This window comes from Saccostrea echinata, unplaced genomic scaffold (assembly GCF_033153115.1).
Source record: "Saccostrea echinata isolate AGI-Se365-2 ecotype Australia unplaced genomic scaffold, CSIRO_AGI_Sech_v1 ptg000054l, whole genome shotgun sequence".
Lineage (NCBI taxonomy): Eukaryota > Metazoa > Mollusca > Bivalvia > Ostreida > Ostreidae > Saccostrea > Saccostrea echinata.
Window position 1 is genome coordinate 33,676,707 of NW_026889803.1, and position 144,179 is coordinate 33,820,885.

Below are 144,179 nucleotides of genomic sequence, written 5' to 3' on the forward strand. Positions count from 1 at the left end.
AGTCATTTCAGAAGTATACTTCTTATCAAAATTTACTTAATGAATTCTGTTTATTTCAGACTGGTAATGAATTTGTTATATAAAATACTTACATAAGAGCCCATGGGTCACAGACTAACCTGAGAATTTTATATATAGCATACATACGTATATATATTTTGAAAATTATAGACTTATTGTAGTTTCTTTCTTGGTTACCCTAATATGAAGGAGTATTTAGAGGCAAACACTGTTTATGACGGCATCTAGTTGATTTTTGTTGTTAAATGCAATGTCTATTCTGTAGTTTGACCGGAGGAGTACTCTTACGATCTCTTTTTTATAATAATGTACATTAGATTTCATCTAGTCAGAAAATAAAGACTTCATTAGCAACAAAACCATAAGCTGAAATGATCCTGATCATGATCACTTGATGAAATGATCACTTGTATACTTAAATGTTAAAGAAAAGGGTAAATGTGTATCTTTTTTATGCCTGTCGGTTGTAATCCTTGTCGATATGTTATGGAAATGCTTAATATCATACAAAATGTGTTTTAAATACTTGTTACAATGATAAGAACACTGAAGAGTCATTAAAAAAAACTTATATTAATCGAATAAAAGAATGTCTACTTTCAAACATTTGTCACATTTTTGTGAAGAAAAATAAATTCAAAATCGCATTAGGAGAAAAAATAAACCGTTTAATTTCTCTTTGAATGCATGAATTGGGATTTGTAGTGGATACATGTCAAAAGCACTTGTCATAAGTCACCACTTAAAGGTTCGAGTTCTAATATGTTGTTTTAAATTTAAAGTACATTGTATATTTAAGGCTTTATACCTTTAAGTCCTTATCAGTCATACTTAATTGAATGTATCCAGAATGAAATAACGAACAGAAATCAACCTCAAAAGTCCATTAAAACGATACAAATCGGGAGCAGAGCAAACACTGACCTCTAAAAAACATCATAGGTGGGATCAGGTGCCATGGAGGAGTAAGCATCCCCTATCGACCGGTCATACCCGCCGTGTGCTCATTGTCATAATCGGGCAAACGGAAAAATCCGTACACAATTCAGTGTTTAAATACTGGCCTAACAATTAGTATGAAAAACGTCAGTTAGCATTCGACTTAATGATAGACTGACTTGATAACTGTACCAACCATAGAAGTTGCGAAATGATGACTTTAAAAGACCGTTGATATCTTGTTTCATTAACTTGTTTGTCAATAACTTGTCTCGTTTTAGAAATTGTTCGTACTTGGAGCATGCTCTTGCGTATCGAATCAAATGGGAGATATAAACCCCATATGCTGGTGATAGGGTGTATTGCTACATAGGTAAGAGAAGTTGACGATAGAAAAGTTTAAGTCAACAATTTATCATAAAGTTTTGTAGTTAGGTTACCATTAACGTATTTTTCTAGCAAAATACCCAAATATGAAACATATGTGTCATACTCTGTGGTATCTTTTATTTCAATATCACTGGGATATATCGATTCGACATATGAATGGAAGTAACTATTGTTAATTGATAATACTTCGTCGATATATCTAAATGTCGAGTTTAAGGCAACAGCTTATGTATGCATAAGTTTTTGAATAAATTCTGCAGCTTCATATGAATACAAAAATAGGTCTGATAATAACGGAGCGCCATTGGTATCCATGGGTATTTCAACAGATTCTTGGAAGACCTGATCTCCAAAAAGTACATAGATATTGTCAATCAGAAACTCAAGCATCTTTTTAATATCTACTTCAGAGTGCTTGTGTGTACAGTCAGATTGTTTTTTAACAAAATAATTTTGCAAATGACCGATGACAAGGTAAGTAAATTTACAAGTTCCATTTTTAAAAAAAAGTAGATGTCTATGAAGTGAGAAAGTCTGGACTTTAATTCATCCTGGTGAATGGTTGTATAAAGTGTTGAAAATTCGTACGTTATTGATTTTGGTAATTTTTTTATTTCAAATTTTCTAAAAGTTTCTTGGAGTTTTTAAGTATCCACATCTGATTTACACCACTTCTCGAATATATTGTTGTACAATACTCCTGAAGTTTCTCCTTCACTGCTGTTAATATTTTAGTGAGGAGTAAATTTACTGGAACCCTCTATGTATCTTTGTTTGTAAGGATTTTTATGAAGTTTAGGAATCTATTATAGGTATGGCAATTCAAAATCATTTTGATTTTTGGGAATATCAAAAATATTTAAAACTGACCTATGATTTTGAAAAAAAAAAATTCCTCCTTAAAAAGGGAATTATGGGAACAAGTTGGATTACCATTTGCAGAATTAAACCCCAGTTCTTCTAAATTACAATTAAAATAATGAGCTTTACAAACAAAGACAATATTGTTACCTGCTTTGTCACCTGGGACCAGTACATACTGATCGTGTAATCTATCTAAACCTGTTTTCACTTCTGAATTATTGAATACAGAAGGATAGATGATTTTCATATTGCCCCTCAGTCTCTTAATGCGAGATTTCAACATCCATCTGATACCTTTGATCTATTCTGACAAAGTGTCAATGTCTTCTTTTTCATGTTTGGCCCATCGTCTGGCGTTATGTTCCACAGAATTCATAATATTTATGAAATTATAACGCCAGTTGAAAGATCGTGGTTCCCTAAATTTTGACCCCTTTAAAATAATAAGGTCCTCATTATTAACTATATTTACGTCATCAGTAATGACGTGTCCAGCAGGACTATAGTCTGATAATTTTAGCTTTAAACCATAAAGGAAGTTATTGCCCTTTGCCTGAAAAAAAATGACACTACCTCAACCTCAAAGAAAACCAATGACGATGGCGGACGTCAGATACATGTATCAAACATCTTAACTGTGATTGGTCGTAATTTTTAATTGTTCAGTTTGATATTTTTCTTCTTCACAAAATGTAAATTTTATTGAACAAGAAGTCGATTACATAGTGAGCCCAATTGTGATTTTTTTGTTTGACAAATGGCCCTTGAAACTTTAATTTATATAACTTTTATCTAAAACCTTTATATCTGTATAGAGGTTTATCCCAAAAATATTTTCTAGTCTCTGAGTATTGCAAAATCATCGTGATTTTTTTTTAAATGAAGTTTTGTGACAGTTTTGAATTTCTGTGCAATTATGCTTTTCAAAAATTCCAATGGCCCAATAATTAATTTTCTGCATGCAAAAAATATCCAAACTTGAACAATCGGGGATGATAGCTACATGAAGCAGAAGGGTGTGCAGTAGTCAGTTAACTAGAAGCTACTGTCAGGAGTGACAGTTGTAATACCTGCGATCTACTTTTATGTATACAGGGTAAGGTCTTTTTTAAAATTCATTTTCAGACTTCTGCGCAAGGTAGGACTTTTAGGTATTTGGGACTGAAACTGTCGCAGAAATATCGATTGATCACTCATCTAGAAAATATGGGCATAATGGCAGTAAACAGCAATAGTAGTGGGCAGATGGCTGTGGCAGTAGTCAGTGAACAGTGACAGCACGCAGCTTGTGGGTGAGCAGATGACTGTGGCAGTAGTCAGGGAACAGTAACAGCAAGCAGCTTGTGGTAGTGATCATATGGCTGTGACAGTAGTCAGTGAATAGTGACAGCAAGCAGCTTGTAGTAATGAGCAGAGGACTGTGACAGTAGTCAGTGAACAGTGACAGCACACAGCCTGTGGTATTGAGCAGAGGACTGTGACAGTAGTCAGTGAACAGTGACATTTGATAGGCTCTAGGTTGTTTTGAAATCGAAATCTCGAGTTCTCGACAGAATCTGCTTCTTTTTCAAACTGGTAAGGTCTACATATCCAAACTAGTGTTGTAGTTGTTGTGTAAGCAAATCTGATGGCCATCTTTACTGACTCGCTTATTTTGTCCATGTAGGGGAGTCATGCCTTTAGAGCCTCGATATCGATTCAACTTTCGCTTGATTTAATTTTCAAAACAGGTAAAATAAAACAGGCACATTTAAAGCGCGAAAAATCTGTTCATCGTGTGTAGATTTCAGTTCGGTTTTTTCCCCTTCAATTTTATTTCACCCTTCAACATAGGAAAAAAATAACAACCATTGCACGTTCCTTTCAAATATTTAACGTTTTGCTCTGCATTCCATTCCTCACATTGATTACTAGTAGTTTCTTCCCAATCCACAGTTCGTCTGTGGATTGGAAGAGCCAAGTCCTATTCCAAGGGGAGATAAGCAAGGAAAGGCAAAAAAGGATGGGGTCATTAAAAAATCTTCTTCTCAAGAACCACTAGACTAGTCGAGATGAAACTTGTGTGAAAGCTTCATGAGGTACTGTAGATTCTAAATTGTGCAAATCATGCCCCCCTCGGGGTAGAGAGTGGCCACAATAGGGGATATATATGATTTTTTTTATCAAAATTTACATTGAAAGATATAGGAAATATACTTCTTAGAACCACTGCGCCAGAAGAGATGAAACTTACGTGAAAGCTTCCTGAGATGATGTAGATTCTTAATCACAATAGAAGATCAAAGTTTTACATGGGACGTTATAAGGAATAAATTTTGAAAATTTTCTGAAGAACCACGATCGCAGCATTCATATGCAAACATATCAAATTTTACATAATATATGTATACAGGAAAAGAATTTTCTTCTCCATTATTGCAAGGCCATGATAGTCATAATGATATTGAAGCATCCACATGTTATGTGAATTCAGAGACCCTTAGGCTATAATACCGGGTCACAATTTTTCATGGGAATATAGAAATCTTTTTTGGAAATCTTTTAAAGAACAGCAGGGCTAAAGTTTCTCAGGTGAGCGTTGTTGCCCACGGGCCTCTGGTTGGAGCAATTGTCTTTAAATCAATCTGATAATTATATTTTTTTCATTGCTTTCTTTGACTTTCTAGGTCTCAACACTTTATTCTAAGACTGAAATAACTAACATGATGAATAATGTATTTGGAAACATTAATTGCCGGGAATGTAAAAAATGAATCCTTGTTTGCCACATGTATACTTAGGTCTATATGTCTTGTAGACGCCTTTTCCTCTGCAAAATCAAAGAATTCAGCCCTCTCTGATACTTCCCCTTCCAATATTATGATCTCTGTACTATTTTAATCACTAGAAATGGACAAATGGAACTATCAAATATATCCATGTACTATTGAACGAAGTTATTTTAAAAATGTCTATTTTGAATGTTTAAGTTGATTATAACCTTGAAATTCGTGGACACATTTGTATGTGATGGTGAAATTCTTGTGCTGATTAATGTTTTAACAACATCAAAATGTTGCTTTCCAATTTCTTTTTTAAGAGACTAAAGTATGTACGACAGATATATGATTCTCTTTCTTTGACCGAGTTGTCGGTAAAAACCGGTTAATCGATTACTAGATATTGACCGATTATATATATACATGTAATTATGTGTAAATGTGGAAAAGCGTGAACTTTATGAATTCGCTTGAATCAATTCATATGACATGTACAAAGTTTGCACGCAAAACTATTCTTAAAGTATTGTGACAATATGTCTATTCCCCTTTCTAATCTTATTCTACTATTTTTTTTTCAGAGTGATGTATTTTAAAATGTTCTACTGGGAATCTATTTTTTTTTTTATCTTTGAACTAAATAGTTAGAGAGATTTTCATAGTTTTGTTTAAAGTCACTTATATCCTAAAAAAATATTAATGGTAGACCTTTTACCAAACAACTTTCCTTCTTATTCTTCAAATGTGTAAATCAATAAACAGCTTAATTAGCATATAAAGTAATGGCTTGGATTTATGCAGTCTTCATAAGGATAAAATTGCAATGCGTCATTAACTTTCACAAACTAACAGATGATTTAAACGTTCGGCTAACTAATCTTTTATTTTATTTTTTAAAAAAAGCAGATGAACAAACAATCACATACATTTTACGCTGAGTAAAATAATCATTGAGCATAATAATCATTGTTACTATGTTACCGTTGTATACATTTTTGTAATGTAAAGCTTCTGAAGATTTTTAATGAAAGCGCTAAAGCTTTACGGAGGATTCTTGTGTTTTCTTTTTATATTTGTTTAATATTGTAATCCGATTACTGAGACTTTATTTCAATTTTGGATATATATATATATATATATATATATATATATATATATATATATATATATATATATATATATATATATATATATATATATATATATATATATATATAATATTTGTATGACATTTATATGAACATACAGCATTTGAATAAGATTTTAAAAACTGTGCTCTCAGTCTAAAACTAGAACTCTACATGTTTGCTTCAGAAATATACTTCGGCTGATATCAGCTATCCTAGAAGAGAGAGAGAGAGAGAAAGAAAGAAAGAGGAGAAATCTGCACACAGCAAAGACCATTGACCGAAACATTTTAAAATCGTTAAAATATCATTGTGTCACATCTTGTGGATAGATTAACCTAAATTGACTTTTATAATTTCGGCTGATTTCATCTGCCTATGAAATGACAAATTGCTTAATAGTTATAGGGGCTAGGTTTGTCTTTGTGACAATATCGCAAGTTTATCTTGCATCACAAAGGGCTATGTACGTTTTACTCAATGGGACATTCTGCGCTTTGTGTGACCTAAAACAACGCACTTTACCGGACAGTGTATCAGGGTTGACTGTGTCAACGTCCAGATTTTTGCCAGGAAAGATGCTGCCGATAATATGCGGAGTATTCGACACGCTTCACTGTCCACCAATCAGATGATGAATTTTTCCCTCGGCGAGTGGCTATGATGACATGCATTTGATGATATGTCACTGTAGTATAAATGAAACTGAAGTATTGATGGAGAGACGGACAAACATAATAATCTCATACTTGAACGAAAATGGCCAATGGAAAATTGGGTAAGTTTACTTAAGTAATTTTGGAACATTTATATTGATTATGCCAATTAAAGCAAAAATGAAATTACATGTACATGTATCTGTATATGTTTCAAATTTTCATTACTTTAAAGAATAACATTTCTGTAGCATAGCATATAATTAAGTGCCATATATTTTGAAGATATAAATGAAATGTTGATTTAAAACTCTCTCTCTCTGGTGTATATATCTTTTAATACCGTCTTATCTTAACGAGGATGTGAATCATAAAAAGATTTGATGTTGTACAGTCTTGTTTACTCATAACCGTAGGGTAATAGTTCTGTATACCTTGCAATAAACTTGTCACTGTCAAAAAGTGCATTTGCTACACCTGATGAGTTCACGAATTTGAAATACACAACGTTGTGCATTCCAGTTATGAATTTCGTGTAAACATAATCATAAAAGGGTAAACATCACAATATTCGACATGAACATCATACCAACAGGCAGCTAATCGTAATATTTTGAAATGCATTTAAATGTAAGACATCACGGTGATGCTTCGATGTGCTTGCTCATGTTATACAGTACCCGCAACGTTATTCTTTACAATTCTATCGTGTCCTATCGTGCGTTTATCCTATCCTATCGTGCGTGTATCCTATCCTATCGTGCGTGTATCCTATCGTATCGTGTTTTGCGTTTATCAGGTTTTGCGTTTTCTATCGTGTTTTGCGTTTATCGTGTTTTGCGTTTATCGTGAAGATCGTTTATCAGGTTCTATCGTGTATCGTGTTTTGCGTTTAACGTGTACATTCGGAAACCCTCGCTTTTTATCTTTATTATGGGAAGAAACTTCCGAGATACCCCGAGTTTATTTTTCGTTTTGTTAACTTAATTACGATTACTTCAACTGAGAAGAGGAAAAGAAAGTTTTACATGTATACCTTACTAGTTTTTCCATCATTAAAAGAAAGTGTAGAAGTAAAAGAATAAAATAAATAAATAAATAAATAAATAAATAAATAAATATAAATGAATAAATAAATAAAATGTTTTATAATGGTCAAGCAGAGAGCGTTAATCGAAATTTAAACCATATTTTCGGAAATGTAATAATCGATCTCTTGGTCTCTTTTTAATTTATCGAATTGTAGGAATATTTTTTTTCTTTTGTCAAAATTAGAATTATAATTTTCTTAAAATAGTCAGAGTCACTAGAGGAAGCTTTCCGGAAAGGTAGGATGTATGTGTACCAAAAAAATTATAAGCACGGGTCTAATGAATCTTTTTTTTTTAGTAGCGATATTCATTTTTTTCCCGAGGCATTGTCTGATAAAATTGTTATGTGTTTATGCCTCTGATCAGCATGTATGTGCAATTATTTAATGTTTTGATATCAAATGATTCATAAAGCATAAGACAATGATCATGATGACATTTACACTGATTTTGTCCGTATCCTCAATTTTTGTATTTATTTTTTATCACTATTTATTAATCTAAATTCCTTAATTTGTCTTAATAAAGAATACAAATTACAAAATAAAATGCATGAAAATGCTCTACCCAATTCATCATACCATGATATTTACTATTATATAGAAGTTTTTCATTTATATTTCTTACTGGCATCAGAAAATTTAGAAAAAAGAATATTTATAGGAAAAAACCATGATTACTTTCAACAGCTTACCTATTTCCGCGTGGAAATGAACTGGAAATATAGCGTATATCTGAGTGAAAAATCGAAGAGCTTTCCTTACTAGAAAACTGACACCTACATGTACTTCTCTAATCAGTACACTGTCTTCCTGTCTGGTCAAGACACCCCTCCCCCTTTTCCCCCTAAACGACACCTCGGCCCGTGTGTATTCACCGTCAACATACCTGCGCTGCTCTCGCATCTGTAATGTCAAGTATTTACCTATCTTGAATACTGCCCGGTTCTAATGAAATGCATCTACTTAATTTTAGGATTCTGTTCATAACTTGTATGCACAACACTTAATAGAAAATTAAAGATTTTATTCGAAGAAAATAAGATAATTGTACAATTTATGGGTTTTTAATGCTTATGGTACATGTACATGAACTTACGGATCATCGGGTTTTCTGTGTAAATACAATTAGAAATAATTCTCTGATAAATTTTATTGATGGAAGATAAGGCTGAAATAATTCTTACATTCTAAACTACGAAATTTACCTCACATTATTTTTATATTATTTTTTTTTTCGGAATGAAAGGCAGATGAAAATAAAACAAATTTAAAGAGATCGCCTGGTTCCGCCGTGATTACGCAAGACGAATAAATACACCGGACTGTATTATTATTAATCGATTTCATTCCATACTTGACTTTATTTAAGAAGTCAGTATTATTTTTGGCTATTTGGTCGGATCTTGTTTTGTTCATTTTTTAATTGGTTATGTACCTTCAAACCCCCGCCCTGCGAATATCCCTCATATGGGATATGGGATGTCCACAGAATTTTTTAGTTGTAATGTAGGAGTAAGGCAGGGAGAAAATCTTTCACCTTTTTTATTTTCAATGTATATTAATGATCTTGAAGATTTTTTACTGAGCAAGAATATTGCAGGCTTACAAAGTATTTCAAGAACCATTGAGAACGAATTACTAATGTATTTTAAATTGTTGATTCTCTTTTATGCGGATGACACTGTTATTATGGCTGAATCAGCCGATGAATTACAAGATGCAATCAATAAATTTCAGACATATTGTTTACAATGGAAGTTGAAAGTGAATGTTGAAAAAACGAAGATTCTAGTATTTTCAAAGGGTCCTATGTTAAAAAGAAAATTTTATTACGACAACTTAGTTATTGAAAATGTTAGAGAGTTTAAATATCTAGGCGTTGTTTTTTCACGCACAGGTTCCTTTTGTAAAACAAAAAAACACTTGTATGAACAAGCACAAAAAGCGATGTATGGCATTATAAGAAAAATTAGACAATTCCAATTACCAGTAGACTGTCAATTTGACCTTTTTGATAGAGTTGTAGTTCCAGTCTTACTATATGGCTCTGAAATATGGGGCTATGAAAATCTTGATATTATTGAGCGTTTGCACTTGAAGTTTATAAAGTATGTATTTAATTTGAAAAGTTCCACACCATCGTACATGGTCTATGGTGAAACAGGTCGCTTTCCTCTGTATATTACGGTATATTGTAGAATGATTTCATATTGGGCAAAGCTTTTTTCAGGCCCGCCAAATAAAATTGTAAATGTTTTATACAAACATATGTTTATACTGTACAGTGATGGAAACTTAACAAACCCATGGTTAGACTGTATACAGAAAATATGTGATATGTGTGGTTTATCAAATGTATGGTACGAACAGGGTGTCAATATGAATTATAAATGGATAACTGCTTCTGTAAAACAAATATTACAAGATCAATTTATTCAAAAGTGGTCTAGTGACGTAAATAATTCTTCAAAAGGACAGATTTACAGAATCTTTAAACAAAACTTTGGATCTGAACATTATATTGATAAGTTATCTCCTAAATTTAGAAAAATATTTATAAAATTTCGAACTGCAAATCATCATCTGCCAGTAGAGACTGGAAGATGGTATGGTATACCACTGTGTGATAGAATCTGTACACTTTGTAATAATAATCAAACTGCTGATGAATTTCATTATATCTTAGAATGTAAAACTTTAGCTAATGTAAGAAAAAATTACCTGGGCAATTATTTTTCCCACAGACCTAATGTTATTAAATTTATGGAATTAATGTCAACCAAAAATGAAAAAATGCTGAAAAAATTATGTATGTTTATTTTAAAAATTTATGATGCTGTCTGTCCTCCTTGATATATATTTTCCCCTCTCTTATTTATTTATTTTCCTTTTCAATCATATGTCATGTTTTTTGTTTTGTATATGTACCTCTGACCAGATTGTATATAATGTATATATGTTGTTAATGAACCCCATGTACCAATATTTTGGTTTGGGTGAATAAATTGAACTTGAACTTGGATTAAGACTGTCATAATTAATCTATAAGGTATTAATTATTTGCCGACTTAGACCTATATTAAATATTATGTTTTAAGTAACAGTTAACACAAAGTCTAATGGCAATAATTTATGATTATTTAGTCCGAAAAGTCGCATTTCACTTTGTTTATATTTATTTATTTTTTTTTGATCTTATGTATTTTAAACAAAAAAGTATGCAATAATTCAATGTTCGTTAATTAATACGAGGTTTTAAGTATCTGATATATAAATGTCCACATTTATGACAGCTTAGCAGACACATAGTTGTAGCAGATACAAACTGTTGACTTAAAATATTTATACACGTAACACCGTATTTATACACGTAACACCGTTACACAAACAAAATGTAGGAAAATAATTGTTTCATTTTGGTTTATCTACACGGAAATGTTTGCGCGAGCAAACAAAAAGTCATGACATAATTTACATGTATTAATGAAGGGCGCTATTATATTAGCATTTATTTAGATTTCTACTCTGATTTTTTTTTCGGGGGGGGGGGGGGGGTAGTAGTTGATGATAGATCTATAACGACAAATTTATTAATTTTGTTATAACCATTTTTTACCCTTTATTTTTATATTGTGATTTTTGGATACATCACAGACTTTAAGCATCAGACATTGAATACAAATATTTAATTCACTGCATAGATTTTTTTCCGTGAAAATACTAAGTATTTGTAGATAAATTTCTTAGGTATATATTTCTTGTATAAATAATAAATCTATTTCTAGAGTTTCATAAATTTATCGTACCTGTGAGAAACAACACTTATCTACGGAATTTTTGAGCAACCTCTGTAATTAAAAGATTCATAGTTCAACCTTAATAAGAATTTCGACATTTACACAAATAATCGGAAATGTTCACCATTGAGTAAAATGATCTAAAATAATTAAAGTCTACATTTATCTACAATCCACTTAATTATTGTCAAAAATAAATAAAGAAACAGGTTATATAAACTTACCATAGTGACCCCAAGTGTTTTTTTCATAATACTTTAAATATCATTATCATTTAGATTTGCAGCTTTGCAAGTATTAAAATTAACATGTTGCAGTATATCAAACAAAAGAATCTATTCGTCTTGTCAAAAAACGTTCCGCAGTTTGAAACAATCCTATCAGGTTTTGCGTTTATCCTATCGTGAAGATCGTTTATCAGGTCTATCGTGTTTTGCGTTTATCGTATTTTGCGTTTATCGTGTTTTGCGTTTATCGTGTTTTGCGTTTATCCTATCGTGCGTGTATCCTGTCCTATCGTGCGTGTATCCTATCGTATCGTGCGTTTATCCTATCGTATCGTGCGTGTATCCTATCGTATCGTGTATCCTGTAAAGAATAACGTTGCGGGTACTGTATCAAACCAATTAATTATTAGTTTTTCACGGAAGCCTTTTTATGGATATTGATATTAATTAATTTTTCCTCTTTTTGATGTGATAACGTGAAATATAGATATAAATTTTCCCTGTCTATTTCGCCGAGTTGCCATGTCAACTAGCTCTTATCCAGAATATTGATCAAACGCATCTGGGGAAAAAGGCATGCTACCCGAGTCTCGACAAGGCCTCTTCATATGATGAGAGAGAGAGAGAGAGGAAAAGATGAGCCCAGATTAAGAAGAAAGCATCGATCTAGCTAAACAAATAAATAATAAACGTAAGCACGTGTATTCCCAGTACAAGAAAATCATGGCAGCATCTGCCCACCAGATCGATTGATACGTGTGATGGTATTATGTCCGCAAAATCAACCATTACATATATAAATCATTGGTCACAGTTATGTAAACTAAGAAAATAATGGATATCCACAGAGGGGAAAACTATTGGGAGAGGATAAGATTTTGATTAAACTGTATAAGCGCATGGCCGTAGGAACCGTAGGCCGTGCCCCCCCCCCCCCAATAATTTTGCCGATATATAGCTAACTATAGTAAACATAGATACTATATGCATGTGCCCCCTCAATAAAAACGTCTGATGACCTTTTTTTTTTTTTTTTTTTGCTTGTCAGGAAATTTTTGGTAGTGCCCCCTCAACTGTCGACTGAAAATGTATGGCTGTGCCCCCCCCCCCCCCAAACTGAATTTGCTTCCTACGGGCCTGATAAGTATTTCAACTAAGAATGAAAGTCGAGGGAGGGGCTATACGTGAAACTAATGCATTGAGATGGAACCTTGCTTATCTTTCTGATATTATTAGTGCTTTTCAAAATCTTTTGCAATTTTCACTTTAATCGCCTTTCCCCCCTTTTTTTAACAATGTAATTAAAGTTAATTTTATAGGGAAATCACAATAAAACCATAAACGTGTCTCAGTATTTTATTACCGTAAACAGTCCGTGTAATTGAACCATTTCTCCCCCGCACGCACGTGTATTCTAACGGGAAGTTAATGAACCACAGGTAAACAGCACAGGTATGCAATTTACCATGTCAAATTACAACGTAATGTCAATTTTATTGAAAGTTAATTCCCCTAAATGGACTCAAAGTCAACCATGGACTCTTCTTTAAATGGAGGAGGTGCGACCTTTAGTGAAACCACACATTTCCTGTTCAATAACAGTATTTGTTTAAATAGATACATCTTAGGGCAAATATATAGATAAAATAGGATTAGAGCAAGGGTCTTCGTGATTATTAAATCAACCAACGGAAACCATTGAAAACTGCATATAGTGGTTGTCTAACGTACTTCACAGATCTTACAGTTATTTAGTTTTTATTTGAATCCTAAAGGAAAAACAATAATAAAATTCACACTGTAAACGCCTAGAACTGTGAGTTAAATAGTTTCATAGTAAAAAAAAAGCCACAACATCCTTTGTAATATAAAGGGTTAAATTTACTGTGTGCTTCTCAGTTTTCTTATTCCTTTGAAATCCTCTCTTCTTTTTGTCAAACAAAACTTGTCATACTCCTTCAGTCGAAGGTATTTAATTAATTTTTAAAACAAATGGTGTATTTTCTAGTTGAGCGAAATTTGCCATAGGGGAGTCTAATTTAACAAACTTCGCCAATTTCCATGACAGAAGGACGGTTACTCATGCATGATTCAGATCAAGAACAAAAGAAGGCAACTTTTGAACTTCATACACAATTATCATATCAAAAGAAGACTAAGCGGTTAAATAAAATTATACGCCTAAATATTGATTAGGAGCGAAAAAATAATCATTGTCGTTTACACGCTTTTGTTTCGGTGTCAAACATGAAGTGCATCGCAAGGAAATTCAAGCGTTCCCCCGCATCTGTCGAAATCTGCTGTGAACAATTAAGGGCGGTTTTCATTGTTTTCGGTAACAGAGTCTTTTTCTTTAGGACGTGTGCACGTGTTCTGAAGAACACTGACCATTCCCGTATAAAGTCCTAAGTTTGCTATAAATCACAATTTCTGCAAGTCATAATTAACGTGAAAACGAAGGTCTAAAGATGCCAGAGCCATAGACAGCTATGACATAGTGCAAAATATCTTGTTATCAGTTCATTAGGGATTCTACTGCACAATTGAAGTAGATAAACATTATTCATAGATCGATATATAAGACAGACTTTGTAAACATAAACAACAGCTTCTGACACCCCTAAGTATCTTCTGCGCCATTTCCGTCTTATCTTGAATATCCCGCTGTTACTTGTGCAAGGGGAGATAAGCTGGCGTTGAAGGAGGTGGTTTCCTTCTAAAGCTTAGCAGAGTGACAGCCGAGCGGATGCTGATTCTAGACTTCGGTCCAGCGCTTCCTTGCATTAGATACCCGCAAATGATGAATAATGAATTTTTAGGGACTTAAAAACCTCTTGCTTTGTAAGAATATTAGCAGTATCAGATTTACAGATGTCCACCGTACATCGGTTTCAAAGGGGCAACGGAGTATTATGGAAAGTTTTGGTCTCAAAAGTAAGTTTTTTTCTGCATTTGACTGTTAAGTTGAAGGTTTTATGTGTACTTTGTCTGTGTTCTAATTGTTCTTATCTATTTATTATATTTTAAGTATTTATTTATGATGACGGGCTATTCAATATTCAGTTATTTATTGGGGGTAAGGAAGAATGCAGATGTTGACGGTATACTCAGGATAGTTTACTCTCCCTATCCCCTGAAAAGTTTCTCAAGTACAATTAAGTTTTTCTTTATATCCATTTGACATTTTAACGTAAAAAATTACCTAAGTATGGGTACACATCAAAATACTTGTAATCTTAATTATAACTGATAAGACGTTATAACCTTATGATAAAGTTACAACCTTAAGCCACACTTCTAAAAACATTTGTATTTAAATGTCGGGTTTAACAAGTACACGTATAACTTCTTTGAAGACAAGCAGCGTAGTCCGACTTCACCGTTAAAAATACCAAAATATATGTATACATGTATATATGTATGTTTAATTCAGAATAAGAGCAATGCAATCGACATATATATGTCAAACACCCTCCAGAAATGTAGTGTATCTGGGGGGTTTTCCATATTAACATGTAATCCTTTATCTTAAAATCTACAGACCACAAGATACCCCAAGAAATATATGGTGTGTCTGCGCACGATATTTGATGGGCATCCTGGTTTTCCATGTGTCCGATCTAACATAGATATACGGAATAGTTCGCGTGCCTCCGGTGTTTTGACCCGACCAATGAGACGCGATTGTTATCTGAAGGGGGATGTGCGTACAAGATGCTGAAATGCTATTTGTCTCCATAAAATATACATTTTTAAACCAAAAATTAGAATATTTACGTAATGTCATTCACAGCTACAAAAATATAGTTAAGATGTTAAAATGATAAAATTTCTCCTAAGGGTGATTTTAAACGGATTTTAAGTATCACTGTAGTTCTCGTATATAAGGGTCATACCGGTATTGGAATTAAAAGGGAAACAAAATATACGCAGAACTCAAGTTGTTAAGTAAAGATTTAAACGTTTTAAATACATTGTATCAATTAAAGTCTAGAAAATTTGATGATTACTTCCGTGTAATTAAACATCAAACAAACTAAAAAGCACGTAAATTAAATCAAGATTTAAAATAAAAATTTACATAGACCTTAACATCATAAAACTTCCGCTAACAAGAAGGACGGGTCAAAAAACATTCAGAAACATTAAATAGTAAAAAAGACAACTAGTTCACGATCCCCCCAGGGTAGAGAAAGACACCAGATTTTCTTCGTGTTTCACACCGATTTTAACCTCATGTTTTATATAAAATTGCTACGATTTCATTCTACCTTCTTTGTTTAAAAGTTTCGATACTTACTATAGCTGGTGTAGACTACAAGTTCTATAAGGTTATAAACTAAACAAAACTGATAATCGCAAAGCCACAGCCTGTATACAAATAAAAATAGGATTAAATTATTTACAATCACCTCGTAATCGTTTTGACAAATTTGATGGAGTACGAATGCCCACCTGTGATGAGATATGAATATGATAAAGATCGCGCCGCTCTCCCCAGGGTGTGTTGTTGCGCGTGAGTCCGGCTTGATGGATTACAAGACCTCGGGGATTGAAGGTCCGAGCGAGTATTGACCATCGGGGTCCCTCGATCTGCATCAGATACGCCACCAGTTTGGATCAACGCGGAAAGTAGGATAAACTCAAGTTCATCGACTTCTTTTGATATATATAAATTCATGGTCTTTTGAGCTGTTGTGCTTTTATGGTCATTGTGCACATTATAAATTAGAGTAACATCGTTATAACAGCATGCCAGTCACTTGGAATAGGCTCCTGTTTTCGGGTGAGTTTGTTAATTTTTTCGGGGATTGTGATTTTAAACTTGCGTCTTTTTATTTATTTGGATTCAATTTGATTTTTTAATTTTTTTTAATTAATACAAACTTAAAGATGTCTTTGAGGGTTTTTCTCCAGTTACTTCCTGTATCAAATTAACAAATTAACGGAAGATGTTTCTCTCGCAGACTTCAAATTCCTACGTAATACAGTCTAAATCTATATATAAACTATAAGTTCAATTGAATAGTGTAATACAGTGTATACTCATAATTAGCCACTTTATATTTATACAAATATTATACAAACATTAACGTCGGACGTTTACGCAATGACCGCATTATAAGCTTCATCAACGTTCAATGACCAAACTTCATTGATCAGCGTACATATATGCACGGGTGTCAAAAATAAGAAATCTGAAATAAGAACTTAATTTTCATGGTCGCTCGATCTGTTCGTCTTGCTATTTTCTCATGTCTGTAAGAAACGAAAAGTTCAATGGTGTACACTCTCTGGCACAACACATGCATTTTATGACCGTTTATGGAATATTTATGACTGGGCAGTTGTATACTGCAGTTATCAGTTGGTCAATAAAATATACCAATATCAGTCCGCCTCGGAACAGCGGGGGTCGTACCTGTGTAAGGCAGATATGATATTGGGTTTTTATCATAACTCCATGGATTATGGTTGTAGCCGCATAAGGAAAAATTCCATATCCAAGTGATAAGATTTTTAGGAGATCTAAAATATGCAGGGACACTTTTAATTTTGTGGAAAAAAGTTTTGTGCTAAGATTTCTTGAATCCGTATACATATGGAAGTGTTTGTTTCAGATGTTTCAGATAATGCAGCAAAAAATGGTACCGGTATTATTGTTAGAGATGAAGTGAAAATAGAGACGGTCATCATCATTCTTTGGGTAGCGGGAGGGGTCCTGTTAATGACCCTCCTAATTCTGCTGGTCTGCATCCTCAGAAACAACAAGAAAACTGGAGCACAATGTGCAAATGGGTAAAATAAATATTATTGTGCTTCTCTGGTTTAAATCATATTAAATGTGATAATTGATATATCGTTCTCCTTTTGGCTGCAAACAAAATTACTCTATTTAAGACAATTGCAGTAATTCAGTGGCCATTGATAACTTGTAACTTTTCTAAAGAAATTAAAGTAGTATTAATCGTATTTGTATATCCAGGTCACATGTTTTGCGGATTGATCCCAGACGCGCCAATCCTCGAGATGGCCGGTTAAATCAGGGATATTCCAATTACGATGAAATCTGGACATGGATCCCTATCATACGCGGGAACGAGGGCGAATGTCCTCGATCTTCCGTGTACGCCACTCCCACCAGCAATGACCTACAGCCTCCATCCTACAACGAAGTCGTGGGGTCACCTGAAACTCATCCAGCGGCAGCTAATTCGCAGACGACAGTGAGGACACCAGAGATGACGACAATACAGCCAGGAAATCCGGTTAGTAATTTATTTTCTGCAACAAGTAGGTCCTCAGAACAAATGCCTGCTACTGCTTCGACAGAAGTTGTAGCTGGTCGGACTAGTGAACAAAATCCACAGATCCCCAGCGTTCCTGTTAGAACACTGGAAACGCATAATGCAGATTCTGTACCAAGTGGCTCGCCAAGTGTAGCTTCTACGAACATTGTTGAGAATGCAAGTCAATCCAATCAAAGATTACAGTCTGAAAGTAATCGTTCAGACAATAACATTGACAGAAATTGTGTATCACGACAGAATATCAGGACCAGAAATTGTGATTACCCATATTTGGCACGTGCAAGGGATCGGGCTGGAAACACGGCCAATAGTATTTCTTCTGCGACAGAAAATCAAGATCAGTATCAAGATGTAATTTATCATCCTGAGCAAGGACTTTATTCTTTTGTGAGGAACGAAGGGGGTAGACGGGCGTGGTGTGACATCCCACCCAGTCTCTTAAACGAGGACGGACCCCCGCCTTACACACCCGCACCCGATTACCCAGGGAGGCATCATAATACCCGCAGAACTTCGTATAGACAAGCAGTTAACGACATGCCACCAAGGTATTCGAGACGAAGTCAAAGGCTTACTGATGTGACACGAGAAGTCCCACCCGATTATCCAGTGTCTAATAGAGAAACAATAAATAGTCGAATCGAACACGTACATGGAAATGTTTCCGCCCCTATAGTGAGGTATCCTTGCACGTGCTTGCCGTATTCGTTTGCTTGTCGTTTGCCACTTCCCTTGTGTCAACTTTTCTTCTTAAACAATTCTTAATTGTTCATTTTACCTATGGAACTTTGCTCTATATTCTAATAAATACTTTCACTTTTCTGTATACCTGTATTACATTTGCAACCTTATGTTGTTTTGCCACTTTGCTGCATTGAATTGAATTAATTAAAGTTTCTAAATGCTCTTGGAATGTACACGCTGTTTATATGCATGAGACGTTTATAAGTTGTACTGCATGCAGAAACAGAATGAGAAATATATTAATTAAAGGTTCTTATTCATTAAACCATTTTAAATGACAATGCCTAAGTTTCATTAGCTTTTAAACTTGCATGTTTTAGTGGATTTGTAGCTGTTAACGTTTTACAATATTTTTCATTCCAGGTGTGATTATGAATACTTTTAACTGCAAAGACCACCAATACAAGCGATGTGCCAAACTCCATCCACCAGTCATCAAAAGACAGTATCAGTCCGCCAGAGAATATAGTTCGAATGTGAACTGTTTCCGTATTTAGTGCTGAAAAGCGCGCTGTGTTCGATTAGATTTTCCTGGTCTAGTCATTGTGGCCTTATATAGTGGCATAAAAGACAAACACTGCATGACTGTTTGTGATTTACTTCTAGTCAGTATTATGTACATAGACTAAGTACTAACCAGTATTTATTTATACGTGAAGAACTTTTTATATATAGTTTATATACATTGCATTATTTATCCATATGCCCTTGTTTGATTGAAGCATGCCAAAGACAGAAAAACGTCAAAAACACAAAATTGAACAACAGGATTTTTTAAAAACAAAATTGATTGATTCCGTTAAGAATTTTCTTTCAGAGATTAATTTATTATGTACATTTTAGTTGCACTATTCAAGTATATCTACACACGCACTTCGCAAAATACCGGTAATTGTAAGTGTCCATTTTAATTTCGTACAAATTGTCTCTTACGAGATATGTATGTCTGGATTTATGTAGCTGAGTGAAAAAGTAAGAAAATTTTGTATGCTTTGAATCTATACTGTATGGACTTGAGAATTATGTATGTGTTCAAAAAACAAGCTCATTAAATAAAATCAAAGTCGGCATCTGAGAAAAAAATCTCCGGTCTTCCAAATGTGTGAATATAACAATTAAAAATTAATGTGTGTGTGTTTCTTCTTTTGATGTGGACCTTGAAGCTGTGTAAAGTGTATTTTTTCGCAGTGTTTCATAGATGTAAGCACATTCTACATGTAGCCATTAACTGGTTAATGTCTTACCGAACACTGCATAACCAGAGGTAGAAAACGCCATACATATACATGTATAATTCTGCATTTAATCTAGGATTTTTTGTTTGCTGAAAATATAAAGTTTTTAACTAAACATGATGTTATTTTATTTCCTTGCAAACTTAATCCAATTTTCTTTCTCTCTTCTCGGGCGGAGAAATAATATATATGTACTTTTACATGTTTAATTGATAAGAAGCAGGTACCATGAATATATCAATTAAAAGGCTCCATTGCTACACCGCACTTTATATGTATTAAAAACGTACCCATCATGTAGACATGATAGCCCATGTGACCCCTGGGAAACATTCATTTATTTATTATTTCAATAAACCCCGGAAGCTTTAAAAGTGTTGTTTGAAAGGTTAGACATAGGTTATGACAGTGCATTTTTGGAAAAACTTGGGTCAGTACAGAAACCTTAACTAAGTTTTTTTAAAGAAAATAGATCGAAGCATCTTTTTTGTCCACTATTTGGTAGACTTTATTTGGGGTTTGTTTTTTTCTCGAAAGGAAGCCGGGGAGGGTGTGGGGGGTTGGGGGCTTCAACTCTAAAGAAAGGACTCATTTGGATTAATTTTCAAAGTTTCCAGCGTCTTCACACCAAATACATGCACATTGTAAGGGAGTATCGGTGAGATGATCACACATGATAAATTGATTTTTTATGAATGGTAGGGAAGAAGAATCGTCTTCATTACATGAGTGTAAGGCAAATGTTATCGAATTAATGGGAATCGGAATTAATAGAATGAAGTATTGAAATATTCTTGTCCAGTAGGTTCCATGAGATGGGGAACATTATCAAAATTTAAAACAAGTTTCTTCCTATGTCCAGAGGTTAAAGCAAAACTAAGGAGAATTCAATTACCTTATTAGTACTATTTTAAAATAAGTTTGTAAATTTTTAGCATAAGTAAAAACCAATTAAGTGAAGGAATTATCCCGACATGTTATTTAAACGGGTAGATTTCCCCATATAACAGTTCATACCGTAGATACCTAAGGAAATCTTTGTTTAGTAGGTTTTACGGTCCAGTAAAAATGTTTAGCCCTTGTAGAGTAAATAGATAACAACAGTACTATTTAACCAGGCCCATAGGAAGTGCAATTTCATCAGCGCGGGGGGGGGGGGGGGGCACAGCCTAACATGCACTAAAAGGGGGGATCAGATATTTATTCGAGGGGGGCATCCAAAATTCGTCAACACAACTGGAAATTAGCTTCTTTTATATACTAAAGTATATACTGGCAAAATTATTGGGAAGGGGATTCCCCTCCCCCGGTTCCTCCAGGCATGTAAACAAAATGTTTCTGTTAATATGTCGATTTATGGTTGCGACATTGCAGGAAAAAAAAACATTACCCGCGTAAGCGGGATATGATTTTTTTTCTTTTGCAGTGGTTGCAACTTTTGATTCCCGTATTATGAAACAAAGAAAAAATATTAATATCTGTAGAAATTCTTCTTATAAAGCGTGTGAAGGTACATGAAAAAACGCGATATTGTTCCCTACGTTACATCAATGGAAGAGTCCTATATTTCATACAGATGGCTTTAAAAATCTGGATATAACTATAGTTTATAATTAATTGTTTGATGATTAATGGCAATAGGTTTTCATAAGAAATAAAATAGAAATATTCAGTGGATGTAATTACATGTACATAATTATTTATAAAAATGTTATTTGTTATTCTGAAACCATGCAGGATTCACCACACAATCTTCCAGGATTCTCCCTTTGTACTAAATGCCAAAAGGGTAAAAAAGAAGGGCAGAAAATCTGGAGGTCTTATGGTATTTGTTAAAAAAGAAATTTATAAACATTTTACTAAAGAAAAAGAATCTGATAACTCCTTATGGATAAGAGTAGAAAATGTTGTTATTCCAAACTGTAGATCACAAACACTCTACTTGTGTTTTTGCTATGTCAAACCATATAAATCAAAAGATGCATCTGAAAATATATTTTCTCAAATTACTACTGAAGTTTCCCATTTTCAGTCACTTGGAGAAGTATTTATAAGTGGAGACTTCAATGCACGTACTGGACATCTACTTGATTTTATTCCACATGATTCTATAAATGAAACATTTTCTGACTGCCTTGTGCCTCTAGACTATTCACCTGACTCTGTTTTACCACGCAATAATACTGATAGTCAAACCAATCTACATGGTGAACTTTTAACTACTCTGTGTAAAACTTTAAACCTTAGAATTCTTAATGGAAGATTCCTTGGTGATTCCCTTGGTTATTGTACATTTTATAATTTTAATGGTTTTAGTTGTGTTGATTACATGTTGGCTACCAGCCATGTTTTACATAATGTACTGTATTTCAATGTTATGCCACCTTCAGAATTGTCTGATCATAGCATTATTTGTACTAGATTTAAGTGTGGTGCTTTTAATTGCCCAGTTAAATGTGAACCATATATTGAATGCAGATCTACCCCCTTGAAAGGACAGTACATTTGGTCTAATCAATGTAAACTTGCTTACCAAACAGCCCTTGTTGATGTAGAAAGCTCTAACAACCTAGTTGAACTTGATAAAAGTCTAAATGAGAAAGACATTAGTATTGATGATATTAACAGTAAATTACCTAAAATATACTTAACAGCTGCATCTAAAACCCTTCTCTTTAAACCACCAATATATAATTGTAAAATAAGAAAAAGAAAACCAAAACCTTGGATGTCTAATGATATATCTCTACTAAAGAGAGAAGTCCGCAAACTTGGAAGAAGGATTCAAATTAATCCAAAAGATGGCAATTTATTACAGGCTTTCACAAATTTTGCTAAACGAGAATTTAACAGAATGAAAAAGAAATCAAAACATGAATTTTATAAGACAGTAACTGACAACATTGACAACCTAAATCAGAACAATTCAAAAGATTTTTGGAAGGTCCTAAATAAAAATAAGATTAAGCAAAACTCAAATTCTTCCACTCCAGGACTTCAAGCATTTATGAATCACTATCAAAACTTACTGTGCTCTAAGGGCAATAACTCCTGTGAACATGTAGTTGAATCTGAAATACAGAAACTTACTCCCCTGGACTATCCTTTCACACACAGTGAAGTCAAGCTTGGCATTAAAAATCTAAAAACTGGTAAATCACCTGGACAAGACCTAATACTCAATGAATTTATTAAAAGTGGTTCAAGTACACTTCTAAATATATTAACAAAACTCTTTAATAAAATTCTTTTTTCTGGGGAAATACCCGAAGCCTGGAATTTGGTACAAATAACTTCTGTTTATAAATCTGGTGACCCATGTAACCCATGAAACTATAGAGGATTAAGTGTTACAAGCTGTATGGGTAAACTTTTTAATGAACTTTTACAATGCCGTCTAAATTCGTACTTGGAAACAAATTTAATGTTACACAAACTATACCAAAAGGGCATAGGTGGGAAATTTTACAATGTTATAAATAATATGTACTCAAACACTAAATATTGCTGTAAAGATGAATCTTGCTATAGTGAACATTTTATAGCTACACGCGGGGTTAAACAAGGAGATAATCTTTCCCCAACACTTTTTAATATATTTATTGATGACTTCTACTCGCAGTTAGTTAATTATAACACAAACCCTCCTGAATTACAGAATATTGATGTCGGACATTTATTCTTTGCAGATGACTTAATTCTCCTCTCTACTACTAAAGAAGGTCTCCAAAATTCAATAGACTGTCTCTCAGAATATTGCATAAAATCAAAATTGACTGTTAACCTTGATAAAACTAAAGCAATGATTTTCTCAAATAAGAAACCTGACACAGCTCAACATTGTTTTTATTATAAACATTCAATAGTTCATCTTGAACATGAATATAAATCTTTTTATGCAATGAAACACTCTTTACCATTTCATAATAACTTATCTGTAAAAACTCTTTTAAAACTATATTCTTCACTTATTGAACCTATCATTTTGTATGGTTCTGAGATATGGATTTCAGACTTTAATATTAATTGTGATCAACTACCTTTTGAAAAGACACAGCATTTAATATTTAAAGACATCTTGGGTGTACAGAGAAAAGCTTCAAATTTAGCCATTAAATATGAGCTAGGAACACTTCCTATTTGTTGCAAAGCTTTCATCTCTTTGTTTAAATATTACAAGAGACTAAAAAACTATAATAATAAAGATGGAATTAGAAATCAAATTCTTATTGCTGCTTTCTTAGAAGATGACATTCTATATAATAATGATGTAAAGGATAATTGGCCGAGTCAGATTGATACATTAAAAAAGAAACTTAAACTTCCATCATTAGATATCACTGATAACACATTTAGCAGCTACTTGAAGAATTTCTACATAAAAATGTTAATTTGCAACTTCAGAACATTGAATTCACCAAATGTGGTAAATTATTATTTTACAGTCAAATTAGAAAGAACTATGAATTACAAGACTACTTGAAATTTCCAATTAATAAATCTGTACGTTCTAAATTAACAAAACTGAGAATTTCTGCACACCCTTTAGAAATTGAAATAGGCAGATATTCAAAGCCTTGTATCCCAAAAGAATCTCGTTTTTGTCACTATTGTAAAAATGTTTTAGAAAATGAAATACATTTCATATATGACTGTCCTATATATAAAGATTTGCGAAAAAAGTATTACCCTTTGAACATCTATAATTTAAATGATAACATGTTGAAGGAAAATCATTGTAAAGTACTTTGTAATCCTGACAATGCAGTTCATTCTAGAAGACTATGCGAATTTTTACATGAATGTTTTGAATTGCGTTCTAAAAATAGAGCACAATAATATATATTTAATGCATTAATTAGTTCATCTCTGTCCATATTATACTGTTTATACTATTTGCATAATGATTATGTATAACTTCAAGTTGTAAACGTAGTTGACTTCACTGATTTGTACACTTGCATGTATGTATGTACTTTAGTATATGTTTTAGTAATCTGAAAACACCCTGTATTTTTTTCATTTGTTTGTAACATGGTTGTATGCCAACATGTTTGGTGAATCAATAAATAAATTGAAATTGAATACTGTTTTGCTGCGATTTTTCATACCATAGATAAGGAAACTAGACAGGGTAACGATGCTACAAATAATTTAACCAATGCTAGGTCAATAGGTAAGTCAACTCTGAAAGTGGCTCATGATCCTTTTTCACCATTCTCCAGGCCCATAATACGGGGGGGGGGGGTGCTATAAAGGAACACTCCGTTATAAATGGGGCGCCGACCTATAGGATCGGGATTGGTTTTAGTCTTTAAAGCTTGTCGATTTCTGTTCCGGTCAATGACTTTAGGCTACATGTATGTACTAATTCGTTTCTCATAAATTATTTCATTTCAGTATGTGGAGATAGGAAGAACCTATAGCATGCTATTGTCGGCGCATTTTGAGTTTGTTATGTCGAAATGTTACTTGATATTTTTCTTTATTTTTTATTGTACATAATGGTAATGTTTATAGTCTTAATTCTTTTCTTGATGTGTGTTTATTTTACAACACATTTCCGTGGATATAATGAAAACATGCCATTAATGTATACAAATTATTCAAATGAATTGCGAGGGATTGCAGATATCTAGTTCTACTGTTTCAAAACTTTAGATCTGAATTTAGAATATTGACTCAGTACATGTAATTCTAAATATAATATTATTAAGCTCAGATAATACAAGCAATACGTGTATACTTTCCAACGCAATAACCCAGACAAGAACTAGAACTATAAACCAGGTTGTCGAAAAAAGAATTCCTTATAATTTGTAGGATTTTCTTTGTAAATTTCGTCCATAGGGCCTGGTGCCCCTAAAAAAGTATCTTAATAAATTATTCTTTAGATCACAACCTATCAAAATATCATAATTCTATTTAGGGGCAGCCCTGCTCGGAAGAACTTCTAGGCCAAAATTCATGCAAACATCGGTGCTTTATCAGACAAAATGGTGCCTTGGCCAACTTTTGAGTTTAATTTAAAGTTGCAAATAATACATTTTTTGGTTCAAAATACAAATTTGAAAATTTTAGACATATGTATGTAAATTTGGTCTAAACGTAAGAGTTAGATCCTAATCACATTTCTCCTTTTGCAATTCTTCTAAACTTTTGTTCGAAACAATCGTTCTAAACGACACAATCATCAATTTTACATATTGGTGTAACGTACAGGCAAAGATCGACATCGGTATTTTAAAAAACTAGAAATATGTCCATAGGACATGAATGCCCCGCCGAGGGTATATTAGTAATGCAACATTTTAACACAAATTGAGAAAAGTGAGGTCAAGGTCAAAGGAAAGGTCAAGGTGAAAAAATACTGATGCAGTTGAATAGCTTACAGAATGTATCAGCATATAAAGTTTGACACTAATTTATGAAAAGTGAGGACAAAGGTCAAAGGAAAGGTCAAGGTCAAAAATTGTTGATGCAGTTGAAAAGGTTTCATCAGTATGAATTAGCATATGAAGTTTGATTACACTTTCTTGAATGGTATCTTTAAAACTGAGCTAAACACTAATTTAAGAAAAGTGAGGTCAAGGTCAAAAAATGTTGATGCAGTTGAATAGCTCTCATCAATATCTATCAGTATATGAAGTTTGATAAAAATATCTTGGATAGTTTCTTTGAAACTGAGCTTTGAACAGAGCTAAACGCAAAGTGTGACGGAAGGACAGACGGAAGGACAGAAGGACGGAAGGCGGACATGACAAACATTATATGCCCCGGCCATATTCATGGCGGGGCATAAAAAGGAGAAAAAAAACATCTCAAGTCATAATAAACACTGTCTATAGGGATGATTTGTTTTTTTTTAAAACAGGGCATTTTTTGCCTATGCGTGTCAACTTCTTTCTTAAAAGAACTTTTAAAGTGACTTAAATGTAAAATCGAATTTTAATTATTCTAAGACGAACTCCTATGAATGACACATTTATACAAAACTTTGGTGACAAATATGCACATACATGTACAAACACTATAAATTCTTTACATTTTTTCCCCTATGATATCGTGCAAAAAAAAAGAAAGAAACTGGGGGGATAAGCCGAGCCATATGCCTACATAACGATCGATAAAAAATCAGTAAATTCATTTTTAAAAAATTTCACTTTTTGTTGAATTAATGTAATGCTAATTACCATTTGCATACAAATTTGACAAAACCTGAATACTGTAACAGCGAAAATGATTCTGATTAACACAAAAAAATGGCATCACGCTCAATTTCCACAAAAACTGACATAAATTGGATAACTACATTTTTTAAATAGAGTGGGTCATCGTACCATTTTTTTGAGAACGATTAATGAAAATCAATGGAAAGATGTTGCTTTTTACACTTGCAAAAATTTGGTACGAAGACCCACTTTACATAAAAAATTAAGTTAACTTACTTAAATTTTCACCGTGGTCTTAAAAAATTCCAAGTCCAAATATGCTTGCTAAATATAGAGAACTGTATGCTATTTAAATGGGTACGTGGTATAGTGGTTAGCGAGGAGCTCTTTAAAGGAACGTTTATTGAGGAAAGTGTTCGAGTCATGATTTTTTTATTTTGGGGGGAGGGGGTTAATTTTGTTTTACTTTATAAAAAATGTCTATAGGAATAACATATTTTTCACTGGAAATAATATATATATATATATGTAGTAATGAACTCATTTACAGTAAATTATTTAAAATGCCGGATAAAAATTATAATAGATATTTGAATACTTTTATTCCCGTTTTTATTTATTTTTACTACAAGCGCTTCTAGATCACCACTATCATTATATACAATGTTAACATTTTTATAATATCTCCACAATAAGTGTTAACACTCAATATGCAGATTAATTAATAGAAGTCCCTACCCATGTTAGACACTTGTGACAGTAAATGAAAGTCAACTGTTTAGCTTGTTTAGAATATAAATATCATTTTGAGAACTACTGTAAACATTAAAATGCTAAAGTAAATTCGAACAATTGAGAGATTTTTTCCAATAAATGTTCTTGCATAGCCGAAAAATGGGCATGGGCACATGGCTCGTCTTATTCCCCCAGATTCTTTAAAAATTAAATCAATGAAAAAAAAATAACAATGTAGTTTTGGGAAATGCTTGTTAAAAATATCATAATGTTTCTCTATATTTCCCCAATCAAAGTATGAAATGTTTGGCAAAACATTTCAAAATGGCTGTGGACAGACTTACAACTGGATTGATACCAGGGAAGACAAAGGAAGCTTACTGTATTTTTCCCAGTTAGCATCCTTGCTCCCACAAGAGCCCCATTTCGTGACTTCCATTCTGAAAATAATAAGCTGGCGTAGCTGGGCAAAAATTTCAAATAGCTAGGGAAGCCCCCCCCCCCCCTCTCTCCCCCTAGGGAAAAGCCCCTGGAATGTTGGATTGAGTCTCAGAATATGCATTGTTAAAATAGCACAAAACAAACTATATTTGAATAAAAAAATCAATTTTAATTATAAATGCGTTCTTTCACAATAGAGATTTGTATTTATTTGTAAAGGTATTATTTTTTTGTTATTGTTGAAAAAATACTGTGTATGCCTTGGCAAATAAGCATGATGACAAGCGCCACTGCGCCCACTTTCCAAACACCTAGCTGTCGCAAGGCACAAGCTCACTTGCTTCCTAGTTGCAGTGATTGAAATCAAGAGCATACATGTTCAACCAGTGCTTAGCCGTTTACCTAGTTCAGTTTGTTCGTTTTGGTTGAAAATTAACATGTAACTAAAATGTCAAACACGATACTCTTTGATGGCAGAAACTGTTCTTTTTTAAAAACTACATACATGTTGCACTGTACATATCGTGTTACATGACCTTGGGATGATAATCATTTTGTTTAAATGATTGGATTAATCAACTCTCAGATTTTGGCCATTAATTTTCAATGCATCATTGATTCTCATTTCTTATTTGACTTCAGCTGCAACTAAAGCTTGCTTGCAAAACTTTCCAATGCATGATGTTCAGAAGTACCAATAAATAACACATTACATTATTAAACTTATCAATAAGAAAAATATTTTTTTATCAGTCCTTTTTTTCCAATTCAAAGTGCCCTGGGTGCTTACTGGGCGGAGCACGGCATTTCAACTAATATACTACATAAAGTACATCTAAGGCTAAACATCAAAACTGCCATAGAAAACTCTAAATAAATAGATTTTTTCATTTCTTTTAATTAGATCTTCATTAAAAAATATTAAAGATGGTGATAAACATGGTAAAAACTAATTTTTCACAACACTATAATCTGAATACGTAATTAAACTACTAAAGCTGTAAGGCCATTACAACTAAAAAGAAGTGTAACAATAAAATAAAGAGACAAGGAAACTATTGCACAAAAATAACAACAGTGCCCCCAAAAATAAGTAAAAAAAAATCATATGACAACCGTTATTACATTCACTTTTTAATCTCATAGTACCCTGCTCGTCAATGTAAAAAGAAATACAGTTTTGTTTTGTTTAATTTGTTTTTTGTTTGATTAAGAGCCCTCTATACACTTCACAAAGAATTCCGATTTTGTGGTATTTTTATGCAAATAGAGTAATCTGCCCTTTGACCTAGAATAAGATATGTTGAAATATACAGTGTATTATACATGTACTTAATTTGTAATCAACTCAAGCATTCATAACATTTTTTTTAAAAAAACAAGTCAAGGTGAATAGATTTAACACTTCATTTGCAATTATATTATTTTGCCCACCTAAGTAAACAACAGTTTTTCCTGGTGGTAAATGCCAGGTACCCTATGCTGAAAATGTAAGAGATAAGCTCAATATTTACACCTTTACACATTATAATTTTTTCAATGTCAAAAAAACCCTTTTCCTTCAGTGTATAGAGGGACATTTGCAAGTTATTCAAAGATCAAATAACAATGATAACAATAGAGAGGGACAGAAAAAAAACCTGTCATGCAAAAATAAGAAACTAAAACTAAAATGAAAATCAGGGGGAAAAAACATATGTAAACTATTAAAGCAAAATTTCAAAAATATCCAACTCACAACCATTTTTGACTCAACACATACTTATTACACAACTGGCAAAGAAAACTGGCATATAGAAAATTGCACCTACATATATTTAAAGCACCTTGCTGAAGTGAAATACTCTTGCTGAAGTGAAATGCTCAGGCAAATGCAGTTTTACACGCAAATAATACAGAAACATTTTGTTCACATGTAAATATGTACATGAGTGTTACAGTAAGACCTCACATGAAGATAACATCTATTAATCATTATATTTTTTCTTCACACATTGTCATATTAACATGCATACAACACTGACACCACAGAAACATCATTCAAATTGAAAGGATATGGATTCAAAATTTCTAAAATGACACAACTTTTACATGGAAAAATGGCTTCAAATAGACATGTACATGTATAAATACATGCAGATAAAACTAACTTGACATTGACCAAGTTTTAATACTGAACATTCATTTAAAATAGCAATGACAACATTCTTTGCACTAAAAATACAGCAAACACATTTTATATATTTTAGCAATCACTTTAGTACTATCAAGTATTTTAAATGTCCTTACACAGGACAACTGTTATACATGACAATCAAATTCATCTTCACTTGATATGTCATTACATATTAAAAATTACACTCTTGACCAGCAGTGTTTCTTTTTTTTCAAACATTGCTGGGTGGTATTTGGTTATAATGATGCTTTGGTGACAGAAAACTAAAGTTCTTATAAGATTATCATTTATATTGGTAATCAGTCCAAGACAATGCCCTAAATACAGGAAGTTTGTGTTTTGTGTACACATGTTGTATTCAAGACTTAGAATGGACAAGTATGCAAAATGCTCACAGATCCCAAAACTGACTTATCTTTTTAACATAGTCAAGAGTTGTGAATGACTTGACAATGTGCAAACTGACAACAAATACATGTAGCTCTTGACATTGAAACAAAAAATAAATTAACACTACAGTATCTTAAACATTTGGACATATACTGGAATGTTTTCAAATAATTTAACCTGATTTGCCTTAAACCTACATTATTATTTCATCAATGTGCATCTAATCACAAAATTCTAAATATTCACTGATCCCTCAAATAGAAGCAAAGTTTCATATATATGAGAGGTTTTCTTCAAAATCAGCTACTATGATTTTGGCACAGTTGTTTGGTGGGAAAAAAAACAAACAATGATACACTGTATGAGATTAATTATTTGCGTAGTGATGTAAACGTTTTTTGATATTCTAAATATGAGGGAGCAGATCTCACAACCTTCAACAGACTAGTGTGAAAATAGACTATAAAAACTTTAATGCTGATCAACTGTGCTTAATGCAATGAGCAAGACTATAACTTTGACTGCATAACCACCTTCACAGTACCAATTTCAAGACTTCTCAGACAAAAACAATCGACATTTTTTAAAATCATATTGCATATCCATATTGTTAGAGCAAATTTTGCATCTGCAAGTTTTCATCACTACATTATAAACAATGACCAAAAAAAATCTCTCAAACTGTAAAACTGGATATTTGGACAAATGTATATGAAATCAGACAGTCATGTCTCTTGACTAGTGCACACATGGAACATGAATCTTTGGTACACAAGAGAAATTACAAAAATATTCATTAAAATCCCTATTAATTACTCTCATTCAACTTCATCCCCTTTGTACATGACAGCAAGACTAGAGAACTTTGGTCCCCAATCATTCAGGTAATCATAGTCTTGATCGTTATCACTACTGTTTGTGTTGAGTGAGCTCAGAGAGCCTGCAGTGCTGCTTCCTCCTTCATATGAGAACACCATCACATTATCATGGGGAGGTCCAGCAGGGTCTTCATTCACATCCTGGACACGGTCGGAAATAAAAGCAGCAACCTCTGGACTATCTAATGGTACACCTACAAATTAAAGCATAGTTTATAATGTAATGAAATTCAATGTTTTTAAAGTTTTTCACATATTCTTACTTATAGAACATGTAGAAGATACAACGTGATTAAAATTCATTATTTTGCTTAAGATTTCTTTCTGTATTATTGTTACACCCAAGTGTTTTGAAACTTGCCTTTTCTATATTTTGCTGATAATGTTGAATAGTAATATCCTCTATCAAAACTAGAATCAGGTTTCCTTAGCCTTGTGATGTCATAACAGGTTTGATCTTCTTCACCTGTAAATTTAAAACCAGAAGTCTCTGAAGAGAATGCAGCTCTACTGGTGTGTACTTGGTGAATCTTAGTATAGTCTACTTGTGTACCAAGTCTTATTTAAATCGGACTGAAACTGTAGCAGGAGGAGAATTTTGAATGAATTTCACAGAAATTTCAGTTTTTACAAAACATTGGCAGCATCTTTGTCAAAATCAAAAACTGATACACGAAATATGTATCTTAATATACTGGGTAGTATACTTGTGCACCAAGTCTTCTTGAAAATTGAACCAAAACTGTAGGTGGTGTAGCATTTTGAAAGGATTTCACAGAGATTTCTACATCCATAGTATTTTTAGTAACAATGGCAATATCGTTAGTCAATATTAAAAACCAATGAAACTGAATCATGCAGGGATTTTTTTACCCTTTGATTCCAGGGGCCGGGGCTATCAAGATTGGGAAAAATAGCGATATTTGGTTGAAATTGGGAAAAATATTTTCATACAAATAAATAGGAAAAAAAAAGCAAAAGTCAAATATTTAATAATTTTTCTTATTTTTTTATAGTATGAAGCTGGCTTACACCAGCTTTAGTGATATGAAATAATAGCGGCTGTTGAAGTTCAGAAGCTTAAAAATGGCAAAGCTGCAGGGTATGATGACATTGTAAATGAACATATTTATACGATGTCATCTCTTTTATCTTTATGTAAGAAGTTCTTTAAAATAACATTTGATAGTGGGTTTGTTCCAGATGAGTGGTTAATCGGTATTGTTCGACCAATTTATAAGAATAAGAGTGATTCAACCCAGCCTGAAAATTACTGTTCTAGGCAAACTGGAGAGACTGATATGATGCACGTTTATTTTTTAGATAACGATCCCGACATTAATTTTTAAACATTGATCCCACTTTAAAAAGTATGCATGCAAACATCCGTAGTATTCCGAATAACTACTCGGAAGTCCTCGGATGGCTCGTACATCGCACATAGAGAACATAAACACCTCTTTGTCATTATTTTATTTTAATAATTTACAACTTAATACTTTTTTTCATATTGGGAATTTTTAGGTATGATTTTGGGAAAAACATGCACTTTTCAGCATTGGGAATGGGGCCGAATTTCGGCCCCAGAGAGACCCTAAAAAAATCCCTGTCATGTAACTTCGTATAGTTTACTGGTGTACCAAGTCTTATTGAAATTGGAACAAAACTGTAGGAGTAAAAGAATTTCACAAATTTTCTATTTTTAGTAACATGGCAACACCCTTTATCGAAATCAGAAACTGATATAAAGAATTATGTATCTTGGTTATAGTGTACTTGTGTACCAAGTCTTATTGATATTGGACAAAAATTGATTGTACAAGAAACAGCATTTTGAAACATTGTTACAGACAGATGAATGACAGCAGAGCTAAGAAAAATGAATCTAAAAGGTACACTGTAACTTTTGGGGAAAAAAACCTATCTTGCAATTCTTATAAAAACAAACTGTCTCTGGTACATTGCTTTAAATAACTACAACTTTAGTAAAATTTTGCCACCCTTTTTTTTGCCCAAAAAAATCCAATGAATGAGAAAAGGAAGTAGGTAATCTGAAGGAGGATAAAAGAAAAAATATTGCAACCAAATCCAATATCATTGGCTCATAAAAAATAAAGTCACATAAAATCTAAGTATTTTGAAGTATACAGAATAAAGGTTTTCTATGGAAAAGATTACATATTCCACTAACCTGCCCCTTCTTCATCATGGTTGACCACATTCTCCCTGATGTCATCATACTGGTCATCATAAAGGATAGACTTGCGCTTGTCTCGCTTACTGAGTGACCGCCACAGTAGAAACACCAGGAATGCAATTACTGGCAAAATTATTATATGAAAGTTAATTTTGAAAAGGGAGAGATTATTCTGTACTCAGCGACTCAATAGCCACTACTGTGCATGTAATACATAAATATGACTTTCAGGCCTTTTCCATATGTGTTTTTGCTGCAAATACTTTCTCAATTTACCAGTTCTTCAAACAGTAACCAAACATTTTTTTTAAATAAATAATCTTTTTTTCTCATTTAATGAAATGAATAAATTATACATGCACCTCTAAAAAAGATCAAACACTTACAAGTGACAGCTATCAGACTAACGATGATGATGACGAGGACTTCCATCTTGATGCCCCCTGCTGATACCACCTCCTCCACGGCACTAGCTTGCTGGTTACATGTGGGGCCAATCCAACCTTTAGGGCAGAGACAACGGAAAGTCCCAGGGAAAGGCAGGTTAATACAAGTACCTCCTGCTTTACAAGGATTAATTCCTTGACAATGATCCATTGCCAGACATGTGCTACCTACCCCAGGCTCACTGCCAGGAGGGCACCTTAAAAGATATTGCTATCATATTAAAATCAAATCTGATTTCAAAAAAAAAAAAGAAATATATTTGAAATTTGAATTTATTTATGCACCAGTGAGAGGTAGCAAGCAGACAAGTTGTTTTATATGAAACAAAAGACAATCAAATTTCCAAGTGCAATTTCCATTTCAAAAACAGAGGTCTCGCAGCAAGAGTCCTACCTGCAGTCATGAGTTCCCCAAAGAGGAACACAGACTTGTTTGATTGTCTGTCCTAAGGTGTGACAGCGGGCCTGGGCACAATCATCACGTACACAACCCATGTTGACCCCAGATATTAGTTCCACCTCTGCTGCATCACTCTGGCTATTCTCCTCAATCATCATTGGGAACCACTTATTGTTAATCCTGATGTCAGTAACACAAGCTGGAAAAAACCACATAATGTGTATTAGCAACGGTACACTTGTTCTTTTTTAATTAATTATATTGTATATTGGTTAATACCATAGAAATAGTAATACAGAACTGAAATCAAATAATAATATATTCTAAAAATCATTCAATATTTCATAATTAAACAAGCCTAGGTTATTATTATTTCTCTCATTACTGCTATATGTTGCATCACTCACTCCCATGCAGTGATTCTTTTTTTTTTTTTGGATTCTCTAACACGTTACATAACATCTGTTGTGCTATGTAATGTATGTGTTACATGCAGATAATGTTCAGTAGCATTTCTGAAGAATTTCAGTAGAGGGTGAAAAAGATTTCATGTGTGCTCATTAGTTACTATTTTTCTCAAACTGTAATTCCGTAACTTTTTAATTGTCAATAGATACTCATCAATCCTCTTGCCTATTGACTATGAACTCAAGGTGGAGAAAACCTGTTAACTAACTCGCATAAGTTATGGAACCTATACTTCTCCAACTTCATTTGAAATACATATATATTTTTGAAAATTAAACAAAAAATTTAGGGAAATAAATTTTACTTAATTGTATGCAACTTACTCTCTCTAAGATCTTTGCTATGGAAATCTGCAATAGGGTAAAACTTCACCATTGACCCTGAAACTATGTGATCCCTCTTGAGGTCAAAGAATTGACTATCCTGTATTGATCCCCATGTTTCATTGTAGTACCTCCCTTCTCCACTGTCCATCTTCAGCTGAAACCATCTCCCAATCCTTTTCACAGAAAGACTGTGCCATTGGCCATTAGCTGCTGGGGCCTCAGAGAGGGAAATTATATTTTCCGAAAAAGAATTATCATAATCCTTCAAATTGTATATGACAGCAACATGGCCATTGATGATCTAAATTAAATGAAATATACATTTTGTACTTAAGATATGAGAAATATTCGTCATGGGATACCTTCTCAAACTGAGAAGACTAGTACTAAAAAAAACTAATTGTCGATATTTATAAAATAAGAAAATTATAATGCATTAGAAATAAGATTACACACCTGCACTGATATGTATTCATGTGAGTTTGATGGCAAATGAAGAAGTACTCCTCCATCAAGATCCCGGGTCCGGAATTTAATGTGGATGTCTAACTTATCCTTTCTTAGCATATTGAAGAAGTTATCTTTCAGACTCCATGTCATGTATGCTTTCTCTGTATAGTTTCTGATTGTCGTCTCTGAAAGTTCAAGGCAATTTAAGTTTGCACAGATAAAATATCAAGAAATTAAAAAAAATGATTTTTACACAATAAATTTACATTTCAAAAGTGCCAATAACTATCACAATTGATGATTTTCACAAGTACTAGTCCATGTAAAAACTAGGTCCTCCAGAGCTTAAATTTGTATTGAATTCGTTTTCTCTGCAATTTTATTTTCATTTTTCATTTTTGATTTTGCAGAGAACAAGGTACAGTTTTTCATGTTTCACAATTTTCTGTACAAGAATCTAATTTGAATACAAACCTCGAGTACATTTGGGAGAATTGGACTTTGATGGACGATACCCTGGTTTACAGACACACTCCACCTCAGAGTCCCCAAGGGTTATCATCTGACAGGTTCCGTGGTCACCACATCTCTTACCGCTCAGGCTGCTACAGGCTGATTCCTCTGCAGGACAGCCATTCCCATGATTCTCTCCAGGGTGATTTAAACTGGTATACAAGTCATACAGCTGAAAAAAAAATCATTTCATACAGAAGTTTTCATCCAATTCCTTTAATCTCTTGAGACAAGACTATTATAAATGTACTTTCAAGTTAGTTCTTCAATCCTAATGCAAAATTACAATTAAAATTTTTTTGTGTTTGTGACATAACCTGCAATTCACTTCAAATGCAAGCTGGAAAAAATGGAACTTGACTTGCAAGTTATCTGTCATTTTTCCATACCTCTCCATTGTGATACAAATTTCTGATGCAACCCTCAAATCTTTCTTGAGTGATTCCCTGAGGAAAATCAGGTGTGGTATACCGTCCTCCCATCTGAAGCATATGGTTGACATTTAGGTACTTATTTTGACCTGATGTTGACCCCGTGACCTCACAAGGTCGTCGGTCTTCTCTGCTTTCACTATGGGTATCAAACTGAGCATTTCTACAGTGGTCCACTGTCAGGGTAACTTCCTACGAGCACATGTACATTTTACAAATCATTACACGAGGCAGTCTTTAAAAAAAATGTTATTTCCTGGAAGTTTTGAGTAAGGCAATTTTAAGTCAGTCAGTCAGAAGGGGGCCAACAGACATTTTTTTAAAGACTGCCTGACAGGAGGGAATATATGAACTCTTTAACATCATTACAGTATATGTAAAACTATAAGATATATGTCATTTTGACTATCCTCAATTTTATCACGTTACAATACAAATACTATTAAAATAACTGTTAGTATAAGCAAACAACTGACCCTTCCTTTCCGGATGATGTTGAGGTGATGCCATGCACCATCATTCAAGACTGGCATTCTGGTAATTCCCCCTCTGTCTTTACCCATCACTCTCAAACTGACAGCTCCTGTGCCATGATTGACAATCAATTCAAGATAACCCTGAATCAGTGATAATGCAATGAAATCCTGGGGGTCTCCCTTTCTCATCTTGTCTACTGGGCCATTGTAGAAGATGAGTCCACTTTCCTTCAGAGTGGCAAATTCTATACTGGTGATGCTTTCCTCACACTGAGCCAGGGGAGGGTACAGTGTGTATCCTCCAGAGAAACTGTGTGTTGTCTGCTGACAACGGAATCCATCAAACATTGGGAGACATTCACACCTATTTAAAACATACGAGTCATATCAACAGCCACATATTTATTACAAATAGGAAGTCAAAGAAGTCTGTAAAACTTTTTCTTTTTTTACATGTATTTTTAACAAAAAGATACATTATTGCTCTCTTCAACAGTTATGGAACGCCAAATAATGGACACCACACAAAAACATATGGAAGCAGATAGAAACAGCTCATCTGAGTGATTCTGATGACCAAAAATTTAGTACAGACAGACTGCACTTTACATCCAAATGAAATTTAATTTAACATACTTTACATCCCCCCAGTTGTCCTCAACACAGGTCCCTCCATTAAAGCAGAAGTCTGGAGTGCACTTCAGAGGCCTTGAGAAGTCCCTGGCTTTACATTGACACTCTGCTACTACCTTGGTCCCCAGCCCCACAAATGACTGGGTCTTAGTGTTAACCACACTAGGTTTCCTCTCATCCACCACTAGAACATTGGAGCATCCCCCACTTTCACAGATCTCCTTCTGGCATTCATCAATGTTGACCATAACAATTTGGCCTCCAGCTGCAGCAGCAAACTGTGTCACACAATAAATCATTAACTTAAGCATACAAAACATTTTCTTTTCATTTTTATTCCTTTTTTTTTTTTTTGCATATGTTGAAAGCATGTGTTTATGCATTATTGAACAGCAAAAGCTTTTTCAAAGTGTACAAGTATTCAGCATATTCAACTTTCAAGATGGCCAAATGGACCACTCCATTAATTACCCTTCTTCTAAAACTGAATTCAATATATGTAAGCTTATCAAATTCTAGCTGTATGAACTACCTGATCTTTATTTGTGGCTATGATGCCATCCAGTTTGTTGGCTGGATACCATGGAGACCCATGTGCTGCATATCTAACATCAACATATGGACCATTCTTCATCACACTAAAGATCTCAACATAGGAAATGGCCACCCTCAACTTCTCAGCCAGAAGTTTGCGGAATTTATCATAATGACTCTGGCCTGACATGTCATTAGGTATTTCAACAAACTCCTCAGCTGTAATTCCTGAAGAATGAAAAGCAAACTGGATTTGAAATATGAAAAAAATCATGAATTTTAATATTTTCTTATCATAATTTTAGCTAAGGAAGTCTACAGGAAAGGATATTGCACATAAAATATATACATGAACTCTGAGTCAGAATACACGTTTTATTGGTCCTGATCAATAACATACTCCTACATTATACAAACAAGATAAAGAAATATGACATATATCACATTTACTTGCACTTTTTTGAGAAATTACCAGAGAAGTAAACTAGTAAAACTACACCAACTCTTCCTAATAACAAAGTCCATTCATCCTTACCTGCTAGTCTGACAGATCCTGACTTATATACTGCCTCCTCCGATATCTCCTTGATAACGACCTTAATAGTGGCTGTAGCATTTATCTTCGTAAACACTTTAAAATCATGAACTTCCACTTTGAATTCAAATATACCAGCAGGAACTCCTCTCTTCATTGTAATGGTCCCATTTATTTTACTGACACTGAAAAAGATACCACTTTTTATTGAGATTCTGTGAAGCAACTTAGGAATCAATCATGGAACTACATGTATACAGTGATTTCTCAAAGTCAATTTGAAAAAGACAGCAACTGGTAGCCATACAATTATATGGAATAAATCATTGTCTTACTTGAAGAATTTTTCCATCCCATTTCGACTGATCATGGTGTAGTGTTTATCTACATAATCCCAGTCATCAGGGTCGTTCGCATTAGCTCGCCCAATTTCAACATCTCCAAACATACCTGAAGGAAAAAATGTTAAAATTAAAAGTAACTTGGTACATTGTATTAAACTTTCCCTACTGAAAAGTCAAATTATAGAACACATACTATACTTTCTAATTCTATTTCAACTTTCTGATGAGACTACATGTTGTGTAAGGAAATTTTTACTCTATTTTACCTCTGTAGTTGTACACAAAGATTTCCTTGAACCCATCCACATGCTGATTATTATTTTTATCTCCAATCTCAATAGTGAGTGTACTGGTGCCACTCATATGCTTGCCCCTCCCACCCATGTCCTTCATGATGATGGGCAGGTGGTAAAACTTCTTTTGCTCTCGAAGGAATCTTTTGTTTGCAAATACTGTACAAGTTCCATTTCCCTTTGCACCATCTGAAACAAGAACAAATTTTAAAATTTATCCAGCCACAAAACAACAAGTTTCAGTTACTTAGACTATCTGATGAAGTTCCAAGTAACTTAGGCTGTATGATGACTAATGCAACATCCAAAATTCTAAAGAGGTATAACACGTGCAAAATTTTAATGGTACCTTGAAATGAAAAACAATTACATGTAGAAGCTAGTCTGACACTGAATACTAAAAAAAACCTTGAAAAGTGATGATTTTACAAGACTGACAACTCAAGCTTACTTGGATCATAAATGAGAGAAAAGTTCTGATCCCCATTATGACAAGTAGGGTTCTCTTCACATGGTGGAAGCTCAAAAACAAATGGAGGACCATAATTAAGAGTGTCTGGGTCCATAGCACTGAAAGTTCCCACTGTTACAATGGGATCAGTCTCCTCCATCACAATGGGTCGGTAGTTCTCAGCAAAGGTTGGAGGATTATCATTAATATCTGTGACCTTTATCCTTAAAGTGGCAGAACCTGTCTTTGGTGGACTGCCTGAAAAAATATTTTTCAGTAATAATGCTTGTTAATTTAAGCTGAAAATGCCTCTATTCTAGAACTGAACAAACTTCCAGCATCAAAGTTACTTACCTTTGTCAATAGCCAAGACCTGGATGTTGTACTGGTCTTTTGTTTCTCTGTCCAGTGTTTGACCATCCAAACCTGCTTGAATTTTTACATGGGCTAGATTGCCTTCCTGTTCCACATAAAATCTGTCTGAATGCTCTCGAATTTGAAAACTGAAAATGGACATGAAAAATATGAAGAGAATGAACATTTTAAGAGAATAATGCAAGTAATCCTACTTAAATTTTTTTTTTTTTTACATACATGTGCCATGGAAGAGAGCATTTCATGAAAATAAAAAAGGTAAAGGTCTAAATTCAGTGGCTCCCCTCCAGAATTTTATTTTTAGGCTACATAAAATTGAAATTATTGTTCTTGGGCCTGTGCGCATTCATTTTGAGGAAGCCACATTGCAATATTTATCGTACTTTCAACAAAATAAAAAGTTGGTAATGTAGAGACCAATCCAGGAAAAAAAATTCTGCCCTCATTTTCTTGTAGTTTTGCACTCAATTTTCATTCCCGGTAGCCATTTGGTATAAACATTGACACTGACAGCCATTCAACATGGACACTTTCTTTGCGAAAAATGAAAATTATGCATATACACTGTACATGTATGTGGTAATTTTATGAGATATTTTAAAATATATCTACAGGATGACTCCAGTACAACTACATGTATGAAGAGTTTTCAGTGATAGTTATAAAAAATTCTGGAATAAAAAAATGCCTCCTGCATTTCATTTATCGCCAATAAAAAGATTTTTAAAAAGCCTCCCACCTGCATCTATTTTAATAAAAAAAATTGGCCTGAGAACCGTAATATCAATTTTACTCAGCCTTACCAGAAAGACTTTATGTGGGCTTTTAAAAGAAATCTTTTAGATATCTAAAATTGTTAAACATGTATATAAATTCAACCTCTAAGAATTTAAAAATGTACTATTAATGTACTAATGAACAATATAATTTTAACAACAGAGACTTACAAGAACTCATTATTGGGATAGCTATCATTATCAGTGGCTGTGAAGGTGTAGAGCAGGAATTTCTCTGGAATATTCTCAGGAAAATGGTCAGTTTTAACTGGCTCTGTAAACCTAGGTGCTTCATCATTGGCATCTGTGACTGTGATTTCTATGTAAGCCTCGTCATAATGGAGGGGGTTATTATCTCTGGCACGGATGGTAAGATTGAAGAACCGCTGTTTGGGGTCCTCATAATCCACAGGCTGAAATGACAACATGGATTGGTAACCCTTATTCTCACTATGATTTTTTTTATTGTTCATCTTATATTATGTATACATGTATACATATTATTATCAACTGACATCTTACTGCTGACAATAGCTGCGAACAGCTTCATCATAAGTTAAAGTAAATTTACAAAACTATACAGCTGTACATGTATAATAGCAAAAGTATCATTGAATATTATCCTTAGAGTTGTGTAAGACTTGCTTAAGTCTCTACATAAAAGTTTTCCTATTGTATTTTAAATAATCTGTCTGCTCTTTGTTATTCTTTCATATTTAACACTGTAAGAAGCACAAATTTAAGCAAAAACATGACAACAATCTAACTATGCACAGATCTTACTTTTCCAATTCATAAGCATCTTGAAAAACACAATGTATTTACTTTATAGACATTGAGGGCCCCTTTATTGGAAGGCAGGCTACTGATGGAGAAGAAGTTGAGATCACTTTTCAGGGAGTAAGTAATTTTAGAATTGTTCCCAATATCGTCATCAGTGGCAGCCACTGTGATTATCAACCCTGAAGTCTGGCTCTCCGGCAGGGTGGCTCTGTAAATCTTTTTGTTGAACCTTGGCCTTTCATCATTTTTGTCTGTGATTTGAATTGTGAGAGAGGCGGTGCTGCTGAGCGGAACTTTTCCTCGGTCTGTGGCTATGACAGGCAGTATGTACTGGTCCACCTTTTCTCTGTCTAGGGTGTTTGTGTTGGATCTGACCAGTCCTGTGATGCTGTCTATCACAAACAAACTGTCCCCTGTTTTTGGATCTGCTGGCCTATTATTCCCCAGTGTGTAGTATACTGTGCCATTTTCTCCCAAGTCATAATCTATGGCTCTTACTGTCATCACAATTTTACCTGGAAAGAAAAGTCTTAACTGCTAAGCAATTTGTTATTCTCGTAGATTTGAAGTATAATTTATAAAATGATTAAAAGTATTTTTCTGTGCAAATTATTAAATAAAGGTTTAAAACATTCAAATTTCACATTATTATACATATACTGTATATTTACAGAGTCCTTTAAAAATATAAAATTTACATATTTCCTTACCCTTTTCAGAATTTTCTGGAACAAATCCAGTAAGGTCACGAGTAAACTCTGGAACTTTGTCATTGATGTCTTGGGGTTTGACCTTGACATAAGCATACCCCACCAGTGCACCTTCGGTGTTGGGCTCATCAACAACCAGCACATTAAACTGGTACTCTGCATGGCCATAAGGGAGGTCTCGGTCCAGAGATTTGTGTAGCGTTATCACTCCTGTTGTTGGATGAATTTGAAATGTATCCTGATACTCAGTATTCAGACTATATCTAAAGTTGGTTTGCCTAGAGGTATCCTTATCTGTTGCACTAACCTGTAAAATAAATTTTCAACTGTACTTTCATACACGATCACAGTAATGACCCTCTTTTCTGGAATTCAGTTTCTCTCTTACTATGCTAAACATGTAGCTCTGTCATGAATAAGAGTTTTCCCCCTTTTCACTTGCCACTCAAATCAATTGTACATGTATATCTGAGGGCAAATCGATTGTTGAAATTTAATTTAGTTTCTGGACATGATTTCCTTGATGTGTGTTTTGAGAAAGATAATTTGTAATAAAAAGTTTTCAATTTCAGTATTTAAGGAGATTGTTAATATTTGGGGAGAAGGTACCCATAAAATGTAAATTTTAAAAGATATGATAATATCTAGGGGTGAAACGGTTCACAGCGGTATCAATTCACCACAGTATTTTTTCTCGGTTTTATATATGGTGTAAAATCTCCATTTTCGGTTCAGTTCATTTTTCATTCGGGATCGTTATTCAGTCAGGTTTGGCATAGGTAAAACTCAGCACAATTAAAATCTAAAAAACGTAAATGTTTGAGGGCTGATAGTTTGTAAAATAATTTTTAACGGTAAATTCATTGTTATCAATGTCTTCTAGTCAATTTGCATGCAGATTTAGTGACTAGATTTAGTGAAACAAAATGTGAAACATCTAATTTGCTTCCTGCTATCAAAACGTATTGTATCGATAATAAGCGTACCGAGACAAAATTATACGATACATATCGTATCGTGAATGAGGCGTATCATTTCACCCCTAATAATATCCCAGTTCTTCAGACACTAGGCCTGAAATCTACACTCTATCCTCTACAGGGACTATTGCCTTTGTGTCCTATTACCTTTATAAGAAATAATCCCTCAGTAGGTGGTTGCTGTTCCTCCACTACACTGGTGACAATATACTCAGACTGAGAAAATTCTGGTGCATTGTCATTGATGTCTTTCACCCTGACCTTTACTTCTGTGTAGTTGCTATGGTAGCCATCACTGACAGTGACATTCAGCTTGTACAGCTGTAAAATGATATAGTTTAGTTAAAGCTACTGCAGCTTTCATACACAAACTGATAAATTTACTGTTTAAAACCTTTCACAACTTACATTTGGTGGAGTTTCAAAATCTAAATCTTTGGCAACATAGATATCCCCCGTCTTGGACTTGATGCCAAAGACATTGCCTGTGTTTCCACTTGTTATTGTGTAGGTGAGGGTGTCAGCTGAAAAACAAAATCTTTATGTAAAACACAATCTCTCTCACATGGCAGATTTAATTCATAAATACTGGTACATTTTTTCATCACATCAGGTGAATGTATACATACTAGATACATGTATATTCCATTTTAATAACAACCAAATCCAGACTAGGATGGTCGATACTGAACCACAAATTACTTATTCTCTTTAACTATGCTAAAATCATATCAGCCTCCACTCATTTTCCAACTGACCATCATCAATGTCCATTGCCCTGACTGTCAGGATAGATTTACTGCTATCTGCAGGCTGTTCATGGACGTCCTTCTCATATAACAACTTCTCAAAGTAAGGGGTGTTGTCATTCTTATCAGCAATTGTCACCATCACTTGTGTAGTGGCTGAAAGGAAACACAGGATACAACAGATGACATCTGACCTCAAGTCATAGCATATCCTAATCATTTGTTTTTAAGTTCTGAGATGAAATATTACATACATAATTATGCAACATAAATATACATGTATATTATAAACTTTAAGACATAAACAGATCACCTACACATTTTGAGAATGTGCAAGTAAATTTATTTTGTTGACCACTTTTGACCAATGACAGTCATCATCAGAATATGAAATGATAAGAAAAATTGACAGCTCAGTAACATACCAGAGTTAGGTGTCCCTCTGGGCTCATGATAAGGAATGTCTGAGGCCCTTCCATCTTGTGCCATTACAGTAATATAATACACTTTCATGGTTTCTCTATCAAAGGTGTAGTTTGTGGAGATTAAACCACTAAGGGGGTCTATCTGGAATTTCTTGAAGGCATCATATCTATCAGGCACTAGACTGTAGCTCACCTGGGAACAGAATGGTATAAAAAAAATCATTTGCAGTTTCATTTGAAAAATGCATTTTTGCTTGATTTACAAGAAATATTTTGCTTACAAAATTACTTTTATCTTTGAAAAATGATTTAAGGAATGGCAGGGAAATTCAAAAATAAAAATAATTAAAATTAATAAATAATACATCATCATTAAGTGAAAAAAACTTTACTTATGCCAAAGTTCAACAAAAAAAAATTCTTTTACAGAACATAAAATAAGAAAATTTCAACAAAAAATATTTTTATATTTTCCCATCCCCTCCCCCTTTTGAACATCATTCCAACACAGTTCCTTACCACATTATTTGGTGCCTGGAGATCAGGATCAACAGCTTTGACTGTGATGACAGACTGCCCTGGTTCCTCATTTTCTGGAACACTGCCTCTGTAGGAATTACTCAGGGTGGGGTCCAATCCTTCAAACTGTGGCTGTTTGTTGTTCATGTCTAGGACCTTCACAGTGATCCTTATCTCATCAGACAGAGGTGTAAGTCCTTGGTTCTACAAATTGTTTCAATAAAGTGAATTAAATGTATTCTGATTATTTTTCAAGAATGTAAAATAATCTTGAAAATTCTTTTATTTCCAAAGTTTTTATAAGACTGTTCTACTAGAAATGAATCATATTATATAAAGAGGGCTTGTTGGTCATGGCAATTTTTAGACTTTTTAAACCTCCTGGAAAAGAAGAGTTTTATATAAATTATAGGAAATTGATTTAGTATTATAGCTTGAACATGTGGGGGTTTTTTTTCCTTTCCTAAATAATAGTTAATGGCTAGAAAAATCATATTTCATATTTTAGGTGGATCTGTTGGGTAATTTGTTGACCACTCAGCTCCTTAAGTTCCATAAATAAAAACACTACACCTTGCAGACTTTTACAAAAGACAGATTACACAACAGCATTTACAAGGAATACTTTACAAACAATCTCTGCACAAAACTGCATTATCTTATTGTTATGTGTACCACACAAACACAACTTGTCTCTTAAATTCCTTCCGTAAGTACAAGTGACATAATGAGATGCAAAATTTCAAACAAGAACTTCCCATGATTTTCAAAACACTTACTGTCACTCTCAGTCTAAGAGTATACAGACTCTTCACACTGACATCAAGTGGATTAGCCACCTTCAGCTTCATTGTCTTGTCTTGGGAATCTACACGGAAGTTTTCCACTGTCTGCTGAGAGTTCCCATTGGAATCAACTAAAGCAAAACTAACTCCATCCAGTGGGGGATCCACATGGGAGGTGGCACTGAATGTGGCTATCGGAAAACCAATTTGCGAGGTTTCATTCACTGTGTATGTCTGACCCTCATAGTTGTCGTTCCAAGTAGGAGGGTTCTGGTTTCCTGTTGTCAAGGTTATAGTTATGGTAGCATTGGATGATAGAGGGGGGATTCCCTTATCCTTGGCCATTATTCTCAGAATGATTTTTTCTTGGTAAAGCTGAAAATATAAAAGTTACAGGATTTTTTTTAACATAATTGAAACATACATTGACAACATCCGAGCTACTTTCGTGTCCCTCTCACTAATATATTGCATCACAAATCATTCAAATCATTTATATAGATATTCAATGCCAAAATCTGTCTGAATAAGTCAATTCTGAATTGCCAGCATTAAAATCAAAGCAAAATGTACCTCATCATTGATATTTTCTCCAATCAACAAACAATTAACTTTTCAATTATAATACTCACTGGAACAGATGTTAGGGGTTTCTGCAGATAAAGTCCCCCAGTATCAGTGTCCACCCTGAAATAGTCCCCAGGGTTATCCACTAGAGAGTATTGCACTTCTGCATTCACTTCTTTGTCTTTGTCCACAGCCAAAACTCCCATGATTCTCTTGTTGACACTGGTACTCCTGACCACAATCTGCATGTAAGACTCTGTATCAAACATTGGAGGGTTGTCATTAATATCCAGAATTCTCACCCAGAAAGTACAAAGCGTGTTAAGCTGCTGAGATTCCCCATGATCCTCTGCTTTGATAGTGACCGAGTAACCACGGACACCAGCTTCACTTTCACGGTCAAACATGCGTTTGGTAACCACAGTGCCATTTTCTGAGTTGACCTCAAAGTTTTTTTCTTGGTTGTTTGGAGTTACAACAGAGTAAGTAATTTTACCGTTATCTCCTCTGTCAGGGTCTGTTGCCAAGACCTGAAATATGAAACATTATTCTGAATATTTAGAAGAAAGAGCATCAACAAGCTTTTTTGTACTCCCCTATGCTAAGATAATTTTAGAATATTTGAATGATAACTCAGTGAGTACAAGAAACACTAACTTTTTTTATCAAGATACATACATGTATAATTAGCTATATAGCTGTAAAACTTCAAATTTGACCCTAACACCTTGCTTGAATTTGACAGGATATTGGTTAATTGACATTTTCTTGAACTTCAATGGTGATAATCAGAGACATACTAACATCAACAACTCTAGTTCCTGGTGGCTGATTTTCCAACACTGATGGTGCATAATTACAGCTGGGAAATGTGGGATTATTGTTGTTAATGTCCATAATCTTAATGATGACAAAGGAACTACTACTAAGACGAGGATAGCCCCCACAACAACTTCCATCATCATACGCTGTCACATTCAAGATGTAGCTTGGAATGCTAGGAGGAATAGTATTGGTCAGGGTGATTATTCCAGAGTGTGGCTCAATTCGGAACAAGGAGTTTTTTGATATTTGATGCTTTGCTACAAAAAGAAAATGATCAGATAACAAATTTATAAATAAACATCATTTCTCTTGAGGATCAATTTTTTTTCATCTTGAAAGAATTACAAAATTAGAATGTTTACAAAAATTAGTAAGACAGGTAATTAAGCAAAGAGAAGAAGTAAATCTCAATCCCTCATTTAAACCCACTCACGAGAAAAGTAGTATTCAATGTTGTCCCCATCTGGGTCCACTGCTTGTACAGTTGTGACGTAACTCCCCGCCTTCTGATCCTCCCTAATCTTAGCCACAATGTTGTCCTTCTCCTCACTGAAAACAGGAGCCTCATCATTAATATTGGTCACATACAATACAACACTGGCTAGTCCAGAGAAGGACTTGTTACCATGGTCTGTGGCCCTGACATCAAACTTGTACTGGCGATCAGCTCGACTGTCATAATCTAATCTCCTACAATATAAATTTACAATATAACAGTTACACTCCACAACAAAAACATGCATTTAAATTTGCTTTAAATATCTTTTCTTGATCTTTTTTGTTTTTTAAACACTTTTTACGCAAGGTTCCTGTTATAAAATGCTCATTCTTTTAAATGGGCAACTAAAAATAACTTACTTTGCCACTTTTATATCTCCGATGTATTTTCCATTGACATTTCTGGTTTCTATGACAAAACTATCATCACTGACTGTGTATGTCAGCTCAGCATTAGATCCGGAGTCTTTGTCTGTTGCTGTCACTAACAGAATTTTCATGAATTCATCAATTAATGTTCTTCACAACCACTAATTTACTGTTGCTTTTTTTTCTCTTCAAAATTAGCAATTCTCCACCAAATTATACACATGAAGATTTTATCTTTCATTAATTTGCATTAAAAGTAAAATTTTTAAACTCTAAGAGACCAGAAATTTACATGTACAAGCACCCCAATTATTAAAAAAAATGTGACAATCACTGTAAATCACATTATATTTACATCTACAGAATATTTTCTCCTTTATATGAAAACCACTTCCCTTTATCAATCCATTAGAACCCCCTTTCAAGGCTACCTGTATGAAAGATTTCTTAAAAACATACCTTGATGTACAGATCAATGAAACATTTTTTACATACTTAAACCTAATTTATAGGGCTTATTTATACAGACATAAATATAAGCAATAAATGTCTTTCTATGTCAATGCAGGATTAACAGTTGCAACTGTCCACCGCAGAATCTTTTTTTCTGCAATAGTTGCAACTGTTAATTCCTGCATTAAGAAACAAAGAAAGCATTTTATTATTTAAATCAACTTTCTCTGATTCCACTGTATAAGTGTTAAATACTTATCAACCTTAGACTATATATTTGAAATTAATATCTTTCCAAGAAATAAAAATGATTACCTTCATAAGACAGGCTTACACAGAGAATCTTTCTCTAGAGTTTACAAATACATGTAGCAAACTACAAGTTTATGATCATTTTTGTCCAGAACATTACCTGAAAACAGGACTGAGTTAACTGGTGTGCCCTCACTTGTGACATTGGTATAGGTAGATAATTCAAACACTGGAGCATTATCATTGTCATCCTCAAGGTGAACAATCAGCTGCAAAGATAACAGCTCTTACTTATTGTAAGTTTTCAGAGATGCAAAAGAACTGGTACATGTACTTGTAATATATGTATTGAACTTGTACTTCCACAGTAGCATTAAGTACTTCTGTACTAAATACATTCTGTCACTAAAATGTCTCTTGCACTCATTTTATGAAAAAAAAATTTGTAGTGTAGGAAAAAAACTGCGAGTATCAAAAGAATTGCATTGTCACTTCAAATCATAATAAACCTCATCCAACAAATTCATAAAAAATCTCTGATTTATGCTACTTCTGGTATAACTGTTAAATTACTAAAATATACAGCCATATCTGTGTTCATTTAAAGTAAACAATAACTACTGAAATCTTACCTGGGTGGCATTACTGAGCCCTGTGGACTTTTCTGTACCTATAAGTTTGAGGGTATAAGTGTGAGGTGAAGTCTCATAGTCCAGACTCTGTAAGGCCTCAATCTCTCCTTCAGAGTTGATAGAGAATACAGAGCTAATGTAGCCATAGTTGTCTGTAAGCTGGTACTCCACAGCTCCCTTGTCAGACTTGGACTGGAAAGCCTTGGCTTGGACAATAAGAGTTGTTCCCTCTGACTGCAACCTACAAATTATAGTGAAAGTTGATATTACTTGGAAGGTTGAAATAGACTTATTTCTTTATTCTGCACTATTAAAATCACACAACTTTATCAAATGTTATTTTTTTTTTACTTCAAAAAGATTATGACAAGAAATCAAGTAAAAATCCTCTGCCATTTTATTTTCCTTTTTATAAAATTTGTTTTCCTTATCTGATTGTTTCAGACAAATTCAGATATACAGGTTGCCAATGAATTTAATGTCTGATAGTTTTATCAAAAATAGCAGCAACAGCACTCCAAATATTCTTTAATCATAATGTGTTAACCTTTTGTAAGACAGCTCAGCATTATAATTACACCAAGGGAGCTAAAGACAAGTGATATAGAGATAGATGTGCCTGAATCACACTCACACCCAAAAGATAAGTGCTTATACATATCAAATGCATCTCCTGCAGAAAAGATCAAGTTTTCACGTTGTGACTTATATTGTTTATTTAATGCTATAAAATGACACTGTATAGGTGTTACATAACATTTTCAATCAGAGCTATATTAAATCTGCTTCACTTGCTGTTATTTTGGCAAGTTTCTGCATCATACATGGGGAGAGTTTATATTTATAGAACAATGAGTTTTTCCCAGCCCAATTTACACAGTGTGCAGCTGTATTTACCATGATACCATCATCTGCTCTGGAACTGTTGAAATGTTGAAATATCTAGATCACACTTTTTCTCGCCATGCTATACAAAAACATGAATACATACACAAATGCTTAGCACTTTTCAGGGTCTTGGTTTGGATCTATTTCAAATGTTCACAATAAAACAAACTACTGGGCAATCCAATTTTCTTTCAATCTAAAACTAATTTTAAAACATAGTTCCAAATTGATCGAAATTGTTGCATGTAGAGATTAATTTAAAAAAAAATAGATTTGATGTTTATCAGTATAGCCTAAAGATCCATTGAGATAGACCAAAACTGATTAAAACGGGGAATGAAGGACAAATGTTACATAGAACATATTGGCACAAAAATGATTATTGGAAAAATATACCACCCACATAACCCCACTGGGATGTTTCTGTGGATTTTCAGTTTTTAAGGCAGTTGTCAAATTACTCTTTCACTGGAAATTAAATCCACTCTCCTGAATGATCTCAAGCAATCTTCAAATGACAGAAATGTCAGACCCTCCTGATAACTCCCCAAATTTAGGGTCTTTCCCTGACTTTGTAAATCACAATTCAAAACTAGTGAGTCAGCTTAATTGCTGCCTCTAACAAATCAGCCTCAGTTCTTCCTAAGAGAAGTGGTTTAGATATTGAACTTGTCAAAATTGTATCTTTTATTATGTTTTGTATCTTTCAGAAACAAGACAATAACATAGGATCTCTGAAACCATCAAATCACTCTAGCGTTATCGGGGGGGGGGGGGGGGGGGGGGTGCATCCTTTAGAAAGTTCAACATGCAAACTGGACATTTTTCTAGCAAAAAAATTATACCTCATTTCAAAAGATGCATTATCCAAAAATTTTTTTGTATTCATTGCAAAGCTCTTTCATTTTGCCAACCTGTTTTTGTCAACATATTGATTATAAATCAAAAGCTTTAAAACTGGTATGCAAAAACATTTTTGTTTTCATGCAGTAGAGGCAATGTTCATGTAGAGAATTCAACTGATCATTTCCATGACAATTTCCAAGAAGTGATAATATATAGAGTTATCATTCAATTCATAAATTGTATATAGATTAAGTATTGTGCTTTGTATAAAAATTCGCGATTATAAATTGCATACCATCTATTATCAGTTATCTCTACATGTATTTTGTGGCCTGCATGTCTCAGATACAAAAGTCAACAAAAAGGAAAACTAACAATTTCTTATCAGAAAGATAAAACAGACTTGTCCTTGTGAGACTAACCACATGGAGGAAAAAGATCAGTCATTATCTAAAGTATTCGGTCACAGAATCTCATTCTAGTGTCTATACCATTAAGAATAGCACCAGTCTGACCTAACCCATGCTGATAAAGGGTATGACTGTTACCCTATAAAACAAGTTGCATTAGCACTGTTGAAATGGCATTTCCCTCTCTCCTTTTTTTAATTGAGCAACTTCTCTAGAACTGACTTTTTGTAATCACAGGAGACACATAAAAATGCTAAAAAAGATAATAAATAGAGTTTGCAGATTCAAACACTATCAAGATTAGGCTATAAAGAAAACTTCAGAGAGCCAATTGGGATGCAGCACAACACAATCTAATTACAAGAACAAAATTGTGTGAGGCACGCAAGTTCATACCACATAAAGAACAATCTAAAATGTCATTTTGTTCACACTTAATAATGAAAATTATTTTATTGTGTGTACATCTAAATATCTTCAACCTTCTAACTTACTTGTATCCTGGTTGGTTGTTTTCTGTGATGAAAGCCACATAAGGTTTGTAAAAGCTGTAAAACTGAGGGGGTCTGGACCCCACCAAGACGCGGACAACTTCAAAGTTAGACTTCTGTATGATGGGAGACCCCAGGTCCTGAGCCGAGACCACAAGTTCATACTCCTGACCTGGTATGAACTGTCCATTTCCATTAACTGTTGTTACAATACGACCAAGTCGACCAATGCCCCTGTCTATGTGCTCTATTGTGAATTTCCCTTCTCCCCCTAAATATATTAAATTTTATAAAATGATCATAATCATATATTAACTATAAATAACAAAAAAAGTTACAAAGGATTTATGATCTATGTTCTGCATTCTTCTAAAAGTGAGGTATATTTACGAAGTCCTGAACAACAAATGATGTCATTCTATCAGTCATATACAGGTATGCTACATTTTCAATTACGTCAAATTAAAAAGCATTCAAATGCAAACCTTATGTTTTGCATATTTCTGCCCAAAAATGTCATATTTTCAAAAATAAATTTTCATTAAATTCATAAATAATCATATGTTTTTACCAGACACAAGATTATACTGTATATCAGAGTTTGTGTCAGGATCTGTTGCTAGGAGTTCATATACAAGTTCTCCAATTCTGGGATTGACAGGTACAGTGGCTAAGAACGGGTGAGGCTGGTTTACAAATCTCGGCTTTTCGTCATTTACATCTGTCACATTCAAATGTACAGTCCATATCTGGTATTCTAAAGAAAAGGAAAGATACTCTAAATGTCAAATGAACAGCCACTTAATAGCAGGGCATGACATGCATATAGATAAAAAAAAAAAAAAGAAAGAAAAAAAGAATTGAAATGCCAATTTCCAAATAAAATTCTCAAATGACTTTATATCACTGATCTAAGGAAAATTGTTGGTAAAAGAGCTAGGCTCACTTTATGCATAAAATGGCCCTGTAGGTATACCAATTTATAAAATTCTCTTTGAAAAACCCAGATTTAAACCACATTTTCCATAACATGCAGTTTTGCGATATTCAAATTTTTATTCAGAGACAACTTTTAAATCAACAATCCAAATGGCAATCTGATATTAAAAAATCTGCAAAATTACGGATGTACTGCATTCTTAAGGAAGAATACGGCCTTGAACATTACATTGAGATGGACTTGCCGAAACCAGTAAGGTCTACAATGGTGACATTCCGGTGTTGGGTGCTCCCACTGCGTATCGAGACTGACTGCTATCGTAGAGAACCAATATTCAAGACAGAATATGTAATCTCTGTGATCTTAACAAAGTAGAGGATGAACTTCATTTTCTATTAAAATGTAATCTCTATAAAAACTGTAGACAAGACTTTCTAAGAAATACTGGAACCTCAAATTTACATAATAATGATTTAAATGTTCTCTTTAAATATCTATTAACTCACTTCCCATGTCAAACTGCGAATTTCATATATAACATTTATGGTATGAGACAACAAAAAATTTCATGCATGTAATGTATATTTATATTTCTTAAAGTGACTTATAGGTCTGATGGGCCGGGTGTTGTTCATACATGTTTAGTTGTTTAATGAATGTAAAATTATTGTATATATATACAAATGTCACTGTAATAAATTATTTACTTACTTTTAATACTTATAAAATAACACTCTATGTTCCATTTCAAACATCAAGATATAGTAGAGACTTAGTGCTTACATTTCCTATTAAAAATTTTCTTCTGAAAGTTCAGGTATAGGAAAACAGGCTTTATGAAATTGCAATGTACAGTTCTTGAGTTTTGAAGAAAACGGGTATATTTGAGTGCTTTCAGAGAAGAAAAATAATATGAGCGTACTTCTTGATCCAAAAAATAAAACATGTTTTGTAATCCTCAGAAAAAGGTTTATCATTTGATAATTAAATATTTTAGATCAGAGGTTGCACTCTATATGAAATATTGAAAAATTGCTTTAAAAATTGGCTGTTTCATTGAATTTTTCAGGATATGAGGAAAATGACGCAATTCATGACGTCATAATGCATTTACTAGCTAGAAAATTACGTCATTTTTGATAGATTCGCAATCATCAAGAGTCTAAATGATATGTAAAGCACTGTCAACTAAAACAAAGCAGTTTCACTTTTTCAGAAATTCACAGGGCCTAAAAAGGCCCTTAAAGTGAACCTTGTTCTTTAGAAAATGAAGAATACCCAATTTACACCCAACAATATTTTTTAAATGTTTCTGAAAAATCTTAAAATACTATGCCATTGTCTTTACCAACACTAAAAAACACAATTAATCCACATCTAATGAAAACAATTACAATACCTATGTAAAATTTCCTTTTTCATTAGGGGCAAGTTACAACAAAAACTTTTGGGGCTCTTTACCCCCTCCCACTAATCATTTTAATTTGGATTTCTATCAGACATCATTCTTTCGATTTAACCCCTTACATGACCAAATAATTATACACACATATATGTATAACACCCTCTCTGTCAAGGTTTAATCTTCATAGAAGAAAATGTATTCACCAATCAATACAACAGCATCTCTCAGACAGGGATTTCAATTATTTCATGCCATTACATCTTCAAAGACATCCGACACTATCATATTTAACATTACATCACAGGCAAAATATCACTGTATTATTGATGTCTGTGATATAATTGCTATCATTATTTGGGTGCATCAAAATGTGTCTGGCTGCAGCAGAGCTCTTTGTTTCAGATCAATACATCAAGGGCTGATAGTAGTAGTTCTGGACCATCAATCTTTGTGAGTCTTCCTGATCAATACAGAGCAGCACACAAGTTGTGAGCAAATTTTTTGTGTGTGCAAGATCATGAAAAAATGGCACTTGATGCTGTTTCTCCATTATCTAAAAGCTCATCATTTCAAGTAGCTTTCCTCCTACAGTGTACTTATATTTATAGAGAGGTCTTTGAAATTAAGATTTCTCTCTTCTTGAATCATCAAATAAGTAAACATACATATATAGCATACAAATTTAATACAATATACTTTAAAATCATATCTAATATGTGAAGCAATTATGCTATTCTTCTCAATTGCATTTTTTCTTTGCTACACAAAAACTAAGATCAGTGTAAATGGAATTGGTCAGAAAATGAATACAAAGATAGCAGAAGTTGTTATCCTTCATTAGACTTGTCAGAACACTGAATAAAACATGTACCCAAAGATTCTAAAAGTAAAAATTAGATCTGATCATATTGAGAAAGTTAGAAAGACTTAACTTGATACCAAGATTATTTTAGTTAACAGAACTCTTTCATGGTGGAAGAAGGAAATGTCCGTTTGCTGGGGATAATGTGCTGTAGAATGCACACCACGAGATCTGGTCGATATAGAATTTTTAAGGACATACCAGTATAAAAAAAAAGTCAAGGTGAAATATCTTGCTGAACATTTTAAAATAAACCATGTTTATAAAACTAAGGAGATGAACTAGTCCACTTGTCTTATATTTTTGTTGATACTTTTTGTCTAAGTCGACTCTTCTCATAAAATTCACACATTTCTTTCTGATTATCAATACATTTGGAAATCGACAAAATACTCTAAACATTCCAAATTAGACAACCTTCCATTTGAATTAAATGCAATCCTCAGCAATATATTGTATTTTCAGCACACTGATTGTTCAAAACATTCAATTTTCACTAAGCATAAACAATGTTATGTTCCAAAATTTCTTGTCAGATTTACCATGATACTAAGTATTAATTTTTGTCTTAACATTTAATGTTATTCAAATGTATAAAGAAAAGCTTAAAAATATTCATGCAGTTCTAAATAAATATTATGATCAAATTTCAGAAACTTCACATCATTTACAATCCATTAACAGTATAACTAAAGGCTGGGATAGATGTTGATATTTTCCAAAGACAATGAAAAAGGCCAAGGAAATTTTTTTCTCAATGCCAACCAAGAATTTGTCTCACACACATCCCCTATTTTTTTATTTGTTTGTTTGCTCCTCAATCCCCCAAGATGTGTGCATGTCAGTATTGATTGGGTGACCCTTTAGAAGAATTCCACATCTTCGCCTTCATGACCACCAAGTTTATAATCTTGTCATTTCCAGATCAATTAAGGTAACTCTTTTTTTGACTCAGACACAATCGATCAAGATGCTCTACAACTGGGAAACATGTTCTTTTGTCTCAATTCAATACATTTCGTGTTCTTTCATCTCTAGACCAGTTTCTTCTCTTGGAATTATATGAAGTTAATGAGTTGGAAAGAACCAATCTTGCTTTCATATGCATTATTTAGTTTTCCTTAATTAAAGAGTGTGCACTGATCATCTTAATCTTATATAATTTAATGCTTGAATTTATAAACTGTAGAGATTACTGAAAGAGAGTAGGTTGTTAAACTGTAAAAATTAAAATATATCAATAATTTATATACATGATATAAATATACCAGTAGATACTCATACTAACTGACATTTAATTATCTTTTCTGTTCATCTTTCTTTAGAATTCAACAATTATCATGATTATTAGAACAAAGTCTAAATGTCTATTAGATTGTATGTGCCTTCAAAACAGGGAATTGCTTTAATTACCCTTTACAAACATAAAAGCTAGGAAAGGAGAACATTTATGACTGGACCAGGAATCAGACCCAGGACCCCTGGATCACTAGTAACTAGTAAGGTACTTTAACCACTGAGCTACCCATGCAGGCCAATATCCATGGTCCATATATAATTATATACATTTAGCCTGAACCACAACAAGAGTCCAATTTTAGTTCGATCAGTTTTGAAAGCCTACCAGTAAATTTTGATTTCATGCTTCTAAAATCTATTGATTTTATCATATATGTGAGTCTATTGCTAATGCATTTATTCCTTGAGGGTATAACTAACTCATTACCACACAAACTGCCTTGATGCCCAAGCTCATACACCATCAAGAAAATCTCACACAGATTTTATTTATTCCCCAATAAGTGTTACAGAATGCAATGGGAATGACATTGGGGGAAGTGATTGATCACCAAAGACCTGTTCCAGTCAAAGTCTCTTGTGCAAAATGCAGACCTCAAAATCTAATTACCAGAATAATTAGAACTTCATCATAAGGGTGCCCATTACAATACATCAAATCAATTATCAAAGCATGTCAGGGGAAAATCTCCCTCTTTCTCTCTCTGAGACTGCACGGATGAAACAGAGACTAGATCTAATAAACACAAGGCTCCTTATAAATACTACTCCTTTGATCCGTGATTCATCCTCTTCTCATTACATTTAGGTGGTGCTTCTTGTCTCTAATAGCAAGATTAACAACTACAGCAATATTTTGAATTTCCAACTAATTTTCTGTAATCTGATGCTAATGATTCATAACTTTTTATTACACAAAAACATGATCGATTGTTTGAACTTCCAAGAAACTTTGATTTAAAAAGTCACTGAAATGCAAAATCAAGGTACCTTTTGGCATTTGATGTATAATTAAATGGACACATGCTTTACCTCACGATTTTTATTATCTCATCTATAATCCATCAATATTATTCTAGGTTTGTTACAAAAATGCAGTAATATGTTTGTTTTAACACACAATAGACTGAGTAAAGTATAACAGGACAGTCACAAGGAGATACAAGAAAAAGACTATTACACAAACAATAGTATAACATTAGCACAGCATGTAAAAGGGCTGAAGCAGGTACATTTTGTTCATGTGCAGCAAGTGAAAGATCAGAATAACAAGGTATCTGGCAAGTAAAAACAAACTTAGATCAGCAAAGTAAATAAAGTCTGCAGAGTGACCATTACATATATAGAAAGAAATCAGGTGAAAGACTTTTACACCTGGACTTGGTCAAGTTGACATGTGCATGGAACACTAACAACAGAAAGCTCTCTACCTAATAATTAAAGAAGTCATAAATGTCTGAGAGGTGCATGCAAACAAAATAAACCATTCTTCCTAAATTTCTATGACATGTATAGAACTTTTACATTTTCCAAACAAATGAACAGAAAATGCTCATTTCCATCAACAGTTTTGTAAAGAGGGTGAATTTCATGGCTCATAAATCACTGCAGTGTTTATGGCACATGGCACTAGCACCCCTGACAATTATGGTCCCTATCTAACAGCTGTAATTGCTCTCTATGACCCTGGGTGACCTGGAACTGCTCTTTAGTTTCTCTGCTTAGTCTAGACTGGCTCCAACCATAAACACTTTCAATCTTTATTGGGGTTAATTTATACTGCATTTTTCACAAAGTGTCACCCCTTGAAATCATTTCTATAATCTGTGTCCATTGACTCTTAAGTTTTCAAAACTCTTCAATGATGTGCTTTTTCATTTCCAAAGTTCCAAAATTCTGGAACCATTCCATATTTTAATTTCATCAATTGCTTTTAGGTTCTCCATGGTTTCATTTGGATTCCCAATACAGTTAACTGAATGCATTTTGTTTTTCTCTCATTGACGGAATTTTTTAATTCATTTGCAAATATAATGGGAATTGAACATGATGAATGACTGATTGTCCAGACATGCAATCTTTTCATCCTGCAGTATTCATCCTTGCACCATTGCAATGGGGTGAATTGCAATACCCTCAACAAGAGATACTACAAGAGAATATGACTCAGCTCAATGTTATGCAATGTAAAAATTAGCATGCCACATGTCTGATTTACAGATAAAACCCCAATAAAGTTCTGATGATCAGAAAGGGGTGTGCATGATCTAAGTTTAACAAAACTATTTACATCCTGCACAAGAAGCATATTTATATGAAACTAATAATCCTACTATTGCAGTTGCTATAACATCATCAGATCTTTGCTTAATGCATCAATTTTGTATAGTTTTTATTGTTCAGTATAGTATAAAATGTTCCAAACTAGTGGCCTTAGCAAGCATTTGTAAAACCTACTGTTAACACCAACTTTAAAGACCCCTCTTTGGGACAAGTTATACTGAAAATTACAAAGAGTGTCAATCTCTGACAAACCAGCAAAGACTGGGTGATACTAATTATGGGTCTATGCCCACCCCTTAGGCACTGTGCTACTTTTACTAGCTTTTATCTGGCTTTGTTGGGGGCCTGGATAATCCAATTATTAGGATCAACTCCAATCAAGACTAGGGATTTCAAAGACAGATTGGGGGGATTTCTGAGTATAGAGAGTGATTGGAAATGTCAGACAAATACACACAATTAGACTTTGTGTCTTTTATTCAAAAATTCTCTCTCTCTCCCTCTCCCTCTAGAGCTCTACCCATACATTTGACATGTTTAAAAATTACCAACGAAGATTATATTAGTGAAAATCTAGGGAGAAATTCTTCATAGTAAATTCTCATATATATAAACATGTATTTTTATCAAATAAATATTTTTATATATATATTTTTAATATATCTATCTATTTAACTGAAAACCAAAGGTTATCAGTTTCATAGCCACACCATATCTGCTACATAGTTAAGCAGCTGCCACTTTACATACAAGTATCAATTAGTATGGAATGGTGATAGGTTGATTATCCTCATTAAAATTTGTTCAGCATATTAAGCATGATATAGACCTCTCATCCATGTAATTGATACTGGACATCAGAGATAAAGCACAGTAATGCAGCATTAGTTCAAACAAAACAGAAAATGAGACTTAGTTTAATAGAGTCTTATAAAGTTCTTCTAAAATCATAGTTTAATTTTTTAAAAATCTTAAATTTTGTTCAAATTTTTAAAAAAAAAATGAGAATGTTTAAAAATTGTGCTTAAATATTAAATCCTTGACCAAGCATTTAACTGTGCTTCAAAAGTGAAACTATGTTAAGGCCTATTTACACGGTATGATTTGTAAGATGTGACTCGCCACATCTTACAAATCATACCGAGTAAATAGGGAAATCATAAGCCAGATATGAAGTCAGATGGAGTCAGATGGAATAGAGACATGTTCTATTCTGTCTGGCAAGTCAGATGGTTTCAACCAATCATAAGAAAGGTCATAAAGGTTGATCTAAATTAGGTACTATTAACGTGGATTTTTCCCGAACTTTTGCTCCAGATTAATTTTAAGATTAATGTGATATCTTACATGGCCAAATCTTGGGGGAATTTTTCATTCCATGTACTCGAATTGATAATGGCAGGAAAGTGAAACTGAACAAACAGATTGATTAAAAAATCATACTCAGAAGTAAATTTGTCTGAAAAAATGAAACCATTTGGGTTTTCCGTGGCCAATTCTTTACTTATTGCATAATATGCACCATGTCCTAACCAAGGTCTTGCCCATGTTCTTCTGTGTTCAATTGGCAAATAGCTGCTATCATTAGGAAATGGAAAGGTAGTATGTAATTGCCGTTTTCCATTCTTAAATTGTAAACAATAAGAAATTTGGAGGGAAATATTAATGAACTACATATCTGACAAATCATACAATGTAAATGAAACACTGGAGTCAGATGTGAAATCACATCTGAAATCACATCTTACAAGTCAGACCGTGTAAATAGGCCTTTAAACAATTGAAACAATCTTTTTGAGTAAAGACTATAAAGACTGCAAGATGACATTTTTAGGTCAGCTTCAAACAACAGATACCCCAGTGGCCATAGAGAAACATTCAACATCTGTTCCTTGGAAGGTAGAACAATAAATCAACTCCTCCATAGATGAAACCATACTTAAACATTTGTAATATACCCACTTTCCTACCAATAACAATTTTAAATCATTAAGAAAAGGTGCATAAAAATTTACAGGTGTACTTGGTGTACACATTTAAAAACTGGATCATGATGCAGGGCTCTAGATTAATGTTTCTCTTGCTTGTCCATTCGGATAAGTGACTAAGAAATTTACTGGTCCAGACATAACTTTTACTTGCCAAATTTTCTTCAATCAAGAATTACTTGACAACTTGAAAAATTATATATTGAAATGGTATAGAGTCCATATTAAATTCCCTGAGTCTACTTTATGATAATTTTAAAACATAGCAAATTATGAAACTTACTAGTTATAATATCATCCTGTCAACAGGTCAATTAATGCTAAATCAAGATCATAGAAAAATGACAAAGAGAAATAGGTTAAAAAATCAAAATCGAACATTAATTTGTCTTTTTCTCCTCTTTTTATCACCATTGTCTTCCTTTATTAAAGCTTTTCCTACCCTAACTGAAATTGCAAACTTGTCAGATCCATGCAACTTATCAAAGTTCAAAATGGAAAGTAATTGCTCCCATGGTCAACTTCAGTCTCGATTGAGTTTGACGACAGGGATCTAAATTCATTATTACCATTGGGGATTGAAGTTAATTACAGTACTGTAGAATCACAAATTTTTCGTTGGGATAAAATTTCATGGATTTGTGATCAAAAATGCTTTTATGGGGATTTAATTTCATTGTTTCTGATAAAAAAGAAAACATAATTTTCAATATCCATATTAAAATTTCATTTGGGATTTAACAATGAAATAAATGAAATTTAATCCCCAACAAATATTTCTGCTTTTACAGTATTTAGGCAAATGTATTAACCTGCGATAAACAACTGACAACAAGTTTTAAATTTTTGATTTTCAACTTTAAAACAGAAAAAACATTTGTCCATTGGACAAGTACCCGGCAACATTCACTTTTTCCAAGCTGAGCTGTGTGATGAGGATATAAATTAGAGTTTCAGCTGCTTTTATATCTACTTACAACATTCTCAGGTAAAGATACAAACCTTGGGAGAGAGAAGAGGTGATGTTGAAGCGAACTGTCACATTTCTGTGTTGGGGATTTTCATAATCCAGGATGTGCCCACTCTTCAGGTAGACATTCCCCCTGGTGTCCACCTGAAAAGCCTGAATTGAGTCATAAAGAATGGAATAAAACTCAGTTCCTGGTGGCGCTGCTGGTTTGGAGGCAACACTGAAGACAACAGTTCCAGCTGTTTGATTTTCTAGAACAACATAAGTTTTTTCCACAGTCATGAATTTTGCTTGTCGTTTGGAAATTTGATGGAATGGTCTAAACTTTAAAGTACTTGGGAGGATGCGAATAGATACTAATGCATTTGATTGTTTTCCACTGGTATCTGTTGCATAGACTTTGAAGTTATAGTTTCCTGGACGTACTGCTTTTGCCGTCAAATAACCTGAATTTGGATGAATGGCGAAGGCTGTTGTACCACTTAGACTGTAAATTATTTGATCTTCTACATCTTGGTCAAATGCAGAAACTTTCAATACATTAGTACTAGGTGCATATATACTATCATCAAAAATTGTACTTTTATAAATTTTCTGAGAAAATTTTGGAATGCAGTCATTGATATCAAGAACTTTGATTTTTAAAATGGTAGATGTGTATACAGTATCATTTAGCCAAGCTTTCAAAATGTAAATGTGTTCACTCGCACTTTCACGATCTAATTCACTTGTAGTCACAATTTTCACTTGAGAGATAGCTGTGGAATCAGTTGTAATGTTCACTATAAATTTTTCATTTGAAGGTTCTAATATGTATTTAACTGCATTAAAATTTAGATGAATATTTTCCTTCCATTTCACTTCTGAATCAGGTGGCAGATTTTCTTGAATCATGCCATAAAAAGTCTGACTGGAAAATGCTTTTAGTTCCCATGAGGGGCCAATGTTTAAATATAAAATGTCAATGAATGGGTACTCATGGAAATCATTTGACAGAATGAGTGAAAATGATCTTCCGACATGTGGAAACAATTCCTTTTTCGTTGTTAATTTTCCATCCTCAGAGATATGGAAGAGTGATTTGGCTAGCTTTTCATCGGTGTTGAATTCAGCATGGCTAGTGGAAAGCTTCGTTATGAATGTATTCACAGGGACTGTAAAGGGAATAACTATGGAACTTGTATCCCCACATACACTAGGCCTATAATGTATTATCATCATATGAAAAATCACACATACACCTGTGCCCTGCCATCCTATGAAAGCCATTATTCCTCTTTCACCGTTTTTTTTCCATCTGTAATTAAAAAAAAAAATACAGATTAATTTTCCATGCGTTTACATAGGCCAACACATGTTATTTCATAAACTGAGAAAGTACACTGATCGATAAACTGGAATCCAAAGCGAGAATGTCGACATTGCATTTTACCTCTATTACTTAGAATCTGCTTTAATTTCATCCAGCACTAGCTCAACATCTTCTTAACAAAATAATTTAATAAACTTCCAAAATCAAATTATTAATTAGGCCTAACGTGTAATCACTGTTTTCCTTGAGCATGTTGAGGCCTTCCACAACTCGTGCAAACATCAATGCCACTGGCCCAAACGACATCAAAATATGCCGCCGCGAGAGTGAAAGTTATTTTCAAGCAAAAGACAAGATACGTTTAAGCCATTTGATTATTCAAATATTTCCACAACTTAATACTAACCTTTAATCTCAAATTCACACTTATATTAATCCATTGGCTTCGTATCCTAATGCCCCTTTTAAACCATGCTCAGGTGTCAAAACATTACTGCAATTACAATTTACTCCCTCGTATTAATTTCAAGACGGAAAACTCTTTGGCATACAATAAAAACATTACGCTTAAAACTGAATTTTTAATACATCGATCTTTTAAATACTTGATACGTTTTAAATGATTAGTGTGCTTAATTTCTGTATAAAAAATTGCTAATTTTTTTATTTTTTAAAAAATAAGTCTTCGAATAGAACAGCCATAATGGGCGGGATTTATGAACTGAAGCGGAACGAATTTTAGGTACGTTTGATTTACACGACATTTTATACTTCCTCTGTAGCAGTTTTTTCCCGAATTCAAAAGGAGATTTTATAGGGAAATTAGACAATACTTAAAGACAACTTAAAAAAATGATGTTATTACATTAATGATTTTCTTTTCAATGAACAGCATATGAAGGATAATAAACAATATAATAACAATAATGATATTAATTGATACGATCGAGGTCGAGGTCAATCACGGCAATTTTAGAGAGCATTACATTTATCTTTTCTGCGTCATGTAGATTTTTTTTTTTACATTTTTTTTTTCAAAATAATTTTTTGAGGACAAGAATTAGGAAATTCCGTTTCTACTTATATAAAATATTTTATTATTTTACATGTAGTTTGAACTCAGTGTGACTTTTTAAAAAAGTCAACTAGACCGGGCACCAACTGTTCAGTACGGTTTCTTTTTTAAATTTGGAAGGGGGCTATTATTATTTTTTATCTTTGTTAATTCAACCCAAAATTTTAATTGATTTGGGGGGAAAATAATGCTAAAAAATCATTTAACTTTTTGAGGATAGTTGCATTAACAATTTTCGCACTCGTTTTAGAATATTTTTCCAAAAAAATTAACAAGATAGCTTAATAACCGAATCGTACATTTGCGGATTTGAAAATGGGTGTTATTTAAAAAAAAAAAAAAAAAAGCAATAATTTGCAATAATCAGAACAATATTGGACATTATTAGTATATATTGCACATAAACTACCTATTTGAAAAAAAAAAAATTGTACATGACTAGGCAGAAGATAATATTGTGTTCTGCCAATTTTTCATTTCTAAATATAATATGAGAAACTATTCTATTCAAGTATGGACACAAACAGTTCTAGATTAAATGTAACATATTTAACTTTATCATAGACATATAAGAGACCTCTCTTATATGTCTATGACTTTATACAATACTTACAAGTTGATTATTTTCATAATTTAAAATTTTTTTATGAATTATTTTTCATTATTATTTTGTTTCAAAATGATATGCAGGCTCAAGCACACATGGTAGCTACGCCACTGCCTAACGAGCCTAAATGGGGCCTGTTTTACAAAAGAACTTACGACTAAGAACAAAATTTAAATCGTCAGTTTATTGTAAAACTTTGCAAAATTAACGATTTTGTTATGAGCAGAACTATGGTCTGAGTCGTAAGTTCTTTTGAAAAATGTTTAATTTTCTTTTTACATTTTATTAAAAGGGTGAATAATATAATATGCATTAAAGTACCCGAGAGAGTTATTTTAAAAAATACATTATGCTAGAAAATAAAATGTATTACCTCACTAAACTGAGTTATTTTCTTATACCAACATAAGCAAGGACGCCATGGTTCTCGAATGTTGGAAGTTTTCGCAGCATTTTGAGGGAGAAAAAAAATACGTTGGGGTATTTTTATTATAGAAAAAAATAAAGTGACACACTGAGAAATGTTTCCCATACGTTGAAATCTAACACACCGTTTTAAGAGGACCACAATGCACCGCGGTATTTCCCAAAATAAACACAAGTATTGCGTGAGCCTCGGTGAGGCTGTGTTGATCGAAAGGTAACTACGATGTTTGCGAAAGGAGGGTTTGGACCTCTGGTCCAAACCCTCGCAGACCCTGGAAGTGGTTTATTAAACAATAACTTTTTAGTGAAAAAATGGTTAATCAAAGGAAGACTCTTCTTGGAAAATATTTTGAAGCGGAAAGTCAAAGGGTTCGAACACGGGGGAAAGATCTTGCAAAAATCCATCGAAATCAACAAAAATGCCTTCGTACCTGTAGCAAAACAACCATCGGCGATCAGAAGATTTGCGAGTCGGTATGCTGTTGCAACTGTCGCACGTGAACTCCGAAATCGTGCAGGTGCTTTACATTTTAACTTTTCTTTTGTTTTACTCTAATAGTAAAATAGTGCAATCAGATTTCAGTATTTAACATGAAAATATATTAACCAATAAAAAAAAAAACCTTTTGCTATTTGATGTTCAACTTTATTAGTACATGTAGTAATCACCATAGACATGTTTTACATTTGAACCTTTACCGCTGTGTTATCTACTTAGTACCTAGGTATAATAAATATACACCAATTAAAATTTTCTTGTACTAGATGTTGGACTTAATGATCTTTTTTTCTCTCAATTATACAGCAATAGACTTTTCAAGGAATCGCCGACCCATCTTTTCCTTTGTGGCTGCTATGCTGTCAACTGCTGCTGCCCAAGAAGATGACGAAGTAACAAACTCTATTAGAAACATAATCTCCATGAAAATAAATCCACCTTCCCAAGAAGAGAATAATTTTTCTACTGCAGCATTCAAAGATTTCCAAATAGGACAGTTGATTGGGCAAGGCTGCAATTCTGCCGTGTATGAAGCAAGATTTCAGAATGATTTCAATGAACAGATAAGAAGCTACGTACCAAATGAAGAGTCGTCCTTTTCAACAGATGAGTTAACAGATTCAGAATCAAGTTTTGAAGTCATAGATGAGTCTGATGATGACATTGAAATTATACCTGGAAGTCCTGATTTTTGTTCGGAGGGAAACAATCCAGATATTTCTACTACTACTACTATTGAAGAATCCTATGAGACACCACTTCCAAAAGAGTTAAAATATGATCTGGCTATCAAAATGATGTTCAATTATGATTTTGAATCCAATGCTGATGTAATATTTAGGGGCATGATGAAGGAAATAACCCCTGCAAGGTTTACTCCACAACTGGAGGAAGAATCTATTTGGCTGACCAGAAATCAAGTGAAACTTAAAAGTCTTCCTCCTCACCCAAATATTGTGGAAATGCAAGGCATCTTCATTGACGACGTTCCAAAGATTAAGAGTGATGATCTTAGGTACCCTGCTGCCCTTCCAACCAGGCTTAACCCAGACAGTGGTCTTGGTAGAAACAAAACTCTTTTTTTGGTGATGAAGAAATATGACATGACTTTGAAGAGCTTTCTTTCAGAAAATGATGTCAACTTGAATACTAGATGCTCTTTGCTAGCCCAGTTGTTGGAAGGAATTGCTCACATGACAGAAAATGGCATAGCACATAGAGACTTGAAAAGTGATAATATTTTGGTAGATGTCTCCAGTGGCCATCCACAGTTGGTGATTAGTGACTTTGGTTGTTGTTTAGCTGAACCAGATTATGGACTAATGATTCCATACAACACCAGTGACACCGACAAAGGAGGGAATGCTGCATTAATGTCTCCCGAGATTGCAGTAATGGAACCTGGACGAAATGCTTGGCTTGACTACAGAAAGTCAGATATTTGGACTGCTGGAACTTTAGTATATGAGATATTTGGAGAGGAAAATCCTTTTTACAAAGGCCCTTTTAATAGTAGTTCATATGAAGAAAAAAGCTTACCACCCCTTCCAATGGCAGTACCAAAACCAATAGCGAAATTGACAAAGCAGTTGCTGAAGAGGGATCCTAATCTTAGACCAACACCTAAAGTGGCTGCAGATATTGTACAGATGTGTATTTTATTCCCAGATTGGCTGAACCATAATGAATTTCCACCACTGGAGATGATAAAGGATTCAGTTGTTTGGTTGGCTGTTACTTATTTACTGAAACAAGATGCCAAGAAGGATAACTCTACCAGAAGCTTTCTCCAGAGAATTGACTGTACATCTCTTTCGAAATCTCTAGCTTGGTATCATTCTCTGTGAACCAGATTTGCTAAAACAGATTGTTTGCCGTTTCTTTAATAAAAATGTTTATTTTATTTCTCTAAATAATTGACAGCTGAAAACCATACTTACTTTTTGTGTATTCATTAATTTTAAATTTTATCCTTGATCAGGTAATAACTTAAGTCCATTTTTTCCTTAATTAAGAACAAAACTTATTTTTAACTGAAAATGTCATTTACAGAACATGGTGATTTTTTTTTCAGAATTCTTTTTTGTTTAAATGGAGTTATAAAGACTCCATTTGTATGAAGGGAATTAAAATTTCTTCAAATGAAGAGCCATGCCCTTTTAAGGGAAGATATTTTTAAAGTGAGAATTTGTTAGAGTCATTTAAAATAATCTTATCTAGGACCACTGAACCAGAAAAGATGAAATGTGAAGACATCCCTTACATGTAAATATTTGTGTATGAATCAACAAAAGACAAAACATTTATTTACAATGTAGTAAACTATTTAAAATGTAGTAAACTAGAGGTACTATGAACACTGAGCTCACAAAATGATAGTCCCTGCCTCCCATATGTTTAAAATGGCAAAGTCCATTTTTTGCTCTTGGAAACCTTAAATATGTGTGCGATTAAAAACGTGAAATAGGTGCACAATGGCTTTACGTTACAAAGATTCTGTGAAAGTATCATTAAATTTCATTCGTATTAAAAGAGAAGTTGCGGATAAGAGATAAGTACCCCTCAATATTATATATTATAGAAAGAATGGCAGTGTCTCTGTTTTGCTATTGGAAACCACAAATATATGTCCAATCAGAAAGTAAAATATGAGGTGCATAATGGCAATATGTAACAAAGATTCTGTGAAAGCATCATAAATTATTGAGTGGTACGGGAGGAGTTACGGATAAGAGATAAGTACCCCTCAATATTATAGAAAGAATGGCAGTGTCTCCGTTTTGCTATTGGAAACCACAAATATGTGTCGAATTAAAAAGTAAGATAGGATATGCACAATGGCACTATGTAACAAAGATTCTGTGAAAATATCATTAAATTTTATTGAGTGGTATAAGAGGAGTTACGGATAAGAGATAAGTACCCCTCAATATTATAGAAAGAATGGCAGTGTCTCCGTTTTGCTATTGGAAACCACAAATATGTGTCGAATTAAAAAGTAAGATAGGATATGCACAATGGCACTATGTAACAAAGGTTCTGTGAAAATATCATTAAATTTTATTGAGTGGTATAAGAGGAGTTGCAGAAAAGAGATGTGTACCCCAAAGTGTAAGACGGACACTCCCATTATACCCCCCCCCCCACTTTTCAAGCGGGGGGTAAAATAAAAGTACACGATGATTAAATTTCAATCAACATTAATCACATCATATTTTCTAAAAGGAGATCATTTTGAAAAACTGCGTGAATTCAGTTTTAAGTCAGAAATTAAACTTGATTTTCATATTTTGAATTAGATAAAAAAAAATATCTATAATTTCTAGCGGATTATGATACAAATTACTCTGGGAAAACTCATATTTATTATTTTCACTATCTAATCAATGGACCTCACCCAACATCCCAGAAATACATGTAGGGGCCAGGAAGGAGATAGGCGAACATAGCGTGCAGAAAGCCTATAGCTTCAGAAATGTGAAAATCATGTTCAGTTTGTGAATTTAATATTTAGAGTAAAGTTCTCATTATTGAAATTTGAAATTATGATAAACAAAATTTTTCTGAGGAAAATTTTCTCGGCAAAATTTATTCTTTTATTAAAAAAAAAATAATGTGGTATTCGTGGGGTTCGAACCCTAGCAATAAAAATCCTGAGTATTATTTTCTTTCGAGACTAGCACGCTAACCACTAGACTACACAAGTCCTGATGAATAATGGCATTTAAATCATGTTTGTGATATGACCCTTGACTTAACGGACTTCAAGTATTTCTCGAAAAGATGCGAATGTTATTTCATAAAAGTATATTTTTAAGGTATAGTGGGTCATTGCTCCATATTTTTGGTAACCAAAAAATGTTTATTTTTATACAAACTTTGAGGATTAACTTTCAAAAAGGTGGAGCGAAGACCCACTCATATCGAAAAATAGTATTGTAGTATGAGAAAATGACTCTTTGCGCCCGCTTTTGTGTGTGTCTAACATTTCACAGGCGAATAATTTCAATCTTTGGGGGATTTTTGCAAATTATAGAGATTTTACATAAAGTATATTCTAATGTTAGACGAAATATCAAGGAAAATTTTGATATAATTGAAATTAAATTTTTCATCTTCATGTTTGTCACACTACAGGCTTATCGCTCGTCATGTTCACCCATCTCCTTTCACAAAAAAGATTTTTAATGAATTAATTCATTGTCACTGTATTATTAATAGAGCCCCCCTAACACAAAAATCCCTGACCCTGGAGCCATGAAATTCACAATTTTGGAAGAGGCACCCTTGCTCATTGTAGCCATGCACTTTATATATTTGCTATATATCCAGAGGCAGAGAAGAATTTAAAAAAAAACAACACAAAAACCCCCATACATTTCACTAGTACTATATGATATATTGACCCTAATACCAAAAATCCTGTTTGGTGATGAATTTCATACTTTTGACGTATCCTTGCTTATCATAGCAATGCAATTAGCTTACCTGATAAATACCCAGGAGCAGAAAAGAATTAATGCATTTTCACTAATCATTAGCGCCCCACCCTTAAATTAGAACCCCTGACCTAGGGACCATGAAATTCACAATTTTGGAAGGGACACCTTTGCTCATAATCGTGTACTTCCTTGTCTGCTAAATAATGCGGGAGGAGAGGAGATTTTTGAAGAATTAAATTGCATTTCACTATATGATCAATAGAGCTCTCCTATCCCCAGAACCCTTGGCCAAGAAGTTCAGTTTGTTAGAGGGCTTTTAAAATGCTTATTTCAATCATGTTAACAGTTTATCTGCTTCATGTCCAGGATATAAAGAAGACTTTTTAAGATTGCATTAATTTTTACTGTTTTTGCCCCGCCCCTAAGGTCCCAGAGGATGGGAACCACGAAATTAACAATTTTCGTTTCTTTTTACCCAAAGATGCTAATAATTGAAAATACACGAAAGACGAGAACAGATAGCAATAGGTCACATGAGTGAATCTCATGCCTTGTGTTTAAATATTCTTTATTACCTTGTGTTTAAATATTCTTTATTCAGTTATTTAAAAACAACACTTACCTGTAACTGTACACTAAGTTAACAATTAAAATAAATGCTATGTGGCAACGCACTTTAGAAAAAAAAAAAATCAAAGTTCGTTAAAATTGGGACTAAATCAACGCATTTTGAAAAAAAAAAATGTTCCTCAGCCTAACTCTTCCTCTTTTCTACCCAAATATACGAATTTACATAACTGGTATGACATTGATATACTTTCAATAAATTTGATTTTAAAAAAAATAGATTAAAAAATTGAGATAAGCTTTCCTGAAAAACAAATAATAACGCACCCTTTTATATTAGAGAGGCTCAGTGACTATATCGCTGATATAAGCAACAATAGCCAACTGCCAACGGCCGAAGTAGCTTTACAAAATCAAATACAATACCCAAAAAAGAAGAAAAAATGTGATTGTGAAACACTGATGCCCCCGTATGGCAGCTTATGACGAAGGTTAAAGTTTCTCAAATGCAAGTCAGACTCCAGGTTAAGAGATAAAAAATGTTGGTACCCAAAGAAAGGTCTTGTCTCGAGGAATATACCCGTGAAATTTGAAAGCCCTAGCACCAACTGTTCAAAAGTTATGGCGAAAGTTAAAGTTTTTTAAAAGTAAGTAAAATGTCAAGGTCAAGGTCAAATGGGGCCCAAAGGGAAGGTCTTGTCACAAGTGATACACATGTTCGTGACATGTGAAAGCCCTAGAACCAAACGTTCACAAGTTATGACCAAGGTTAATGTTTTTTTTTTAAAGTAGGTCAAACTCATAGGTCAAGGTCAATGGGTCAAAGTTGTTGGTAGCCAAAGGAAGGTCAAGTCACAAGGAAAGGACATTTAAATATGAAAGCCCTAGCACCAACCGTTCAAAAGTTATGGCCAAGGTTAGAGTTTTTCAAAAGTAGGTCAAACTCCAAGGTCAAATGTCAAAGTTGTTGGTATCTAAAGAAAGGTCTTGTCACAAGGAATACACATGTGAAGTTTGAAACCACAAGCACCAACTTTTCAAAAGTTATGGGCAAGGTTAAAGTCTCATAAAATTTTTCAAAAGTAGGTAACTCCAAGGTCAAGGTCAAATTTGATGGTACCCAAAGAAAGGTCTTGACACAAGGAATACACAAGTGAAATATGAAAGTCATAGCTCAAACCAATCAAAAGTCATGGGCAAGGTTAAAGTTTTTGCGGACAAACAGAAAGACAGTCAGACAGACAAACGGGCGGACAGGGCAAAAACTGAACCGAACCTTCGATACGGGGACATAAAAACACGTATATAATACATAAATGATTTTTTCATACCTCTTAATACTAATCAAATAACTGAAAAAGGTCATCATATTGTGCCGTAATAAACATTTTTTTTTTCATACTTCTCAATATTTATCAAATAACTATAAAAGGACCATCATACTGTGCGGGAAAATTATTTTTCAACGAGCATACAAACTATTGTTCCTTTTTCTCTAAAAAAAAAATGCAAATGCTTCAAGTCATTATTGACCCCAACATCTACCGAACTTATTACAGACTGGATACAATATATAAAAAAAAAGAAAGAAACGAAATCGTGCTATTAAACAATCATTCCTCCATTATTTCTAAAAGACTCGTATCCCTTTTATAACATTTAGAAGAACCTTTGGGAACAAGACACCCCTTAAAAATTTTTAAACCTCTATATCTCAGATCCTGAAGTGACGTTATCACCAAAGAGTTATCCAACCGGGTTCAAATAATTATTTATCATACCTAAAATTTGCAAGAATATTGTCCAAGCCGTGCACATTTTTTTTCAAAGTGCTTAAATATGGTCGATACTAACGCACTTTGAACAGAAATATGAAATATCTCCAAATTCTATTTGAATAATACTTGCACCAACTTTACACTCGGGGATATCACTTCTCCCTTTTTTAATGCCTTCCTGGCAAGAACCAACAGCTCCTATATATTCCTTTCTCACTCTCGCTTCCTTCTGGAGCACATCTTTTCTTCTTTTATAGGAACGCAAGAATGCGTCGTCAATAGTCTTTGCCTGATTTGGTCCCAAATTTAACGCACTTTGAAATTTTTTTCAAAGTGCGTCCCTTTTCAAAGTGCGTTGTAACAATGCATGTTTGTTTTGATTGTTAACAGCCTTTACCAGAGCCAAAGAGAGTACATTACGAACACATAAGAGTAAACGTGGAAAGAAGGTAATAGGCCTCAAACTGTCCATTCTGTGAAAAAACGGCCCTCTAAGTAACAGTTCTTTCTTTTGCATTTTTCCATTTACATAATAATTAAAACAGCATATTACTATCACAACACGTAGTGCAGTTATAAATGAAGTTTTAACATTTCAAAGTTGTGGCTAAGGCAATTATTAATCAAGCCACATTTCAAAACTTGAAAATAAAGAAGTGCATTGTTAAAATCGAATATATTTTTAAAAAATTAACTTAAAGAAAAGATTTTATTGAATACTGAGTAGTTTTCGAGATAACTTCCAGACAGGAAATGCCTACAGATAAACGGCAATGTGATTCTACTACAACCACCAACCACCACAAAAAAAACAAAGAAAAAAAACACACACACAGACACACACACATTACAAAAACAAAAGCTCCATCTTGCAATACAATTTAATGATTTAACGTTCATAAAACGAATTTAACAGAATTTTGAAAAGAGAAGACAACGGAGCTTTCAAACATCTCTAAATGATGTAACAATTACAATTTACAGTTTTTGACAGGAAACATAAATCCCATCCCTGTATATAGGAATGGGTGTTTCCTGGTTGGTCGAAAGTTCCGAAAGTCATGAAGTAATTTTGCTCTGGTAACTAGGCAGAACAGTCTGTCCCGTTTGCCTTATTACCAGATAAAAAAAGCCCAAGAAGAATTTAGAATAGGTAAATTTTGTCAGCAATGCTAGCAACAGAGCTTTTTCTCTGCTCTGTTGCCCACATTCTGGAAAATTTGAAGAAACAACCAAATAAAGAAAAAAGAACCCAATTAAATGCCAATATGAAGTACGGGGATAAATAGCTCGGGTGTCTCCTCTTTGGTTTCTAAACTTAAAAAAAATATATGAAAAAATGTCACTATAGAAAAATAATTAAAATCCAGATATGCAGAAGCAGCCATTTTCAGTCGTCATTATTTTTCCTACAATTAAAAGTAATGTCAATTAAACATTTTGATGACTTAAGGTCAGACAATATATACATTTATATAAATATTTTAGGGAGAGGGCGTAATAATTTTTTAGAATTTGTGTTTAATGCCTGTGCTATTAAAAGTAACAATAAAATGTGCACAATTTGAAGAATGTTTCGTCAGACCTTAATTTATACATTGTACGAGAGCTGCCCAATAAGATTGTGGACAATGTCTTTATGTCATATCGAATGGTCCTACATATAGATAAAGATATTGTTTAATAAATAAGGCTTATATATTGCCAAAATATTTGTTACGAAAAACCCAATCAGAGGGCAGGGTAGTTTTAATCTAACAGGTAAAAATCGCTCAATTAAAGGTCGTACACAGTATGCACGACCAATGGTCACAATGCTATAAACTATTTAATGAATTTTTTGGATGAAAATGATCATTCTTGTTTTTTTATAAGGCAAGTCAAAGCTAAATAAGAATTATTTGTGACGTACAGGTACCTAAAACACTGTAAAACGACTGTCCTTATTAGTCCCCTACCGGTGAAACCGGAGGGGACTATAGGTTTCCTCTGAGTCTGTCCGTCCGTCTGTCCGTCCGTCTGTCTGTCTGTCTGTCCGTCCGTCTGTCTGTCTGTCTGTCCCACTTGGTTTTCCGCACTTTTTTCCTAAACGCTTGTAGATATTGAGCTGATTTTTGGTATGTGAGTGTATCTTGATGAGTTACAGATCAAGTTTGCATTTCGTTCCGCTTCATTGATTTTTGACGGAATTACGGCCTTTTCAATTTTTACGGGTTTTCCGCAATTTTCTTCTAAACGCTTGTAGATATTGAGCTGATTTTTGGTATGTGGCTTTACCTTGATTAGTTATAGATCAAGTTTGCATTTCGTCTCGCTTCATTAATTTTTGACGGAATTATGGCATTTTCAATTCTTAAAGGGAACAGAACCAGATTACACTTGCCGGTAGGGGACTAGTATTGCTCATGCAATACTCTCAGAATGCTTGTTTCTTATGTCTTTAGTATCAGTTAATGGACGGATAGAGAAATGTTAAGAAAAAAAAACCCACAAGAAATAGAAACGTGAATTTGAAAATGTCCAAACATCCCAACGGATCAGCGCCCAATCTTTATATCTTAATATTGTTAAAACAGATCAGAGACAAAGAAATAACAAGGAATAATCGGAATATTTCCAGTTTATAAATTTACACTTTTTTCCACTGTGTGTACAATTTGAGAGACTGCAAGAAGCGGATCACTTTACCACTGTAATATGATGTCCCTGTATCCAAGTCGTTAATATAAAACTAGCTTTCACGTTACTCAGACTTTGCCGTGCGGATGGTATATTCAAAGTATTTACACCCATAACACTTGTGAAGTACTGTGTATTGTTTTGATTTTTATAAATTCAATCATATCTATATTAAAATATAACCATATATGTATTCGACACTTAAGTCATTAAAAACACGTGTCAATGAATTTTTTGGACAGCCCTCATAATATATTGAAAACGAAAGGAGGAATTGCATCTGAACTTGAAAACGAGCAAACTTTAAGTATGGAACATATTTAATCCATAATTAACATCAATGCATCAAAACAAAATTCGAGCATTGTTTCCCCCAACTTACCTCATGCAACAAAATAATTCTCTCAGAAAATTTCTGATTCTCTTCATTCTCTGAAATATAAAGTCGTAAGATCCCAAATTTCAGCTAAAGACGAACACCAAATATAAACAATTATGATATTTGAAAAATTAAAAGCAAATACGAAAACAAATCTGATACAAGATTTCTTATAAATTGAAACATACCCCTACACGTTTTGGTTTCTCCGTTTCTTCCTTTTCATCGTGTACTTCCATATCCTCCTTCTCTCTTCCCTCTGTGTCCTTATCCTCCTTCTCTCTTCCCTCTATGTCCTTATCCTCCTCCTTCTCTCTTTCCTCTATGTCCTTATCTTGTTTATCCCCCACCCATTTAAATGTTACGGGCGGAGTCTAGATTGGAGAAATACAAATATCAGTCAAAATAAAATCAAATTTTGTTAAGTAATCCAACCAAGGCCCAGATCAATACCTTTGCAGTCCTCTTTCTTCTAAAGCATTGGCAGCAACAATAGTATTTGACCGGTGTTACACAATCGCACTTCGAAAAAAAAAACAACAAATAGTAGAAAGTAAAACTTAATTTCAGTAAAGTGTTGAATACCAATTTTAGTGGGTCAAGAAAAATAGTCTCTTTTAGATCTCTTTTCTTTCTTGACTCGATAAAATTATTAATCTTACACATACTTCCATGTAGACGTCTGGTCCTCCTTCGGACCAGTCCGACTCGGAGTCAGAGTTTCCCCACTCCGAATCGGACTGGAATATTCCATACCGCCGATCGTCCTGTCTGACGCGGAATTCTTCATCTTCCTGTCATGTAAAATAAAATTGCATATAATTAATTGAAGACTCGGAATTTATAGCAAATGTATTTTGAATATTGATAACTTAACTTACTTTAATCCTTCCAAGTTTTTGGGTATGGCGAAACGGAGCTCTTAAGTTGTCTCCTCTTCTAGATTTGAAAGGCTACAAAAGAAAAAAAACCTCATATTAAGTACAAAACTTCCGATTAAAGGACTATTAAATCAAAATACTTATTCCAAATTTACATGTACTAGTATGTACATATAGTATACAGGGTAATTTTCGCCTTTCACACTTGCAAGCAATTTTGTCCTGTATCGAATTCGCCCAGAAACATTTGTGTTAAAGATAAAATACTGTCTTCGTTGAATTCGCCCACTTTTTACAAGGAAATAAAACCGGGGCGAAATTTTTACCTCTATACAGTATTTAAAAGGATTTAGTTTTATGAAAGTATGTTTAAACAGTTGTGCCTTGGTACTTAAACATATTTAGAGCTCATTTTTATTCAGATTATTAAAGTTTCGTTCAGAGATATGTGTATCTACAATGTACTCATAAGTATATGAGTAAATTTCCTTATTATTCAATTCATATGCATGATGCAACTGCTTTAAATGTGTAAACTTCATTCACCTAAAAAACCAACCTGGTGTTGATTTTTAACTGTGTAAAAAAACAAAAGTGCGTAAAAGTCAAAATGGAATGGAGACCCCTCCCCCTCCCCATCATTAATATTTCACCATTATAATTTTCGTACGAATTATAAGAAATACAGAGAAGGGGTTGGGTTTATAGTCCATACACTATAGTGACCACTTCAAAAATATTCAATCTCCAAGTACAAAATACTAAGAACCTTTTCCTCTTTGAGGCTCTGTTTAAGTCGGACAAGTAGTTGATTGCCGTTTTTAACCTCAATGACATCCTCGCTGCTCTCTTCTCCTCTCAGAACACTTCTGACAGTGATGTCCTTTTCAGTCTTATAAGAAAAGCAGAAAATTTTCAAAGTTAAAAAAAAATAATTTCAGGTAATTTACATGAAATATGACAATAAAGAACAATAATCAACCTCAAAAGTCATAAGAACAATACAAACTGAGAGTAGATCAAACACGGACCTCTAAAGGTGTCATGGAGGAGTAACTACCGGTATCCCCTGTCGACCGGTCATTTCCATTTACTTAGTATCACTTTATTTCACACACAATACATTTTACCCTCCCTCCGTAACTTGTATCACTTGACCGTCTGTCTGTCTGTCAGCATGAGGATGTATTTACATGCAAGATTTTCAGGAGTTCTTAAGGCATTTCATCCCTGTTCTTTTTTTCAGTGGACATTTTATCTACTTTAATACATGAATGTATCAGGGATGGGGTAATCATAAGTAATATTCAGCTGTAATTGATTATATTTTGTTGTGTATCATAAGTAATCCGTTAAATTAACATTCATCTTTTTTGAATTGTAATTTAATCAATAACTCAAAAAAAAAGTTCTCAAACATGATTCCTTTTTGACTATGTGAACCATCTATTATTAGCAACAACATTATAGATCCATCGCAACGATTAATGTTCATACGGAAATTTTCTTCATAAATACACAATAAAAATTACCATCTTTGGCCAAAAAACGGAGGATTTTTGCTATGTTTGAGATCAACTTGCTTGTTATTGCCATCCACACAAATTTTATAGATGCTTGCTAAGATTTTATGAATAAAATGCATATTTTATCCATTTACAGAAATATCTCCACCCCTGGCCTAAACCCCATCGGTACAAGTACAGGTAATTCATTTCACAGTGTTGGAAACATTTTGCTTTTTACATGTAAGTGCTATGCAGTCAGTTTGTCTCCCAGATACTAACTAAAAGAAAAGACTTTATCCCAATAAATTATACTTTACCGCAGCAAACTCCACGTAACAACATGTAGGTGGCCCTATAGCATTACTCCTTTGGGGAGGGAATAAAAACCTCACTGCATTCTTTCGGTTAACTATGCAGTCACTTTGTCTCCTTCTAGCCTGCTAATTTAAAAAAAAAGATTTTAAAATATGGTATCCTTTTTGTCATTTCGGCTCCATTCCGAAGGTCTCAAGGGACAGGTTCCATTGAAATTCCCATCTATTATAGAATTGCAGGATTATACAATTTCATAAACAAGTAATAATTGCTCTAAACCCAACATTATTTCAAAATGATGCAAATAAAGCACTTCATATCCAAACTCCTCCATTTATTAAAACAAGATTTTTATATAGAGAGAAGGGAGGTTTTTTTTAAATTTGGCCTTTATTTGGTATTTGTCAGGGGCCTGTAATTCAACCTTAGGAGTTGTTTTTTTTTTTTACAGAATTAGTGGACAAAAGCATATCAAAGTCAAAATGGAGGCAATATATTGAAGGAATCGATTGGGAATTGAATTTTCATCATTGTTTATTTTTCATGAAATATTACAAAGGAGGGATGAAAGGGGGCATACCTTATAATGATCACTTGAAGGAATAAACTATCACAAACTACAAAATACTAAGAACCTTTTCCTGTTTTAAGATTCCTTTTAATATTTGTCGTTTGCTGTTTTGAACAACAGGAACGTTCTGGACTTTCTCTTCATCCTTTGTCTTAACACCTGTGTCCTCTGCAGCCTATAATTGATAGACAGCACATTGAAAGTGAAATTCAGTTCAATTTATTCTCACACTGTGTAAAAAAAAAACATAGAGAAAATACAACAACAAAATCAAACAAAATACATGACGCAAGAGTGTACAATTTACATTTACCTGGAGAGGTAACTCTCTTATTACAGGCACGTAGCAACGGGGGGGGGGGCTGCCCCCACCCCCCACTTTTTTCCAAAGACTTTTTTACTATTTGAAATGTGAATTGAAAGGCCTGTTGCCCCCCCCCCCCTCCCCCATTTTTTGTTGTAGAATAGTAAAATAAGGCTTTTGTAGTAGTGTATGAATAAAATTTGGTTGGTACTAAAAGAAGTTGGAACCCAACCTCCCCCCCCCCCTTCCCCCCCCCCTCCCCCGTACGAAATAGGATTTTGGAGTTCGGACAATTTTCCTTTTTTTTTTGCTTGTCAAGTTTTTTCAGGTAAGTTGAAATTTTTTTCTCTGGCTGCCCCCCCCCCCTCCCCGATGCTACGTCTCTGTATTAACTATATTACAAAGGTTATTAATAACGGATACCTTTTTACATGAAAATAAATTTTATACTGGATGTACCACAATCTGAATTCCATTTTTGTTGAAATTGATCTGTGTTTGCTTAAAAATACTCAGTACAAACCAGGGATGGGGTCAATTACTTTAAAAAGTAATTAATTAAATTACAATTACTTTGACTTTTTCTTCAATTAAATTACAATTAAATTACAGGCTTTCTAAAACATATAATTAATTAAATTACAATTACTTTGCAAAAGTAATTAATTAAATTACAAATTACATTTTTAATTTTTTTGAAATTTGTTATAATCCTTGTCAATGAATATACAGAACATCATTTATTTGTATGTAAGCTCAGCCTCTGCACAAACAGTACAAGAAATAATATGCTATAGGCATTGTGTATCATTGTGGTTTAATTTATAACATTTATTTACAAAACAATAAGAATCTCTTAAAGAACTATCCGAGATCAGTTTGATGCAGTTTCCACCACACAAAACCTACATATACACAAATTGAATGGCTTATATGATATTTGATTAAAAGTGAGTATTTTAATAGAGTAAAATGAGTCGCAACTGTAACCCCTCAAAATTAAATAATTCCTTTGAAGGTAACCTGAACATCCTAAATTGCTATTTATGTTGAACAATCTTACTTCATAAATCAGAATTGTACAGATAGAAAATTCATTCATAAAAAAAATCTGTTTCGATGTTAAAATAATTATCAAATTGAAAGTTTTTTTCTAAAGCTAGCGGAGCATTTTAAATTGAAATAATTATCTCCATTGGCTTTGTCTTCTAAATCATGGAATGAATATCTCTTTCGAGGAGTTGATTTGTTTTGATTGCAATTTAAAGTTGTGATCTGGAGGGCAATTATCTCTTCCCAACAAGAGAGAACTTAATTAATGACACACACCTTCTTTTTCTTTATTATTGATCAAACAACAAAGATTGTAATATAATAAATGTGTGTTTCATAGCTGAATAGACCCAAGAAGGGTGGTTCAAAATTCATATTTATAAACATAGATCAAAAAATTCAAAAATTACATAATGATTAGAAAGAAACTAGTTTATTATTATCAAGCCAATCATTTAATTATTTGTTTGTAAGCATTAACCTAAGATTTTGTATAATTTAAGGATTGAGGATATGTTTAACAATAAAATAAAAACCAGTAAAATGGGGAGGTAGTGGTGAGATATATCATGAATATATCATGATTGTGTATTATATAAAGTAATTGAATGTAATTGAAAAAGTAATTGAAATTACATGGTATTTTTTCAGTGTAATTAATTAAATTACAATTACAAGTAATTGAAGAAATGTTCAATTACAAATTACTTCCAATTACTTCAAAATATGATATTAATTACAGTCAATTACGATTACTTTTTTCAATTACCCCATCCCTGGTACAAACAAGTATTTGTTTTTTGTTGTTTTTTGTTTGTTAGTTTGTTTTTGTTGTTGTTGTTGTTGTTGTTGTTGTTTTTGTTTTTTTTTTTTTTGCTTTTTTTTTTTTGTTTTTTGGTTTAATTCAAGAATTTTTGGAGATGCCACCGCTTGCCGATCGATGGAGGGCTGCTTTAGACCTGTACTTGGCACTCACGGCCTTTGAGCAGTGAGTGATCTTTTTCATGCCAGCACGTGACCTCGGTTTGTACAGTCTCTTCCGAAGGATCGTTCCCCAGTGGGATTCGCACCTGTGACGTACGATTCAACACCTTACTATATGAACAGACGCTTTAACACCGCGCCACGCGGACAACCAGTAATGTTAAGATTTGAACTGCCTTCAGCCGATCTAGCCCCACCCTGGGATCTGAGCCCTTGAGCAGGGTTTTATATATTTCACCTATTTATGTTGAGCTTTGAACCGTTTTTTCTCTACATACTGCATGAAAGCCTCACTTTTTTTATACCTGACCCCTTGGGCAGAACAGAGGAATTCCATGATGTCTTAGATCAACTTGCTTGTTTTTGCTGACCAGTTTGTTTCCTTAAAGCTTCTTTTGTTTTTATTTAAATTTATACTCTGGAGATTAAATGTATTTTCACTACTGTCAATACATACAAAATACGTATTGTCCCACCCTATTATCTGAACCCTCAGGTAGGGGAAATGAATTTTGCAGTTTATATTAAGATCACTGCTTTTTATTTGTCCCTCGTCTGTCTGTCTGTATGCAGTCTTTCCTACTTGGTTTTCCACACTTTTTTCTGCACGCTTGCAGATATTGCTTTGCATTAGTTTGTCCTCAAGATAATAAAAAAAGGTTTTAAAAGATAAAATACATGATCATGATAAACTGCATTTAACCCCATCCTGGAGCATGAAGCAGGGGTCATGAATATCATAATTTCCGCTGAGATGCCCGTACTTGATATAACTCTGCAATCAGTACGTCTCTTAAATGCTTGGTAGTATACAGAATTTAAAATAATTTTATATTATTTTGATAATTTAGCCCCATCCTACATCCACTGGGTCCGGGAAGGGGAGGCTTATAAAATTAAAAAGAATTTGTAGTGCTTTACCCAAATGTATTATCATGAACATTTACCATTAATGCTTTTAATTCAACCAAATGTAACTGAAATTTTATTAGTGATATATTAATACAGCGCTTTTTATACATATGAAGAGGGAAAAAAAATTATCTAAAGGGCTTTATTTCCTACTTGTTGATAAAATTTCAGGTGCCCGTGTTTCAGCTAAAATCAATTGAAGGAATACTCTGCTAAATTATTTTTCATCATTATTTATTTTTCATAATTAAAAAATGCAAGGGTTAGAATGTGGAGTCCATACATTTTAGTGATTGGGGGAAAAAATTCTCTAACAACAGAATACTAAGAACCTTTCTCTGTTCTTTTATCTTTGCCAGCAGTTGCTTGGCGTTGGGAACATCTTCCTGACCCTTCTCTTCTTTACCACTCTCGACACTTTTGTCCTTTTCAGCCTAGTAATAGAAAGTATATAAATATATCTTTAAAAGACAAAATTGCTAACGCGCCAACAAAGAAAATTAATACTTCTTTTAAAACTTGTTTGTGATGTATTTGATATATAAATATGTTACCAAAGTAAAAAACAAGGTAATTAAATGCCTTAACTGATAAATAAGTACAATATTAAATAAAGCGTAACCATTCCATAAGAAAAATCAAAAACGTGCTTACACTTGTTGGAGGAAAAAAATTCTACTTTTTTTGTGTTTTGTGTTACTTTATGTTTGCACTGATTAAAAACTCACACACAAAAATTACACCGTATGCGGAGCCTTTGACCCCAGAAGACTGAGAAGAGCGTGCTAATGCAGTCAGTATCACTGTATGGTGTTTGCAGAAATTTGTAGGACTTTAGAACAATTAAAAGACTATTCTTTCTTCAGGTGAAAACATTGTTGCAAAGAGATTAACAAGCATAAAATTATTTTCTATTGATCTATAGCAACGTTATGAAGAAGTCACCAAACGACAATTTCGAACTGGAGCAACCAGAAGTTGAGTGCACCGGGTACACAAGTTTAAATCTAAAGTTTAAACTTATCTATAACTAAGTTATAGATAAGTTTAAACTTTAGATTTAAACTTTTAATGTAACACATGAACAGCGTGGCACTGGTTGATTAATTTTCAATTTTCAATCACTGGATTTTATTTGATTTTTAAGTGGGAGACTGATTCTGTTGCAACCTCACTGACCACAATCGGTTATCACAAACTTCATATCTCGGCAAAAAACGGTGCAAAGAGAACGTTAGGTAATTGGTTTTCAGGTAACGGCTGGGCAAGAAGGTCATTTAACGGTCTTGTCATGACACCATTTGCAAAATTCCACGGTATTTGGATTTTTGGAAAGATACCATATAAAATACCCTTGTGCTGATTAGGTAACTGCAGGCCCGTAGGAAGCAATTTCAGTTTGGGCGGGGGGCACAACCATACATTTGTTACATTGAAAGTTTAAATCAGAAGTTTAAACTTATCTATAACTATCTTTTAAACTTCAGATTTAAACTTTTAATGTAACACATTTTCAGTTGGAGGTGCACTATCAACTACCAAAAATTCTTTGGTAAGTAAGAAAAAGGTCATCAGGTGTTTTTATTGAGGGGGCACAAACATATAGTAGCTATGTTTGCTATAGTATTCTATTATACATCGGCAAAATTATTGGAGGGTGGTGCCCCCCCCCCCCCCCCGGTTCCTACGGCCATGAACTGTTCAAATAATAAACGCGAGAATAACAAGTGATTCGTTAGGAAATTTTGGTATATATATATATATATATATATATATATATATATATATATATATATATATATATATATATATATAATCCGGACTTCTTGGTTAGGGAACCCAGTTAAGCATTTATATATCGGTCTGGGACCCCGATGGATTAAGCAGACTTTTTCCGGTCTCCCTAATATTTTAACTGATCATTAAGGCAGTGTACTTTGTGGTAAGATGACTGATGTCCTGAAATAAGACTCTTTCGTAATTATTTTTTTCAATGCAATTATAATTTCTGCATTTTTTATTCGCATAGCGAGAAATAATTAAATTATTTATAACCCGGCATATATTTTCATAGGAATATATATATCTATTAAGTCGCCCAGAGAAAATGTGTAATATTAATCAAAATCCGCTATATATGAATAGTTTTAATTAATATCCCATTTAGTTTAATCATTTCCTATATTTTCTTACCCTTCATTCATTCGTGAGTTCAGTATTTAAAATTTCGAAAATTCATGGTCTACAAATGACTCATGTTTGTCTGGCAATAAGTTGCCTGGTTTCCGGTCGACCTGGAGAACCAGAAAAGAAGACGATGGCAGACGCCTCGAAGTGCTTTGGATCCTTTTTCGTAAGTATAAATCTGTTACTTACTATCATTTGCAGCTGTTTTTTTTATGTTTTATACGTCTTTTGTATATTATTTTCCCCTTTTTTATACGACGCGCTTGCATAGCGTCAATATTGACTAACAGCGAACGTCGAGGAAATTCTGAATACACATTTTTAATTTCTTTTCATTCATAATGATACATCTTTTTAAAAATCATCAAATATTTATTTTAATTAATTATTAAGTTTGTGGATGCTCATGGTTTGACGTTCGAAACATGGATATGATTGACGCGTTATTTAAAGAAGCTGATAGTAAGCGCGCGGGGGGGGGGGGGTGTTCTTGTGTACGAGAATCTGAGATTTGTGTTTTGAGATACAATAACAAACGATTCTACAAAAATTAATGCAACAAAAACCACTTCCTTCCTTTTATGACACTCTTTAGTTTTGAACAATGAGTAAAATTTGGTTTAAGATTTGAACAAGACTTACAATGTCATATATTGTCAAAGACTACTTCTACAATTACATGTTCAAGAATTTAAGGTATTGCAGAGGTTTTTACTCTATTCTGCAGTTTTCAATGATGTAAACAGTTTCTGTCTATAATTTTAGATATTATAAGTAAAGATATGTTACTTTGTAGTAACAATAATTTGCAATGGCTATTAATTCATGTAATTTTCTAAGGTACTACATTTGATAATTTTTAGGTATAAATATTATTTTTTAATATTATGTCATAATCTGTTTTATCAGCATATATCATAACTATATTAATAACAATTCAAATATGAATCTGAGTCTTCAAGGTCTTTAAGTGTATAATTCCTTTTCACTGCCTATAAAGCATTAAAATAAAATTTGTTATGTTCCCCAGAAACATAATTTTAGGAGGTAAATCTATTATTCATATTTTAAATTTAAAATCCTGGATGAATATGAAATTTCTATTACCGTAAAAAACTATTCTTAAAACAGTTTCTATATACCCCTTCCCCCTCATGTGTGCCAAAATTTAGTAAAGGTGAAATAATCATTTTTTTTGGTTAGATATTGCTTTTATTATACATAAAATATACATAACACAACTCACAAAACTGATTTAAAAAGGACCCAAATCCTGGGAGCTTAAAGGGGCTTTTGTCCTTTACCCACTGGGGCCACAAGGTGGCCCTCACTGGCTCAGACCCCATTATTAGCCTGTTGAACCCCCCTTTAAAAAATCCTGGGTCTACCAAAGATAATTTTGAAGTCTTTATATGAAATGATAAAATGTATTTATTAGCAAAAGAAAAAGGATATAAAACGGGGGTAGTGTACCACAACTACCCAATTTAAAAAAAGAAAAATCAATAAAATTTTAAATAGAAGATTTAAATGTCAAAAAAGCTTCAAGATAAGTATACATACATATTTTTGTTGTATGATACATGTACTTACATGTATGATAACTCTGCTAATTGGTGTATTAATAAAATTGGGTTTACTTGTACTTTTTCTTACTTATATGCCTCTTTGGGGCACACTGTACCAATTAGTGTGTTATGAGGTACTTTTATTAGTATTTTTAATTACTACTTACTTATCACAGGCACTTGTTTCAGTAATAATTTTTTTAACACATAATATAGTAATAACGCAATATTATTATACTATGGGTTAATTTTTTTTTTATCGAATCAAGTGCCTGTGTTACTTATACCTTTTGGGGGGGGGGGGGGCATATGCCACCCACAAGATTTTTCCAGGACTCAATCCTGTGCAATCCTTAAATTAAAATCATTAATAAATGAATATACATTTTGGTGGGTTCTGGTGCATCCTTGAAGTCATTTTTCACATATAAAATAAAGAAAGTCTAGCAGTGTTACTTTAAACAAATGAATTATGATCTACTCTGTTTCAAAAATGATATTTTTGAGTGTTTCTTCAGGGGAGGGGGGGGGGGGGCTTGCGTCCAACATTCCCCACCATTACCACTTCTCTGTTCCTACGGCCCTCTATTCTACTGTACTGCTACCCTAAGAGGGGATAATAGTCTGCTCTTGGGATAGTCAGGTTGAACTGAATTCCAGCATCACAAAGTAAAACAAAGATAAATATTTGATGTGAAATTTTATTTACAAGGAATAAATGAGAATAAATGAGAAACATGTACTTCCAGTTGTACTCAAAATAATGGGAAAAATGTGATTTATATGATTAATGAAAATTTGAAGGAGCTTAAAATTTTATTAAAAATTACTTAGAAGATATGGATTTTAGAGAAATCCGTTGAATTTAGATCGGGTTCGAAATTCTTAATGTTCTCAATATGGCGCCTAAGTAAATGCAAAGATTTGGAGAGAACCAAAAAAAAAAAAAAGGTAAGTTATTAGGAATTCATTGCTCTCATAATTTGTCCCGAAGTCAATATGGAGTGGTCAGAAACTGGAAGATGGGCTAAGTTGCCAAGAACAGTGGACGTACGAACTCACACAGCAGGGGTGTGGAATAACAAAAATTAGTTACTAGCCCGTCGGGCTAGTGGCAGTAACAAAGTTACTAGCCCGAGGTTGCCAGTCACTAGCCCATTAACTACCGAAAACAATACATGTATAAGTATAACAAAAAGGTGAAAAAAAAAAACATTTAAGTTGAAATAAATAAAACAAATAATGGTTTGCGCTTTTTTCTCCCTATTTTTATCGACTATGATAATCAGGGACCTATATACTAGGTCCCTGCTATAATTATTATGTCACTGAAACGACTGGCGATAGCAACACACAAAACATATAGGTTAAAACGAATTAAAGATTATGATTTTACAACAAGGTTAATTCGTACATCAATTCAGTCGCCTTAAATATATGTATACTTTCGTTTTAGATTTACCAGTGTTTACTAGCCCAACGGGCTAACGCAGTATTATTAGTTACATAGTTTTTTAGTGACAGGGTACGGGATAATACCTGGTTAGTAAATTTTATACCTGGCGAGGCGAAGCCGAGCCAGGTATGAAATTTACTAACCAGGTATCATCCTGTACCCTGTCACTACAAAACTATGTAACGAATTTACCCCACCGATAAAATATCTATGCATTGTCTGTGGTTTGTAAAATTGTTTTTCTCACTATATATATGTTTCATCACTCATACAATGCCTATTATGATGTCACGTTGTGTGACGTAATGTTGTTTTGTGAGTGTTTCGTGCTGTAAAAACGTACTGACAGTTTTGAAGACTTTCAGTAAACCGAGAAAAAGGTTCCATCTTTGTTACTTACATTAGTTAACTGTAACATTGTCAACAGACACTCGGCAAATTGCGTCAACTCGAGTTGTTCGAACGTTACAAAAGATCAATAACTCCGTATCGACCATGTATTGATTTTCAAGCGACTAGGTATAAGTAATACACCCCCTTCACGTGACAGACTTCAACCAATCGTAAGCCAGGATTTCATCGAAAAATCAACAGAGGTTGGGTAAAGATTTATGATAGCCCGATCTCTAAAATTGGTAGCCCCGGGCGTCGGGCGATGGTAATTGCACACCCCTGCACACAAGACAATCGAAACAAACAAGTATGGTTAGAATAATGTCCGTCGAACTCAGTAACATGTATACATGTAACAGGAATGATGCTAAAAAAAATTTAAAAGGCATGCTCCATAAACTGATTAACTGAATGTAAAATAAATCAATTAATACCTTGCAAATGAAGAAAAACTCGAATTCATTTAGGAAAAAAAGTGTTAAATATGATATTTTCTCTAATCTGCTAACAGGGACCTATATACTAACAATATATAGGTCCCTGCTGCTAATTACAACCAAATTTTGCTATTTTTTCCAAATAGAAAAGCCCAGGCTCTTGATTTAAAGACCTAGAAAAACCCCTGTATGTTAACAGTACATGTATCACCGTTGGGTGAGCGCAGATGGTGGAATATTGGATACATATTCAGTTTTAACTTTAACCCCTTTGAAATATGTTTTGGGATGTGTAAAAATGCTGTGTTTTGATTGGGCAGAAAAATATTTACGTGTATATGATGTATACTTATGGCAACTTTCAGTTATCGTTCTTGACTTCCATTTTTGGAAATTGTCCAGACCTGATAATGTGCCAAATAGTTAATAAATATGTTGTCAGTAGTCAAGTAAAGAGGTGATATTTCTTTTTTATTAGCTAAGTTATGTAACAATGTCATTAATTTGAAATCAATTTCACAGGTATCATTTGCAATGAAGTGTAACTAACTAATCCCATCGTCTTTCTGCGCAAGATAATCATGCCACATTGTGTACACAAACTGTAATTAGTATTTTTACGTGGAATCCAATTTCAGTGTGTTAAAAACTGCAGGTTTTAACTTTTTCTGTAATGATAACCTACTACATTAGAAAATGTTCGGTAATACATTACAGCCATAAAAAGTGCTTACCACATGTTTATAGCTATGTATTGGTAGGCAGGTGTATGTTCATGACCATCGGAAAGAATTTTTATTTTTCTCACTCCTGAAATTTTTGGGATTTTTCTTTGAGGCATGGTGATGAAAGTAATGGTAAAACAACCAGTTTTGGAAAAGAAATTAGCAGTATTATAACAGCTGGCTTTGCATATAACATTTACAATTAGGGATCCCAAGGGGGGGGGGGGGAAGTAGGATAGTTATTCAATTCGTTTCGCCAAGCTGTCGGGGAACCACACCTGGATGCCTTAGGGCTCTCGATTGTCTATAATTAGGGCCATTCAAGGGCCCCATTCCTAATTCAAAAGAGGTACCTTTCTTCCCAATTGAATGTGTTAATTTTCCAAATAGTCATTTATCATGTTTATCCCCAAAATTAATGAAAATATGGTTGGATCTGTAATAACTAAACTTGCTATTCATATTCCTCTGTATTACAAAACAAAAATTTAGTTCATAACAAAGACCAGAAACCCAGTACAGTGGACTCTGGATATAACGAGATGCACGGGACTTATTCAGGACCCTACTTTCGTTTTGTGTACATGACTTGCATTTCGAATTTATACTTTTCTCTTTGTTGCCAGCTTACAACGACAGATTATGGTCCAATATTCATTATAACATGTGAAATTAATTAACATACACAATAATATTGAAATTGTCTAATTAAAAATTATTTATTTAAAAAAAAAATTGTTAAAGTACAAACCAGCAGAGCTACAGTCTCATCAGAGACTTCTGGTTTTGACACAAGTCATCAACATATTGACTTCATTTTCATACCATGATGTCATAAACATGCAGCAAAATGTGAAGATTTAAAGAGGCTGGGGGGTTGTGGCCATTTTTAGACTATATTGATCTCCATTAGAAGAAGAGCTCCATATGAAGATATAGAAAATGATCAAATTTTAAAACTAAAATTTTTGAAATTTTTCTTTGCCAAATGATAGTTCACAGCTTAAGATACCATATCTAAAAAATTAAGTTAAATCTGGTGGTTAATTTGTGGTTAATTTCAGGGTTCGAAATTCACTATATACAACTCGCAAAACGCGAGTTAGAATTCCCCAATTGCGAGTTAAAAATTAAGTAACTCGCAAAAACTTGCGAGTTGATTTTTTTTGCATTGAAATTGTAGCAAAATTATATAATATGACAGAACACAATGCCTTTGATTTAAATCAGTAATTTAAATAAAAGTCACACTGTAGTTGTGTTTTGTGTATTGTACAGTAGTTACTTTTTCCTTAAGTTACATGTATTTAATTTATATGAATTTAACTTTATATGAAAATTGCGAGTAGTCTTATAAAATTGCGAGTTCACTTTCTTGGTACTCGCAATTATTTGCGAGTTGTAGTTTTAAGGAGTTTCTAACCCTGAATTTGTTGACCCCCCAGCCTCCTTAAATGTAATATGTATGCCAAATTCTATTATGATCTGAATTGTGGTTATGTTACTCCTTGTATTAGACACAAAATCCTTTAACAAATATGACTGACCTCATTGCAAAAATGGTGAGAAAAAAGGGAAAATTAAATGAATTTTGAACAAAACAAAGAAGAAAGCAAAATGGTAGTTAATTAACAGGGAAATTCCAATCTTTCAGGTGATGAAAAGGTGACTACAAAGATATTTTTACTTATATAACTAAGCAAATTTACGTTTGATCTCTTGAACTCTCAGTCTCTTGATTCAGAAATCCATGATCCCTCCAAGTCAAAATGCAGTCTTGATATGCATAATCTGTTGTTATTTACTCTCAATACCTCGAAGTGTCTATGTTTTAATGTTTACATGTTTTCAAAAACCCCAGTCACATTTCCAAGAAAGACCAACGGGTGACAGTTTTTGAGGCAAAAATACCTTCTTCAGGCAACAGTCAGCTGTTCATCTGCCATTGTCTTGCCCGAATTTGACCTCTTTTTTTGTCAGCCTACCAATTTTGTGTCTGTTGGGCCATGTTATAATTTTCTCTGCATCGGTGGTCGATTCCTTCAATTGAAGCAGTCGTACAATAGTCTGTCGACCAACCTTCAATCATCATCTGAACATTGGTAGACAGTTCTTAAAGTCGTCGATGGGTCAACATTATTGGAATTTGGTTTTGTAAATGTTGGCTGATGGTAAAAATCAAACTGTGGCTTAGTGAACGATGATTGGGCGACTATTGGCCAACTTAGAATTATCTAAATTTTGAAAATTACCAGTGTTCTTAGGAATTAATGTGACTGCTCCACGTCGCTCGATACTACTGTTGGCTGATCATGTTTTTAAGCTGACGATACGACAAAAATTTGATTTGCCTGACCATCAGCTTAAATGTGACCTAGGCATAACTCTGCACACTTTACTGAACACAAACCCACAACACATGATTGCAGTCCTGCATACTTTGAGGTATTGAGAGATACCTATACTAAATGTAGAACTCTTCAGTGAGCAGTGTTTAAAGCTTCCTTTAATTCAAACAAAGGTGTGATTGGGGGGGGGGGTGGGGGTGGGGGCTTGTGATTAATTCCAGATAGGTGAACTTGTTACGTGTCCTTGAGATGAAAGACTGTTGAGGGAGTGAACAAAATAGTAGTTTAGACTATATGAATCAGCCTTGATAGTTCAGTGGTTAGAACATTTGACTAGTGAAACAGGTGTCCTTAGTTCGATTCCAACCTTTTATTTTCTTTATACATTCCTTTTCTACTACAGTAGGTTACAGATTAAAAAAAAATGTATATTTATATTTTAAAAATGTGTTTGTTATGACTTATTCACATGTTAAGGAAAACATTTAGATTTTAGAGTGATTAATAATCTGTTAAGAGAAGTACTTTTGAGTTTGATTAAAATACCTGTAATTATGAAGCTTTTATTTCCCTACAGATGTCAACAATGAAAATGAAACAAACCAATCAGTGGATCGAATTAAAAGTTTTGGTAAAAGAAAACAGTTTCATATACATGCTAACAAGAAAGGACTTACATGAAGAAGTGTTGTACAACTATGAGAATGGAAGGAGGATTTGGTGTTTAATTGAGGTAATTTAAAGTGTTGATTCCTAGGGCTGTTTGTTTGATGAAATTTAACCATTAGAATATTTAGTTTTGAAGAAATTTAAAATAAAATTATGCATGCAATTCCATTCAGGTGAGTTTTTGACCAAAAGTCATCTTTTTCCTGATATTTTATCACAAAATTTTGTAAGAATTACAGTAAAACATGCTTATAACAAAGTGCCAGGGATGGAAAATTTTGCTTCATTATAAGTGTAATTCGTTTATATATCCATTAAGTTTACAATATATTTTAAAGTCACAGGGAATAAAAATCACTTTTCTCTAAGAGTCAATTCATTATAAGTGTGTTAGCTATAAGCGTGTTTTACTGCATGTAGAAAGAATGATATATAATTTCAGAATCTGGTCACCTTAAAGATTTTTTAGTTACACTGTAAAGAAATATATTCTAAAGGTGAAGGTAAAGTTGTTAATTATGTAACGCTGTACACATATCCACTTTGAGGTATCAATGGTAAAATACAATAGATTATGCACAGCGGGTCTGCATTTTGACTTTGAGGGTTTTGAGAGATTGAGAGTTAAGAGATCAAGAGAAAATTTGCTAAGTTATATAGTGAAAATATCTGTGGATCTTTTCACAAAAAATCTTACAACATATTTTTATCTTAAGTGAAAACTTATGATAAAAATCGTTTTTACAAAAATTCTTAAGAAAATCGTAAGTGCAAAATCTGTCATAACTTTACGAGAGCCCCAACCCTCTCTTAAGTATTTTAAAAATGATTTTATTGTAAAAATATAACCGCAAAAACCAAAATACATGTTAAATTGAACTTTGTAAAGCAACTTGCAATAATATTTTATATTTTTTTCACAATCATTGTCAAAAATTTAAGTGAATTACACTACAAAATATTTACGATGTAAGTTTCACTTATGACCTTCTTTTACGTCAGACTTTTGATTGTGACATAGATTTTAAACTTCCTTGCTTCACAAACGATTGCATTCGATATTTGTTGTCAATAATGTTTGTTATGCTGACAAATGTTAAAAACTAAGTTTTATTTTTATTTTCACCCACTTATTTAAGGATTATAAAGCATATTGAAGTCGTTGCTAGGGATGAAGTCTGTCGTAAATAAAATCTTAACTTCAATCTGCTACGAATGTGTTCTTGTCCTAAGAAATTCTTAAGTTAAAATCTTACGCAAAAACTTAAGTTTTTTTGTGAAAAGGGCTACTAGACCCAAGGCTAATATTTCAAGCAATCAAGAACGTCGAAAGATCGAAGTTTGAGCCATTTGGAGTTGCCTGTAGTAAGGAAATGTGTTGCTTAACTTTATAATATCTGAGAATTTTCATACCTGTAATGACATAATCCCCCTGTTATTCTGGCATTCCCCCCTCAGCCCCCTTTAGCATAGCTAGAGGAATCAAAGACACCCTTCTACTTTTAAAATGTCCCATTTCTATTTCATTTCTTATGGATAACCCTGAATACCTGGTCACCTCAATAATTATTTTAAATTTCAAGGATCATACATATATCTCTGGTCCCCTTAAAGCTGACATGAACTCTTAAATATGCGATATTTTCATCCTGGTAAAACTTATTTCATTCTCGTACTCCCTTTTTCCGCCATATTTCTTTCAGATTCGCTCTCTTATTTTACCGGCTATATAAACCCTGATGACCCTGATGCCTTTGTTACACTTGAGTGATTTTCTAGCCTGGCTGTCGACATGTACACATCTCTGATAGCAAAGTCTTGGAACACGCCATGAACTGACATAAAAACATGTAGACCTGTACACATCTCTGATAAAGCAGTTTTGGAACATACCATAAATCTGAAAAACTAGGAATTTTACTGAAAACCATAAAGAAGTATTTAAATTTTGAATAATTTAGATGCAATGCATTAAAATCAAAATAGCACGTGCATGTTTGATTCACACATATATTTGAACAATAAACAAGAAAAGGCTACCACATGCTACCTCATTTTTCAAATAACACTGTACTATTGAGCATTATGCCTGCTACACGGTATATGCACATACTATGCAACTTATGCATTCAAGTATAACAAATTCAGATGTACATGCATGTATGCCGTGAAAACGCATCGAATGCTTTAAAATCTACCTGAAATACTGCTATTGGTACAGGGATGTGCACATGTCGAGAGAATAACTTCCTTTTTAATGAAATATGCATCACGGAAGAAATAAATCCATTTGTAACTCAACGGTAAACACATAGTCACTAGCACTTAAACTCATGTGGTCCCTGTTGATCAGTATTTTTGGTCAGGGAAAATATCAAAGGTGAAAGTGACACTGGTATTTTGCCTGATTACACAAAATAGTCACGCAAATAAAACGTTTCAGAAATCAAAATAACTGTTTCGATATATGTATTAATAGTTCATGAATGTGGCTTCATTACATCAAATTTAATACATAAACATACATTCTTGTTATGGATCTTACATCTTTTAAAGAAAATAAAAGGAGGGGGTGGGGTTGGAATATGTATAATACATTCTTCAATATATTTTAAACAAACGTCGGAAAAAAGTCGGATTTTCCTTGATCAAATGTATTTAAATACGTACAATGAACTGGCTTCAACTGTTTTAGATATAAAACTAAAACTAATATATCGTAAATTTAAGCAACACTGAACAATTTGTTTCTGTACATAGATTATTTTCAAATCGAGGCCCTTTCAGGCATCACAAATTACAAGCATGATTGATACAATTACCGACAAGAACAGACATAATTATGTGTATATAAAATAATCTACAGTACATGTTTTGGTTTAAATTGAAGTTGAGTAAGAACATGTATTACACTATTAGTATATATTAGGGATGTCAGAGCCGGAAATAAAAATGTTTCTATCACAAACATGATTATCAAGGATTGTTTACCACTGATTGTTGTAAATGGAGAGGACGTTCAAGAATTGTTTGGTTTTGTAGACTCAAATTATAAAGCTTCAACCTGCAATTCCATAAGATCTGACGTGATGCAACTATTCATAAAGAATATTAAACAGCTGTTACAAAATTGTAAATACATGTAAACTGGGGGACAGTTATGAGTGTAATTAAATGGATATTAATATCATGCAGTCTTTTTAGCTCACCTGAGCCGAAGGCTCAAGTGAGCTTTTCTGATCGAAATTTGTCCGTTGTCTGTCGTCGTTGTCGTCGTCGTTGGCGTTGTCGTAAACTTTTCACATTTTCATCTTCTTCTCTAGATCTACTGGGCCAATTTCAATCAAACTTAGCACAAAGTATCATTGGGTGAAGGGGATTCAAGTTTGTTCAAATGAAGGGCCACGCCCCCCTCCAAGGGGAGATAATTACGAAATAGCAAAAAATTAATGGCATTATTGAAAAATCTTCTCAAGAACCAATGGGCCAGGAAAGATGAAACTCATGTGGAATTATTGTCAGGTAGTGTAGACTCAAATTTGTTCAAATCATGACCCCCGGGGGTAGGGTGGGGACACAATGGACGATCAAAGTTTTACATAGGGATATAGAGGAAAAATCTTCAAAAATCTTCTTCTCAAGAACAGCAAAGCTATGATTGGTCATATTTATATGGAAGCATCCTCAGGGGGTGTAGATTCAAGTTTGTTCAAATCATGACCCCCAGGGGTAGGGTGGGGTCACAATGGACGATCAAAGTTTAACATCTATTAGGTGTATATAGGAAAAATCTTCAAAAATCTTCTTCTCAAGAACAGCAAAGCTATGATTGGTCATATTTATATGGAAGCATCCTCAGGTGATATTGGTTCAAGTTTGTTCAAATCATGACCACGGGGTAGGGTGGGGCCACAATGGAAGATTAAAGTTTTAATTAACATAAAAGTATATAGGAAAAATCTTCAAAAATCTTCTTCTCAAGAACAGCAAAGCAGTGATTGGTAATATTTATATGGAAGCATCCTCAGGGGGTGTAGATTCAAGTTTGTTCAAATCATGACCCCCAGGGGTAGGGTGGGGTCACAATGGACGATCAAAGTTTAACATCTATTAGGTGTATATAGGAAAAATCTTCAAAAATCTTCTTCTCAAGAACAGCAAAGCTATGATTGGTCATATTTATATGGAAGCATCCTCAGGTGATATTGGTTCAAGTTTGTTCAAATCATGACCCCGGGGTAGGGTGGGGCCACAATGGAAGATTAAAGTTTTAATTAACATAAAAGTATATAGGGAAAATCTTCAAAAATCTTCTTCTCAAAAACAGCAAAGCTATGATTAGTAATATTTATATGGAAGCATCTGTAGGTGGTGTAGATTCAAATTTGTTCAAATCATGACCCCCGGGGGTTGGGTGGGGCCACAATGGATGATCAAAGTTTTAAATAGGAGTATATAGGAAAAATATTCAAAAATCTTCTTCTCGAGAACAGCCAACTTTTGATTGGTCATATTTATTTGGAAGCATAATCAGGTGGTGTAAATTCAAGTTTGTTCAAATCATGACCCCTGGGGGTAGGGTGGGGCCACAATGGACGATCAAAGTTTTACGTAGGAATATATAGGAAAATCTTCAGAAATCTTCTTCTCAAGAACAGCAAAGCTATGATTGGTCATATTTACAATGGAGCATCATCAGGTAGTGTTCAAATCATGACCCCCGGGGATAGGGTTGGGCCACAATGGACGATCAAAGTTTTACATAGGAGTATATAGGAAAAATCTTCAAAAATCTTCTTCTCGAGAACAGCAAACTTTTGATTGGTCATATTTATTTGGAAGCATCCTCAGGTGATATTGGTTCAATTTTGTTCAAATCATGACCCCTGGGGGTAGGGTGGGGCCACAATGGGTTATCAAAGTTTTACATAGGAATACATAGGAAAAATCTGTAAAAATCTTCTACTCAAGAACAGCAAAGCCATGATTGGTCACATTTAATTGGAAGCATCCTCAGGTAATGAACATTCAAATTTGTTCAATTCTCCCCCCCCCCCCCCCAAACCACTTTTATATTTAAACTTTTCAACCTTTCAAGACTGAATTGATTTCTGCTTTTTCCTAGCCATAGTGCTCAGGTGAGCGATGTGGCCCCTGGGCCTCTTGTTAAGATTGTATTAATAATTTGCACAAAATCTCATAATTAAAAGTTCTCTCTGTTTTTATAAGAGGCACGCTTTAATTGTTTACCAGTCAAAGGTCACTGACACGACACGTAGAAATGGCTTCAATTAACGGGTACATGTAGTCTCGTTATGACAAGAAAGGACAAATGCAAGCATTTGATATCCTGCATTTAGATAAAATGTGCAGTAAAAATTATATTAATTTTGAAATCAAATGCATTGGATAAATGTAGATGTATAGTATATATTGTACTATGTAAATGTTTACAAATCAGAAATTCGTTGTATAATGGTGATAGCGTAGGTTAAATATTGTACAACTAGTCTATAAAAGACAAATAGTGAAAATGACATGAAAAATTAATTTAAATTTCAACGAATATTCGACTATCATTCGACTAAAGCCTCCAACTAATCGACTAAGCTGTTCGAATAAAATTGACATCCCTAGTATATATGAAAGTAACATTGGTAATTGAAATAGTTCTAACCGTGTACCCAAATGTAAAGTGAGGAGATTCTTGAAACCACTCATGTATGCTTACACGAGAGGGAGAGAGAGAGAATGTGTGTGTGTATACTTGTATGAAAATGCAAAAAAGTATTTATCCACAATCTTGCGGGTAGGGTTTCAAGTAATCCTTACAGATTCTCTTAAAATACAAGAAATTGTATAGGTATCAAATTTTATACTACCTAGGGAAAATTTTCAAACTGGATGGGCTTCCTATACATACATTTAAAACAGGCACGTAGCACTGTTTCTCAAAATGTGTATATGCGATGGGGAGCAGGGGGCAGTAAAATGATTGATAAGCCAAAAAAACAAAAACAAAAACAAAACTTTCGGCACTTAAAAATTTGGAGGGGTTCAGAAAAATGCCGAAATACTTGGGGGAAAAATGAAAAAGGAAAAAAGGGATTGAAAAAAATCCGTAGTAAGGGGGAGGACAGATTCCATTCATACTATCATTTTCAGAAGAAAAATATTTGAGTATTCAATACAGTATCGTTGGATGAGAGTGGGGAGAACCAGCCATTCTTTAAAAAAAAAATCCTTACAAAATTAACCATTAAAGACAGGCCTGTAGAACGCGGGGATTGGGGATGCCCCCTCCCATTTTTCCAGAGCATTTTTTTAGCTTGTCAAAGATTTTTCAGTAAAGTGTCAATTATTTCTTCCGGCTGTCCCCTTTCAAAAACAATGCTACGTGTCTGAAAAACACTCTCAAAAAAGGGAGTATCTCCCCCCCCCCCTCCACGTGTGTGTATATTTGTTAATTTGTGTTTTGGTTAGATGCTTTGCAGTGATTTTTTTAACCACCACCCCCTCCTTTTGAATTGGGAAAAATTAGCGACATTTTCCTCAAATTGGGAAAAATCATTTATAGTAAATTTGAATGCCAAAAATTACATAAAATAATCAAACATAAGTAACAACAACAGTTTTTGTTTGATTTTAACTTTAAATTTTATTTAAATTCATAAAATAATCATTTAAAAAAAAATTAACATGAATATTTTATTGAATGATCATGGCTTAAATATTAGTCACACCTTGTATCTATTTTCTTGGAATTGCTTTGTCTAATTTCATAAAAAAATAACCAGCATTTAGGCTCATAATTTAGTAAACTGTCTTATATTGGTAATCAAGTTTACAGTCTTTACTGTTTGTTTGTTCCTGATTTTAGTGAAACCCTGTAGTGTTGACTATTTCCTGATATTAGCCTGACCCTCTAGGTAATAATGGCGGTCAAACCAAAATCATTATGCCAACATGCAACAAGACTTGTATCTGGGAACTATTTACCAATATTCATTTAGGATATTAGAAGCTACTTATCTTCTTATATCTGGCAGTGCATTGTTTTACACATTCATTAAAAAATCGACTGCATATGCATGGATTTGGAGAATGAAATTGAAGAATAAAAACGTATTTACTCTGTCAGCAAATTTAGCGACTTTTGTTAAAAATCAAAACGTAATTTCTGTAAGTTTGAAATTGGGAAAAATACACTAATAGTTGGGAAAAAATAGGTAATTTTTTGTGAGGGGAAACAGCCGAATATCGGTGGCATTTTGACCCCCAAAAAATCACTGCTTTGATGTTGTATTCTAAATAATTTTCTCACACCAAACTACTCAGTTTAGTTTTTAGATAATTGCAAAAATCTGGCTTACATGCATGAAGCTATCATTAAAGCTGACATGAATTCTTAAAAGCGCAACATTTGCATCAATGTAGGACTTGTTTCATAATTAAAAAATTATATATGAAGCCTGTAATGCAATATATAACACACAAAGAATGTTTGTATGTTTATTAGATCTAGACAATTTTCAGTTTCACTTCATGAACAGCAATCAGACTTTTTTTTAATGATTTCTTATTTTTTATCCAGTCGCGTAAATACTAATTCCCCTTCTCACTTTTGATATTTTCCCTAGCTGACCAAAATCTGATCAGCACGGACTAAGTGTATTTGAGTGCTAGGCTGTATGATGACATGACAACGTCTTTACTGTTGAGTATTTATAGAGTTTATTACTTTTCTGCGATGCATATTTCAATGAAATACAAGATGTAAATCACTCGGCATGTGCACATCTTCGAACGGGTACAGTGGTCTATTTTCCAGGTATGAATAAGTTTACAGCGTTCGACGCGTTCTCTCGGTATGCACCATTATATTTGCATATGGACATGCATATCAGATATGCTGGTTGTTTGTTCCATTCTTACAATAGATAATTGCAAATTGTTTGTACAATTTTTACTGTGAATTATTCCAATTAATTATGCTATATATCTGTAAATTGGCATGCTTTTAAAAAACATGCACAACTATGTTTTTTTCTTCCAAACTTGCATTTATATTATTCAAAACGATACTTATAAAAATCTTTATGACTGTTTTTATATCTGCTGTGGTTTTGAAATGTTTTCATCAATTCATGTGTTCCCAGATACTTTACTGTCGGAGATGTGCACGCGTAGATAGCCAAACCAAAAACTCACTCAAGTGTAACGAGGGCATTGGGGTATATATTGTTACAATAAGACAAGGTATCTGAAAGAAATATGGCAGAATACGGCTAGTTGGTATGAAACAAGTCATACATTGATGCAAATGTTGCGCTTTTAAGAATTCATGTCAGCTTTAATGATAGTTTCATGCATGTAAGCTAGATTTTTGATTTATAGGATTAGTTTATTCATCAGTTTTAAGAAAAAGTGAGGAATCATTGCTTAAATGTAATTGATTAATGTTTTACATGCTTAAATATAGAATATCCAAGGTTGTGCTCAAGATGTGGGGGCCAGGGAAATTCCCCATCTGTAATTACTTAATCCCCCTGTCATTCTGGCATTGCTTCCTCAAACCCCACTAGAGGAGGAATCCAAGACACCCTTCCATTTTTGAAATGTCCCCTTTCTATTTCAGTTCTTATGGACAAACCTGAATACCTGGTCACCTTAATAAAGATTTTAAAGTTCAAGAATCATGCATATATCTCTGGTCCCCTTAATGATGGGTTAATGCATGTAAGCTAGATTTTTGATTTTTAAGGATGTTTTATTCTTCAATGTTAAGGAATAGTGAGGAATCATGTTGCTTAAATGCAGAATACCCAAGGTTGTTCTCAAGATTCAGGGGCCAGGTAAATTCGCCGCCTGTAATGACATAATCCCCCAGTTATTCTTGCATTGCCCCCTCAACCCTCACTAGCAGAGGAATCCAAGACAGCCTTCCACTTTTAAAATGTCCTCTTTCTATTTCAGTTCTTATGGACAACCCTGAATACCTGGTCACCTTAATAAAGATTTTAAATTTCAAGGATCATATATATATCTCTGGTCACCTTAATAATGGGTTTTATGCTAGATTTTTGTTTGATACATTTTCATTCACCAAATTGTACCACCAATTTTTTTCCTTTTGAGTTTTGCAGATCATTGTGACATTCTAGATGAAAATTGGGTATTTCATGACCTTAATAAAGATTTTTGAGTTAAAGGAGTACTTGTATGAGAGTTGTCCAGAAAGTTCTCAGACAAATGCCATAATTTTCTTGATATTGACCACTCTGCCAAATGTTTACAACATAATTTTAATATAGACCATGATTTAGTAAATATATAAAAATTAAACAATATACACTATTTCACAAAAATTATAGGTGTGAATAGATTGTATATACAAGCTGCACAGCCCAGTATGACATTAAGTTAGTTTCATGATAACGTCAAGAATATGGATTTTGAATTTTTAGCTCACCTCAACGAAGTTGGGGAGCTTATGTAATACCGTCGGTGCAGGCGTCCGCATCCCAGGTTTAAGTTTTTGGAGCAGATTTCTTTTCAAGTACAGTCAAACCTCGTTATCTCGAACTCAAAGGGACAAAGAAAATACTTTGAGATAACCAAGGATTTAAGATATTCAGGGTAAAATACTTAAGGAATAAGCAGATGGGACTTCAAAATATAACTTCGACATATCCATGGTATTTGAGATATATCCGTGTTCAAAAAACAGAAGGTCAGCTGTACTTCTATGCCCTATATTAATCAGAGATGCATGAAGGATGCTTCAAGTATGTTTCATTATACCAGTCAAGATTTCAGATGCTGCAAATTCAGCTAAAAGGAGCATTTCCAAGTAACTATAAGCCCTATATTGACCAGACTTGCATGGATAATACATATAAGGATGCACACTACCGGACTTGCTTCAATTGCTGGATCTGACCTACATTTTCCAGATGAGTGACCAGATTAAAGTTTTTTATTAAGCAGGTTTCATTTCCAAGTAACTATAAGCCCTAGGTTGAACAAACTTGTACAAATGATACATCTTAGGATGCACACTATACCTGACTTCCTTCAGATGCTGAATATGACCTACATTTTCCTTCCGGATGAGTGACCAGGATAAAGTTTTTGGAGCAGATTTCATTTCATAGTAACTATAAGCCTGGTGTTAACCAAACTTGCATGGATGATACATCTAAGGATGCACATTACTGGACTTGCTTCAGATGTTGGATCTGACCTACATTTTCCAGATAAGTGACCAGGTTTAAAGATTTTTAACAGGTCCATTACCAAGAAATTATAAGGGCAATCTGGACCAAACTTGCATGATGATGCATCATGGGATAAACACTCTCAAACTTGCTTCAGATGGTGGATTTGACTTACATTTTCTGGATGAGTGACTAGTTTAAATTTTTTAGGTAAGTCCATTCCCAAGTAACTGCAAGCCCTATTAGACTAAAATTGCATAAATGTTACATGTAGGGATGCAGACTACTAGATTATTAGTTTAGTGTGGGACTTTGCCTTACTTAAAGACAACATTCGTTGAGGTGAGCTCTGTTATCTCTTATTACCTATGATTATCAAGTATTTGTGGTGCACATACAATTTTTTCTTGATTTAGCCACATGCACTGCTAGTGTGTGTGTGATATTTACATATAGACCATAATGGAGTAAATTTTTAAAATTCAATAAACGATAATTTAAGAGTATCATCAGTATGCACACTTCCTGTATATAGCTGCAGAGCCCAATCCGATGTTGCGTTTTATTTATTACACATTATTATGCTTCCTGTCAGTTTATCTCTATATAATCAATACCCAACTATTTTCGCATAGTGTTCTAAGGAATTATATATCGTAAACATACTATGCCGAAATAGCTAGTGCGTGGCTTCTTTTTCTGAAAAAAATCAAACAGCTCCCATGCCATGGATCGAACTCACGACCCCGACATCATCAGTCTGACTCGCTACCGATTACGCCACAGACGACATTGTCTAAAGCACTGTATTATAATATATATAAACTTAGTTTCAAATATTTTACACTTAAAGAAAAAAAAATAAACAAATTAATTTTCTAAAATAGTTTCTTGCAATTTTTTCCCCTTCACTCAACTAAAATTCTCTGAAACTACATGGATCTGTACATGGATCATTCAAAATTAAAGAAAAAAAGATAATGTACATGTAGCACAATGTGACGTCATGATAGGGGTGTACTAACATGAATGTAAGAAGTGATGAAACATTGGAAATGGAGAAGATGTTGTCGTTTTTATACAGCAGTCAGCATAATAATAACAATAGTGTTGTACTTTGCATGCACTATGCCTAAATAGTAGTCAGGGTTTGACACATAGTGCACTCGCCTCCGGCTCGTGCACCATGTGTCAAACCCTGACTACTATTTAGGCATAGTGCATGCAAATTACAACACTATTATATAATCATGTCATAATTTTATTTTCATCAAATAACAGTAACAGTAGTTTTCCACTTTTTGTACTGTCTTTCAAAATGTACTCTCCTTTGAAAAATCATATGTACCAATTTCAAATCAATGACCTAAATATATTCTAATAATTTTTAGATGTTTGTCAATGAATAATTAGTTTGTCTCTGACATCGTTTCAACCATATTTTAGATAATACATAATTTTATGATTGGACGCTGTTCCATACGGATGGCCGACATCACTTCTTCTGTCAATTTTTGAAACATATTTGTTGCAGTTTTTTCTTAAGGTCAAGAATTAGTAAATGAAAGGAGCCTACAATTTCTTTAATTTGAGAAATAGATTCCTTTAATGACTATAACTTGGTCAAATAAGGTGTATTGGGCATAACTTTTAGGTAAACAAGATTTAAAAAAATCATATTTTAAGCTGTTATTTTCAGTGAAAAATTAAGAAAACCTGTCATGAATATGGGAGTTTTTTTCCATGTCAGACAAAGGAAATGTATCCAGATTGCCTATTATACTGTCTCTAAGAAAACTGTAATTTGTATGTTCTTAGCCTTTGAGGTAAAAAGTTTAATTTAACATGTACCATATAGCTGAACTCAGACAATTAGTCACCAAAATATTTGTCTATTGATGACAGGAAAGTTGAATTTCTCTGCCATTGACATTAGGTGTGTAACAGGAAAATGCTGCATAAGCAAGAACAGGATTTGAACCCAGCCCTCTGTATCACTAATCAGGTGCTTTAGCATGTTTATTAACTGAGTGATCTGGCGATGGGGATCAAGCCTGTCTGATCGCCAAATTTCTCCCTCCTTAAATTGTATTTGCCCTTGAAGACACAACTCAAGTTCTTTTTACCCCTGGCAAGCCTTTTACCTGCAAGTCGAGGGGTGATCAATGGCACCAAATAAATATGGGATGGACCAAACCAGGATTTGAACCTAGGTCCCCTGAATCACTAGTGTAAGTTTCTTTTTAAAAGGAATAACATTTTAATACACATAGTAAATTAGAATTTCATTTTTTTCAGGAAATGGATAAAAAATTGGTATGTGTCGAGCAACTATAGCTACCTGATAGAAGGGTAAATTAGAAAGTTCAGATTACATTATGCCAACAGAGATGATAACAATGCCAACCAAGCTAAAAGTTGTCCAGGTTAGAATTATTTTTTTCAATAAATTACAATGTATGTACATTTAATATTTTCATATCAACTTACATGTATGAAGGTTGTTATTTTTTATATACCTGTTGTGTAGGAAAACTTTTGTATTGGAGACAAGACAAGTTAATGACTTAATGATAGACTCACTGCAGAGAGAGATGTTGGAAAAGTGGATTTTGTTAACAAAAGGAAGATAAGGTAAAATATGGGAGGAGTTGTGAGTTTTGTATGACACAGTACTATTTGTTAACCAAAAAATTAATATGAAAAATCTCGAGAAATTTAACTAAAGAAAACTTCATGAAAAGGAGCACATGCACATAAGGGGAAGCAACCTATTGAAAATTATCTTGCAGCTGTTCTCGGGTAAAAAAGTGATTTAGGATTAATAACTTGTATGCATATACATGTATATAAGGAAAATCTACATAAGAGAAGAAAGGGGGTGCATCTAGATAAACAATTTTATTTCTCTATGTTAAATAGCTGACATTGACGGTGTTCTTGATTTAAAAAAATACGTACATATGTTGGGGTAACTTCAACTGAATGTTAACATCTACTTTAGTTCATCGAAACTTGTGGACAGGATCATATGATCCTGCATGTACTATTTAAGCCTTGATTTTTTTTTTTTAACTTAGATGCTTAATTCAGCTTTGACAACTGAGTGTGTTGAACATCATTATCAAAGATTCCATTCATTTAAGATTTTATGTTGGTTAAGAAATGTGTCATTTAGGGAGATTTGTTTTTTATACATGTGCGTAAGTTATTTTGTAATTATTTTGTAGCAAAGTAAATTTTTCAATTATGATTGTTCTAAGTTTTAGAGATTAATAGAGATTTTTCTTTTCTTTTTTTTTTTTTACAGATCAAGGCTGCCAACCTTTGAGAGATACACTTCAAAAAGAGTGTTTAAATTCAAGACATTCAGTCACAGTACTCTGTAAATATTATAAAGTAAAAGTTATTTATTTAATTTGGAAAAGCATTTGAGAAACAGAGGATGTGAAAAAGACTTTGTCCATTTCAAGCTATCTGTTGTCAAGTACCAGGAATATGTGGATTTTATTCAACAACTTTATTATGAATTTGAATAGCAACTTTCAATGTCTGGAAGCTTTTTTATCAGTAGGGATGTAGATGTGAAATTATATAAAAATTATTTTTTAAAAGATATTAATCAAGAAAATTTTTGTAGATTAATAACAGGTAAAATTTGTAATGAGAGATCTTTTATTGATCATTTGCAGTAGTAAGCGACAGTTGTTATAATTATACCCCCACTCTGAAGTAGGGGGGTATACTCATTTACCCTTGTGTGTCTGTCTGTAACAATTTGTTGTCGCAGTTTTCTCAGCAACTACTCATCAAAGATGCTTGAAATTTTGACACTCTCTTTGACTAGGCATGCCATATTGTGGGATTCATGAGAGTGTATATTCACATCAGAGCGGGGGTATTACTAGTGAGCATTGGCTCACAGACTTCCTGTTTGCTGAAGTTTGTGTTTGACTTTCATGTCTTTAACATGATATGGCTTAAGGATATGCGCAGTATAGTTTGAACTTTATTTTCTTATTCTCTCTATAATTTAAGAAATCCAGTAATTGAAAGATCTTTGTGCAATTTTATGATACCTGGTAATGCTTGCACACCTTATCTGAATCAAATTTTGAAGAAAATACCACATAAAACATTTTTTTGGGGGGGGGGATTTTTCTTTTAAAAAATGCAAGGGTTTTCATCATTTGATATTTTTTCAAAACTCCTGATACATGTAATGTATGCTGATTTTTTTGTCAAAGAACACCTAATGGTATCATGATTTTCAATTATATTTTCTCTGAAAATTATCAGTTGGAAGGTTCACTGTAAAGTGCATGTACATTGCATATGACCTGAAAAATACTGTGGTGGCAAAAGACAAGAATTTTTTTTTTTTTCAGTTTTGGTACATGTACTATATTATTATTTCGTTAACCTGTCAATTTTAGATCAAATGAATAAAGGTTAAAAACTATTATTTGACTCTTTGTTTTCGTGAGTTATCTAGAGCAGGCTCGTAGCAACAGTTTCAAAAGAAAAAAAAAACCAAACTGACCAAAAGGGGGGGGGGGGACTTCCCAAAATTATCTGACAAGCAAAAAAGAAAAGGTGATTTACTGTCCAAATCCTGGAATTTGCCAGTGCTGGACCTTACAACATCAAAAAGTGGGGGGGGGGGGGCATCCAGCATCTAAAGGGAAACTTACTATAGCAAAATACTATAACCCCCACCCCCCACCCCCCGCATTCTACGGGCCTGCTAGAGACATCTAGTAGTCTATTTTAATCAACATGTGAATGCAAATTTCAAATGGTTTATCAGCTAATATAGATAGATGTATGTTGGAAAGGACCAAGAGAATTTTGTAATTATATACATGTACATTATACAGCTGACCATATGGTCTGAAGTTGACATTAAAAATTGCAAAGTTGTAGAGTAAAATCAAAATTTGTGCCCCAAATTTTGTGATGACAGTGGCATTTTTCTTTTTTAAAAAAAATTTATGAGTTTAAGTGAGCTTTAATGATTTTTATCTCACATGAGCTGAAAGCTCAAGTGAGCTTTTATGATCACCTGTTGTCCAGTGTCTGCCCATCTGACTATCCACTTGTCTGTAAACTTTTCACATTCGACTTCTCAGGAACCGCTAGGCCATTTTTAACTTAGTTTACTTATGGGGGCCCATAAGTAAACTAGCGCATGTGAAACTACTATTTGCAACTGTTAAATAATTGTGTACCTCTAAAAATACCCATTATTATATATTATACATTTCAAAATTATAAAGACCAATAGCGCTTTTGAATTAGATTCAGCACGTACTGTTGAATTGGGTTCTTTGGATATAGGAAAGGGAATTTTTATTTCCAGATATTGTGTGTTGTTTTACTGAAATTTACCTTGAATTTGTTACAAAATTTTATTTACACACGTTTTTCTATACATTTGCTATCTCCAGGTCATCGCTCCACGATTTTAAAAAGTAATTTGTGTGTATCAAACTATTGACATTAAAATTTTAGATCCTTAAAAGCCTTTTCTCGACATATTCAGTCATATTTTGTTTTTAAAAACTAGAAATAAAATTGCAGTTTTGCTAAAAATTTTATTTGAAACATTTTTGCGTATCGGACAATTCCCTGGTGTTTGGAAACATACTCATGTAATTTCTGTCTTTAAAACAAATTCATCAAGTTAATTACATACCGGTATCCTTATTATGCTGCATAGGAAAAATCTTTGAAAGAATATAATGTTCAAATACTTTGTAAATTGTTATACAAACTACATTATGGCAGGTGCGTAGCCAAATAAAAGTGAAGTATACGAAGAGGACGACGGGGGTAGGGTGGGGGTTAATTTCCAGTTTTCACAAAAAACTATATTAAAAATATTATCAAATTAGCATGGTTTAACTATGCTACAACAAAAAGTGGATGGGGGCAACCACCCTTTCAGTGAACATTTTCAATAGTCAAAAGTTAGGTTTTGAAAAGAATAGGCAGGGAACCCTCCCCCCCCCCCCCCATACTACATGCCTGCTGGTGAGGGCCCAGAAGTTTCTGAGTTTTACCAAATACATGTATATCATTCATTTTCTTGCAAAATAAAAATTATGTCATTTATCTTTTGTTTAGAAATAGAAGACATAATATTTATTGTTTTAACGCAAAGTTAATACTTCTACGGAAACTTAGTGTACATGTAGTTTAGGCTAAATATCTAATCGATATTTGGTATCATACTCTTTTCTATCGTTCAACAACTTGTATACTTAATGTTAATTATTAACAAAAAATATCGTATTTTAAATCATATACTACATGTAGTAGATCATGACATTCAAGGATGTGTCTGAAATTTTATTTCTCAAAGATCTTTAAAAAATATCAAAAATTATCAATGTATCAAAGAACGAATACAAGTTCATGAATGCTTTATTTAAATTTGGCAATGACTTAATAAAGGACTTCAAATTTTATTATATAGTCATGATTATATAAAATTCAAAGCGCTCTTCAGCAGTATGACACAAAATAATTCGAAATCCGAATATTTGTTGGATGGTACTGAGATTTTTTCTTCGAATAACTCTCTCTCTCTCCCATAGATTTTATTTATTTATTCATCTATTATATTTATTTGTTTATTTTTTTACAATTATGTGTATGCACTTGCATATTTGCGTATAGGCAGCTACGCGCCTATCATTAAACAGTCACCCAGTTAAAAGAAATTTATCATAATAAATGGTTTGTGTTAAACAATAAAGAATTCGAATTAACTTGTTTTGCATTTTGTGATAACAGCAAGACATTCAATACGGTTTGTTTAAAAGAACAAGAGACAGCATAAATTTACGGGTGAAGTTCTTACCCTGGTACCTTGTTGACTAATTATCTTTTCAATCAATCGCAACAGATCGAAAATAAATTTTCAGTATATTTAGTGAGAAGGACGGAAGCTGGAGTTCCCCAGGGCTCTATTCTTGGACTTCAACTTTTCTTACTTGATATACAAGACCTACCAGGTGGTCTATTGGGTACCTCTAGGATATTGTCATATGATGCATGTTCGTGTCAAACACCTTTCAAAACGTGCAGAACTTAGAAAGGCTGAGCAATCACGACTTATAAATGAAGAATGGCTAAAAACGACTTGTGAAATTTAATCCCAATTACCAAGCTGAAATTATTAATATTTTTCAGCAATGAAGATAAAATATATAATTGCACTTAGTGTTGAATAATCAGCAAATCGATCCTTCTCTTGGTCACTATCATCTTAGACTTACATTCTCAAACCCTGGGGAGTGGAAAAACCACACTGACAGTATTATACAAAAGGCTTCCAAAGAAATTGCAGTTTTTCGTAAATTAAAAGGGTTACGTATCGTGATTTCTTAGCTTAAATGTATTCTAGTATTACGTTTATACATGTAAGTCCGATACCACTTTTGGAATATGCATTAGACGCATGGAACAGCATCTCCGCAGCTGCTCTGAAAGGCCTGATAAACTTCAGCAAGAAGCTGTACATATTGTAACTGGCGTTCCTGTTTATCGTGCCTTGAAAGATTTCAAGTATTTTGTGCTGCCACGGTATATTATTCTTAAATTGAATCATTTAACTATTCTCTGTTAAATTTTAGTTCACTATAACCTTACAACTGTAAGAAAAAAAAATGTCCACCTAAGCCAGATTTAGTACTTACGAAAATATACACTGGTCACCTTAACTCACGTGAAAGGGTTACAAAATATTAGGGAGACCAATTTTTTTGTATATTTTTACCTACAAGTTTTCTGTAAAATTTAGCGTTAAAATGGTAATTAATAAGCCCAAGTACCAACAAAAATGCATTTGGTTTTTATTTCAAAGCATAGGGGAAAAAGATAAATTTTGTCTACTTAAGCCAGATTTCATGGCATTGGTCCCCTAACCCAGAAATCAGGATTATATATATATATATATATATATATATATATATATATGGAATTCTGCGCCGCCCTCCCCTACACGATCATTAAGAATAGAAGTGAGATATATATGCAGTTATTTCGATTTTTTTTTTGTCTTGTTTTTTTTTTTTTTTCATTTTTTGATTACGGACCCCCGACCCCCAAACAAAAAAAAAAAACAGGGTCGGTTGAGAGCAATAAAAATAAAAAAAACAATGAAATGTTTAAATAGGCCTTAATTATTGTTTTTGCTAATGCTTTGTCATCATCATTTCAGAAGAAAAAAAATATAACATAGGAAGTTATAATTGTTTTATCAGACCTTAGATTAAGGTGTAGCAAAGTAATGTTCAGATAACAGTGCCTTCATATTATTTTTGTGTCATTTTTAGACACCCAAACAGCAGTACATTTCTTATCGTATTAACTTTCAAAAGTGATAATTACCGTGAGGCGAGATTTATTAATCGGTATTAATTTTATATATACCTGTATTTTATTAATTTTAAAAATTAAAGCAACAAGAGAACTCGTCAAATTTGCGTAATTGAAAGGTAATTACATGTACCAATAGTGTACGTGTTACAGCATGTGAAGAACTACTTTGTGAATTGCGACACCTTTTTTAACACGACATAAAAATAATAAATAACCACATATATAAAACGTAAGAAAATATCCCGAATGCAGAGTTTACACTGCACAGTTCACTGGACAATACTTTTGAAACTCAGGATTACTCACCATTTTAGCACATTACAGCTTTACGACTGCTCTGTCTCACTGATAAACAAAAGTAATTGTGACGTCATAGTAAGAACGTCATAATGGTCGTATCCGCACCTCCATAGAAAGAGATGCGGTATTGGTCCAGTTTCTACATACATGTATGATGTAGGCCTATGCAATTTTCCGTTTCCAATTTTAAAAAAATGGGGGGGGGGGGGGTATCCTTTTTCCTATCTTTTTCCGGAAGCTTGTAAGGACCGCATCAATACTTCTCATATATACAAATTAGTAATTTGAAATTGCAAGTTTAATTTGTAAAAAGAAAATAAATAATATGCAATATTGTAATTGTTATTACAAATTTTAAAATTTAGTAATTTGAAAGAACGAATAATTGTAATGTCTATAATTAATAATTTGTTATCTAAAATAAATTATTGGTTATTTAAGTTATCAATTTGTGATACAGTACCAATAAATGTATTTAGACAAATCAAGAACATTACGGTATTAACTCTACAGAACATTGTGGCGGAATTTGAACTATTGAATTTTGTCGGGGAAAAATCAAAACTTCCTGATCAGTCCGTTATCATGTGTGAATTTAATGTCTCCGATGGTTGTTTAGTTTCTGGGACCCCAAAACTTGAACATTGTCAAAACCGTTTCCAATTTAATAGGATTTCAAATGATTTTTTACAAGTGAATTTAGAAGTTCTGCTTTGATAACAACAATTGATCTGATTGAAAACAGTCATAAAACACAGGAAAGTATTGACAAGATTTATGAACAACTAAATATGTGAAATAATTTATAATGAAATGGAAACCAAGATCCCTAAAGTTAAACCAAGTAGTAATAATAAACGTTTTAAAAATAGCAAACCATACTGGACTGACCAATTAACAGATTTATGGAACGCCACGCGGGAAACAGAAAATAATTTCATACGATATAAGGGGGAAAGAGAAGTCAGATCTGCCCTTAGACGGGAATATATCAAAGCACGAGATACATTTGATAAATCTCTTAGACGCGCTGAACGCACCTACAAGAAATCATTTGCTAATGTTATTGAAGATTTGAGCTCAACAAACCCAAATGAATTCTGGAATAAAATTCGAAATCTTGGCCCTAGAAATAAACACAACATACCAATGGAGGTTTTGGATGATGAAGGAAATGTTATATCCAACGAACGGGAAATCTTGGAACGATGGAGAGTTGATTTTGAAAATCTGTACAACGGGTGTGGAAGTACAGAATTTATAGCAATTAACCACTACGACCAATCAAAATCAGATAAATCTTATTTTCAATTTTCATTAATGATCTGGTACAGGATATTAATAATCTTAATTTAGGCATAGAACTAGTAGATCGAAAATTGTTTATCTTATTATAAGCAGATGACATTGCTCTAATAGCCAAGTCTCCAGAAGATTTACAAAGTATGTTAAATAAACTACATAGCTGGTGTAGACGTTGGAGAGTTCTTATTAACACCAATAAATCTAAGTGCGTACATTTTAATAAAACAAGGTCAAGAGCAACCAATTTTGAATTCACTATTGGACTAAACAAGTTAGAAACAGTTGAGAATTATAAGTATTTAGGTATAACGTTTACGCACACTGGTAATTTCATGAAAAATGCAGAAAATCTTGCTAAAGCAGGAGGACTGTGCTCTTGGGGAAAATTATATCTTCCATTCATAGTAATAAAGATTTGAACAGGTTTAATGCTTATGAAAAACTATTTTACTCTTGTGTAATACCTGTTTTGGATTATGCATCCAGTGTCTGGGGTTTCAAAAAATTCCAACCAATATATAATATTCAAAAAAGAGCTATTCGGTATTTTATTGGGGTACACCGCTTTGTTCCCACATTGAGGGTTTATGGAGACACTGGATGGATTCCCAGTCAATATAGGTTGGATAAATGTAATCAGATATTGGAATAGAGTTTTATCCTTTGGCAATGATCGAATTACAAGAATTGTTTTTGAAGTTGATTACAATAAGTGTACGAATAACTGGTGCAGTGATTTGAAAGATATATTACACCAACTAGAGCTGGATTATTATTTTGAGTCAAAGTTTATGGTAGATATAAATATGGTTCAATCAAAAATACGCAATTATTACTCAAACCTTTGGAGCAATGAGATTTTAAGCATTCCCAAATTGCGGACTTATGTTTATTTTGAAACAACTTTTGGTAGGGAAAATTATGTAGTACTTGATATGCCTAAATAGTTACGTTCAATTTTAACACAATTTAGATGTGGCATTTTACCACTACGAATAGAAACCGGTAGATATCACGGTGAATTTAACCTGTTGAGGAGCGAATTTGCACCGTTTGCTCTAGAAATAATGTAGAAGACGAAATTCATTTTTTATTACATTGTCCTTTGTACTCTGAATATCGATCAAAACTATTTGAAAACACTGGTTTTAATCAAATGGCTTGGTCAGATGTGGATTTACTACGTATACTTATTTCAAATTATCCTCGACAGGTTGCAAAGTATTTGTATTTTTCATTTTTTGTGTTTAATTTAAAGTGGCATATAGGCCCAATGGGCCGGGTGTTGATTGTTATTTTATACAGTTTGTAAACAGAAGAATTTAATTATGTACACGTCACTATAAATAAATAAATTACTTACTTACTTACTGTAGTAATCTGTAATTACAAATTGATTATTTTTTATTCAAATTGTAAACGTTTTAAACAAATTATAGTGTTACAGTAGATATAAAGATAAAGCAAATTCTCAGTGTAATTATTATAGCTTGGAAGGTATTGTAATATTATATTTGGACTTAATACTCTGCTGTGTAATGTATGGGGTTGTCTTTCAGCTTATTGTTATATTATAGTGGTTTGTCACTCTGTAATATGTATGGGGGGTGGACTTTAGAATATTAGGGGCTATTTATTATTCACAGGCTTGTGGATATTATTACAATGATGAAAGGTAGCATCCAGTTGTTAATTTTATTATAAATGATTTATTGTTTAACTTTATAATAAATTTGAAGCCCTTCACCGGTATAGGATGACGTCGCTATCTGAGTGAAAAATTCTCGAACTGGACGTAAAAACAACATTCAATCAATCAACCAATCGACGTTGTTATAGGCCGTTTTATTAGACGGTCTAGTGAGATACTGTTTAAAAGACAGTCAGGGACAGTGATACTTCGATGTTATATGTCAGTTTTTCATCATTAGCCTATCTATCATATATTACGACTATAATTTACTTACTTATTTTGGCATTATCACACGTGTTGTATTTTGGGCGCCTGCCATCTTTCTTACGAGGGAAATAGTCACGTGACATCAACATTATCGTTTTACAATTGATAATATCAAAATTACACTGTCCGTGTCATCAGATACTTATAATTGATACTTTTAAAATGTTACTTTACTGCAGAATCGTGATTTAATAATGTTTTATTTGATGAAATGTTTTGGAACTTGAATGTGTAGCGTAGGACTTATGTGCATGTCCTGTATTATAACGCCATGGATTGTCTGTGTCCGTTTTATTACAGATTGTTTGTTGAACTTATTATTATGCATATCAAATAGAATTTATAGCTGTTACCTTACAATTAGAAAGGACATTTTTAGCGACATTATTTTCTTTGTATTACACAAAATGTATGTAAAGTAGTTCTGAGGGGCTCAAGAAAGGACAAATATCTTTGTACCATAGGACTGGCGGTAAATTTAGATTTTGCTTTGATGTTGCTTGTGGTGTATTTGCCAGAAGAATCACAGTTTTTTTTAAGTCACGCCCACCTTTTGGCATCAAGCCATACTGTGACAAGACCTTGACTGATGAATGAATGATGTCAGTTTCAAGACCTGGCTGATGAATGAATTAAGTCAACATTTTTAATTTCAAAAATACTAACATTAGCTTGTCGATGTTAGCTTCATAAATGTTTCTGTATGTTTTCTCCGCGTATCCTCAATCAGTAAATGATACGTCCTATCTCGAGTTCTCGTCATTCTCTTTCCCGTCTCCAAATACAAATAGCAATTTCACATCAGAAGTCCCCGCGTTTTTTTTTTTTTTACTTCCAATACCATTTCAAACTTTCATTAAAATGTCAAAAATCATTTCATTTTTTTCTGTACGCTGATTGCCATATAGAAAAAGTTTAATGGCGATGTTTCCCATACCCCCCCCCTTTTAAAAAAAAAAAATATAGAAAAATAAATTTTCTTTCAGACTTCACGACTTGAATATAAAAGCCTACAGGTTGCACAACAGTATTAAATTTTGCTATATATTCTTACCAAAAATGCGCAACTTTGAGTAGGTGATATTAATTCAAAACAAACTTTTGAGCAGTTTCCTTTTCAGATCTTGTAAAACAATTCTTTATAAAGATTTTAGTACCAAAAAATACATAGCCATCCAGCAAGGCACGCAAGTTTGTCTCGCTCGAAGTCGAGCAGGTGCTTGAAAATCAAGTCCAGGACCTAATCACTCCCCACTCAAATACAGTATATAGAAAATTCAGCACGCCTTAAATTTTAATGAATCTAGTCAATATAGGAAGTTTACATATTGTTTTTCATCTCATAAAAAAATTCAGCTCCAGTCTCGTGTTAAAATGCCCGAATCGGAAGGGAAGATTCAGGAATTATTTTGCGTCAGCCATGATTTGACGTGAACCTCAAGTGAAATACTGTTACGACACCTGCAATAAGAGTGAAAATTTTTGCTTGCCAGTATAATGCTATTTTCCCGATCTGTAATGAATATTCAATGTAATAAAGCAAGTTTCATAAAAATCCGTCTCAAGGTAGGAAAAATATTGGCGACACTCGGTGACAGGGGTGTTCGCGGTGAACACGGATTTCTAAAAATATGGCAAAAGTTGAACTGTATGTAATGATCTTGCGCGTTGAACTTTTGTTGTTTTTTCGTCTCAGATTTTTAATTAATGCATACTGATTCACATAAGAATTAAAAATTATTTAAAATATGTTTGCTTTTTATAACAGGGCGAAAGAAGTAGTCTTTGTCATAAAGAAGGGGGGTGGGGTTGAAAAGAGCATTGAAATAATACATATTATTGAAACATCATGGCGTTTTCTGCTTAATTACGATTGTTTTGCCTAAATTATTCTTTTTACAAACTAGATTTCTTTATCTGTTACCACTGTGTTCCAAATTAACGGATATTTACACATATTCAGAATTTTTATTTTGCTCCGGGTTTAGTCTAAATTCTTTAAATTGATAGATTTTGAAATTGTTTATGAGTAAATAATGTTAACGAGTGTGATGGCAAGGTATTTGTTAAAGTGTCCTCTAATTTTCATGCATTTCTCTCAACCCGATACATCGAAATCAGGCCCTTGTGTGGTCAAGATAAATTATTTTAGAGGAAATCTGGACTAATTTTCTATGCTCCATTAAACGCGAACGAACAGCAATGACGGTCAAAAAATGCCATTATTTCTCATTTTCCGTCTAAACTCACGTAATTAAACCTTAAATTATAGACTACGATATTTCGAAGTATAAAATCTGCTTTTACTGCAGGTTGCACAACAGTATTAAATTTTGCTATATATTCTTACCAAAAATGCGCAACTTTGAGTAGGTGATATTAATTCAAAACAAACTTTTGAGCAGTTTCCTTTTCAGATCTTGTAAAACAATTCTTTATAAAGATTTTAGTACCAAAAAATACATAGCCATCCGGCAAGGCACGCAAGTTTGTCTCGCTCGAAGTCGAGCAGGTGCTTGAAAATCAAGTCCAGGACCTAATCACTCCCCACTCAAATACAGTATATAGAAAATTCAGCACGCCTTAAATTTTAATGAATCTAGTCAATATAGGAAGTTTACATATTGTTTTTCATCTCATAAAAAAATTCAGCTCCAGTCTCGTGTTAAAATGCCCGAATCGGAAGGGAAGATTCAGGAATTATTTTGCGTCAGCCATGATTTGACGTGAACCTCAAGTGAAATACTGTTACGACACCTACAATCGCTACCCCCTGTACCTGTTCCTGACAAAGATCATGTTTTCTGCGTCTTCAACATTCCAAAGGTACAATATCTTCACAGGTACCAATTCCGAATCTTTTATCAACAAATTAGGTAGCAGTGACGCAGCTAAATACGATCCTTACAGCTTATATATACGGACCGGGGCTTGACACCTCGTAGTAGGCGGTGCTAATTATCAACTTGCTTTTCTCTCATTGGTCCTCTGGTACAAGTAACTTACACAAAAGATATTAATTGGTTAGCGGTAAATACACTCACAGTTTTTATTCACTCGGGGCTCCGCCCCTCGTGAATGAAAAACTGTGAGTGTATTTACCGCTAACCAATTAATATCTATAGTGTAACTATATCTTGTTTTTGTTTTTTTTTTATCACGAGACCATTTTAGAAGTCGAACGTCAGTTTCATCATCATATCACATCATCAATATAGGTGACTGTTGATAGCGACTTATAGGTATGATAAAAACAATGTGAATTTTATTACAAAGTAGCGTGTAATTAATTCTTCACAGCACGGACACCGCATTCTACTTTATTTTATTAGGGCAGAGATGTCAAATTCATTATATAGGCTACCTACGAGATGGCCGTTGTCTGCAGGAATTAAACTCATAGATGAACATGACTGTTTTGTTGTATATATTTCATTAAAATCCTTATTTAATGAAATATTTGAGAGAACTAGTATATAAATAAGTACACCACTGAAGTTACACGGAATGGAACTCAGTAAGCTGATTACAATTTCAGTTTGGTCAGAAGTGGGATGTCCTGTCATCTACGAGGACATCTAGGATACGATCCCTAACTTAATTGCCTGTCCAATAAGGTGGGCGTGTGGCGGAGAATAGAAAAAATCTATTTGTAAATAGTGATGTAAAATTGATATGTTCTTGTTACTGTTTTAAATAGTCAAAAATGACCGATACTACTTCTCCTGACCTGAAATATTCATAAATGATCATAGGAAAATGTTCAGTTTGGCCAAAGGAATGAAATAAATGCTTGTGGGAGGGACACTGATGAATATTTAATGGCAAATGTCACAGGCCCGTAGGAAGCAATTTCACTTTGAGGGGGCACAATCATACATTTTCAGTTGAGGGGGCACTATCGACTCCAAAACTCCTTGACAAGCAAAAAAAAAAAAAAAAAAAAAAAAAAAAAGGTCATCAGACGTTATTAATGAGGGGGCACAAGCATGTAGTAGCTATGTTTTCTATAGTATTCTATATATCGGCAAAATTATTGGGGGGGGGGGTACGGCCCCCCCCCCGTGCCCCCCCCCCCCCCCCGGTTCCTACGGCCATGAATGAAAAGCTTCTGGGTAGACATGACAATGATGATGACGACGAGATAAGACCGAATTTCCATCGGTGATTATCAGTTAGCGGACGACGCATAGTGATCACACTTGCATATTTCTACCTGTCAACCCGGCCTACAACGGAAAAGAAAGTTGGGAGGAATACTTTTCTCACTTTCAAGACTGCGCTGAATTAGGTCACTGGGACTCTTTTCTTAGCTCGCTAGCTTACGTGGACAAGCCATGACTTTCTACATAAGCCTAACCCCTGAAGATAGGCGTATGTTCAAAACGCTTGTTCAGCGTGTGGTCCAGGGATTGGACCAAAACACAAAAATAAGTGGCTTTCAAAACTGCATGGAAATGCGTAGACGGATGCCTGGAGAAAGTATTGCCAAAGTTGGTGATAATATACGGAAATTATCAAAGCTTACAATACAGTAAATTAATATTGACGCTCAGGAATCGCTAGCCCTAAACCATTTATTCAAAATCATTCCCATTGAAATGAAATGTCATTGCATTGATGAAAAGTGCAGCACTGTAGCAGAAGCAGTAGATGTAATTGAGAGATACACGTCAATAATGGGGACTGGGAATAAAAAGGGGGACAAATGTTAAATATATTGATCAGGAAAAGTAGTAAAAGAGCCAGTTGGAGAGCAGAAAGCAAATAACTTAGAACAAACAATCAAGTCACTAATCAACAGATTAGAAAAACTGGAAAATGCACGAAGAACGGAATCACGGAAAGGCAATAACTCTTGGACTTGCTTTATTTGTAATTCACCAGATCACCTCATGAAGGACTGTCAAGACCGATGGACAAAAGGACAACAAATGGCCATGACCTTTAACCTCGACAAAAGACCTAGAAATGAAAACATGAGAGATAACCAAAGATATCAGGACGGTATCCCCAGGGAAACGGGGGAGTGCCGTCTCATGCAGTAGGCCAGGAGTCGGCACAAGCAGAATGGCTTTTTGTTAGAAATGAACATACTAGGACTGGTCATACAGGGGAAATAACAAAAGGAAAAATATTTGACTCAACGAAAGATTTTCTTGTAGATAGCGAATCTACTGCATCAATTATTTACTGAACCAGTTACCCAGGACCCAAGGAATTCACAATTTTTAAAGTAATGTCCTTACCTCATAGCCATGTACTTAGTTTATCTGCTAAAAACCCAAAAGCAGAGAAGATCTTCAAAGAATTAATGCATCCTCACTATGTTATTGATAAAGCCCCGCTCTCACTCCAGAGCCCTGACATGTATGTAGGACAGAGAAACTCATAATTTTGGGAGAGGCACCCTTGCATATTATATCCATGCATTTAGTATGTTTGCTAAACACCCAGGAGTAAAGAATGTCTTTTATTTGTCGTGTAATCATTTTCAACTTTAGATTGAAAATTAATAAAAGACAAGAAGAAGATTTTCACAAAGAAATCATGCATTTTCACTATATAACCAATAGAGCCCCATCTTCTTCCAACATAACAGCCGCTGACCCTGGGGCCACAAATTTTACATTTTGGAGGAGGCTTTATACTCATTATAACCATGCACTTAATTTATCTACTAAGTATTTTCAAAGAATTAATGCAATATCACTATATAATCAATAGAGCCCTGTCCTAACACCAGAACCCCTTACCCAGGGGCAATGAAATTCACAAATTTGGAATAGACACCCTTTCTCATCACAACTATGTACTTTGATTGCTTCATGCCCAGGATCAGGGTAGAAGATTCTCAAAGAATTAACTTTTAATGCATGTTCCCTATATAACCATAGATAACAAACTGAGTGCATGGGTTATCCAAGATAGATTTTAAGGCAATATCATAATCATTTTTTTTATACATTTCTATAGCACTATCTTAAGTTTTTCGAATAACAATATATACTAAATAAATGAAAAAATCTATTCTATGAATAACGTAGTATAATAATAATTATAATATTATAATAAAATGATTCATTATCTCTTTCACTTTATAATTATTTGTTATTTCTTTATACGATAGACTCCGATGTGGTTGTAAGTGGGACTGCAGATTTGTAACTTATATTTTTATTTATTCTCAGGCTGTGATATTTTAAAATTTGATTATAAATCTGTTAATTGCTGACATGTTTCACATGCCTTTTATCTGAATATAAACATAAATAAAAATATAAATAAATCCATTGAGCCCCACCCTAACACCAGAATCCCCGGCCCATGAAGATGCCGTGACATTCACAATTTTGCAAGAGGCATCCTTGCTCATCATAACCACGAACTAGTTCTTTCCTTGATACCTTAATTCATGTATGAGTATTTTTGTACCCTACGAATAATCTGAATCAACATATCTAACTTCAATATTACTATGATAATCTTATTCCAGCGAGCATGTATATGTTATTGGTCTAGACAGTCATAATTTGGTGAGTGTGTTAATTAAAAAAATGATTGGATCCACATTCTACCTCTCTGGTAGTATATTTAGGACCTTGCAAGAGGGGATAAGCCCTGGTAAACACAGGTGAAAATCTACGCCCTAACTAATATATAATTTTTCCGAACGAAGAACTAAATGACTGCCGTCATGAGAAAATGGCCCTTAACGTCAAAATTTCACAAATTGACTTTTTGTTAAATTTTGATAGCCCGACTCTTTCTGAATGTAAATATACATCAATTTTTAAAATATCTCACTTTATCAGTATTTTATGAGCATTTTAGTGAGGCCGCTTCAAAACAACGTTGACGTTACTTACTGAAAACATAGTGACGTCGCGTGCGTCAAAATCAGTTTCCAAACATTCTTTTAAAAACTACACTTTTTAAATAACCTTAATCGTTTTGACACATATAAACTTGAGAATTTTTTTTCTTCCAAGCAACTAGTTATGTAATTATTCATGAGGGAAGTCGCATACTATTTTCATACATATTAGAGCAAGTCTAGTAATTTCGTAAAGGGTGGGGTGGGGGTCTAGACAGGATAAAGAAACGGTTTTTATTCTGTCCAAAAAATTAATTCTTGTTGAATTCCACATCACAAAGTATTCTTTTTAAAATCCTACTCTAGCTCAATTTATAAAAGATATAAAGCACTTGTAATATTGAAATATGAAAAAATCTATATAGGTGTCCCAGAGGGGCACCTCGTGAAATTAAAGCGGGGCATCCCCTCGCAAAAGAGCACATCGATCCCGATATTTAAAAAAAATATTTTCGGATATAAGCAAGCATTCACTCACCAACATACACGCACGTTACTTTATTCCCTATAACTTTGTTAGGAAGGGATAATAACACCTCATGTATTTTCTGTATCACCAACAAATTTTTACGGGAAATAAATTCAGATACGCCATGATGTGTAAACATTTTTTTTTTCTTTTTTTAAGTTTCAGTAAAAAAAATATAATTAATAATAATAAAAAAAAAAATCTGTTCACTACATCCAAGGGAATTTTTTTATTTAGCTTTTTCTTCATTCTTTAATAAAAATGATTAAATAATTAAGTTTCAATTGTTTATACAATTCAATTTCTTCGCCTGTCTTAGTTATGGAGTAGAAACATAACAAAGAGGCACAAAACGATGTCAAAGGATTGTATTATGAACGTTTATTCTGTACATTTATTATTTTTTGTCAACTACTTACTTTTTTCAGTAAATCACGCTTAATCAAAACCGGTTAAAATGTTTCAGTCCTTTTTTTTATTTTTATTTTGAGGCACCTGTGCCACTTGAACACAACAAGTATCGCAACAAGTATCGTTCATCATTTCTTAAAAGGGCCGCTAATCTTTAAAAAAAACCCAAAAAAAAACCTGATATACATACAAGCTAAACGGACTCTTCTGAGCGAAATGAAATACAGTTGCATTACAATTTTTATGAAATCTATTTGAAATTGAAACCGAATATCATGCGAGACTTAACAGCCCGTAGAAAGCGGGGGGGGGGGGGCAATTTTTCCTCTTATACCTGCTGGTTCCCCCGCCCTCCCCCCTCCCTTTTTGTTGTTGTAAGGAGGAGCATTGGTAAATTCCAGGATTTGTAGAGGTAAGTTTTTCCCTTTTTTCTCCTTGTCAGATAATTTTGGGAAGTCCCCCCCCCCCCCTTCAACTCTTTAGTCAGTACAGGTTTGTTTGTTTGTTTGTTTGTTTTTTTTTTGTTTGTTTGTTTGTTTTTGTTTTTTGCTTTTCAGATCTTTGGAGGAAGTTGCCCTCCCCCGACCCCCCCCCCCCTCCCGAACTTTTAAAACTAACTACGGACACCTAATCTTTTTCATTTTTCGATGCGATGAAATTTACATCAAATTATATTCTTAAACAATAATTAAATATTATGTCCAACACACATGTTTATACTTTTTTTTTGTATATGAGACGATTCAGTTAAACAGTATCCCATTGGATGTTTGTAACTCTAACACTCTAACTTGACTTTCATGGGCGATCGACTTAGTATTTGCTTTTGTCTTGACAGCTAAAGATAAAATAGACAAACCGTTTTTTTTTTTCTTCCAGTTATTGTTTCAAAAATTAACAATTTGTCAGAATCTCGAAATTAAAGAGCATGAGTCTTATTTTTCCTGTTACCACACGACTGAAATAGAAACTTTCTTTTTATTTAAAATCAGAAAGATGTGTGTGCTTGTTTAATATTTTTCCTTCAGTATCCCTACATCAACGGAACTTTCAAAAAATGTCGAGATATCCGGGGTATCGAGATATCAGAACTGAGACTCGACTCGACGTTCAAGATTTCAACACGAAACGTGACTAATTTATTACATACAAATGTACATGAATACAACAGTCCACAGGCAATTTACGTTTTTAACCTTTCTTTTCATAAATAAAAAATTCCCCATACTATTATAGTATGGAGAAATTTTTATTTGTGAAAAGAAAGGTCAAAAAAGTCAAGTGCCTGTGCAACAGTCAGCCAAAAAAAGCCTTTTTAACATGTTTTATGGTTATCAGAGATTTGCCTGAACCTCCGTTTTTCCGCTCGAAACATCAGCAGTGTTATTTTTTTCATCATACCCCCCCCCCCCCCGATCTGATCATTGACACATTCTTTTGCAGAACCCCATTTTTGAATTAAATGATTTCTTATTCAAAGTCTCCCCCCAAAAAAGATAGGTTCTCTTTTTTAGATTGAACTTTTACCGATTGCTGTTTTATTAGGAGATTTTTTTTGCTTTTCAATGATCTGCGCCCCACCCCCTTCCCTTCCACTCAAATGATCTGCGCCCCACCCCCTCCGCTTCACCCTGAGCTGGTGAGCTGGTCTAACTGCGCATATCCATATTATAAACTATAGATCAATTAAAATGGCTAAGTACATTTTACATTAGGTGTTTTCTTAGAATTAAGAGGTCTATAAATGTACGTACATTGCTCTCCCTCTCTCTCTGAAAAAAAAATATATACCTGTATGCAGAATACCTTTTAATATTAAGACTTAGTCTACTTAATACGAGTCAAATTTAAACATTAGCAAATTGCTCAGAAAACTTAAGCCATGTATCATATATACACATCGCTATAAATCGTTGTAATTAACAATGAGTTCAATGTCGCACTTAGCGTAATTATGTGATATCAATTAAATACCTAAACAGAATAATTAATGAATGCATGTACTAGTGTGTAATTATGTTATTTATTAAAAATGTCCGCAACAAATTTCATATGATTTAATGTTTTTCTTGTAACACCTAGAAATCCAATTTTATTTTCTCACAAAACGCAGTCCACAAAAATTACTTCCGTATTTACAATACCGCGACTTTGACGTCGTTTTCTGCGCATTGTGACGTCAAAAGATAAGGGCCCTTTTCTCATGACGGCAGTCAAATATTTCGTCCGAAGAATTCATAATCTAATTCGAACAAATATTTATGCAAAGACGGGGGAAAGGGGGAGCTACGGACATATAGGTTTTCTTGTTGTTCCTTAATTTTGTATCTATAACCAATATGAACCTGAAGTGTTTAATGATCAAAGTTGTCCACCCCAGGTTCTGAAAATCAGTTTTAGGTCAATATGTATCCTCTCAAAATATTTGCTAACTTTATTTATAATTAATAAATCGTGTCCACGCTGTTACATGAATTTTTCCTGTAGATCGTTAAGAATTATTCATATATTATCTACTGAAGAGGAAAACTTGCCCAATCTAATTTTAAAAAAAGTCCTCAGAAATTAAGTAAATGTTTAATATTTAATAGGGGGATGCTTACTCCTCCTTGGCACTTGATCCCACCTCTCAGTGGTCTTTCCAGGGGTCCACCCCCCGTTCATTATTCCAATTCTTTACTGGATCTATACAATTGATCACGGTTCGTTATCTTCACCTTTTGCAATTAATAATATCTCTGACGTATTTTCTTGTTGATATTTAGCCGACAAATATATTCAAATAAAACTAATGAATTCAAATGTTGCGTTTTCCCACTAATCCCCCCCCCCCTCTCTCTCAACACTCATAAAGCACAATGAAGACCATATAGTGTACATACTGTACACAATTAAAATCTTAGAATCAATTTAAAAAACTTATCATACTTATTAGCAATTAATCAAATTAAAATTGAAGTAGAGATATAAAGTTCGATTTGTTTTTTTTTTTTTTTAAATAATGATCAGATATTTTTTAACCTGATAAAGCATTTGAGATAAATTCTTCTTCAGTGTTATAAATTGTCAACTTACCATCTCCTCAATCTTTATGGATTGTGACGTCACCATAGAGATGTCATGATAACATTCGGCAAACCTCGGCTGATTCCGTCACCTTCATGATGAGGTACGAATCGGCCGAGGTGTGCCGAGTGGTCATGATAAGACTGTGAGACAGCGCCCTCTTTTGGAGCGCATTGAAGGAGGGCAACTCTGTTGTTTTATTGTCGTTAATTTTTCAATTTTTATTTTTCCAGAAAACGCCGCCTCCTGTCATTCCACATAAATGACATATCTCCAATAGGCAAACATACCAGATATTGCTTATTTATTTATCACCTGATGTTGCTTATTTATATAAACATATTTATTTATTCATTCGCTTCCATTGCATTATCGTGTAAACTTATTTTATTGTTATTTTATTTTGTTTGTTTGTTTTTCTTGCTTGCTTGTTTTAGTTTGTTTTTATTTGGTGGAATGAGGCGTTCTTTCTGTTTGGGTTTTGCTCGTCTAATGAAACTCAATTCATGTACAAGTAAATTATATATAATTAAAACTCAAGAAAAAACGGTCAAAATAGGTTTGAGGGAATAAAAAAATTGAAAATATAACACCAAACTGTAATACGTCGTATAGCGATCTAAAAGGGTTACATGTAGTAATATAAGTTATACATATAATTTAATTTCTACCCTCGGACAAATACATTATTTAGGAACATATCTATTTCATAAAAACCAACTAAGTAGATTCAAATCCAATATAAATTTGGAAAACTGGTTGTAAACTTTAAAATTCAAAATCAGTATAAAAAAAAAAAAAAAAAAAAAAAAAAAAAAACATACAATAGTTGTTCACATGTAAATGTTCTTTTGTCATACATGTATAATATTGTTATGTAAGCCCCCGTCCTTTGTATCCCTGTCAACTTTAGCCGCCGATGATACTTTTTTATCTCACAAAGCATATTTAAAAAATATTTCACTAATGACGTCTTCTCTATTTTTATCACGCACTTCCTCAGAAATGTTCATTTTAGTTGTACATAATACCAAGGGTATAACATACATTATATAAATAGTGCACGTTTTTGAGGGTAACAGTTAGATAGAATGTTCTATCGTTAAAATGATGAATTTCCTACGGACCCGGTTTAACGATAGAATGCGTTCCGTGTATTGTCAATGTAGCAAAGAAAATACGGGAGATAACTCTAACTCAGTGCATTTACCATGAAAAATCCCGAGAGTTCCGAATGTCAACATGGTGTGTAAATTTGTAAAAAACATTGGTGAAAAAGTGTTGAATTCTTCCATTAGATGGACTAAATTTTTAGATGAAAGGTATTTACAGTCTCAAAAAGGTTTGTTATGATTAATTTGACTGTTATTTTCAATGCAACTTCATTAATTTTCTCTAAAATCGTTTCGGAGCGATTCTGCAATTTTCTGCTACATTACGGGTATATTAGTTAGAATAATCTAACTGTGTCTCGGGACAAGCCCTCACCACAGTTAGAATACGTCCCATATACTTGCAATGTAGCAAATCGGAGTGGATCCACTCCGAAATGATTTTGAAGAATACAAAAGGAATTGCACTAAAAATAACTACCAAATTAGTCATAACAAACCTTTTTGAGATGGTATATGTCTTTTAACCTAAAAAATAATACATATAAATACGAAAATTCAACTCATTTTCTCAACGTTTTTTCCTCGCTTCAAATTTAACGCCATGTTGACATTCGGAACTCTCTGGATTGTTCATAGAAAATGCACAGAGTACGAGTTATCGCCCGTGTTTATTTTGCAACATTGCCAATACACGGAACGAATTCTATCGTTAAACCGGGTCCGTAAGACAATATCATTTTAACGATAGAACATTATATCTACGGGTATATGGGAGGCATTCTAACTGTGGTGAGGGCCTGTCCCGAGACACAGTTAGATTATTTTAACTAGGTAACAGTTGAAATTGACACCCCAAGGAAAACCATTGTCAAGCGACGCGTCAGTGGAGGTTGACAATGGTTTTCCGAGGGGTGTCAATTTCAACTGTTACCCTCAAAAACGTGCACTATTTATTTTATTATACTGAATGTCTTATTGATTTCGGATGTCAAAAGAAAAATTCGGAGATCGTCGTTAAGTTCACGCTTAGAAAGCTTTCAAACTCCCCTCTTCTATTTTTCTCAATAAGAAAGCTTCGGAAAAGATTTACCAACCTCTTTATTGTTTGTTTGCTACTCAAAAAGTCCTTTATCGTCTAAAGTTTACACTCGCAAGGATGTTTCGTCTGTCGTTTATTGTTTTCAAGTAAGCTAAATCGGATACAAGCTTTTATTGACGTCGTTTATTCGGCTTCTTTCAAACGCACAACTGACGCTTTGAGAATTCTACGGTGAACCGTACGCGCATGATTTGAACGCATGTGACATTTTCGTAATGTTACCCGTTGTCAAGTGTGTTGCTAACGCTGAGGGTAACATTACGGATTGTTAAATGCGTCTAAACCAATCAGATTTTAGTATTTAACATGAAAATATAATAAATGTACATGCACTACAAGGAATAGTATAACTAGTAAATAAGAACAAAACTAAACTAAACTGCAAAGTGTTTCAGAATTTTTTATATTCTTAAGATTGGTGTGGGGGTTAGATTAGATCTACTTGTATGTTTGACCGTTAATGTACCCAATCCACTAATTTTTGATACTAGACAAGAGGGATGATTAACCCTACCAAGTTTTGCCTTCAAATACAAAAAAAATGTAGGTATTATTTTAAGCTCAACTGAGCAAATTATTCCCTCTAGAGAGGTGTTGTGGTCATAGAGGGGTCAAAGTTTAAATTGAAATATACAAGAAAAGTTTTCTCAAAAACTTTCTTTCAGAGCATCAATTGAAAATCAAGTATTCCCATACAGGACATTTTAAATTGTTCTTAAAATTATCCCGCGTTGGTTCGGGGGGTAATGGGGCATGAAAGAGGGTGAGTTTTACATAATATGTAGACCTTTCGTGAAAAAAAATCGAAGATATCAATAATTCGTAATAATTATTGAAAACGTGTTATAAGCTTGAGGTCATAATAAGGAGTTTTGATTAGACCTTTATTTGTCAGGACAAATTGCAATAAACATAAAATTATAGCACTGGAACTTCACCTTTTGAGTGTATATAAAGGTGTGAAACAATCTGACAAACGTTTCTAAATGATCTCCATTTAAGTTCCTTTCCTTTAGACCTAGTTTTACTCATCCTGAACCATAGATGGTCCTTTTACAGTTTTCCTGTGATGTAGAAATCTGATATTGTAGTACAGGCATTTTCCTCTATAGTTCTCTTGGCCAATCTTCCTGAATAGTGCACATTATGAGAAAGAAATTTACAACGTACAAGATTGCTATCATCAATGAAAAATATATGACCATGTCAACAACAAAATAATTTATTATGAGTAAAGATATGTTTAAAAATATGTCTTATAAAATTATACCACAATTGAATAAGATATAAAATTTAATGTTTATCATTGCACAGTAAAAGTCTGAGTCATCGGTCTGTTTTAGCATTAAAAATGTCACTCTCCTCTGATTCGGAGTCATCAGCTCTCAACATTTCCATAGTCTCCTCCCTGGAAAGTCTACTTTCATTTTTACTGCTGCCACGAGCTATAAGAAGAAAATAGAAACTAAACCATGCAGATTTGATTTGCTGGGTATCGGACATAGTAAGATATACAATGAAACACTCTTTTAAACAAAAGGCCAGGGGGACGGAGGATTTTGCTTCGTTATAAGCGTACATGTAATTCTTTATATATAAATTTATAAAACGAAGTGATTTTCATTCCCATGAATTTAAGATCAATTTACAATAAATCTTAAATTCAAGGGAATGAAAATCACTTCGTTGTAAGCATCAATTCATTATAAGTGGGTTCACTATAGTTTACTGTAATCAAAAGGATTGGGGTTCAAATGTCAAGAAAAAAGCCATCAAAAGTCAATTTTATTTTTTTCTGGATGCAGTATTAATACTTTGAAGTGGGTTTAAAATTTTATTTTAATTGTAATGTATATCAATTGTAATTTGTAAAATCCTGCTGAACATAAATGGTCTAAAGGAATAAATTTTGTAGTCAGCATTTCTTTTGACTCAAATCTACTACTGGCTTCATTTTGATGGGTTCTATTTACAGAATCTTACCATTAACAGCTTTGACAATGACGTGAATTGAGATCCCAGATAAGCAAACAATAAGACCGATTCCGTTAATGAAATTCATCCTATCTCCATTGACGCTAGCAGCTAAGTACAGAGTGCAAACTTCCTACAATGACAAAATATAATTTCTCCACTAAAAATAAAGAAAAATATTGCTATATGTAAAAGACAATTTTAGAAAAAAAAATTTTAATTTGCATGTTTTTCATGCCAGTTTTAGGAAATTTCTCAAAAGAAAGAAAAGTAAGTAAGAAAGGACAAGCTGTTTATTTGAACATACAGTATATTAAAATAATTTATTGATTTACATCACTATCTAAAATATTTACATCACAAGTGATAAAATAAAAGCATAGAATATTTTTTGAAATACTACTAACACGTTATTTTAGGATCGTTGTCTACACAGTACTAGAAGCATCTTTGAGCTAAAATTATTTTCTTCAGTTTATATTCTAACCATCGCATTCATTAGATTAATAAAATTAATCTTTGGTACCTCCCTCAGCCCTTTTCCCATTACATGTAGATCAAATACTGCCATATACTGAAAAGGGGAATAACTCGTTTTTCTAATTATAATTATTCCCTTTTTCACCATTGATCTCATGCTTTAGAACACTATATTATTTGACAGGTCATCTTTAAAATGTTTCGCTCTGCCCCAACTCAATGATATAAAAATTGGGTTGGTAGGTAGATAAGGATTTCTTTTTCAAGATTAATTGAAATTGTAGGTAATAATGAAATAAAATTAGTTGTTGACGAGATCCAAAAATTCCGGAATTAAAAAAGAAAAAGGTTCCTGGAAGTTTAAAAAAAGTTTTGAGTCAGTCCGTTTATAGTCATTCCATTGAGAAAGGGCACACAGTCAATTTTTTAAAGATAGCCTAATAAACTTTACAAAACTTTATTCAGAACTATTTTTTCAAAAGTTTATTTTTAAAGTATTGTTACATCAAGAAATATATTGTTATCTACTATCTAGAAACTTGTTTATGGAAAATGAAAGATAACTCTTTCTTTAAAAAAAAAGGCTTAATACTACAGATTTTTTTTGAGGGGAAGGGTGGGGGGCTTACCTTAAATATGCCTGCTATTGAAAGAGTCAAGCTTGATGTATTGGCTAATAACAGAAATTCACTGAATTCCAAAAAGAAAGCAATAAAAGCTCCTAGAAATACTAGTCCTAGATTTCTAATGATGAGTGATGGGTCTGTGTAAGCAAAAAAGTCTTCTTTAGTACTCAGCTTAATCCCTGAAAGAAAAAAAAAATTCAAAGTTAAGAACTACATTGAAATAGTTAACAGAGTACTGTGGAATCATTAGATTTTGTGGTGGTTCAATGTTCGTGGAATTCGTGGGTACCTCTCATCCACAAATTAACACCCTCTACGAATTAACAAATTATTGTTTCAAAGACATTTCCTTTTGTAGGTATAAGAGAACACACAAAATTACATCCCAACAAACCGGTAAAATTTAAGCAATCCACGAAATTGGCCCCCAAAATTTTAATGATTCCACAGTAGAAGGCACACATTCAGACAACACACAAACTTCACATTGCAAAGTATTCTGATGAAAGAAGCTGACTTAGAGGTATAGACTGTAGATTGATTGCATGTTTATAAACGTTAAATGATTGCGAAATCTTCACCATTCAGATAATTGTTCCGTTTTTTTTTTGTTTTTTTTTGGTTGTTATTCTCAGTTATTACTTTTTGCATGTTTACCACTGAACTGTTCCCCAGGTATTCCCTATATTTGAACAATTATTTCTTTAACTTGCATTACAGACTCATACCAAATAAGATCAATGAGTTCAAGTACACCTGCAGTAAAAAGTTCTTGCATGAAACACAATGTCTCAACTTCTCAAGCAATTAATTCTGAGCAATGACACAAAAATTTAACACATACTTTATCGTTTTGCTTTAAGTACATGAATTTTACTAGGGCCTTTGGGTGTGAGAATGTTCCAAAGTAACTTTTTGAGAAATTCAATATGTACAGATATTTAGCAATAAAATCCTTACTAGGGTCTGGATGCGTATGACCCTCTTGCTGAATCCATTCATGCAACAAATAACAAATGTAAATAATAACTTCTTATATGGCCTCTGAAGGGGAAATTTTTCGTAGCTCCTTCATATTTACACTCTTCACTATTTACAGTAGATGTGTTAACAAGGAAAATCCCAGAGTGTGTCTACACCCCCACCGCCAGCAAGATCCACCATTCCAATAAATAGCAACAGATTATCTCAAGTACTGTGTTCTTTTTCTGGTTTACTTACCTTCAAAATAAACAGACAATGGAAGTAGCCCTATCATCATCCAGGGCTGAATATGATACATCAAATCCAGGGGATTATGTAAACCTGGAGAGAAATTAAACAACGTAATTAAAGTTTGATATTAATCTTAGTTAATCTACACTAGTACTGCTTACCAGTGAATAAAGAAGGGCACAACATTGTGGTTCATCAATCCTTCTATGTGAAATAGGAATTCAATGTAACATGCACATTGATGGGTTATTTTTATTTTACTTTATGCAATAAATCAGATTTCAAACTGTAGTTCATTTATATTAAAACCTAAATCAAAATGATTTCCATCAAACATTTTGTGTGTAAAAGGTCACAAATACTTGATAAAACCTCATTTTCATCATCAAATTTTCCAACAGATGCATTCAGTTAATTATCTTAAAAAACACATCTTTGAAATAAAAAAATGAAATATTAAATATTCAGAAAAATTTTTCACCGGTACATTTTTACTATACCTAATTTCTCTTTCTGTGTGACAAGTTGAGCAAGAGTCCACCTGAGGCCGGATAACAGGGAAGCAGAGAGGACCATAATGAAGCCCTTCATGTTGAACTGCGTAGAGTGGAATGTGAACATGAACAACCCACCAGCTATAAATAGCACCACGAAGACCAAAACCAGCCTCTGTTTTAATGTAGAAAATGATTACTTGTATGTCATATTAATCCTCATCTGGTATTGTAAAATGCTTGGCATCAAAAGATCATTTCAGCCAAGAACAGGTTCAGTTAACAATGAGGATTTACAATAATTTGTTACTTACTAGTAGTTAATCAATGTTTTGAATGTGCTGTACAATAAAATTCTATACTTCTCCATGTACTACTAGTTTACACATTGACTTTAATTCTTATTGGAACATATTAAAGTACAAGCTATAAATTCAGGGAGTTTATAACCCCCTCCCCCCTTCAAGGACAGAATAAGTGGGAAGAAAAACTAATAAATTTGTAACCTTGACCTTTGACCCTTTATCTCAAAATCAGTATGCATTTATCATGTTCTCTGTGAGCTTTTACAATGTTTTTAACAAAAAAAAGACAGTATTGAAGTGAATCTGAAAACCATTTCATACCATACATGAATTTATGTTCTTGACCTTAGAACTTTTCTACGTTAGAGTTATCACCTTAACTTTCATTGCAAAAAGCTCATAGAAAATTAAATTTGTCAACTGGAAACCATTTATGCAATATATGAATATCTGATCTTGGCCTTTGACTTTTTGAACTCATATATGTCTTCTGTAAGTCATAGGGAGTTATAAAATTACATGGCAAAAAGAAAAGTGGGGGAAAAAATAGAGTAAAATTACAGTGTAAAGAAACAAAATTAAATAAATATACTTACAGGCTTCTCTAGTCTGAACAATAAAGAAAATCCTAAAATAAATATCACAGCTGTAGATTTGGTCATGGTATATCTACAAAATAAGACTAAATTATGAAACAATTGTACTGCAAGTACATGTATATAACAGATTAACATAAATAAGAGGGGTGATCAAAAAGTTCACGAACTATCTCTTTATTTACAAAACCACAATTCAGATCAGAATGAAATTTGGCACACATATAGTCATACACATATTCTATAAATAGCAGGTGTTGTATGTTTTGCTCCGTGTTTGTGACGTCACAATGTGAAAATGATGTTAATAAGTAGGTCACTTGTGACAAAAAATGGTTGACTCAGTCGTACTCGAGCAATGAACGGCTGTAAAGTTTAACATATATCTTAGAAATTCCTTTGCAGTAGAATACGATACTGTAGATTCCTAAATATATGTGAGGAGTTAATTATTGCATAATTACGCAAGAAGCACTACTCGTGAAATAAAATTACTCGCTTTTATTTTTATGGTGCTTTAATGTATGTAAAATCCCTACATAAATCACCCATTCGCGAATAATTGTTCTCGCGATTTGACGCCCTTGGGCCATTTCGCGATATTAAGTACTCACATAAAATAAGGAATCTACAGTAATTTGTACAAGGTTTATGAAGACAAAAGACTTACCAGAAATTCAATCATTTATTGGATTGATTGTTTTAGTGAAGGCAGGGGGATGGCTAAAAATTATGTTTGTTCTGTTGCCCAGCGAAAGCAAGCCGTGAGAAAAGATGTGTCCTTATTTGAGCAATTTGTTATGAAAAATCGCCAAGTTACAATTAGAAAAATAGTTGAATATCTTAACAATAATATAATTATTAAATCCCTAAAATATTGTTTACTTTAGACTTTAAACACATGAAATATGATAAAAAGAGGTCGTCCATATACTTTATCCACATTGGATGAACGACGCTTCTGAGACAGAGGACTCGGGTTTTGATGATCATCATGCTAATTCTGGGAAGGGATGTCCTTTTCCACCCACCCTATTGCCGAAATTTGCCCATTTCTGACAGATGGACTGTTCTTGTTATAAAAAATAACTTGCATGTAAAGAAATATAAGACTCGAAAAAATCTTTTAGCTTCTGTGAACAGAACGCCACGGAGCATGTCACGTGACAGCCTGGATCACGTGATTCGCGCATGGGCAGAACAATGGCAGATTTGCATTATAATCGGAGAGGACCACTTTAATAAATAATGAGCACTAAAACTTCATTTTATATCTTTTAAGGAAGTAATTCAATTAGTTCGCGAACTTTTTGATCAACCCTCGTATATGCAAATATTACTTTAACAATAAAACTTTAATTTATTCTTTAAAATACAATCCCTAGCTTCTGTAGTTCTCCATATGACAATTCTACTAATCAGTCTTTAACAAAATTTCACTGAGTTAAGACACCTGTTGGCTTAGCTGCAATAATGTAGCCCTCTCCCTTTTTTTTTTTTTTTTTTTTTTTTTGGGAGAGGTCCAGAAAATATCAGATAAAAAAAATCGGAGAGGGCTACATTATTGCAGCTACTGTTGGCTGTGCACGTTTTTCTATAAATTTAATCAGTCCTCCTTAAATCAATGTTATATGCAAAAACATTCAGATTTTTTTTTTTCTTCACAGAAGTGAAAGTATTAATTGACAAGTAGAAAATGTAAGGCCTTGCATTTCCATTTTTAGTTAGGTCTAGAAAAATGGTCTCCAATTAAGATATAAGTTCCAAATCCCACCTACTACATACAACATCTTAATTAAAACTGCTCATTTAGCGCTCTCATTTGTGACTGAACTGAAATTCTGAGAGCCCATTGTTTATATATGCACAAAGTCTGAGCAGAACATTTTGTTACTGTAAACCAACTTTTATTCATGTGCAAGAAATATCCACGAATGTCGCGACCCTCTTTAACTCCCGAATATTAATCGCTGTGAACCATTTAATTTGCTTTGTATTTGTAGGGAATGTTTCCTCAGTCGCGAAAATTAATCGTCGCGGATTGATTTTACTGATGGACTAATTAGACTAATTGCGAATAACAGATGACGCAAATAATAGTTGGTTTACAGTATTCTCACAAGAATTTAAAGAGTTTCTCTTTAGAAATAAAAATTGACTGTTGAAGAATATTGCATTCAATTTGATACTTACAAAGAAATTGTAATAAATTCAAAACTCCAGTTTGATAATGCAATATCCAGAATGCTGGCAATGCCTATGAAAATGAGATGATAACATTGTATGCACAGTAAATATGGTGAAACATAAACTTGATAAGAGCACTCTGCAGAATTAAAAAAAAAAATTACCTATACTTTTAAGGTATGAACGAATTTTTAAATTCTTACCTGTTGGGGCTATTTTTTTCAAATTTTCACCCCAGGGAAGTAGAACTCTGTCCTCTTTCAAGTAAATGGACAACAGAGTTCTTAGGAATGCTGATATCATGAATTTCACAACCAGGTGAGCCATTGTAAGTGAAAGTGGTATTTCAAAATGCTGAAAAATAAAACATTTAATATTGAGGACTTGATTAAGATATGACAGTCATACCCCCCCCCCCCCCAACACACACACTCACACACACAACTCCTCCATTTTATTTGTTAAAATATATATATCTACCTCATTAGTTATATATTCCAATATATTTTTGTCATTTATACTAGTTCTTAGTATTCTATTCTGACTGTGCATCAAATCCAACAATTCCATTCAATGGTTCAGTTTTCTGATTCCACTACAGTCACTAATTCTCAGAGCTGTACATGACGTAAGACTGATGTCTTTATGTAATCAATTTTCTCTATCAGCAATCCATTTTTCCAAAGCAGTTACAAACTTCAAATTTTTAAAATATTCATTTACATGATTAACAATTTTTTTTATACTGCTCATTTTATACAAAGATTTTAATAAATTAATTGTCATTGTATGCTTATCAAATAAATTAACAGGCATGTAAAGTTTTATTTTTTTTAATTTTAATTAACTGATATGGATGGATGATTATATGAAAGTAAATAATTAAAAGAGAGACATTTTTATATAAAATAGATATCTAAAGATAGTTTGACACTGAGACAATACTGATTTCTTTTCTAAAGATGACAAAAAACTAGCTGGATTATCAATATCGGGCAAGTTATGATGAAAAAATATTTTTAAAAATCTTATTGTACCTGTATATTGAATTGCATGAAAACAAGTACAACACAGAAGTAAATTTGGCATAAAGGCAGGGTTTTTTTTTTAATAATTCTATAGATATATATATATATATATATACAGGACTCTGGCATCCAGTCAAATCCTAACCTGACCAACCAACCAAGTCAACTTGAACCCCACACACTAACTCGTAACCAAACTGCAAAGTCAACTCATAACCCAGACTTGGTTATGAATGCACTCTTGCTTTTTGAGAGGAGTTTTACCCTAGGCAAAGACAAAATTTGAATTTTACGTAACCTGCTTTGTGCACAGTTGAGAGTTAATTGACTCTAAGGTTTCAAAGTGTTTTATATTTTCATGTACTAGCCCAAGATTTTAATAAAAACAAAGTTGGAAAAATAGTTTTATGTTTCTAATGTAACTAATGTAATTGTTACAGTAAATAAAATATACATGCATAAAATATAACACAATATAGGACAGGTATGCATGTAGTACCAAGGGGTGCGAAGGGGAAGGGCTGTTTTTCAGTGTTCATGATGGTGAATTTCCTCTAAAGCCCCCCCCCCCCCTTCAAAAAAATCACACATACACAAAGTTTTCCCTTCTGGAAAAAGTTTTTTAAGTTTTGATTTTTAAGGCATTTTCTTTTGGCTGGGCTGCACTTTAAAAAATGAAGCATCGTCTCTGCAGGAATGTCACACCATGGTCAGTGGACTGGTGAACAATGAGAATGACAATGAGAATGAGCATTAGTTTTTTTGCATTTTGGTTATGAGTTGACATATACAAAGGGATCAAGTAGACTTGGTTACAAGTTGGTCAGGTTATAAGTTGTCCAGAAACCCAGGAATCTGTCTGACAGATAAAAGAAGCATCTACTACTCAATCTAATCTATTGGTGATCTCCACCAAGATTACTACTCAATCTAGTGCCCATGCTGATTTGCAGCTATGTAACTTGTTGACGTATCAATTTGAAAACATGGAAATTCATTTAAAAATGAATTGTAAGTGCTTAAATCCTTAACTATTCCATACTTAAGTATGCATGTTGTTTCAATAAAGAGTCAAACTTACCCTTATAAATCTCTGATTGTAGAAAGTAAGTCCAATGGAAAATGTGTAGAAAAATATTACCAAACAAAACGTCTTGACAGCAGTAACCAGAAAACCAAATGAACACAAAGACTGCTTCACTTCCCTAGCCCTTGGCTCAATTGCATGTTCAATTTCATGAAGTGTGTCTATTGGCCTTCTTTTAAACTTGGCCATATTTCTTGGTTTTTATATCTGCTTCAAATGTAAATATACATGTATGATACACCAAAGGACTTCATATAAAGAATAAAGCTATTTATAAAACTTCTTTATATGTATATAAAACTGTGTAAATGAATTTAAATGAATGATAAACTGCTGGTAATAATTGTATCCTATATAAATTTTAATCTGTAATTACAGGGACCTATATACTCAGATACTAGTATATAGGTTCCTGATAATTATAAAAGAAAACATACCTTTTGCTATGCCATCATTATCTTTACAAACTGTAAAATTAACAGAAAATTATCCATTAATCATAAACAAAAAATATAATTATAGTTTCTATGCTAAGTTAACATTTCAGCTGGCCAACGCAGCTACGTGTCAGGTGTTACCGAGGAAATTCGAACTGCGCGAAATCGAGTCACGTAAACAACACGGAAATAAAAATCGATGACTATCACAACTCGGATTTACTTCATGATCAAACCTTTATATGGAGTAAATGTATAAAGCTGAGTTGTGACACCTGTCTTCTTTTCAGTTTACACATCTGTTACACGATACAAGCGAGCTTTCATCCCCAAGGCCTATTTTTAAAATCACTAAAAGTCAACCATTAACGGTTAGAGATCCGGAACGAAGTTGGTGCTAATTATTGATATCAACAGGTATACACACATGTACATATTAATAAATCAAGACCAAGTATCTGTGGATTTATGTTCAGCATATTCATTTTTTTTTTCAGTCAAAACCACAATCACTGACCAGTACAAGAGGTTCACACAGTCATATATAATTATTGGTGTTTCTGAGGTCAATAACATGATTTAGCAACCTGAGGAGTACAAATACACCGAGCCCGAAGGGTTCCCCTGCACCCCTCAACCATCCCCATCCCAAATTATCGTATTGAGGTCAATACGATGATTTAGCCACCTGAGGAGTACAATATTCACCGAGCCCGAAGGTGGCTAAATCATCGTATTGACCTCAAAAACACCAATAATTGTTTTATTATATATGATTCAATGATTACATGTAAATGATACAAACTAATTTTAAAAGCAGTTCATACCATCTTACTTGTTTACATTTGCTGAAGTCCCAGCCAAATGCAATGAGAGAAGAGGGTTAAATAAACATTACCAGTCATATTAATTTGGAATGTTTTAAATCTACTTTTAATAGTTGCTATGAAAAAAATAATGTCAGGCTCTTTTATAGGATAGATTTTGAACAGGGGGGGGGGGGGATTATCAGGGAAAATTACAGCTGAAAAAAAATCTTTGACTAGCCCTATGCGCGTATCTAGAGGGGGTGGGGTGGGGGGGTCCGGACACCCCCCGGAATTTGCAGAACACTGAAGCAAATAAAAAATGACCCCCCCCCCCCGAAAACGTGGACCCACAATCACCACCACGAAATAGGTTTGTTTTCACCTTTAGGAAATGAATTTAGTTTTTTAGTTTTTTTTTTTTTTTTTGTTTTTTGTTTTTGTTTGGGTTTTTTTTGTTTGTTTTTTTTTTTGTTTGTTTGTTTGTTTGTTTGTTTGTTTGTTTTTTTTTTTTGCTTGTCAAGAAATTTCTGGGTAGGAATTTTTTTCGAATGGGGTGGACCCCCCCCCCCCCCCGTGGAAAAAAATTACTGGATCCGCGCCTGCTAGCCTTCATGAAAAGAGAATTCTCTTAACTTCAAATTTCGTTTTATGGGGGATTAAGGTCCATTAGTGGGGACCAGTCTTTCAATAAATATTTTTAGTCTAAATTAAAAGTGGAAATTTACGTTCAAAAAATGTTTTTGGGGGGAGGTTCCCTGCACCCCCAACCACCCCCATTCCAAATTTATATTCCCTATGTTATGTCCACCTGAGTGGAAGTCGGTAGCAAGTGAAATAACTTTCCAAAACAATTTGTATCAAGTTGGAATTTCCAGATCTATTTTTAGGCCAATGTAGAGAAAATAAATCCTTTTATTATACCTCTGTGAATTTTTTCTATATAAAAATATGACAAATAAACCTGCTATTTTTTCTAAACAACCCCTACTGTGGAATAGTTTTTGTGCTATTTGCCCATGGTGAAATAGTCATTAAACTATTCACCGGCAGTATTCCATTTCCCTCATTTTTCATCTCAAAACTATCTGGTTTGTGGTATTGTGACGTATCCGGTTTCTGACGTAACAAAAGTAAAGTCGACTTCGGTACAATAAAACACCTATTTACTGACTATTCGGACAATAGCAAGTTTACAGTTTACCGTCCCCCTCGACAGCAACTATTTCCCTCGGCTGCGCCTCGGGAAATAGTTGCTGTCTTGGGGGACGATAAACTTGCTATTGTCCTCATAGCCAGTAAATAGGTGTATAATATTCACCTGAAAGGTCACGTGCAGGTGAATATAATGTAGTAATTTTTCTACAAGTTGGATCTCAGCCAATCAGAGAGATAGGAATTATCTCATACAACATTAGAACATACAATCAGTTAATTTTGAGGTCTCAGAAAGAACAGACATGCAGTTTTGAAAGTTTTCTTAATAAATATTTGACAAAGATTTTTGTATTGAGTTCATTAAACTTAAAAGTTTAGGACTTTTTACAAAACCTTTTTAGAAAAGTATTTTCTGTTGTTCTTACTTATATTCAATAATAATTATGATATTTCTATCTGAAAATTTAATTAAAAATTACTCAAGGAAATTTTCCTTACCTGTAAATGTATGCACATCATAAATGACAAAGAAAATTTTTTGCGTTCAGTATTAAACTAAACGATTCCCCTTGATTTACTTTCACAGTGGTGTTTGAGTGTTAGAGTGTGAGAAAATATGGATTTTTTGAACTTGCAGACCTGCAGTGAGGGTTTTAAGGAGGCACGCAATCCACTAACATCTGGACTCTCGATAGTCTATGATTGGAGCCGTTCATAGGCCCCTGTCCCAATTAAACGTACCTTTTTTTCTCAACTGAATGTGTAATTTTCCCAATAGCCATTACCTTCCAATATTCAAAAAAAAAAAAAAAAAAAACGGTTTGGATACGTAATAACCAAACTTGCTTATCATGTTCCTGTTTATTGCAAAAGAAAATAAGGAGTTGATAACAAACACCAGAAACCCAAAATATTGTGAGTTTTTATGTATAATGACTTCCCCCAAAATGGCGCTATTTCCCAATTTTAACGACCCTGGCCCCAGTCCCAAATAGTGATGTGAGAGCCCTGATGTAATGCCGAGAACAGGTAGTATAGCATTTAAAAGGATCAGTATTACTCTCCGTGTTTCATTAGTTCAAAAATCAACTGTTATTTTGTCACTCAGGACTTAAAGTCATGTCATTTATGAGCTCCCCGATATTAGCAGGGCTTATGCATGTAGTTGAGAGTAACATTGAAAATTTTCACCCCAAGAAAACCATTGTCAACCGAGGCGCATATTACAGTGAACCTTGCGCGCATAAATTCTGCACAGTCAATATTTCTGGAATATCACCCGTCATCAAGCAATGTTGACTGTTGCTATGCTGGAGGGCGTGGCTTCATTATTCAGTGGGTAGTAGTGTTTTTTAACAAATGTTTCTCGGCGAATCAGATTCAACTAATTAACATGAAAGTATAATATTTCAAATTGTCTTCCAAACACAATATGCAAAACTATGTTCACTCCCTTCCCACTTCAAAATATGGCAACAGCGAGATTTAACAATTTTAAGAGGAAAGCTGTAAATGTGGCGACAAACCGGGTTTTCTTTTGTGTGAACAGTAGTGGTATTTCTCACAAAAATCTTTTTAAAAAAACTTTCTATTCTGAAAAATGCAGGAGGTGTCATCCTAATATTATCAATATACCCTGTATGCAATATTTTGCATAAAAAATGACAAAATTCATCAGCTGGTATTTTTCTCACCAATGATCAAAATTCAAATAATATCCACATATATTTTAAGTACAATTGATCTGCAAAATAAAAAAAAAGTTCCCATCATGGAAACTGAATGTAGGAGAAGTTATCTGGACAAATGATGTACCCTATATGCAATATTTTGTCCAAAAAAAACTACATGGAAGTTCAACAGCTGGTATTTTTCTCATATCTAATCAGATATCCAAGTTATATGCAGCTCTCTGATATATGTACAATTAATGTGCAAAATAAAAAAAGTCCCCATCTTGAAAACTGCAGAAGTTATCTGGACAAATGGTGTACCCTATATGCAATATTTTGAAGGAGTAATCTGGACAAATGATGTATCCTTTAAATTGGCAGCCACCCGCCATTTTCACCATTTCTCCTAAGAAAACCCGGTTAAAAATGCAGGAATATTTTATATTAACATATTTATAGATCAACAGCTTGAGGGGAGACATAATAATTATTATAATACATGTACATAAATGGCAATTTGAAAATACTGTGTGTAATAATTAGTTTATACAACCCTCGATAATTATATTTCAATCTATGATTATCTATCCAGTCTTTACATTTAAGGTGAACGATGAGGATTTTTTGTATATAAATGGGCTTTAAAAATCTCACCCAAGGCAGCTCTCAACTACAGGGTAAACACGTTAACCAGAACAACGTAAGAAATTACATAGATCATCGGTAATTTGATCCAGATATCAGGGATGTTTTATCAATTCATTTGAACAGCGAGGGCTTGTAAAACACTGCCGTGCAATTAGAACTGCATTTGTTTTATAAACTATTTGTCATTGAAGAAAATAAATTTCTCAGTCATATTTTTTTGTAAAGATTAAATGAACAATATTCTGACATAAAAATACAAAATTTAAATGTTCGAAAACATTACAATCAGTTGTATCGATTTTAATTGTTATTTTCTCATTTGAAACTCTCTTTTGTGAAAAGAATCTTCTGGTTCGATAACTTTCAAAACCCTAAGCCAAAAAAGAGATAGGAAATTCACGAACTGGATATATGCCAGCTTGATATAGGTGGATTTTACCTGCCTTTTGATAGTCTACCCATTTTTCAAAGAGTCTCTTAAATGTCCAGATAGGTAGCGGGTTTATTTGAGTAATGTTTAATTTCAATATTGACTTTTTCATAGCTTTTAAACTATTTGACTGCTAATATGCAGTTCTGATAATAGCAACGACAAAGGGCACGAGACAAGTTTTATGCCTATATTGTACAAAATCGGAAAATTTTACTTCTGGGGAGGATCTGAGTACAATGGAGAAACCGAAATCAGAACTTTCTGACGAGGCGTGTATCGTTGAGTGCCAAATATGTTCGAAATGGGCAACCCGACCAAGATGTTTACCGTGCGTACATTCATTTTGTGAAACATGTTTACAATCGTACATTCAAAAGAAGGCTGAGGAGAAAACGCATCTCGGTTCCACAGATGAAGAAAAGTTGTTAACCTATTATCGATGCCCTGTTTGCAACCACAAGGTTAATATTGCGGATTCTGAAATTCCTTCAAGTGCCTGGCCTAAGTTACTTCCGTTGAACCGTCTGCTGATCACAGTTGCTGAGAAACTGTCACTTGAACGCGCCAAATTTTGTGATCCCTGTAAGAGAGGAGATGAAGAAAAGGAAGCCGTTTCTTGGTGCCGTGAGTGTGGTGAGGCATTATGTGATCAGTGTACAACTTATCATAAACGGGTCAAAATGTTAATGGACCATGCGGTTTTTTCCCTAGAAGAGATCCGCACACAACCCAGAAAAATTGCCGAAACTGAGGAAGTCTGTTATTTGCACCCTAGAAAAAACGTAGAAGCCATATGTCACAATCATGACAAGCTCTGCTGCATGGACTGCGTTGCATATGATCACAGTGAGTGCAAGAAAGTCATGCCAATAACAGATGCGGCGAAAGAAATCAAGGGAAGCAAAGCAATTACCAACTTAATTATCAAACTGAAGCAAATCGACAATCAAGCCGTTTCCGTAATAGAAAGTCGATCCGCTAACGTGGAAGAACTACAAAAGCAACAAGAAACAATTATATATGAAATTCAAAAACTAAGAGCAGAAATTGCAAAGCACTTAGAGGAATTGGAAGAACAATTTAGGCAGGATTTTTCAATCATGCACAAGGCCCTACTGGAAAAGTTAGACATTCAAAGTAGAGAATTTGGATACATCCATAAGGCCATAAACAATGGTCAAAAGGTACTAAACGTTTCCCTTTCCCATGGAT

General features: G+C 33.5%; 5 protein-coding genes and 1 long non-coding RNA gene across 7 annotated transcripts in view; 4 read left to right on the plus strand and 2 right to left on the minus strand.

Annotated features, from left to right (window-relative positions):
- Positions 1-6,746: 6,746 nt before the first annotated feature.
- Positions 6,747-18,949, plus strand: LOC133205664 (uncharacterized). Its single transcript, XM_061341510.1, has 3 exons — positions 6,747-6,878; positions 17,495-17,672; positions 17,860-18,949. Exons 1-3 carry the CDS (start codon positions 6,860-6,862, stop codon positions 18,947-18,949), a joined length of 1,287 nt encoding a protein of 428 aa, XP_061197494.1. The 5' UTR covers positions 6,747-6,859.
- A 10,450-nt stretch (positions 18,950-29,399) lies between these two features.
- Positions 29,400-63,819, minus strand: LOC133171770 (neural-cadherin-like). The gene is made up of 35 exons (XM_061306569.1): positions 62,565-63,819; positions 53,357-53,542; positions 52,789-53,056; positions 50,151-50,391; positions 49,679-49,787; positions 48,805-48,928; positions 48,380-48,636; positions 47,926-48,203; positions 47,187-47,651; positions 46,549-46,929; positions 45,770-45,973; positions 45,251-45,443; positions 44,835-44,981; positions 44,485-44,600; positions 44,224-44,397; positions 43,097-43,403; positions 42,429-42,901; positions 41,775-42,016; positions 40,807-40,955; positions 40,453-40,710; positions 39,975-40,190; positions 39,700-39,814; positions 39,365-39,549; positions 38,828-39,057; positions 38,299-38,573; positions 37,663-38,026; positions 37,145-37,378; positions 36,717-36,927; positions 36,249-36,427; positions 35,790-36,093; positions 34,993-35,197; positions 34,539-34,795; positions 34,147-34,275; positions 32,317-32,421; positions 29,400-32,149 (listed from the first exon to the last, which is right to left on the minus strand). The coding sequence occupies exons 1-35, from the start codon at positions 63,799-63,801 to the stop codon at positions 31,896-31,898; spliced, it is 9,072 nt and encodes a 3,023-aa protein (XP_061162553.1). The 5' UTR covers positions 63,802-63,819; the 3' UTR covers positions 29,400-31,895.
- A 2,321-nt stretch (positions 63,820-66,140) lies between these two features.
- On the plus strand, positions 66,141-68,354 carry LOC133172532 (serine/threonine-protein kinase Pink1, mitochondrial-like). Its single transcript, XM_061307440.1, has 2 exons — positions 66,141-66,470; positions 66,758-68,354. Exons 1-2 carry the CDS (start codon positions 66,176-66,178, stop codon positions 68,296-68,298), a joined length of 1,836 nt encoding a protein of 611 aa, XP_061163424.1. The 5' UTR covers positions 66,141-66,175; the 3' UTR covers positions 68,299-68,354.
- A 16,807-nt stretch (positions 68,355-85,161) lies between these two features.
- On the plus strand, positions 85,162-107,292 carry LOC133205552 (uncharacterized). The gene is made up of 5 exons (XR_009723625.1): positions 85,162-85,177; positions 92,516-92,671; positions 105,126-105,253; positions 105,358-105,461; positions 106,138-107,292. It is a non-coding gene; the product is annotated as an uncharacterized LOC133205552 (long non-coding RNA).
- Positions 107,293-129,024: 21,732 nt separating this feature from the next.
- On the minus strand, positions 129,025-138,573 carry LOC133172719 (solute carrier family 35 member C2-like). Of its 2 annotated transcripts, none has more exons than XM_061307673.1 (11): positions 138,486-138,573; positions 138,250-138,279; positions 137,807-138,019; positions 135,901-136,051; positions 135,704-135,767; positions 133,511-133,583; positions 132,616-132,784; positions 132,122-132,205; positions 130,904-131,079; positions 129,804-129,927; positions 129,025-129,265 (listed from the first exon to the last, which is right to left on the minus strand). In XM_061307673.1, the coding sequence occupies exons 3-11, from the start codon at positions 137,999-138,001 to the stop codon at positions 129,147-129,149; spliced, it is 1,155 nt and encodes a 384-aa protein (XP_061163657.1). In that variant the 5' UTR covers positions 138,002-138,019; positions 138,250-138,279; positions 138,486-138,573; the 3' UTR covers positions 129,025-129,146. The 2 variants fall into 2 exon arrangements, with proteins under 2 accessions (XP_061163657.1, XP_061163658.1); XM_061307674.1 differs by having other exon boundaries at positions 137,807-138,022.
- Positions 138,574-143,203: 4,630 nt separating this feature from the next.
- Positions 143,204-144,179, plus strand: part of LOC133206221 (uncharacterized) — a 2,106-nt gene continuing 1,130 nt past the window's right edge. Inside the window, exon 1 of the mRNA XM_061342163.1 lies at positions 143,204-144,179. This exon is cut by the window's right edge and continues 1,130 nt beyond it. Coding sequence (XP_061198147.1) covers positions 143,204-144,179 — 976 coding nt within the window.

Bases quoted from the DNA above. Each gene is read 5' to 3' on its own strand.
- LOC133205664 (XM_061341510.1), top strand. The intron at 17,673-17,859 runs GTAAAATAAATA...TTGTATATCCAG, and splicing joins GGAGCACAATGTGCAAATGG to GTCACATGTTTTGCGGATTG.
- LOC133171770 (XM_061306569.1), bottom strand. From the start codon at position 63,801: ATGGCTTTCATAGGATGGCAGGGCACAGGTGTATGTGTGATTTTTCAT. The intron at 49,788-50,150 runs GTAAGATTTCAG...TTATCTTTGCAG, and splicing joins GGCTCAGTAATGCCACCCAG to CTGATTGTTCACCTTGAGGA. The intron at 32,422-34,146 runs GTTAGTGGAATA...TTAAATTTACAG, and splicing joins CCATGATGAAGAAGGGGCAG to GTGAAGAAGATCAAACCTGT.
- LOC133172532 (XM_061307440.1), top strand. From the start codon at position 66,176: ATGTTTGCGAAAGGAGGGTTTGGACCTCTGGTCCAAACCCTCGCAGAC. The intron at 66,471-66,757 runs GTGCTTTACATT...TCAATTATACAG, and splicing joins TGAACTCCGAAATCGTGCAG to CAATAGACTTTTCAAGGAAT.
- LOC133172719 (XM_061307673.1), bottom strand. From the start codon at position 138,001: ATGGCCAAGTTTAAAAGAAGGCCAATAGACACACTTCATGAAATTGAA. The intron at 132,785-133,510 runs GTAAGTATATTT...ACATTAAAACAG, and splicing joins TGTTCAGACTAGAGAAGCCT to AGGCTGGTTTTGGTCTTCGT. The intron at 129,266-129,803 runs GTAAGATTCTGT...TTCTTCTTATAG, and splicing joins CATTGTCAAAGCTGTTAATG to CTCGTGGCAGCAGTAAAAAT.